Raw genomic sequence first — 113,826 nt, forward strand, 5'->3', positions numbered from 1 at the left:
ATTATAAGACTATTCTGTCAATTAATATAAATTATTAATCTTTTCTATGATTTACTGTAAGTACATGATGATTTATTACCGGTGTACGAACGATTTCAGATACCTATTGGATACCTACGTCTGTACAGTCCTACAAACTTATCTGAAGAACGATCAAAGATGGAACTACGAACTACCATATGGACGCCATTTTGAAAACGTCATTCGAATGTCAGATTCTGTCCAGTTGCGAGTCTTGAATGGGTAGGTAGTTTTCGACAGTGGCTCTTCCGTCCATTCTTTAGATTAGGTTGTAGGTCTGTCTATCGTAAAACAAGTATCGAAACAGTGGTCTATAAGTATTGATACATACCCAACATCTCTATAATAGACTCTATTCTCTATGGTATACGGTTTAGAGTAATGTTGCCATGTTTGCTAAACTTTCAGCGTTTCAGTGATATTTTGGTCATGAATAAAAGAAAATATGATTTTTCATCAAATTATATTCTACAAAAGTATAATCGTCGTATCAGTCTATGGATTCTGCCATTCAACAACCTCTGCGTTTTTAAATTTGCTGATGGATAAAAACTCACTTTTCTCATTGTTTTTATATAGATACTTGTAAGATTCCATATTATGCAAGTTTTAAAAGTAACTTCTGCAATTTGATTAAATAAAAGCGTTGATTTTCATGTATTTTCGATCTAATTGTCAATCTAATAATAATTTTAAAAAGAGTGGGAATTTGAAAAATTCATCTGGCAAGACTGCTTTGAGGGCACGCCAGTGTTGCCAACCGTACTATAATTATAGTATTTGTACTATAATTTTCATCTGCGTACTATGTACGATATAAAACAGGTATAGTACGCCCAAAATACTATAATTTTGAGAAATCGGAAAAAAGGTGCCAATAGAAGAAAAACAACGTCAAAATAATCCGTGAGAAGCAAAAAAAGAGTGAATAAATCAATCCAAGGACCACTAATGCATTCACTGATTTAAAATGACAAAGTGAAGGCATTCATAACAAATTGGAGCTTAGGAAATCAAAATGACAAAAAAAAAAGTTCGCCATGTCTCCACTTTTAAATGATTTCTACGCCAGATATATTAAAGCAAAAAAAAATCTATTTATTGAGTTCTTGGTTAGTTTGCTAATGCACTTTTCACATTATTTTATTAATAGCAAAAAAAGTCGCCTGCGGCGCTGCTTTGTTTCGGGACTATTAAATATTTTAAATATGTGGTTGAAAAATCCTGACCCGGGGGTCCGCTTCAGGATGTGGAGTCCATGATAGAATCCATTTGTCAATGAATGAAGTGAATTTGGATTGACTACTATTGAAATTGATTGTGCTAATAAACAAGCACATTCGTCAAAAAATAATGTAATATAAGCAGTAAAACCTTGTTTATTTTTTTTGTATTCGTAAGTAGGTACATTGTTGACTATTTAAAAAGGTGTCTATATTATTTAATGAAATACAGTGGGAGGAGGCGCCTAGATTAGATTTTTTAAAAGGGAGGCGTAGTAACATTAAGTTTGGAAACCGATGACTTAACATTTGAATTTTGTCTAAAAAAAACAAGACGTTAATTAAACCACGTTTAATTTTTTTTAAATGCAGAAAATTATTGGTCATTCAACGCGTACTATATTTTTTGCCGAAATACTATAATTTTGAAGTCACTGTACTATAATTCCACTTTCAAAATATGGCAACACTGGGGCACGCTGGTCGCTGACGCTTCGCGGTTGCGCGCTGCCCATGGATAAGCGCTGCCCGACTGAATTTTGCATCGCGAAATTGCCGAAGTCAAATCGATTTATCGTAGACACATTAAAAAAGATGTGCATCGTGATTTGAGTTAACATTTAGGCTTGATTCGTCAATATCTATAAATTTGAATAAAACATTGTATAGTTAGCCTTTGTAATAATACCGACATGGGTCGAGGGAGGTGAGACTGTTTTTGTATTATATTTTATTTATTTATGATTAGTAAGCAACGTATTGTATCGGAGGTATTTATATACATTTGATGGTTTGTTATTATTTTCATTTCTATGCGATAGTCTTCGTATCAATTAATGAAAATATACATTGTATTTGACATTTATGTAAGTACCTACTATACCAAATGTCAATTTTGGATATACAAAATGGCGCGGTACAGTAGGTATGCAGTTATTTTTATAATGGGGGTAATATTCTAATCCTGTTGACAAGAGTATTTCAATGGTAATTCGAATTTTATAACACAACATGGTTTTCAGGTTTGTCGTTCATTCGATTGTCAGGATTTTCACATTTAAGTATGTTTGATGATATTCTTCATTTTTGAAAGAACTGGGTGGGCGGGTTTGGGAAATATTTTCGGCGTCAAAGCATTTATCTAATGTAATGAAGGCATTATCATCTCCTTTCTGCAAATTTATAAAACGTCAATTATCATTGTCGTGAATAATTGAGTTTTTACTCTCAATTTATTCTATTTCTTTTCTTTTATTTATACCGGTGATCGAATATTTTTTTACTGTACGATCTATTGACGGCGTTTCGCAGAGACAGAGACAGGGATAGAGGCAGGAGCCGCAGCAGGAGCAGAAGCGGGCGTCGCAGCAGGGATCGTGGTCGCTTCGGCGGTGGTGGCGGCGGCGGCGGCGGAGGAGGGGGAGGGGGCAGGGGAAGATCGAGCAATGCGGGAGCCAAGCTAAGGAAACCCAAATGGGACCTGAGCCGCCTGGAATCATTCAAGAAAGAATTCTACATCCCCCATCGGAACGTCACGGCCAGGTCGACCTCAGAAGTGGAAGCGTGGAGGAGCCAAAATGACATCACGCTCAAGGGAAAAGATGTCCCTGCCCCGGTTTTCGACTTTGAAGAGGCCGGATTCCCGGACTACGTGATGGACGAAATAGAGAAGATGGGGTTTAAGGCGCCCACCCCTATCCAGGGGCAAGGGTGGCCCATCGCGCTCAGCGGCAACGACATGGTGGGCATCGCGTCCACCGGCTCAGGTAAGACGCTCTCCTATATTCTGCCTGCCATCGTCCACATCAACCACCAGCACCGTTTGCAAAGGGGCGATGGCCCTATTGCCCTCGTGCTCGCGCCCACCCGCGAGCTCGCCCAGCAGATCCAGGAGGTGGCTGACAAGTTCGGGAACACCTCCAAAATTCGGAACACATGTATATTCGGGGGCGCCCCCAAGGGGCCGCAGGGCCAGGATTTGTCGGCGGGTGTAGAGATAGTCATAGCCACCCCGGGCCGCCTGTTGGACTTCCTCGAGAGCAACCGTACCAACTTGAAGAGGTGCACCTACCTGGTCCTGGACGAGGCCGACCGGATGCTGGATATGGGCTTCGAGCCGCAGATCCGAAAGATCATCGAGCAAATCCGGCCCGACCGACAGACTCTCATGTGGTCGGCGACATGGCCTCGCGAGGTGATGAACCTGGCCTCAGAATTTCTTAAGGAGTACCAGCAGATCAACGTAGGTTCGTTGCAGCTGGCCGCCAACCATAACATCCTGCAGATCATTGACGTCTGCCAGGAGTATGAGAAGGAAACCAAGCTTAGCACTCTGCTCAAGGAGATCATGGCTGAGAAGGAGAACAAAACCATAATTTTCATTGAAACTAAGAGAAGAGTGGACGACATAACTAGAAAGATGAAAAGAGACGGGTGAGTTATTGACTTTTTAAAATTATCTAACTTATTAAATTTTTCAATTGCTCTTTATAATCTATCAGGCTTTGGCCACATGTCAGGTGCTTCGCTAGTCCTGAGCTAGGTGCTACGCTCGTCTACTAAAAATACTACTGCCACATTGCACGCTACGTGCTTTGGTACAAATTCTATTATAACCATATCTACTAGTATAACAAAACATCATGTTTGTAATGCCACAACAATTTTCATGCTTTAATATATAGAACGTATTCCTTCCTAGCTTCTATCATTCAGAGGAACCCTTGAAATAATTTGAATATCTTATATAATATAAGAACCCAGCCTACTCGACTGGCACAAATTAGGTTCGAAAGGGGTAAAAAAAGACCACAATTTTCACTTCACGTCTGGTTTACTGGCCAATTATTTTATAATTCATTAATAATAATTAGCTGTCGAAAAATTTGATTTCAATTAATTTCGGGCATGTTTAAATGCTCATTGCAATATAGACTTAATTCGTTCTGGCATGTTCTGGAATGAAGTGAACTAATCACTGCTTTATAGCATTATTTTCTAATCAAGGTTTCTAGTGGTATTAATAGTGGCGTGATTTTATTTCAGGTGGCCGACTGTCTGTATTCATGGGGACAAATCTCAAAATGAACGTGATTGGGTGTTACAAGGTAACTTAACATTATATTTTTCCTGTTGTCATTAATTACTTCATGAATATTTCAACTGAGTCGTGAAATAGTTAAAGTAAATATTTCTTCTTTTATATATATGAGTACATACAACCATTTTTGTTCTATCCCGTATTCTCAAAAATAGTGTTTAATTTACTGAAAGATGATCAGAGAAAGCTTTCACATAATATATTGATAAGAGCACATTTTCTAATAAATATTTAAGTAAAGCTCACAAAATTGATCAATTTATAGTACCCACCTATGCATATTTTTGTTATTATGGTTTTCATTCTATTTCAGATTTTCGATCCGGTAAAGCACCAATATTAGTAGCCACCGATGTCGCCGCTCGGGGTCTGGGTGAGTGATGAACAGTTTTGACAGGATAAAAGAATTGTATTCGTTCATTGTGAACTTATGACCCTTTTTAATTTTTGTTTTTCCAATGATTCAATTGTCTCATTCCGATGTGATATTCCTTAAATTGTATGGTATAACGAATTCACAGAAGCAAAGTTAAGTGTGCGATTCCTGAGGCTGAGAAGTTTTACTCCGTCATAATGATCGTTTATCCCTATCGTCTCCCTCAGGTGACGGTTCCACAGATTCATCTTTTTTCGATGTATACTGTGATCACATTTAAGGTGTTTTTAACATTGATGACATTGATGACATTGATGACATGGCCGAATCGCACATTTAAATTTCTCCCTATTAAATTGAGTAATAAAAAATAAAAAAATATTTCTGACTTTAACCGAATGTATATGGAGTCACCCTCTTTAACAAATTTTCATTTAACAATTTACTGTAATGCCGATATAAATAATGCATATAAAATGGCTTTAAAATATATAATGGTTGCCAGATCTTTGGCGCGTCCGGCAGGCGGGAGGCGCGCACTGAAGACGGGCGCGAACTCACGCTGGTGATTTCTTTTGCAGAGGCACAAAGCGCATAGTAAAGGTTGTGCCTCTGGAATGCGACCATGGCCAACGGCCTCTAAGGGAGGTCTCGGGTCCGGAGGCGGCGTCTCGGTGTCGGGGCGAGGCGCCTCTGACCTCGAGCACGACCTCCAGCGCAGGGCGGAGTGCGCTAAAGCAGCGCAGGCGCATGCGGCGCTCGGCCGGCACTGGGGCAAACGGGCGTTCGGCGGTCTCCTTCGCTGCCCTTGCCCGCTCGCCGCTTGCCACCCGCCGCTCGCCCCCCGCCCTGCCCCTGCCGCCCTCGAGTGGCCTCCGTAGCTCTTGTCGCCACAGTAAGACCTGACATTTCGACTATTTACTGACAATAAACCTAACTGCAGGAATTAGCCTTTCGAACCGTGCCGACGTGATCTATGGAGTCTATAAAAATGAAACAGTGGACTTCTGCTAATTTTTAAAATCACTCTAGCATGAAATTATTCTATGACACATGAACAATCGTCAAGAAAAGACCCGAATTTATTTGCATTCGCTTTAAATGTTTTTCAAGTTTAGTACTTTCATGCTGAAAATGGATGATATATTTTATGGTGATAATTCTTATGAATATTTTGAAACCGATTATTGGACTTTTTTTGGCTTAAAACTTGATTTAATTTATTATTATTATTGACATATAAACATTATCGCCCCATTTCTATCTTGTCGTAAGGGTCAGATCTACTTTTATTTAGTACCTCGCGCTCAATATTCGAATCTTATCATATGACTAATGTCTTTTGGATGTAGGTTGCCCTAAATTGTTTTTTTGGCAAGAAAATTTCACTAACAATATGTATTTTCTGTAAAATCCCTGGCAATCAGCTGCAGCATCCTCAACTGAGGGATTCTGCAAACAATGGTTTAAAATACAAATAATGTATCGGATATCTTATTGTATTTAGTGAAAATAATTTTTGAGAATGAGATTATTTTTAGCTTTATTTAATTGATATTGGATTGGATACTTATGTGCAATTTTGAAACTTGATTTAGGATAAGATTGAACTTGGGCGGCTAATTGTTGAAGATCACATTGTTTTATTAAAAAATTGAGGTCATGAAGATTTGAATACACATTATGTATGTATTACTATTCTTGTATGACAAAACACATCTATACAGTACAGCGTGAGAATGGTTTACATTGATAATCGACTTGTTTGTTTTTGTAAGAATATATTTTTGCATTTATAAAAGCATTTAGCAAATATCAACAATATGCCACACTCCATACTTCTAATATGTTAATATACTCCCCCTTATGTGTGGCTTTCGTCAAATCAATCGTTAAATCAACCATTTTTCAATCTGGAGCAATTATTTATGGAAATCTATAACATGTGTTTTTGCTTTTTATAGTTACATACATGGGTTATTAATAATTGCAACATTATTTATAATACAATGATAAACTTTTGTTAGTTTTAGTCTTATTTTCCATAATCTTTGTCTTATCTGTTTTTAGCAATGTGAACTAACACAATATATTTTTATTGGTGGTGTCGGGAGTACGGGATACTCACATGTAATATTAAACTGCCATGTTTGCCACGCCACTATCAGAAGCACATTTTATACTAAGAATTAAGTTTCTTCATGTTAAATTCCTTCTCAGAATGAGGATAATACGACATTGATAATCAAAATTAAGCGTTTCTTCATTCATTTTTATTTGCATACTACATATTTTCATTATATTTTAAAATCAAGGGAAAGACTAATTAAAATAGCCAATTACCGAAAAAAACTTTCGGTTGATGATTCATATTACGCACAGCTTTTATTGTTTATTATAGATTAATAATGAGAATGAAACTAATAACAGCTCATTAAGTATGTTTTTCCTCGTTTTTATTGTCTAATTTTTCATATATGGCTTAGTATGAATACTACTTACTATTGATAGTCCTATTGAGGACTATATATGATCTTATTAGGATCGGACATGGTCGGAAAATTGATAGTTGTGCAAAAAATTGTTTTAGGTTTAAAACTGCATTATAGAGCTGATATTCGTTTGATCTATCATATTTAAAAGAGATCCTTATAAGATAATGTCAATCGATACCCTGCTTTTTGATACTCCCTTGGGTTGTGGTAACAGTGTAAAATTACTTCAAAATTTTGAGTGCTGTGCATTCTGTCTGCTTTATTAATCATAAAATAATTTGAATTTCTTAAAAAAATATTAATTTAGCAAAAATGCAATGGTTTACCTTTTTAGATTGGGGAAAAGAGTATTATTTATCATGCTGCTTGAATTTTTAAAGTCAAGTGCAAGAATAAATATTAGCCATGTAGAATTGTAATATCTAAATTATATCAAATTCAATATTCTAATTTAAAAACTGAATTCATCTTGCGTTGCTTAATCTAAATACTAGCGAGAAAAAATTATCTACGCATTCAATGAGACATTCTCTAGAAATAGTCCTAGGTACTCCAGCATGGCTGACTTGATGTGATTATTTTCAGATGTGGATGACGTGAAATTCGTAATAAACTTTGACTACCCGAGCAACTCTGAAGATTATGTCCATCGCATCGGTCGAACCGGGCGGCGAGACAAAACCGGAACGGCATACACATTCTTCACGCCGGCCAATGCAGCCAAGGCTGCAGATCTTGTGGCCGTTCTCAGGGAGGCCAAGCAGGTGGTCAATCCCAAGTTGCAAGACCTGTCTGAGAGGGGAAGCGGCGGGTGTAGACGTGAGTCTTTTTTTACTATTCCATTGCATTTTTAATCTAAATGTCCTGGGAACATCTTGGATTACTAATGTTGTCACGCCATAATGTATACAATAAATGAATTGAATTTATTAGTATTGTATTCCTGCAATAATTAATATTACACCACTTAAGGCTATACTTTAGTTGAGGAAAGATCGTGGCTAGGCGGTGCGCGGATTGTGCAAATGACGCGTGCCGAACGAAATATAATTTGTCATAAAAATTCAACATGTGTCCATTTAATGTTATGTTTATTGGTATATTACTAATAATAATAGTATATTCATTGACATGTTTTCTTTTTCATGTACATACGTAAAGTTTTTTAGTCATCTTTACATGATTTAAGAATATATTCATCCGACGCCATGACAAAACAAATTGACGTGCGCACACCTCGACTCTCGGTCTCCGATTGGCGAGTCCAGGCGACGAGTGCGAAATTTCGTTGCACCTACTGTTGAAAATTATTTGCTGTTTCACTGAAGTACGCTCTTAATAATTTGAGTAAGCCTAGCTAATGTTATTTGAGGTTTTGGTACATACTACATGGTTTATTTTATGTTCATAGGCGGACGAGGGAGAGGTGGTGGAGGAGGACACCGCCGCCCTCAAAGGTCGAGGACGCGATCGCGCAGCCGGAGCCGAAGAAGGTCGCCGGTCCGTAGGCGCTCGCCACGATCCCCTCGATCTCCCCGCCGTTCCCGCTCGCCCAGACGACGTCGACGCTCTTCCACTCGCAGTTCTTCCGGCTCCCGCCCGCCCAGAGAACGAACAGGCAAGTCCGAAGATGCCGCTCCGCGCCACTGCGACGCCCTACTGCCGACACCCGGACGGCTTCGTCGGCCCGCCGACGCTCCTCGGAGGCCGCCTTCCGGCCCCCCACCCGAACCCGATTTCCGCCGCCTCCCAGAGGAGGCCCCGCGGCCGCCACCCGTTCCATGCGAACCCCCCCGCCAGCCGGAGCCCTCTCGTCCGATTGCCCCGCCTGAGCCTCCTCCTCCTGCCGATTTTCGTCATCCGAGACCCCCTCCTGAAATGCGGCGTCCCGATCGAGAGGATCCCTATCGCCGACGGGACGTCCGCGCTCCTCCTGCTCCCCCCGAGCCTCCGTCCCGACCGCCGCCTGATGATATTCGTAATGCACCTCCCCCGGTGACAAAAATTCACGATTTCCCGCCAATGGGAGCAATCCCTGGGTCTGCCGGTGGCTTCATTCACCGGAATGGCTATTTCCCAGATGGAAACGATCCACCTCCTTACTACCCCTCTGCCGTTGACTTTCCCATGCCGAATCCAAACGTAGCCCCTCCCAACTTCGCCTTTCCCCCCTTTCCAGGATTCCCGTCGTCGGTGAACGGGCACGGGCGGGGTCCGGCGGCGAGCTGGGCCGCTCCCCCGCCGCCTCCGCCTCCGCCCCCCCAGACCTTTGTGCGGACTGAGGGGGAACGCGGTCGCCGCTAGGCTGCCTCTCAGGTCTGTCTGTCGCATCGGTTTCTTTTATCCGCGCGACGCTCGCCTCCCGCCGGATCCGCAAGGGGCCGGAGACGGGGTTGTTTCTTTCATGGAATGAAATTAATCCCGGAACGCTTTATTGTTGCAGGGAACGGATACGTTATTGGAAATTCCTATTGGAGTTCTAGGAGATGATATGTGCAGAAACCCATTTTTAATTTTGATAACATAACTAGGGAGCTATGCGTTGCGTGTAATGACTCTTTTTGAATAAAGTTATATTATTATATTGATAAGGATATTTGTGAGTTTTATTTTCATTCCTCTGCAGCCTTCCTTACAACTTGGATGTTTTTGAAATTCAAGTAAGTTATGTATTTTTTCTTTTATGGATATATTAAAAAAAAGAAGTATATATAAAAAAGCATTTTAAGTGGTATTCCTTTCGCACTTAAAATCTTAAAAAATATATTGTTCGTCAAGAATTGTTAATTGATTTTTGCGCATTCTGAAAATTATAGAATTTTTTTTAATTAGACAATTTTAATATTTTGTATGTATGTTAAAATTGTCTTGAATGCCCCTGATAGAGTTACATGCTAATACAGTGTCATTGGCGTACTATATTCTGTGGGTTCGGAGTGGGGATGATTGCTATATCTCATTCAATCAGTGTTTTTCCTTAGTATGAAGTCAAGGATGATGAAGAAAAGGGAGTAGGAAAGCATATCTGTCTTAATTTTTAACCCTAAATCACTGAACTTTACTTTTAAAGGGGGCAGGCGACTTTGCACTAAAATAATCATTTGTTGTCAAGAATATTGATGATACTTGCTACAAATTCACCAGTATAAGTTGTCAGCTGAGTGAGGGCGCCACATGCTAACATTTGACATCATTCAATACTTTCTGAAATTTGAACACCCGACTATGGAGCCCATATACGGAAAACAAGTGTTATTACGCTGTTTTTTGGTAAATCAGTTTAAATTACGCGGCATACACTCACCAAATATTACTTTGATATTCTAACAATAGGTGGCAATAGACTCCCCAAACTGACCGCTCGGGAAACGCTGTTTATCCGTACACCATAATATCTATGCCGTACATGACAGTGAGTAAGTACACACAATTCGTGCTTGCAGACGGTAGCGTTATTGTGATAAATTTGTTTTTACTATTCAAAGTATAAAATCTGAATTTAATTCAAAAAAGGCGTGTCATTAATGAAACTAATTATTACGTCAAAAAGGAATAGCGGTCAAAGTTATGAAACTTAACTCAGCCTACCAAACAAGAATTTCTCGTGTGGCATTTTTTTGTCTTGTACCAAGCATGAGAAATTCTCGTGCCTGAGAGGCACCTTTTCGTTAATTTTTTGGGACGTCCATTCATAGGCATCTATCAAAATAATAATGAATTAACCCTTCATGGACTGATAGTACTTATAAGTACCGGCATCTTAATAAGCATATAGTATTCTTATTTGTAACAGAAAATATTTTTTTTCTCAACTTTACAATAAAGAACAATTTTTTCAATCATAAACTAATATTATTTTGTAGACTGGGATTGATTTCGCAAAAATCATCTGTCAAAAGGAAGATGGCGGTGTTTTTCGACTGTTGAAATAAATTGTCATTCTAATTTTGTGTTCTTGTTTTATCATATCTTATGTACTTTTTTTTGTATTTTATTATTGAAAATATATCTAGTAATGTATTTTAATGTAATTTATAAATTCAGCATGACATAAAAATAGCGAACCAAAATATTTGTGGTACTTTAAAGTACCGTTAGGCATTTGCGACCATTACTTTTTTCAAACCTAATTTTACAAATACTAATTATTCGATTTCATAAACGATAGTTTATGCTCAATAGCTCTATTATTTTTATGATTCTTGAAATTATAATAGGCCATCCTTTCTTTATATATGTTCCAAAAATCAATTGATTTCAAGTTATATATTTTCAGTTACTGATATTTGATTATTGGAAGTCATTTTACTGTTTATACAAAAATAAACTTGGATTGAATAACCAATTTGTGTTTCGGAAAGTCGGACAACAATGGGTTAAAGGAAAGATCGACACTCCCTGCGTATAATCACGTATATGGCACTTATGTGATTATACGTCTTTTGTATTTTCGTTGTCTACGCACTCAGTTCTATAGGTAGGCATAAAAACATTGGGAAGAGTACTTACTTCACCATTTTTATGTAAAGTATAAACACGCAACTACCTGCGGTCTCCGTCGAATATATGGAGAACTCCCTGTTACCGGTGTATAGGCGGGAAACGTGCGAGAAATTTACGTGTCGCATGTTTTGGATAGTCCTTCGAAGGTTTTTTAACATTTGGCAATATCGATCGGCGTTGTTGGTTCTCCCTTGAGGCAAAAAATCGACAAAAATAACGCCTTTTTGATCCCTAAGCACGGTTGCCATGATTTTCCGGCTTGAGATTATCTGACCTTCCTCTCCCCTCATCATGAACACTCGTTCTATCACTCGAAAACTCAGCACACCACTTCCTGACATTCCACTGGTTCATCACATTACCATTTGGAAATGAGACGATGATGGATTTCAATAGGATAGATTCCCTCCGGGTTGAGAAACAGAATGATTGAACGCACCTTGCAGGTGGCGCGATTCGACAGCGGAGCGTCCATCTCAAACGGACGCAAAGGTCATACTGAACTACTGAAGCAGCTACCGAGCCGGCTCACCACTCGTTCTGGAGACTGAAGTCAACGCTACACGCCAGTGCTGCCATCTTTTGAGAAAGAACATCCTCGTCGCCAAAAATGAATAAAGGCCTTTAATTCTGGGACAACTTCGTATATCAATGGAGCATGGAAGCATTTATGAATGAATATTAATTAATACTAGCTGAGCCAGTCTGTCTCGCTAAGTCTTGCAGACAGCTTGGCATCCTAATGACATGGTGTTGGATTTTAATACAATTATTGTGAAGAATGCATAGACGACTCCATAGTTTTCCCTTGTCACTGCCAATACAAATTTGAGGTCATCTGCGTAGTTTAGTATGGAGTCTGGCCTTCAGAATGTTGCCTGATACCACCTCAGGCTGCTAGGTCTAGCAAAATAGCTGGCAATCACCGATTGCTACCACTAACATTTTGATACAATATAGGTATATGAATGTTTTGTTAAATCACGTGCATTTAAATATGATAAATTATACATCTGAACCGTTCGAATACAAAGGAATATGTGATTATCATGAAAATAGCGATCTAATATAACTTGAATATTAATCTCCCACGGGGCCCATTTAGAATAGAAGAAGGTACATAAGCAATGTAATAAAATAAATTTTAACATTATTTTGTTTCAATGTCGGTGCGGGACATAACAAATGTTGATAAATAATGAAGCAATGTATACATATGAGAGGAATAAACCAATTCTGATTAGAATAGGAATTTATAAGACCCAAAGGTGTGGAATCAGCTTAGAGAGGCTTTCATCCAGCAATGGATTAATCCAGATGATGATAATGACGATATTATGAATGGGTAAATATAATATCAGCAATTTTGATAAATATAGGAATTCATATGATCGACAGAAATACAAATAACTTAGAGAGGCCTTCATCCACCAGTGAATTGATTCAGGCTCATGATGATAATGGCATTATAAATAGATATAATTTAATATCACCGATTTTGATAAATACAGCAATTCAAATGACAGAAAGGAGTAGAAACAGGCTAAAGAGGCCTTTATCCAGTAGTGGATGGGTTCAGGTCGATGATGATAAGGACGATAGAAATAGGTATAATATCACAAAATCGTTAAACCGATAGTAGAATCAGGTTGCGGAACTCTTCATCCAGCAGTGGATTGATCGTGGTTGATGATGATGACAATATGAATATGTAGATAAATATAATATCACCGATTTTGATAAATACAGCACTTCAAATGACAGAAAGGAGTATAATCAGGCTATGGGAGGCCTTTATCCAGCAGTGGATTGGTTCAGGTCGATGATGATAAAGACGATAGAAATAGGTATACTATCACAAATTCGTTAAACCGATAGTAGTAGAATCAGGTTGCGGAACTCTTCATCCAGCAGTGGATTGATCGTGGTTGATGATGATGACAATATTAATATGTAGATAAATATAATATCACCGATTGTGATAAATACAGCAATTCATATGACAGAAAGGAGTAGAATTTGGCATGGGAGCTCTTTATCCAGTAGTGGATTGGTTCAGGTCGATGATGATAAAGACGATAGAAATAGGTATACTATTACAAATTCGTTAAACCGATAGTAGTGGAATAGAGGTTGCGGAACCCTTCATCCAGCAGTGGATTGATCCTGGTTGATGATGATGATGACGATATGAATATGTAGATAAATATTATATCACCGATTTTGATAAATACAGCACTTCAAATGACAGAAAGGAGTATAATCAGGCTATGGGAGGCCTTTATCCAGCAGTGGATTGGTTCAGGTTGATCAGGATTGATCCTAGTTGATGATGATGATGACGATATGAATATGTAGATATGATAAATATAATATCACCGATTTTGATAAATGCAGCAATTCATATGACCGACAGGGATACAATCAGCTTAGAGAAGCCTTCATCCAGCAGTGGATTGATACTGGGTGATGACGATAATGACGATACTGATGATATAAATCGGTAGGTATATAAAAACACGATTTTTAAAAAATATAGCAATTTCTATGACCAAGAATAGTAGAATCAAGTTGGGATAACCTTCATCCAACAGTGGATTAATCCAGACGATGATGATAATGACGATATAAATAGTGGATGATTATCATAAATTTTGATAAATATAATATATTGATTCAAAAAAATAGTATTTATAGCCATACTTAAAAAAAGAACACTATGTGTGTATACATTAATTATGATGACGTGCATTTATTTTGAGGTTATGGGTACCTATTTAATTTTTGAGACGATGTTATGAATTAATTCGCATTTAACATCTCTCGGGAACATGATTAAATCAAATAAAGTATATGTATCAGTCGATCCGATGTTTGTCAAAAATGAATTTTAATTTTAAATTCTATTTATATCCAGGCTTTAAATAATTTTCATTGGTTCAAAAAAAAAATAGTATTGATAGCCATACTTACAAAAAAAAAAAACCTGTGTGTATACATTTTATGATGACATGACATTTATTTTGAGGTTATGGGTACCTATTTAATTTTTGAGGCGATGTTATGAATTAATTCGCATATAATATCTCACGGGAACATGATTAAATTAAATAAAGTATGTGTATCAGTTGATCCGATTAGGAATAGTCTGTAAAAATGCATTTTAATATAAATATCGCACTCAAAAGTATATTAGTACTACATTGTGGCAAACATGTAAACGTGACAGCCATAAAAAAGTATTTAAAAATAATCAAATTTGGAATAGCAGTGGCGGACGCTGTTGTCAAAAGATAATTTACGTAGTGAATTGTACCAAGATTATGGTTTTTTTCAACGGAAAAAGTGCGCCAATGCCTACATTACGATATTTGAATAAAAATAATCGATTCCATTTGTCAATAAAGGATTTGAAGGTCTTAAGCGACGAAGACGTCATTATGCTGTGCGTTAAAAGAAATATGGCGAATCGTATACGGTATATGAGAAAATATCGGATATAAGCGTCACGTTTCTGGATAATCATCGGATTTTTCTCAAATTTGGTCAATTCAATCGGTAGATAATACGGTAGCGCCCATGTAAAAATAACAATAAAATGTCGCTTAAATGAGCCGTTGGTGCGTTTTCCAAAATCTCTTAGGATACTATATTATATTACTCTAGCTGAGCCAGCTGGAGGTCGCCACTCTGTCTCGCTAGGTCTTGCAGACGGCTTGGCGTTGTTGGATTTTAATATAATTGTGAAGTATGCATAGAGTTTTCCCTTCGGAATTGATTTTCATTCTCCTAAAGACAGTTTGACATTTTGCTGATTTGTCAGTTTTACGATTTTCAAGTCGTCACTGTCAATATAAATTTGGGGTCATATGCGTAGTCTATTCTGGAGTCTGGCCTTCACAATATCGTCCACCTCAGGCTGATAGGCCAAATAGAACAGCTTGCAATCGCCGATTGCGACCACTGACATTTTAATAGAATAAAATATGTGTAGTTATATAAATGTTTCGTTAAAACATGTGCATTTAAATATGATAAATAATTAGACATCTCATAAATTCGAATATAAAGCAATGTATGTGATTATTATAAATGGCGATCCAATATAACATGAATATTAATCTGCCACGGGACCCATTTAGATAATAAAAGGTTAGCAGTATATAAATAATAAATGCTTGCAGCCGTTGAATAATATTTAAAAAAATCAAATTTTGAATTAAAATTTAACCTTAAATAACATAGTCTTCCGGTGCGGGACATTCATATCGAAACATCTACATATTGATGACGATATGAATATGTAGATAAATAACATTAGCATTTTTAATAAATATAGAAATTTAATGCTGTCAAGAATCAGATTGCGGAACCCTTCATCCAGCAGTCGATTGATCCTGGTTGATGATGATGATGATGATGACGATATGAATATGTAGATAAATATAATATCACCGATTGTGATAAATACAGCAATTCAAATGACAGAAAGGAGTAGAATCAGGCTAGGGAGGCCTTTATCCAGCAGTGGATTGGTTCAGGTCGATGATGAAGAGAATGATAGAAATAGGTATAATATCACAAATTTGTTTAACCGCTAGTAGTAGAATCAGGTTGTGGAACCCTTCATCCTGCAGTGGATTGATCCTGGTTGATGATGATGACTATATGAATATGTAAATAAATATACTATCACAGATTTTGATAAATACAGCAATTCAAATGACAGAAAGAAATAGAATCAAGCTAGGGAGGCCTTTATCCAGCAGTGGAATTGTTCAGGTCGATGATGATGAGGATAATAGAAATAGGTATAATATCACAAATTTGTTTGACCGCTAGTAGTAGAATCAGGTTGTGAAACCCTTCATCCAGCAGTGGATTGATCCTGGTTGATGATAATGACTATATACATAATATGTATATATTATGTAGATAAATATAATATCACAGATTTTTAATAATACAGCAATTCAAATGGCAGAAAGGAATAGAATCAGGCTAGGGAGGTCTTTGTCCAGCAGCGGATTGGTTCAGGTCTATAATGATGAGGATGATAGAAATAGGTATAATATCACAAATTCGTTCAACCGATAGTAGTAGGATCACGTTGCGGAACCCTTCATCCAGCAGTGAATTGATGATGATGATGACGATATGAATATATGTAGATAAATAACATTGGCATTTTTAATAAATATAGAAATTCAATACTATCAAGAATACAATCAATGTAGAGAGGCCTTCATCCGGCAGTGGATTTATTGAGGCTCGTGATAATAATGGCATTATATATAGATAGGTAGATAATAATATAATATCACTGATTTTGATAAATATAACAATTCATGTGTAAGTAAGGAGTAGAATAAGGCTGAGGAGGCCTTCATCCAGCAGTGGATAGGTCAAGATTGATGATGATAGGGACGATAAAAATAGGTAGATATTATACAATATCACACATTTTGATGACTATAACAATTCGTATTAATTTCTTTTATTGTTTGCAATGGCAACTTTGTTAGTTTAATATGACTATATTCTGATCTATGGAAATTAGTAGCCTAGGTATTCAATAAAAAAAGATTGAGTGAACAGCCACAAAGAAGTATATAAAAAAATCAAATTTGGAATATCACGTTATCTATGAAATGGCGGACAGTGGCGGACGCCGCTGTCAGAAGATATTATACGTAGTGAATTGTACCAAGATTATGGTTTTTTCACCGGAAAAAAGTGCGCCAATGCCTACATTACGATATTTGAATAAAAATAATCGATTTCGTTTGTCAAATAAAGGATTAGTAGGTCTTAAGTGACGAAGACGTCATTCTGCGGTACGTTAAAGAAGTATGGCGAATTGTATACGCTATATGAGAAAATATCGGTTATAAACGTCACGTTTCTGGAAAATCATCGGATATTTCTCAAATGTGGTCAATTCAATCGGTAGATAATTCGGCAGTGCACATATTGAAGTGAAGATGTAAAAATAACAATAAAATGTCGCTTAAATGAGCCGTTGGTGCGTTTTCCAAAATCTCTTAGGATAATAATATATAGGAGATAGGAGACTAGCTGAGCCAGCTGGCGGTCGCCAGTCTGTATCGCTAGGTCTTGCAGACGGCTTAGCGGTGTTGGATTTTAATATAATTGTGAAGTATGCATAGATGACACCATAGGTTTCCCTTCGGGATGGGTTCTTTATTCACGTCAGACCGTTTGACATTTTGCTGATTTGTCAGTTTTACGATTTACAAATCGTCACTGCCAATATAAATTTGGGCTCATATTCGTAGTCTATTCAGGAGTCTGGCCTTCGCAATATCGTCTTAAACCACCTTGGGCTGCTATGCCTAGCAGAACAGCTGGCAATCGCCGATTGCTACCACTGATATTTTAATTTTAATACAATATTTTCATATTATGTGTAGGTATGTGCAGTGAAATATGATAAATAATTATACATCTCAATCATTCGAATATAATATATTTTATGTGATTATCATAAATAGCGATCCAATATAACGTGATATTAATCTCCTTCGTGTCCCATTGAGATAATAGAAGAAGGTTAGCAGAGTAAAAAATAAATTTAAACATTATTTTGTTTCATTGTCTATAAAAAATAAATGCTTGCAGCCATAGAGTAAAATTTAAAAAATCAAAATTTGAATAAAAAAATAACTTTAAACAATATAGTTTCCCGGTGCGGGACATTCATATCGAGACAAATGTTGATAAATAATGAAGCAATATATATTATATCTGAGAGGAATAGAACAATTCTGATAAGAATAAGAATTTAAAGACCTAAAGATGTGGAATCAGCTTAAAGAGGCCTTCATCCAGCAGTGGATTGATACAGGTTGATGACGATATAAATGGGTAGGTATATAAAATCACAAATTAAAAAAATATAGCAATTTATATGACCAGTAGAATTAGGTTGGGATAACCTTCATCCGGCAGTGGATTGATCTTGGTTGATGATGATAATGACGATATTACGAATGGGTAAATATAATTGCAACAATTTTGATAAATATAGCAATCATTTAACCGCTAGTAGTAGAATTAGGTTGCGGAACCCTGCATCCAACAGTGGATTGATCCTGGTTGATGATGATGATGATTAGGATGACGATAAGAATATGTAGATAAATAACATAAGTATTTTTAATAAATATAGAATTTCAATACTGTCAAGAATACAATCAACGTAGAGAGGCCTTCATCCAGCAGTGGATTGGTTCAGGTCGATATTGATAAGGATGATAGAAATAGGTATAATATCACAAATTCGTTTAACCGATAGTAGTAGAATCAGGTTGCGGAATCCTTCATCCAGCAGTGGATTGATCCTAGTTGATGATGATGATGATAACGATATGAGTATGTAGATAAATATAATATCACCGATTTTGATAAATACAGCAATTCAAATGACAGAAAGGAGTAGAATCAGGGTAGGGAGCCCTTCATCCAGCAGTGGATTGATCCTGGTTAATGATGATTATGATAACGATATGAATATGGATATGTAGATAAATATAATGCACCGATTTTGATAAATACAGCAATTCAAATGACAGAAAGGAGTAGAATCAGGCTAGGGAGGCCTTTATCCAGCAGTGGATTGGTTCAGGTCGATGTTGATAAGGATGATAGAAATAGGTATAATATCACAAATTCGTTTAACCGCTAGTAGTAGAATCAGGTTGCGGAACCTTTCATCCAGCAGTGGATTGATCCTAGTTGTTGATGATGATGATGATAACGATATCAATATATAGATAAATATAATATCACTGATTTTGATAAATACAGCAATTCAAATGACAGGGGCCCGATTTCCTAACTATCGTCTCGTGTGGCACCAGACGACATGACGTAATTGTGACGTCAGCCAATACATGCCGCTCGCTCGAGCGTGTATTGGCTGACGTCACAATTACGTCATGTCGTCTGGTTCCACACGAGACGATAGTTAGGAAATCGGGCTGCAGAAAGGAGTAGAATCAGGGTAGGGAGGCCTTTATCCAGCAGTGGATTGGTTCAGGTCGATGTTGATAATGATGATAGAAATAGGCATAATATCACAAATTTGTTTAATCGTTAATAGTAGAATCAGGTTGCGGAACCCTTCAATCAGGTTGATGATGATTTAAATAATATGTATATAATAACACCAATTGTTGTTGAATACCTTTTAAATATTTTTGGGTTATAATGAGCTAATTGAATGTATATAAGATTCATTGGTTCAAAAAAAATTTCATTCAACAGCCGTACAAAAAAAAATGACATCAAATTTTGAAATATTATTCCTTGGTATTCGTTAAAACGCCGATATGTCGTGCGCCCGCGTTTTAATGAAATAAACAGTTTTAATCGGAATTCGTATAAATGTTATTGTTTATTTGAATAATTATAGTTGTCTATGGGTACTTGTTATTAATTTAATGTGTGTTATTATATAGTGCTGTGCATTTTTAAATCATTATGCGACGTAAATATTATCACCTATCGTTTTTGTCGATGGTAGTTTTTAAAAGTGATTTTTTTGTGACTGTGTTAAGTTTTATAAAATTGTGCTCGCTTCGAATTATAGCCACTCGAATGCATCCGATAAGTAAATATGTGGTGAGTAAATTGAAATATTGTAGTTTAGTATACATAGCGTGATAAATACGTAATGTCAAAAGACTTGATTTCCGTCAGAGGTGTAGAAACTTAACTTAAAACAAAGAACTTAATTCATAAAAATTTAAATAAATCAGTTCTAATATGTTTATCGGTTAATCTTATTATTATTAACTTGTGAAAATTAATTGTATATATCGGTTAAAACGCATTTTCAATTTAAAGCGGCCATCTTTGGTGAGTTGGTTTGAGTGTTGCAAAAATTTTGAAAAAATGAATTCCCGACATAATCAGTTGTCAATAAAGTCACGTATCGTGCCGGAAAGCTTTAGAGAAACATCAATATTATATCGCAAGATAACTTAAACGCGGAAAACCCTTTCTTTCACACTCTAGGTCACCGTTTTAAAATTCGAACGTTTCCTTAGTGTGTTTTTTTTTTAATCCATCGGACATAACGAATAAGGTACACAATCGCTCGCCAAAACAGGCAAAGCAGTAAGATAATAATATATAGGAGATAGGAGATCATGAAAGACGATTCGTCGCTATAGTACTTGTTTTCCGAATAGACCAAATGTCGATATTTCAGGAAACGGAAAACAATGTTCATTATTCAGTTACTATGTATTTTAATATCAGTATATAATATTATAATATGTTGCCGACATAGGCATATTGCCGATGGGCGACGGGTGACCGTATTTCGTCAGTGTTTTCAGTATATTAAGATATGGTAGGTTCGTATCATTCAACCTGAATCAAACAAATCAAACTAAACTATAGACTAGTGGTCGACAACAATGGTTTGAGATTTGACGTTTGGTTCAGTGAATCATTGAAAATCAAACTGTTCTCGGACCATCAGAAATGGTTTGACATGAAACGTCAAACCATTTCGGACGGTTCATAGACTGTCAATGACGATCTGTCAAACATCAGAAAAGCGTTTCCGTGGACATTTTATCAAACGGTACCAAATAAATCCAACGGTGCGATTTGATTTGTTCAATTCAGGTTGAATGATACTAACCTGGTATTGCCGCTACAATTATTATTGGTTTGCGAATTAATTTTACCTTTTCTTTGTGCAACGGTGAAAATATTTTTCCCAATATGTTTAGTTGTCAAAATTTAGTTAGGTACCTACCTAGGTAACTTTGTTTTCCAACCAATCAACTATTTTATGTGATTTAACTTATTTCTTTGTGAAATCATTTAATATAATATATGTGATATCTAATTTCCAAATGTTAAAGTTTTCTTTCTGAATTTTGATTATGCAATGTGCAATTATTTCGAACAATTTTTATTTACTTTTGTACGTAGGTACTGTATTCCGTGTATGTTATCTATGAGCAGCTTAGAAAATATGGCAGCACTGGTTCATGTTGATATGACGTAAACATAGATGGACGTAAATATAGGTGATTTTGACGTTTGTTTTGTGAGACAATTCAAATCATTTAAAATCAAAAGTCTTGTTTCGGAGAGTTTATGATAAATTTTATCCAGAGAAAAATGTAAGTATCAATTATAATTTTCATGTTATTCTGACAAATACGTTTATTGTTATACACAAAGAATGTAATATCTTTTTAAACGAATTTTTTTTATAGGTTATAAATCGGCATACTACTAAAATGATCATGGATGAAGAAATTGAAGACACCTCTTCGTTTATATACGATTTTAGTGCTGTGAGCGAGTGGGAAAAATTTATATTCAAGATCGAAAAAGTCATAACAAAGTGGAAACAGTCAAGTAATTCATCTCAGAAACCCCTTGCCCTTGGGGCGTTTCGCAATTATAAATGGAAAGTCACCAGCGATAGGATTGAATTCGAAGATGACGAATTTACGATTAGTCGATATGAACTCGTCACAGATGTGCCAGTAGACTCTGACATATTAGATGACAGTGGAAAGTTCTGCCAAGCTCTGGTGGATTTGTCGGCTGCTCATAATGATTTCAACCACTTCGAAAAACATCAGAGCAATGTGCCTCCATTAGCGGCGTGGTTTGGTCTGAGAGATTTCGTTGTTCTGAAACCGTCTAGTGAAATATCAAGCGAGAACAAAGTTAAGACTCTATTGAGTTCAATTAATATTGCTATCGATAATTCATGTTGCGAGATTCCTCTATTTATTCAGTTCCGTGAATTTTGGCAGAATCTATACCTTGGAATTTGTGAATCGAAAGGTCTGTGTGTTAAGTTTGATACAATACATTTAAGGAAATTTCCTGCGCAATGCCACTATTTGGTTGGACTCCTGGACCTATTCAAAGTAAAAGTGGCTTCTACGGTAGCCTTAGATACGGTTCAGATATCTGCAAAATTGACTTATGCTCTCTCTGACTGGCTATCAGCATCGTGGACACAGCAACCTCCAGATTTTGATTTTCTACAAGGCGAGACTATTGGAATAAATGCTTTTTCAACTGTTCCTTTTGGAGCTGTATTAGATCCAATCGAAAGAATGACATTATTTGTTTCTTGGTTGAAATTGTCTGAAGACACAATTGTGGATTCTCAGAGCTATAGTGATTTTGATCCGTTGTTGGCTCCGTTCTGGTCTGTCATAATAGAAATGGTGGATCAACCGTCTGCTCTGCTTTTTGAGTATTACAATGATTTCATAAAGATGTCAAGCTGCTCTTCAACTTTAAAACAGTTGTTGGATGAAATATATATAATGGAGTCGAACTTAAATTATGCAGGATTACCAATGTCAAGACAAGCCTTGGAGGCAAGCTCAAAAGTAATCGGTGAAGCTTACTTGGAACAGGGTGGGGCAATATGTAAGGATTTGATGAAGTCAATTTTGAGTTTCATTTTCATGGACACGAAAACAGATGACGAACGCTTCATTGTAAGTATCCTCGTCATGTTCAGCATGTATACTACTTGTGATTTAAAATTTCTATAATTATTGCATAGTATATAAACTTGGTATTGAATAATTTCAAACAAATGATTAGGCCAAGATAAAATAATAAAGAAAAATAAATTTCACGAGACAGGGTTTTCCACCCATTTCCGTCTTCAGCCTTTTACTGTCGCGTATTTCTACTGAAATTATTTAATTCATAGATTCACCACGTCTTATAAGGGACTATTCATATATGACATGACATGCTAATGAGGGGGAGAGGGATTTGTGACTACGGGGTGGGACGTTTGCAGAAGCAAAATATGAACCCGTTTTTACAGAGAATAAAACATTCCCATGATAATATTATACTGGGATTGATCTTTTTTGATGTTTCAAAGTTTTAATGTATTTTAATAAACAGGGGTAGGGTTTAAAAAAAAGCCAAAATCATATGACAAAATTAAAAATGACTCCTAAGTTTATCTATTATAGCCAATAAATTAAAGCAAATGTGTGAGGTCCTGAAGTGATAATCAAGATGGAATGGCTGTATAAATTGCAAAAGTTCATAATATTTTCATAGTTTCAAATACTTACTCATGACAAAATACATAGGTATCTACTTTTTTTATCTTTTATACAGTTATATTATTATAGTGAACCATAGGGTTGCCAGATGTCCCGTGTTAGGTTTGTAATATATCACTTTAAAATTTAACATCTCATAAAGGACCTCTAATTTACGTGTTTTCAAATCAAAAACATATATAGGTAGTAAATATATGTATGCCAGAACTTGCAAATAGAAGAACACCATGCGTCTAAGTAGACCAGGACTTGGAACCACACAGACTTTACCTGCAGCACAATCTCTTATCAGGTATCAGGTAGTCTGTAAATACTAGCATAATATGAAGCGCCTAGTTTCAAAACTCCCCAAAACGATTTTATATAGTTTTGAGAAAACTGAGAAAAACTCATATCTATTAAATCTGTAAACTTTATGTATTTATTATTTAATTCATACATTCTAAAGAGTATTTTGTTTAATATCTTTTACTCACTTTTAGCATATTTCACTAATAAGAGAATAAATTAAAAATCAAATCATTTTCATTTTTGGGGGTTTTGAAACTCACATATTATAGCAATGCATGAAGAAATCGCCAAAGGCGTCTCATGGTTATTTTTATTGGAGAAAATATAAATGTGGTTGGTAAAAGTTAAAAATACATTATTTATTCAAAAAATAGTCAAAGTAACTAAAATACCTAATCAATAAAAATTATGTTTACAACATAAATTTATTGAATATACATAATTTAAAACACCTCTGACCTACCAGAAAAGACCTTTTTTTTGAAAAAAATACGTCTGATGGGACTCGAATCTGTAACCACTGGATTCGTGCCAGCGCGATTGGCTTATTTATCCATTTCAGGGGTATTTGAAAAGCACACCCAACCATTTTAGCGGATTTTGAAATTTACTCTAATTTTTGATCATACATATTGACAGTTTTTGGCATTTTTTAAAGCTCAATCTTTGGCCGTCATATAGGTAATAAAAATATCTATATAAATGCTTATCTAAATTGTTCAAAATCCGTTTTAGAGGGATTTGGAACTAGGCGCTTTCATATAACGGATTGTGAATTCTTTAATTTGTTTTAATTTAGTTAATATTAATTAGACCAACAAGTAAAGTATATGATATTTTAGGTAATAGTACAGCAGTCGCGAAGGGTGGATGTAGGCTGTTAAGATCTGAAATAAATAGCTCACACTAAACTTTATCAGTCATATTTATTTGTTTTCATAGATTTAAGAATACAATTTGCAGATAGTGCTTGTTAGATTTTAAATTTCAATTAAACGATGCCTAAACCAAACCATAATAGTTTTGATATGCTATGGGCGATCTGACAAAAATGGTGTACACTTTTACAGTCATACTTATTTGTTTTTGTTGAATTAATAATACATATTTCAGATGGTGTTGGTTAGTTTTTTAAAATTCATTAAGTCCTGCCTAATTAAACCATAATCAATAAAAAATATTCTTCTATGGCTTGGATTCGGCAGGGTTGAATTTAAAAAACTAACAAACACTATCTCCACATTGTCTTGTTTAATGAAAACAAATATGTTTGACTGACAAAGTTTAATGTTGACTATTTATGTCGGATCTTAACAGCCTACCTCCACTCTTCGTCAATGTAGTATAAACCAAAATTATACTATGTCCCCTATTATGGCAAATGGCCACTTCAGAAGCCGTGGGCTCGAATTCTACATGTGGTGAACTCATATATTGTTTTGTGTTTGGATCCACAGCTTAGACTTACTAGGTTAAGCGAATAGTTAATATAATATAACCATTTTTCATTGAAAATATATGTTAAAAAACATTGTCAAGGGAGGGTCAAAATCCGCATTGTAGTATAGATCAATTGATAAACAATTGTTAACATAATATATAAATATTATATATTCCAATATATTATATTGGATTATATGTAAAATGTTTTTATTAAAAGTACTGAAGAAAGAATACAGTTGTGGAAAGATAATATCCCACTTTTCCATTTGTTTAACAAAAATAATATTCCACATGGCAATGTGATGAAAATATTTTGATAATAATGCCATCATCCCAATGTTTTATTGTAGGTTGACGAAAATTCACCATTTTTCATTGGCGGCGACACATTGAAAGCTGGTCCTGTTAATGAGCTGATATGGCGCCTTGCTGTTGTCTCGGCCCAAGTATCCCAAGCACTCGGCGAGGCTAGTTCACTTGCTCGGATCTGGTACGAATTTATTCAGGAGGTCCGGTATCGGTGGGAAAACGCTCTTAGCATTTCAGGGTAAGAAAAAATATTTCCATAAAATTCTTATAACAGTCAACGAGCTCTTCTGTTTGGTACCAAATATTTTATTTTGGCCATCTGATAGGTTTCATAAAATCACTTCAAATATTATATTAAAACAATTTTTAGATAGCATCTTGAGTATGTCTATCACCTATGTCCGCAGTTTTGTGGCAAGGTTTTCGCCTCTAAAGCCATGGTCACGGGTTTGAGCCCTGCGTTAAGGGGCCGTCCATATATGACATCATTCTCTAGGGGGGAGGGGCGGGTCTAATGTGATGATTTGTGACGAATGGGGGAGGCGGGTTAGAGAAATTGTAACGTCATAAAGTAAACAAAAAAATATAAAAGGATCTGAAAACACAATATTGGGGATCGAGGATTTAAGGATAAATATTAAATTTTCTCTAAATCTGTTTTTTAACGTTTAGGGGTCTGGGGCATAAAAATGTGATGTAGTATATACAGGAGGGTAAAAGGTTATGTGACGAAATATGACGATGGGGGGTGGGGTCGTGTGACGTCATGTGTGGCCCCTAAGCAGAATTAATATGTTGTTTTTCAATGTGTGTTTGATCATCCAGAGTAAAGTCCCACTGCATTGGGCAAAAGGCTAATAAACATTCCCTTTAAAAAGTATTTTAAGGTAGTATACACCTGTGGAGGGCCATAGATTTAGGAGTAATAATGGTAATTTACTTTATTATATACATCTTTCTTCTTTTACTCGGGTCCTTTTCAATCATCGACGGTTGGAAAAACACATGTTTTTTTTTCTATTTGGTTCAAATGTACACAAAATATTATTTAGTGTGGAGTTTTATTATTATCAGTTTCTGAATCTTATTAAACCTCATCATACATTTACCTATTTTATTTTTATTTACAATCTCATAGCGGTTATTAATTTTACAAAAATATTCTTGAAATATACAAAATTCTTTTTTTATACATATATGTATATATTTTTGTTTTGTTTTTGAAACATTATATATTTTTTAAGTAAATCCTTCAATAACAGGTATTTCAACATAGCAACACAGGGAATATGCATTTTCACAATCATTCTGTTAAATTAATATAGTATTATTTACATACATTTTTTTTTTTAATTCAATAAGATGAAATATCTTGGTTTTACCTAAACGTTCATCACTAAGGTCACTTTAGATTATTCCACTTTATAGTGTCACTCAATGTTTGCGTTAGTATTTCATGAAATGGATGAAAAACATGTCGGACTTATCACTGCGGCACAGTATCACAACACAGATCAGTCAGGTATGAGACTCGTTCTATAATGGCACCAGTCCTCCCCGGGTGGTGGGATTGCGGGCCATATAGATGTCCATATCGTGGTCCGTCCAATTGTCTGATGTATCGCCGCAGTAGTTGTTGAGGGTGTGAGTGGATCCGGCGGTGCTGTATCTGTGAGGGCCCAACAAGTCACACTGATTTTTACATTTTGTAGGCTAATTTTGTTGCAAGAGTGTTATGTGTAATCATTGGTGAAGTACCTGCTGGCGGGACGAGCGTGACCGGCCGAGTGGTCTCGCGATCGGCTGCGGGGGCGGGCGCGCCGGGTGGACGACGCCACTGATGGCGCTCCATGATGCATGTGGCTACCCGGGAACGACATCCGTGACATGCGGTCCGAAGCGCCGGCCAATGATTGTCGTGACTGTCGTAAATCTAAAATTTGAAGTGACGAAATACATTTTATTATCAATACATTTTTAATTCAACCGAAAATACGTGATTTGAAATGCCTCAGGATAAATTAGGTTTGAAATTTGTTCACTGAGCTGTAGATACATCCTTACGCTCAAAAAACATTGCCACAGAGCCACTTTTAGGTTTGATTCACTAGGACCTTAGCAATATTAGGAATAGTGGCACCTCATTGGCTGCATACCATCTAATACCAACAATCCGATCAAAAAAAATTTTAGAAAAATATTTGTACCATCATAATTGATTGCACCATTTGCGAAGATTACTACAATCATCAAATACGTTTCTCTCCAAGCTTCTCTTTCCCCAAACTTTTTCCCGTAGTACCACCAGTATTATTTCTTACTCACATAGGTAACCTAAATTAAAATTCCCCTCACTCTCTATAAAAATGTATCAATATTGTATTTGTGTTATATTATAAGTAAGTATGTTTATTACCTGACCGTGATGTGACTAAGTTACTTGGGAAAGTACTGTTGGCCAAATATCTCCCGGAGTGATTTGAAAAACTATGCTGTGACTGGCCGTCAGCGATGGAGCGCGTCTTTCCCATTTTGCTGCCTCCCACGTTGCTGAAGTGAGACACGTGCGATCGTAGATCGTCTGCCAATACAGCTGCTCCATTGTCCAAGGGGTACATCCTCGGCCGGGGAATGGACCTTCCACTGTATGCTGACACCTGATCCCAATCCTGGAATTATTATGAGATTTTTTTTTTGTTACAGTCACTATAGCAACTTGTACCATTGCATTAAATTTTCAACCCGGATGATTTTAAAACTACTTAGTTCTTTTTAGCAATAATTCATTTTGATAAAAGTTTGTGTTAGGTTAGGTTAATTCTATAGTTACTATTATGATGTACCTTCGTTGAACAGAAATATCATTTGACAATCTTGTTTTGTTTCTATTCTGATCTATTCTCCATTTATGATGGAATGGATTTAAATGGAATCTTCATATTATGTATTTAGGTAGGGAAACCTTTCCAATATTTATGAGTGAACAATTTTGCATCTTATGAAAATCAAAAGTTTGTTTGATGTCATATATATGTTAGCTTACTTCAGTTTACAGTGACTCTCATAGTCCAATGCATAAGGCTCAGGGTTCTCATACCGCGGGCTCCAGATTCGATTCCCAATGTGTTCACAATTTATCTGAGTACTGTGCGTCTACTATATATAGACAACTACATCATGACGCTCTATGTGATTATAGTATTATGCCATGCATTTTTGCATGCTGGCGGTATTGCAACGGTTATAGTTCCAGAAACGACCGCGATGACGTGTATGTCTTGATATTATAGAAGCCGCAGTCTAGGTATGCGATCTTCTCATGTCTCTGTTATGTTTCTTTTATTATGTTAACTGTCAATTCATGGTGGAAATGCATTGTACCTATCAGTAGCGCACCCAGGGGGGGGGCCAGGGGGCCTTGGCCCCCCCCAAAATATGAAAATCATCAGAATGATTTTACATATTGAAATCGAAAGCCAATAAACTATACCTTGGGCTTAGACAAACAACACGGCAAAAAATGATTTGTAATTCTCCAGTACCCTTTTTAGTAATATTTCTTAGATTTTAATTTCTAATACAAAAATTTCGAAACACTAATGTCAGGTTTTTTTAGAAACCCGTTCCCTAATGAAATTCTCGGTGTCCACCCGAATTCCGGAGTGGTATAGGTCATGGCTGGGGAGGGTTGACAGGTCTAGCCTGGGGGCCCGGGCTGTGGGGGGCCCGGCGTGTCGGGTTGACCAGATAAGTGAGATAAACACATATCATAAATTAGCAATTAGCTTTAATAGTATATTATACTTCATGATAGTCATCGCATGACTATCAACATTTTAATTTATATAAATGTCCAATATATTTTCTGATTATTATGTGTCGATAGCTCCATTATTAAAGTATATGACGTACTGAAAATTGCCAATAATTCACTGTATAAGTACCCTCAATTTGAACTAAAACACAATTTGAAAAACGTTAATGTAGTGTTTCACACTGCCTTTAATCCAAGCGGTGGATAGGGGGCCCGTCAAATACCCTAGCCCAGTGGTCGGCAAACTCATTAGTCAATAGAGCCAAATATCAACAGTACAACGATTGAGATTTCTTTTGAGAGCCAAATTTCTTAAACTTAAATTATATACGTAGGTAGTTTAGTTAAAGTCCTAATTAAATTATAGGTAGGTACACTGAATAAAACTGAATATCATATGTAATAATGATCTTATTTATTAATAAAAATTAAATTGTAAGTAAGGTATCCATACAATTGAATCATGACAATGACTGACAATTTCAATGTGAATAATGGCCTTGCATCTCCTTGTAAAGTTTGGGTAAGTCAGGTTCGTATGTTGTTGATTTAATTTTAAGCACGATTCCAGGTTCTCATCAATAAATCGATTTCTCAAACTCTTGATTTCCTCTCTTGGAAATCTTTTTACTAACCACAAAACTTGCAATATTAACATTGTTGAAAGATTTTATTCAGTACCTAATTAAATACAGAACTTTATTTTTCTTGACTCTTCTCCTCAGCTGCTTTCTTCCTTGCATTATCGACAGAATATTTAGCGCAAAATTACTAGTTTTTAGTTGTAGTATCTCTCTAAATTTGAATGCGTCAATTTTTCCCGACACATAAATACAGGTCGGGAAGCCATTTAAGTTTTGAATAAACGCGAAGTCTCGGTCTACTCAACATTACATTTACGGTTATCCTCTTCCATTTTCTTTGCTTCTTCTTTGTAGTCATGTCAAATATGACAGAGAGCATCTGTGGCAGAGCCGCACTCAAAGGGCCAAAGAGCCGCAGTTTGCCGACCACTGCCCTAGCCTGAGGGCCCGTTTCAGGATGTGGGGGCCATGGTGTAGGTACACCGAGTGCAATAGACAAAAGACCGATAAACGAGATATAAGGCTGTGTTGTATTGAGTAGGTTGTGTATAATTTAAAGGCAATAATACTTTTTTTGTCCATTTTCAATTAATATGTTGGATATACTGGTGAATACTAAAGATAGATTAGATAAACTTAACCAAAGTGGAATTTATCTATTAAGTTGTGACTCTTGTGATGCCAAATATGTTGGACAAACGGGACGATCCTTTAATACTAGGATCAAAGAACATTTAGCCTGTGCCAAAAATGGTAATGAATCTTCAGCTTTTGGAAATCATTTAAGTTTAAATAATCACTCTTTTAATATCAGTAAAAATTTTAAAATCCTGCATTTGAATGAGAAATCTATAAAATTGGATAAATAGGAAATCCTAGAAATTAATAGGTATAAATTTTTGCCAAATTCTAATTTGTTAAATGATCAATTATATTTTGTGTCTTCTCCATTATTGTACCCTATTTAATATTTGGGATTGTCATAACATAACTTTATATATTGTACATTATTTATTATTTTTATTGAATTCTGACTCATATTTTGGTTGTATTTGTTTTTTATTTCATCTCACTTCAATTGATAATTTTATGTTATTTTTTATAAAAAAAATAAAAAATTATTGTTAATTTTGACTAATTAGAATTATTTGTTGATATTAATGTTATTGTAAGTGTAGATTGTTTCATATTTTGTGGTTTGTTAATATTTTAAATAATTTGTTTAATGACTCTGACGTAGTATGAAATATTAATGTCCAACCTCATTAGTTTTAAATTAGTCTGTTATTGGGAAGGTATTATTGGACGGATAATTATTATGTACCTATTGTTATATTATTTCTACCGCTTTGAATTTTGTTTGATAAATATTGTTTTAAAATAAAAAAAAAATGTATTCAGTTGAAAATGTCCCACTGAGGCGGACGAAACCGGTCCTAATATATTAATTAAAAGTGGAATAAGTACTACAAAAAATTGCGTTTTATTAAATAAAAACAACAATAATATGTTGGAACCTAAATATTAAAATACCAAAAATCTGCAACATTCTGCGAAAAGAACGACTACACCCACTACGGTGGTGGTGTAAACCAAAAGAACATTTTTTTCGGTGGAATTCGGAATAAATATTGTATTGTTGTTTTAATTTAATAAAACGTAATTTTTTCTTAGTTCTTATTCCACTTTTATTAAATAGATTAGGACCGGTTTCGTCCACCTCAGAGGGACATTTTCAACTAGTTGAAAATGTCCCTATGTATATCGCCATGTATTGTGAAAATATGTAAAAATATTTATATGAAGAAGAAAAAGAGCCTATGGGACTAATTTACATTCTCCTTCTTGGGCCCCCCCCCCAATAATAATTCCTGGGTGCGCCACTGGTACCTATTATTAATTTCATTTTAGATTTATTTATTAAAAACGGAAAAAGTACCTACTATAAAAAAATTGCATTCTATTAAATTAAATTAATAATTTCTGTTATGTGTTTCACTACCTCTATAATTGGGCCTCATGGCTTGTTGTAGTGATAGAAAATACATACCTGGTGTTTATTAAAGGCACTGAGTGTGGCTAATGATGAGAGGGGGCCTCCCGGACTAGGTGTGGTACCCATTCCTGTGCAGCAGTTGACAGGTAATCCACTGATTGGCAGGCCATTCTTTCCACTCAGTTGTTGTTGGTGTAAATTGTGCATCTTCCTCGATCGTCGCCTGCTCGCCGCCACAAACACGATCACGGCGATGACTATTGTTCCGCAAATGGCGGCACTCGCCGCTATTGTTATCTTGTCCATGTTGGATGTCGCTGAAGAAACAGTTCTCACTTCTCGACATTGAGAATATGGTACAGTTTCGGGGCTCACGTTTATCTCTTCCAAAGAAATTACGCATACGACAATGCATTCCTGAAAAAAATGACATTTTATTTATCTGAAATTCGCATAACTACTAATTTGCTTGTTAAAAATATGTATGAATTTTTACTTCACCAAATTTTAAAATTAGGTTAGTCTGCGATAGTCAAAAAAAATGTGTAGGCAAGTAAGAGACAATTTCTTACCTGCGAAGGCACGTTTTTAATTTTGAATTCCCTCTCGCTAGCCTCCAGCGGTGGACCTTGTTTGAAGCTTTTGTCTCCGAACAGCCTGTAGACGACGCGGAATCCAAGAATATTAGCGGTGTCAGAGTCCCATTGAATTATAACTGAATTATCTTGTCGGTATGCGTTCTTTACGACGACTTCATTCGAGTCGTCAGCTTTAGACCTCTGCGGTGGAAAACCTAAAATTAACGGGGGTCGTTGATGTTGTTGGGTGTTTGAATTCTGTCTCCATGGCGCCACTGTAGATCTCGGTTGCACAGTACTCGAAGTCGGAGACATTTTTGTGGTAGCCTTTGTGGTGGTTGTAGTCGCTTCTGTAGTCGACGTCAATTTCACTGTCGATGTCGGAGCTGCGGTCGTAGTCGTTGTCGTGGAAGTTGTCGTTGTGGAAGTTAAAATTACTGCTTCTGATTTTTTATTTGACGGAGGTATATCCGGCTGTTCGTGTATTACTGTAGCCACACCTACTACTTCGTTGTTATCGTTCGTGCAGATCAACTCGTCCGGTTGGATGCTGTAGAAACCGCGGTCCCTAAAACGCGACGGGCTTCCGCAAAATTGTGGATTTCTCTCTCTGGATGTGACCTGAAGATCTCCATTTCTTATCCATTCAGTGACCCAGCGAAGTCTGCAATCGCAATGCAAAAATCTTCCACCTAAACTCAAACCACGTAGAGTATTATTTAGATGAGCCAACGCTTTCTGTGGAACTGTATTCAATGGATTTCCATCAAGGGCTAATAATGTTATAGATGGATTTTTGGCAAAAGAATCTTCTGGCAAACCGGTCAGTAAATTGAAGCCTATGTCTAATACTCTCAATTCTGACAATGTGCTTATTGCTCCTCTAGGAAAATCTGGTAATAAGTTATTCAATAAACTGAGTGAACTTAATGTTTTACGTATTCCTGCAAAAGCATTATCTCCCAAGTTTTGTATCAGGTTTCGTTCCAAATTTAACGCAGTCAGCGAGTCTAATCCTTCAAAAGTTCTCACACCACCCTGTCCAGGCAGTTCGCGCAAACTGTTTTGTGACAGGTCTAGAAATGCCAATGTTTTCAATCCCCTCACACATTCCGGCACTCTTTTTTGTTTAGTCCCTTTGAGATTGAGATTTTTCAACGATCCCTCCAAGCCTCTGAGTGATCCCGGTGACATTGTGACATTATTATCGGAGAGTTTCAGTGTCGCGAGACGTTTCAATGTCAGAAAAGAGTTGTCCTGTATTTTAGAAATCCGATTTTTCGATAAATCTAGCAAAGCCAGATTGACTAGTCCTCGAAAACTCTCCACCGGGACTTCGGTTAGTTCATTGTCTTGCAAGTTTAAATTCTTCATCGTATTCTCTTGCCCTCGGAATGTTCCCGCTGACACAGATTTTAATTTACACCCAGATAATTGTACATTGTGTATTCGAAGGTTGATGAATATGTCATTGTCCAATTTTCCGATAGTCGAATTGTTAATATATAGTAGATCCAAAGGAGTATTTTTGGCATAACTATCTAATGCTTTTACAAGTACAGGGAAATCCACCTGAAATCAACACATTATGGTTTTATTAGTTGTGTTATAGTATCACAGAATTATAATATTATGTCTTAATAGAATAGTTAGAATTTTGTTTGGTTGAGAAGATTATGTAATGTTTAGTAAATTGCTAGCAATAGGTTACGGAACCCACGTAAAGTATCTTCTTTCGCGATATCATACTCGGAATTCGAGGTGTGAAAAGAATCATGATTAAAAATATTATTATAATAAGGCTTAAAATAGTTTTATGTTTATAAATCACCTGGTCGCATTGGACGGAAAGTTCATGCCCTAGATTGTATGCGCAAAGGCATGCTGCTTGCAGATCTTGGACGTCTCTTTGCCAGGGACACTGGGCATGTACAGATTCAAAAATGGCTGCCCAGCACAACCATATTGCTAATAATTTCATCTGAAACATAAATAAAATATACGGATTAGAATAAAAAAAACAGTTGTTTCACATAAATGAAATTCGTAACGCAACTTTTTTGTCACGGATAAAGTACAAGGGTTTCTAGCATAGCTTGATATTGAAAGGCATAACGCGTAATGACAAAAGGACAATAAGTGAACAAATAATGGTATACGATGTAATAAAAGCTAGAAATGGGCAGGACACACAGTTCGAAGAGGAGACAATCGCTAGGCAATAAATCTCGGCCAGTCGTACCGAACAGTTCAGCGGCGAATTTCTTTGACGCAGATGATGCAATCGATTCGTCAAAAGATTTAAAAGGGAGCCTCGAAACAGTTCAAATCGGTCATGCAATTATTAAATTATACCATCATATTAAAACGATGCGTATTTCTCACAAATTGAGTTTAGAATATTACCCAAAGCATAACAAAATCCTCGCAACTAACATGGAAGGGTCCTATAGGCATACAAAAAAATAAAGCACTAGTTAGTGCTATTATGTGCATGGCCCCCACAAGGGGGTTCTAGCCTTGGGGCCCGGGCTCAGGAGGGGCCCGGCGAGGTGAGTCGACCAGATAAGTGAGATAAACACACATCACAAATTTCATTTAATAGTAAACAAAAGTCGCCTGCAGCGCTATTTTCCTTCAACAATATTATTATTTAAAATTATGTCGTTGTACGATACAATTTTTAACTGTGTATCAATACTCGACATCTCCATAATTCAAATGGATGTATTAAAATATACAATAACACCATTTGGAAAACGCTACTGTAAAGCGTCACACTGCCTTTATCCTTTGCGATAGGTAGGGGGCCCCGACATAGCTCCTAGCCTGGGGGCCCGCTTCACGATGTGGGGCCCATGATTATGTGTCATCATTATCATCTCCAATAATAATTATTTTTAGTTACTGTATGTGATCCTAGGAAAGAGATACATTGATAGTTTTACTCGCTATGTTGGTAGTTGTAATCTATGGTACCTATTTATTTTATTATTTTTTTATCGTGGGGGCCACATTATCAGTCACTGCCTCGGATGTCCAAGTCCGTAAACCCTCCACTGCAACAGGGATAAATTGTCAGAACGGTATACATAGAGACCTCTGGATAGACGAGATAACCACCTAGGAGAGGCTTTCATGTAGCAGTGAATTGATCCAGGCTGATGATGATGAAGTATAGATTACAGTTATTATGAAAACTGAAGCATTGCGTTACTTAATTCCATAAATAGAAATAGGTATAAAATACTCGTAATGTCAATAAAAATGTACAGGTATTAATTATGAACAATTCGAATGCAAAACATAATACCGTATATTTTTAATGAATTTTACTTTCATTACCTCGCAATACAATGAATAAATGTGAATAGGTAAATTATTAATCGCATTATACAATTTGTAAATTATTTAAAAATATGTATGTATAAATCAAAATAGTCCAATGACATAAATATTTTAATCCGCTCTTATGAACAAATACAATTGACATGTATTATTATGTCAGTCAAAGAATAATTAAATAATTATTTTTTAATTAAAGTTACCGTTCGTTTTAGTCTTACGTAATACTTATAATATTACGTACACGTGTTACGTTTCAGTTGCATAAAACTGAAAACTTTTCAGTTTTGCAAGAGCGATCTATGCAAAGGTGTCGTTAAATCGAAATACTTATTCTATTTTAAATAATCGGGTGATAATAATATAACATTTGGTACTGTTCGGTTATACCGGAGGCAGCGGAAAACGCATTTTGAAAATAGCCGATAAACTGGATTATTTGTTAGTTTGGGTTAGTTTAGGTTCGGTTAGGTTGGGTTAGGTTAGGTTAGTGACGTTCACCCCGGTCCTGGAATAGTCCCAAAGGTACTTTATCTACAACCGGTCCTGCCCTCGGACCGATCAAGAACCTTTGTTTGGCTAGCTCGATACTATTCGGGGAGAGGGTGATCAACTAAAGTTCTTGATTGACACTTTTGGAACACACTTGATCGATATTATTTAACTTTATATTATTTAGAATCGCCACCTAATAATAGGTAGACGTCAAGGTTATTAATTATCCAATTAACTTTTAGTTTGAATTTATTTTCGTAAATATTTACGTAAATGTCAAAGACAGCTGACCACCTGTCACTATTTTCAGATCAGATGTTTTCCGTAAAATACTTCGTAGATTATTTTCAAAATAAAACTCCTTGTGGTAATTCGGTTTAAATTATTTATTAAATTATTAGCAATAGTAAATTTATCTTCCTTTTATTTAATTGTTTATTAACAATTATACACTTTAATTTTAATTTCAAATAATTGCATAATTATTTTATAAAACTTATTTAAATTAATTATTAAATAAAGTTAATTAATTATAATTCTCTTATATTTAATTTATGTACGATCACACCTTATAACTATGAGTCGCCGACCGTAAACTTTGAAGAGCTATGCTTTTTCAAAAAAAAAAAAATATTTATCGCGGAAATAACTTCGCGAACGATGACGCGTCGCAGTATTATTCACGTTATCAACTGACAGCCCGAACACGTGTCGGCTGCGATGACGTATCAACTCGTGACGCGTCGGGAATAATCTTCGCGAACGAATTACTTCGCGAAAATAATTAAAACTATGTGAATTTGGTGCACCCTCGGGCACAACCTCACGGTGATATGAGAAGATCGACTACTACTGGTACATAAAATACAGGCCGTTATATAGATTCACAGCGGGAAAAACCCGAGATTTTGACGTCATTCGAAATATGGACCAATGGGAGATCGTTCTACCTCCTCCACAGAGCTAATGGCCAAAGTTTTGGACCAATCACAGAAAAGTCGTTTATTTCCCGGCTTTTCCGGAAAATTATGAACATTCAATAGAATAAAAATATATAATTAATTAATACCTATAGGCGGTACAAGTTTGATAACAATCGTGAAAGTCCTTATAGGGCTTTTGGCACAAATTGTCCAAATATCTGTTAGTTCATTTATCGAGCTAACGGAAAAGAAAAATGAAAATATTTTTGCTAAAAATAATACGTAACAGAGGCGTGAATCATTAAGACTACCGACTGGCTACGTATTTGCAAAGAGAACGGCAGAAAAAACAAACTTGTCCGTTTCTTTTATGCAGAACTTTTGCGGGCTAATTATGGATGATCGGAAAGGGTTGCGGTTAAAATTTATTCAATTATATTTATAGAACACTTCAACTTAAAGGTATAACATTAGTTTCAATCAAAATTTCTATGACAAGCCTTCATTTATTAAGTTTGAAAATTACCTACTTTGGGTAATTTAATATTGATCTGTCGAGGTTAATTGACAGATCTAAAGAATAATTTTTATTCGTAAATTAAGAGAGCAACCGAGTCCTTAGACTTACATTGTCAGAATTTCTATTTTCGAAATTCCTTCATTTAACTTTTACAAAAGTAGGTACTTAAATTGGTACCCTTTTTATTATAATTCGAAATATTAATTTGTTATTTAAATTAAGTGTGCGTAATCAGTACTTACAAAACGTAATCATTAGATTTTAAATACGACAATATTTGATATCATAATTTATTTATTTAAGTTATTTTACTTTGGCCGCGGTGAAAACATCGCGACTCAATTTAGAAAAAAATAAAATTTATTTTTATATAATTCAAAATCAGATTAAATACAAATGAACATTTATTTACAATGTTTAGCAAATGATATCCCATAAGTCGTTTACAATTTATTATCTATTTTTAACCTTAATCCTATACATTTCAATTACTTACATTTCACCTTATAAGACCATTTGGTCCCCTTGAAAGAGAATTCATCCGTAGTTCATTCTGAGGGGCTATAAGTCACTCAGACTGCACTACGGGACTCAATACACAATAACTATAGCTTTGTTTAGAGATTAGGCACGTATTTTGCAAGTAAAATCGACATTCACGGTCGGATCGAAAAGTTGTGACGTCACTAATTTATTAAGGAAAAATGCCGGCTGAGGGCCTACATTTTGGGGCCGTGTCATTAGGTTAGGTTTGGTTAGGTTAACCTAACAAATAATCCAGTTTATCGGCTATTTTCAAAATGCGTTTTCCGCTGCCTCCGGTATAACCGAACAGTACCTAACATTTCTACCCACGGAATAAAACGATCATAGGGCCGGGCCACTTTCGAACTCCAGGGGCCTTATGTTAGAACTTGCGAGTTGAAGTCGCCCGGTCGACATGACGTCATATGACATCATTGTGACGTACTACCGGAGTGATAATAGCATTCGAGAAAATAACGCTATTAAAATACTGGCGTTATCCATTGTCCCCATACACAAATAGGTGTTTCAGCATAATAATATCTATGGTGAGCAGTGTGCGTTGGGCGGCTTGCCTCGAGCGTGTATTGGCTTACGTCACAATTACGTCATGTCGTCGGGTGACTTCATATCACCAGTTATAACATAGGCCTCCAGGACGAACTCGATCACTTTCGGCGGATGTATGTGTGAACCCGGTCGATGATGTAAGATTTGACATCGAACTACGTATTTAACCCCTCATAAGGGAGGATAAAAACTTAGCCCCGGGATATGGGATATATCGCGGTGATTTACTATTCAAACGTTTAGTTTAATGCGAAAGTTTTTTTTTCTTAAGTAACGCGGAAGAGTTGAGGTTACTTCTTATCTGGCAAATCATCAATAAAATATAGGAGTCGGTAGAATCTTGACCATAATAAAAAAATCTATATTTTTCAAATATTTTCAAAACTAGGACAGTTTTGGTGTGTGACTCAATGAGGACAAGCCTTAATTACACGCAAGAAATACAAAGCTCCCACAAAGCTGCACGTTGTGTTTACGTGACAAACTGTAATGCATATATTATGATATAGACGTAATTATTAAAAATAATTACAAGATAAAAAGAACTTTTTATATACAACGTTTTTAAATTTTCTGTTGAATCATATTAAACTTGACGTCAAGTCAATAGCTTAAACGATAAAAAAAAAATATATTTGATAGAAATAATACTGAAATGTCATTTTGACACTCATATTGATTTCCATAGTAACGCACGTATAATAATTTAGTTGCTAGGACCTCAGACCCCTAGCAACCAAAAATAGTGGATTGGATTACGGATTTCTTCCGAAATAACTTTTCATACAAAACAGAATTAACTGAAAATGAATTTAATTCTACTTAAAGATGGCTAAACGTATTAAAAAATGCATTGGCATCGTGTTCTGATATATTCTAAAAGTTTCAAATGTCTAGCTAGTCGGGAAGATAGTTGAAAGTCGATTGCAAGATTTGTACCGGACAAATAAGAATACGACCTAATAAAAAACGTTGTAATAACGTTAACGTACTTCCAATTATTTTCGTTTTCTCTGACTATCACCCTTGAGAACTTATCTCGGCATTTAATTGGGCTCTTCGAAACAACTCCTCGGCACCTAATCATTCAACCAATAGTATCTTCATTTTAGTTATGAATATTATTTTAGAATAATTACCATTAATGTATGTAGCGTATTAAAAATAAACACATTGTTTAAAAATACTGTGTTAATCTTATTTGTAGGTACTTTTGAACACAGATTTCACACTTTTTGATTTCACTTACTCGATGCTGGCTTAGGACGATCCTAGGTCGCTAAATCCGTATACGTATGTACGAGGGTGGGTCAATAAGTCCTTAGAAAAGCCAACAAGTGGCGCGACTAGTACTGCAAGCGGTTTGTTTTCATGCAGCGGCACTACCGATTCAGTATGCTGCGAAGTTTCAATCAGATTGGTCGGGTTGTTGTGTGTTTCTCCTACATTTAAAAAATAAATTTGCTTGTGGAAAATGGAAAAATGGAAAATGGAGAAAATTGAGTTTAGAGTTGTTATTAAACATTTTAATATAAAAGGGTTAACAGCAAAGGAAATAAAAAATGAGTTGGATTTAGTTCACGGCATATCTGCTCCTTCACTTGCAACTATTTATAACTGGTTAAATGAATTTAAACGTGGTCGTGACTACACCAGAAATGATCAATAAAATCGACGATATGGTGTTAAGTGACCGAAGATTAAAGTTGAGTGAGATAATTGAGGTTACAGGGATCTCAAAAGGTAGCGTCATTTCTATTTTACATGACAAATTGGGCATGAAAAATATTTCTGCAAGATGGGTGCCGCGTTTGCTCACAGTCGACAATAAACGCAGTAGGGTGGTGGCCTCTAAAGCCCTGTTGTCGCTCATGCAACGCAATCCGGATGAATTTTTTCATCGCTTTGTGACTGTAGATGAAACATGGATACACCAATATACTCCCGAGACGAAAGAACAGTCAAAGCAGTGGATTGCGAAGGCAAACCATGTCCAAAGAAGGCGAAAACCGTAAAATCAGCTGGTAAGGTTATGGCTACTGTATTTTGGGATGCACGTGAAATTATTTTCGTTGACTATTTGGAAAAAGGAAAAACAATAACAGGGGATTATTATGCATCTTTATTGGACCAGCTAAAAAACAAAATTGAAGAAAAACGGCCTCATTTAAACAGGAAAAAAATGTTCTTTCATCAGAACAATGCCCGTGTTCACACATGTTTACGATCAATGGCTAAAATTGAAGAATTGAAGTTCGAATTGGTCGACCACCCACCGTATTCGCCAGATTTAGCCCCCAGTGACTTTTTCCTTTTCCCAAACTTAAAAAAATGGCTAAGTGGACAACGTTTTTTTTCAAATGAAGAAGTCATCGATCGGACAAATGCTTATTTTGAGGACCTTCCGAAAACTTATTTTTCTGACGGTTTAAAAAAAAATTGAGAAACGTCTAACCAAGTGTATTGAGCTCCAAGGAAATTATGTTGAGAAATATAAAAAAAATTCAAAAATAAAACCTGTTTTAATGCTTTTTTCTAAGGAATTATTGACCCACCCTCGTATTATTATTTATTAATGTAAGTATTAATTTAAACGTGATAGAAATTGATTTTGTGTTTAGATCTCACAGATTAATAATACTAACAATCAGATATAGTAAAATCTATTTAAATACCTACGTTAAAGTTTGTGGTATTATATTATTTTATTACATATTATAAGTACACACAATAGTATCCATAATGTTATTTAGCACTACATAATACCAAACAGTCAGTCCAGTGTTTGCGAAACCCGTTATCGGCGGTTACCGTGTCAACCAACGGGTCAGCTGTCTGCTGGCACTAAGTAAGAATCACTGTACCGCTATGGGCCCAATTTTGATACTATACACTGCACTGATATCCTCAACTCAGCAGCGCACTGATAGAAGCTTTCGATTTACAGGTATTGGAACTTTAATAATTCATTCATCAATATAATGTAATACCAATTGTTTGGTGTGGTTGTGAAGCTATTTGACGTTACAGAGTGTAGTGGTTATAAGATTTTACTTATCTTAATTATCATTATCATCATCAGCCAGGATTGATCCACTGCTGGATGAAGGCTTCCCCATAGCTCCCCCCACTCTTATCGGTCCATAGTCCTTTATCGCCACGTATAGCCACCGAACTTTATTAGTTCGTCTATCCAACGGGTTTTAGGGCGTACCTATGGTCGTTTAGTGCCCTTTGGGTACCACTATAATATGATGGCATTTTTCCAGCGGGTTGTCCACTCGCTGAGCGACACGTCCAACCCTCTGCTTAACGAGCTTTATCACATCGCATATTTTAATTATATTGATGTCATTCCGATGGATGCTGTTTTACATGCTGACTTCAGACCATTGGATTTATCAGTTTAGCTACCTGATAAATTGGTATAATATGGTGGTGGCGAACCTTTTTATGCCTAGGTGTCAAAAAAATAAAAATAACGTAATAATGTTTTTTTTTGTTTTAATTAAGAACAGCACATTTAGCTTTGACCAAGCAATTTTACTCAAATAAATTCTTCATTCAGAATCCAGGTTGACAACTTTTTAAAGCCATTAAAAATATCAAAACCCTGTTCAGAAACTTTCCGAAAAAATCAACCGTATACACGTTTTATTGGTTTTTTCCCCCAAAAAAGATCTTTTTTTACCTTTCCTTCCCAAAACATTTTTTTTGTATTTATTTAAATCAATCCATTTTTTAATTGTTGGTACCTACCCGTAGCTATCTTGCATCATTTTATTTTAAAGCGTTGTGGAACGTAATTTTGCAATATTGTACCGCAATTGAGTGAAGATTTTAAGTTCGTAACCTATATAAAATGCGGTGGCTCAAAAAAAAAAAAAATGAAACCATCACGAAAATTAACCGAAAAAAGCGATTAACAATGTTTCGCAACAGCGCGCACGATTTTTCACATCGAAGTACGGCTCTCGTCGTGACGGAAAACCGTACTAATGTCCATTCATCGACAAACAATCTTGCAATACGTAATAATTTTAAACATACGTACATACATCTCGTATAATTATGATATTCATTCAATATTTTGTTTTATTCAAGCAGAATTAATTATTGAAGAATCATTATTTTTTTATTACTTTATTCTGATTACATGGCTATACAATTATTATTGCTTACGTACTGAGACATGGCAGGTGTTTTGTAATGCCAACTTTTTAAGTGTTGCCGTTGGAATAAAATAATTATCTGATGCAAAATCGAGGATGCTTATAATTTAGTATGTGAATAATAAAAAATGAACGCTATCGATACGGACAATCTTGACTTATTGTATTAAAATAATAGAAAATACCATCAGCGGCTATTGCGACCTTCGCCGTTTCCAAAGGAGAGATTACACGACACTGGGTATATTTTAACAATATTTCATTAAAATAGAAAAAAAAACATTTTATTTCTTTAACGTTCACACAGTATTATTGTGATTATGGTGTGCTTAAAACTGTGCTAATTGTTAGGGTTTGCAATATCGGATTCCCATATCTCGAGATACCGGGATTTCGCGCTGCTTTTTGGCTAACTAATTGTAACAATTATAATACCTCAATACATATATATGATAAACTTCCCTCGATAGCTGCCGATAGTCGCCGACAGCAGCCTTGTATGTAGAATAGATGCGCTGATACTGTAGCAATGTTTTTTTTAAACATCACTCCTCCACTTTTAGATGTATTTACAACTAGCTTCATTATTTATTTCAATAAAACCATACACGTCTAGGTACAAACAAGTAGTTATTAACCATTCACTCAATCAACCTCGGAATTTAAAGAGTTCACAAGGAAGTTACTAATAAATTTCAATAATATTATATGACTTATCTAAAGAACAGAGATAGTTTTTTCAACTTACCTATCTCCTTTACCGTTTATATAGGTACTTAGATAGATACAACCATAATCGTATATAACCTACCCATAATACCCTTCATAATATATTTTAATGCTCAATTTTGTCAATGTGTCACGTAGTTACAGGTACTATTAGTGCCATTTTCCTTGTTTGCGTAGTGTGCCTTTCCCCCATATAATAATATAAATTTCCCCGCGTCGGGAAACCTGTGAATAATAGTGAATAAGCTAAACACACGCCTGAAACTCAAACTTCAGTAAATGTTTGATCAAACAATATAACTTCTGACACTTTGCAGTTCCACTACAAACACACTTAATAATAATTATCATGGCTGTGTGTGAGTTTTCATAATATTGATCATAATGTTTCGATAATATTATGACAGCCAGGATCGTAGTAGGTACTTCTTACTGTTATTTTATTTAAAAATTAGCTTGAATAAAATTTACTCTGGAGTGTTGAGTAAAATCTTTTTAAGGATTTTTTATCGACTTATTGTACTTCACTTAGGGTAGCTATAATTATTTGTATGTTTGGCTTTTTGAATAGTTTTTCAGTTCTATCACGGTTATCACAATGCAACCAAATTTGGAGGAAATTGTCAAACGTTGGGCATTAGCCGAAATAATTTAAATCGTTGAGATAAAAGTTGAAATTTCTGAAAAAAAAACTGAAAAAGAATCGATAAAACGGGGTAAATAAAAACATACTTTCTCTCGATTAATTCGATATGGATGGCTAAAGCTTCTTTTGTAGATATATATATATATTTTAATACCCAATTACACTAATGTAGCAGTAGCATTGGAACAATTACAGAGCCGCGTAGGTTTACAAAGATGTATTGTTACGTCACCGGGATCGAACCTGGAACCACCAGTATGAGAGCGCCTTGCGCATTAGGTTATGGCCGCCAGGTTTGTAATGTATATCTAAAATGTATCTCAGTCATTCGTATAAGATGCTGCCCACTGTGACATAGGGATGGCGTATTGCGCTGGTGGTATGGGGTATAAACCCATTGGGCAGATGATGTTTAGATGATTTTTCAATCATGTTATGTATCTGTATCTTCAACGAGAAGACGTTTGCAATGTTCTCCGTAGATAAGGGTTGGATGTTTAACGGACCAATACAATATAACGATACCATAGTTCAATAGGGGAATAACTCAAAATTTAAAGGTTTTGAGTTAAGAATGCCATTAGACGTAGAAAGGTCTTCTCCTTATAATTCAACAAAAAATAGTCAAAAATTTCTTCAATGTCTCATAAAATCGAATAAACCTTTCTGAGATGAATCAGTAATTCCGTTATACAATCAAATTTATTGGTTAATTCCTTATTAAACTGTACAATTTCATTGTGCATTGATGAATTCCACTAAATTGAATATAAAAAACATACATTTTCATTGAAATCAAGGCTTTAAAATTAAAATGAGAACTTCTGCAAAAAATTCAAACGCCATTATCTTGGAACAAGGTTTTTTGAGTTCTTCCCCTATTGAACTATGGTATCGATAATATAATATAGGTGTTATCCAATATTGATGGATCCAAATCCTCCGCCTGGAGCGATAAAGGAATTTACATATCCTATAGTATTACATGTATTGTTATAAACGTTATATACGCAATTTAAGAATGTTTTTCGTGTTGCTTCTTAGGTATCTACTTCAACATTGTGAATATAAAAATGACCCACCTACCTATTATAATTTGATTTATTTTAATGATTGACTTTTCCAGAAAACGAATGGGAAAAAGATTTTTTTCTACTAACGAAATTGAAAAGAAAGTGCATAATTATTATTTAATCAAACGTAGACGTAGGGTCTACGGCGTAGAGGTTGAATTGATAAATTGACTACTTATATTCAGATAGAGTAAGAGCCCGCGAAGTTTCATCGACTTCAGTGTATTTTTACTTAGCGATATTGCTATGGGTGGCCGAGTCATCCGTAACGACACTGGCAAAGTGCGTGTGGGGGCACTCCTAAATATTTCTCGAACCTATTGGGCAATTTAAATAACACCTTTTTTTAAGACCGGCAATACTGAATGCGAAAAACGTGTGTAACATTCACTTATCATGAGTTTGGCCTGTGATGCAATACAGTTATTAGTTGAATGTTTTATTTCTATTTTACACCTACGTGTAAATTCAAAAACTGTGAGTCAGACAGAAATAGCCGAAGGTATTTTCAGAAGATGTTTATTAAATACACATATATTTTAGCTTAATCGATTGTATTCGCATACATTATCATTATATAGACGTTGCAAGAAAATACATGTTGTACCTATCTTGTAATTTCAAACAATATTTTCTGTTTACATTGAATTCCATTTACAATATTTTTGAAGATTGTAATGTTTTTTGATGTGTAAACATTCCCCAATATCGTATTGTTGTAATCTCAAAAAAGTGTGAAGAAAACCGAACGGAAATACGTAACGTCACCTTGGAGAAAGGATATACGAATTTATCCGTACCACGTGAAAACAATGATAGAATTCCGAACGGCCTGCATATGCGTATGCTCGAGATAAGACCCCTTTTTACGCCGTCGCTTGATTTCCCTCTTATCATCCGCCACGTTTCTTCATACGTTATGCGGGCATATAACGTGGTTCAACATATGTTAGGCGCGCTTCCAAGCAACTTCTCAAGATCTTGGTTGGCGTATACTAGAGTGTGTGTGTGATTCCTAATCTGATATAATATATTACGATAAATCCTTGATGAGAAAAGACATCGCCGTAGAATGCCGCAAACTTTTTGAGAAAATTTCCCTTGTAGTTGTATATATTGTAGATACCATGTGGGATTTTTACTAACTCACTTTCACCATTTATTAATAACAACCGTTGATCAAGTGACCCGTAAAATAACTTAACATTACGTATATAATAATAACAACAAGGGCGATTTTTACTTAGACATGAGAATACTAATTGGACTTTTTTTAAATTGTGTGTTCAATAATAATTGATGTTATCTTCATAACGTATATAAAAAGTTCCTATCACCCACCTTTATTATTGAAATTGGTAATCCGTAGGTAGATCGATATATATATATATATATATAATTTACGGATCCATTACTTGTGTGGTTTACGGAAGTATATGAAATAATTCGTGGGCACAATGTTATCATCAAACCGTGCCGAAAGAAGAATCGACGAATAAACATTTTTCAATTATTTATGAATGAACTGTCCTTTTTTCAATTACAATTCCAGATATTTGAGTTAATTTTTCTAATTTTAGTCTAAGTTAAATAAAACCTTCTTCTAACGAGGCGTGGTTTGAATATATTATGAATGCAATCTTGGCAAAAAATTACAAATGCTTATGATATTGCAGATTTATTTGTAGCAAACGTCCGCACGTTTATGATACAGGTGAATCCGTTTGAAATACACTAGGGTAAAAACATATACATTAATGTTATAAGCGTAAAAGAAAAAGTGCCACATTTCGATAGGTTTAAACTGAACGATAAACACATAATGTTCGATTATTTCCTACGAGATTTCATAAATTTTCATTAATATTTTTTATCGACGTACGTTGTTTATTTACTAATAAATCTTTTGTTTTTTATAAATGTCATATGACTAAAGATAGTGTGGGGTTCGAACCCACGTGCATTGTGTTGTGGGTGACAGCCGAATATTTAGCCTAATCGTAGTGCAAAAGAATTTGCATATTTTGATTTATGATATTATATATATTTGATTTAGACAAAAGTGATGAAGTACCATACCATGATCACGATTTACTAATGATCGTTCGTGATACATGATAAATTTTTAACATCAGTTGTATACATTATTGCATCTCTAAATTTGTATTAAATATTTTTTTGTTCTTTGTATAATACACAGGATTTAAGAATAAAACAATCTTTATTGAATAATCAAAATTTCTAACAACTTTAGAAATTTAAATAATCCTAGACGAAAAATGTATCCCTTCGGACTTGAACCCGCACCTTTAGTCATGTGACATATACAATTAAATAATATGCAAGACCTGGAAAGATGCGAGAATTTGTGGGATTCTTAGAGGCGCCGTGTGGTGTCCATATGCTCCATCTGAGAAGCGGGTATGGTCAAAAAAAAGAAGAAGATGTGACCATACACTGTTAATTTATAAGTCGAAAATAGTTGGCGCATCATAATGACATATACATTTTTCCTACAGAGTATACATATTATTCATACTTAGATTACAAACATACGAGTACCATAAATTATTCATTTCCGACTATGAGCGTTAGCAATGTTTTAAAATCCGTTATACGTTCAAAAAACAGTTTGGTTTGTTATAACTCCCGAAAAAAGCTATCAAGAAATATATTATGACATATTTTGTTTATTTTTTTATTGTTAACCGAAAAGGTTCAGTGCAAAATATCACTTGTGAAAGGAGTTATGTTTCAATGATTGGATTCAATATATCACACAGGCCATCTGCCACTGTTTCAAGCAAACACGTAATGAATGTATTTAAGGTAGTCATTCAATTTCTTCTTTAAATATCCCACGGGAATTATATCCCAATATGGCAATCCCGGGGAATGGGACAACTGGACTCCGTACAATTGGACGCCGCACTGTCGTAGACACGTATACAGAACGTAGACGAGGTATTTTAATCAGTTTCTATCTACTACTTAGTAGTTTTAATTCATTTTACTCTTAACATAATGTATTCTTTATTGCGGATTGAGAATTACCATGCCTAAGGCTTTATATAAAATAAAAAACTCTTTTTTCGTTGGAACTTAAACATATGCACGATTAAATCATTATTTACGTCTGCATATTTACATTCTCACCAACTATTAAATCATAATATAATCATTTAAATATAAATAATATTATTAAATATTTTTTTAAAGTACCTACCTATAAGTACCTAACGTCTATTTATTTTCGAATTCCGTGGCGTCCAGTTGTCCGGTGCCAAATCGTCCTAGACCCCAATCCGGCTTGTGAGCTTTACTATATTTGAGGTGATAATTAAAATTTCGTTTATATTGGCGATCATAATTCAAAATCAAGGTAATTAACAATAATAACTTTGATTCCTAAAGATATTGAAATTTTAGTTATAATATAGATAAATGCTTCACCCACGGTGGCCGCGCGGCTTAAGCGTTGGACTATCACGCCGTGGGTCCCAGGTTCGAATCCTGAGTCTGGCAAGTACACATATTGTTTTTCAATTTGTGTGTGAGTCTGGGTATGGACCTAATAGGTTGAGCAAGTGGCTAACATTCATTTGTCGTAAAAACAAAATCTGTTAATACAAACCTCTACTCTGTGGAGGCCCATATGATCCTATTAGGATCGGCCATTGTCGGAAAGATGATAAATGCTTGCAATATAATATTTTTTTGTATTCAATCAATAGTTTTATTTTATTTTTATTATTATTTAATAAAAATTGTCTATATACTTCATAGTTGGTATTTATATTGTGTGTTTGTCAGTATGATAGAACTACGTAATATTATTTTGTAAGTGGCAAGTTTAGACAAGGAACATTAGAGGTAATGCAGTGAAAGTGGAAAAAGTGTAAACGAGACTTGAGAAGGAATTAGGAGATTAAAATAAACAAGCTTTATTTTCGGTACTTTTGCTTTACTGCGCATGAAACTTTCTCTCCAAAAATAATTACCGGATTTGTGATGCTTGTGTATGTCACTTGGAGTGACACGATTACACAATCAAACATATTTTTTTAATGTTATTGCTGCACAAAGAGAAAATGAACACAACATCTCTTCGGGCAAATTTCAAAATTTTCAAATAACGTGAAAATTTACCAGTTGCGTCTCTTACTCACATCATTGCCTCTTATTATCCCCGTGTTTATTTTTAATCGTTTTACTCAAACCTATTCTGTTTTAGTACTATTTGATAATTTATACTTTGTAGACGAAATACGTGTCGTTTAATTTTTTACTAAATTAAAAATTCTGCAAATTTCATAAATGTTAAAATGTATTTCAAGAGATGTTTATCTTTTAGTTTTCATATGGTTGTGGGCAAGGCCCACTATAGTTAGGCTGCGATACGAAACTGTAAATTTCGATGGTAGTGCTAGTTATTGCTCATAATTCGAATGCAATATGGTAAACTGTTTGCAGAAAATTATTATTGGTGCATACCTATTGAAATAAATGAAATATTCAATCGAAAATCTTCATGTATTGCGAATAGCTTGCCGCATTGTATTCGAAGATAATCAATAGCTTGCACTACCACCGTAATTTGCAATTCAGTGCCACGGCCTTGAGATATGGCCTATGAGAAGATGAGTTTATTTTGGATTCCCAACCCATTTTTTTTTTATTATCTGGCCTATCCTCATAACGATGCATCGTTAAATGACGATATTATAAAATATGGCTTCCAAAAGAACTGTAAATGATAATAACTAAAACATTGCAGAATTAACAAAAACTTCAATTTTTCAATCAACGTTAATACTACAATCTTCTTCTTTAATTCCTGACTCTTCTATGATGGTTGGGTATTATCAAAACATTACCCATCATTGAAACCGCTGACCAGAACAACCATCTGACGAAACCATGTCCTCAGATTTCTATGACATTACAAGTACCTACCTACACATTTAGTACATTTCAGAGGTATGGCTTGGTTTTTACTCATGTAAGTAATATACATATTATAAACAATACAATATACATACACTTAAATTGTGTTAACTGTTAATTCTTGGTTGAAAAATAATGTATGAATTCAAATTTAAAAAGAAATGTAATAAAAAACTTATATGTAATAAAGTATATAATTACATTTTTCAGTTTTTAAAAATATTATTTTGAAATTGATGACAGATGAACCAAACAAATGAAAATAGCGTTGCTGTATTTGCATTATTGATTACACACTAAAATAGTCAATAATTTAATTATACGTGCATATTATATACATATTGTGGTGGTTTCTGAACCCTATAATGGGAAAGCATGGAAAAGATTAATTGGAAGATTTTCGAGGATATTCTGGCCATTTGGTTGACTTTTATGATAATGTAACTAACTAAATGTTGTTGGAAATGCTAAACCAATGATCGTGGGGTTACGTACAAATTTTATGAAGGGGTGTAGGCAATCTTTTTCTGCTATTTTACATGAGGCACATTCCTAAATTATGGATGTCAACAAGACGTTTCTAAATTATTAAAACATTACATATTATTTTTTCGTCTAGCTACCCTACGATAGGTTTTTCATCTACTTCATAAGTTTACCACTTATTACAAATAATTTTAAATTATACAATTATTCCACATAATTATTTAGAATAAGTACTGCATATTACTGTGTTTTATATTTTTATTAATAAGTACATCTAACAGTGGGTATGAATCAAAAATGAATTTAGTCGTGCACAATATGCTTAGATATTTCTAGCTGTAAGCGTAAGCGATCTGTACTATTAGTAGGTATATCACAATATGTATATTTATATTTTTAATGGGTATTATATTAAAATTAGTAGGTATATCGTTTAATTAGTTAAAGAATATGTGATATAGAATATGCCGAGATTTGTTATTTATTATAGATACATTATGCAAGGCAAAATTAAATTTACAGGATTAATATTAATACAGTATTCAGATCAACAACAAAAAAAAAAACTAAATACTTCTTATATATCACGTTTTGTTGTATGATAATAAAAAATATTTTCACTATCATTACAAAGTTGTGCAAGAGGTTTTAATTTGTAGTTATATTATGTTGTATTTTGTAATATTTAAGGCTGTTATTTTGATTGCTGTGTCCATGAAGTCGTATTTATTGTTATCAAATGCCTATCAAACATTCTTCATGTCATTAATAATCAAGTCAGCTTTCGTTTCGTACTTTTTATGGGCAACAGATCAAGGCTTCGATTAAACTTATGGCCTACTGAGTAACACTATTAAAATATGTATCTGTTTTTTTGATTCCGAAATTGTTCGGGCGTGACTATTTCGAATATGTGATATGTCAGAGTATCTAATTTTTTTCACTTCCATTGCCAACCTTATGGGGGTCTAATTAACTTTAATTGTAGGTATGTATTATATCAACATTACTAAATGAAATCAACTATCGTTTTTTTTCAACATTTAAACACAGCAGAGTTACATACTATTATGGAGTTAAAAAAGGTACATTTTGAAGTATATATTATTATGCCTCCATATTATTTTGAATTTTTTTTTTACAGATAATCGCCGTTCGACATTCTCACACGATCCAATTATTAGATATTTGCTCTGGATCTAATACACATTTAAAATGTAATTTTTGTCAAACCCTGAATTTTAACTACCTATGTACTGTCGGATACAATAGTAGAACCTCGCCACTACGTTACCGCGGGGCGATAACAATACAATAATGTTACAAAGCTGTTACTTGATGTTTGTGCTTATTTGACAGGAGCTTCACTAAAAATGTGTACCCACATTACACTATAAGGAATCGCTGTTATTGCAAAGTTTTATTAAAATATTTTATAATATGTACGTTCGTGGATTGTATGCGTACGAATACGTACGATTACCTACGAATACGCGCTCATCGGCTGCCAGGTATTTAGTACGGCCCCCATCCGCATGCACACCATCGACCAACCGAATCATTGTTCTGTTTTTACTGTACTTATGTATGTCCAAAATATTTTTTTTATATCATAAAAAACTATAGACAATTATTGAAGAAAAGGGTTTTATGATCTAGTTATAATGTTTATGTTACATTGATGTACCTATACCGTAGGTATAGGCATATATTTTTATTAATTTTATTTTGTTACGCCTTTTCATTCCTGTCGAATTTGATGTCGATATATAGTTGAACAGATGGATAACATATATTTTTTTTTTGTAAAAACAATCTGTTGAGAATCCTCGTCAAAATTATCGGATTGTAGAGTCAATTCTAAAATATTGTTGTATCTTTCATATTGTTTTTAACGTAATGTATCGCAAAATATTCACGAAAATGTGTATAAGAAGTATAAACAAGCGCTTGCTTTATTTGTTAATTTTAATGAATACATATTCGTGTAAGACATTCTCACTCTCACGGAATTCATAAGAACTTCTACGCACCGAAGATCCGTAATGAATAACAGAGTCGATTATACCGTTTTTTGTACTTAACCGAGTACGTAACTAACGGAATAAGTTGGCTATCCGTTGCGCGTTTGATGGGTTCCTGATCAAACGTCTGTCGGTCAAACAAGGCGGGCGCGTGCCGTTACTTTACTCGGTATTCGGTATTCGGTACTGAACGTATTTAGTCGTTATTCATGTTACTATCGTCTGTCTGTCATACAGATTAAACGAGTTAAATAGACGCGTGAAAACGGAGTGGACTGTATAATATGATTGCGTATGCGTAAAATTACAATTAAGTTAGCGTAAAACATTATATTATCTAAGATTTAAAATTATGTAAATATCTATTACAAAAACGGTTATATACGTGATTTAGTATGCAACTTCTGTTAAATTTATCAAATTTACTGAGTGTTTTTTTTTTACTTTGTCGATCTCTAATATATTACGTACTATTATAATGTAAAGTGATACGTATGTATAGAATCCCTTTTGGTTGTAAAAATCCTTGAATTATTCTCTCAAATCTCGTGTAACCCCAGCTTGGCCAACACAAAATAATTGAATGAACTGACTTTTATGTGGTACCTATACCTAAATCGATTATTATCGTTTTGAAACAAAGTTTTTTGTTTGATTGAGCCATTTACGCTGACAGCTGTTTCGGGATATAAAATTATCTTCGGAACGGTCGACTATAACTGTTATAGTAAATACTAGTCGACCGCTCCGTAGATGGGTCAACGTAAATAATCACTCAATTAAAGTAGAATTAACAAAAATACCTTTGTTTCAAAACCATAACACACATTAGATTAGAAAAGGGTAAAACATGGCAATCATTTATTCTTTGTATATTATGTTAAAGTAATTGTTTTTTTATGTATTGTTCAATTATAATCACCATGCGAATATCTAACCACGCTAAAGATTCAAAATGTTTCTTTGTTTTATTAATAGATTCATTTTAAACATTACATGTGTTATTTTTTACTCAATTAAGAAAGTGGCAAGATTCACTTATTATCATTACAAGCCGGGTCTCAACACTGTTAGAAATCACTGGATGAATTGATCAAATTCACGTTGACTTCGCTTTTTAAAAATTCTACCATTTAGTGTTTGGTGCGTTGAAAACTGTTTCGAGCGACTAACTCATTATTAGAGCGATATATTGTCATAAATGATTAGAAAATTTATAATAAAAGGAAAAATGTCCATAATCAATGTAATGTGTATGGATTCGGTAATATGTTTGAAATTTAAATCTTATTTGTGAAGTAGGTGCCTAATGCCTGGTCCACACCGGCAACAACTCGCGCGACAACTCGTTAAATTTTACGATAATTATCATAATTGCTTAAGAAATTTTACGATAATTATCATGCTTATCGTAAAATTTAACGAGTTGTCGCGCGACTTGTTTTCGGTGTGGACCCGGCATAATGATTTTCTTTAATTCGTTAGGCGTCGAATTCGTTCTTTCGATAAATGTTGTACTTTTTCAAGACTATATTTTTATCTCTTGCTTACGTTTCAATATCACGTTTGCACGTACGTACATAATTTAATAAATTACTGTATGTACCCATTTTTCTGTCTCTCACGTGTCATATTGAACAAACAAACCTAATTTCTAGTCCCTTTTCCTTCTTCTTATTCGCTAAGTAGCTATTGCTTTTTTAGGCTTTTACATCATTCTTAATTCTAGCGAGGGAACTAGTTATAGATATATGTATATAAATGTATGTATATAATATGTTTTATGTTATTATAAAACTTATTAACGTAGCAGTAGGTATAAGCTTGGACTGACAGCCCACATTCTGCTTGTCAAACAACGTTTTTATAACATACCAGTTGCATTCACTTTAAAATCCGCTCAATTACAGGTTTTTAAATATTAATAAAATAATTGGTAATAAGAATTGTGAGACAATAATTTGATTAGTTGAGGATTAAACAAGTACAAGTGACATATAATTTAAAAAAATAGTGAAAACCAGTTTTCACATCGTCTATTTATACATGAAACAGAATTCAAATTAAAAAGTCAGAAGCATTTTGTTCCTGATATTAAATTAGGTATATTCCTAGACTGTGTAATAAGTAAAAAAGTACATTGTCACATTCGCTCGTAAGCGGAGTATATTGACATCCTAAGAGTGTTTTTTTTTATTATAAATAATTGTTGTTTGCTATTAGTCCGATTAATCGAGATCTCGCATTGGATCCAACGCACATTGAAAAAACATAATTTTTTGTGTCTAGCGACTGCGAATCCGTAAACCACGACTTCAGAGAAAGCTACTTTATCAACCAGGCTACCGTGAGTGCTATAAAATGTTATTGTTTTTATAGCTGCTCATGTATTTAATTTAAATATTGACCCGGCTTCTTCGCTTTAAAACACATAAATGAATATCAATATTTTATCTTGAAACAGTAATGCTAGAATGCTAGATCATTAGGGAAGAATACCTCATTTACTGAATGTTGAAAACAGATATAATTTACTCAATATGGTCATCGGTGCAGTCTTTATTAATTATGGGAAATAGACGTGGTTGGTTAGGTCTTCATTACTGAACACAGAATAAATGGGAACTGAAATACCTAACGGGTGTGGAGTAACAGACAACCGATCTCGAGTTTGGAAGAATATGGGATAAACTTAAACACATGTTAATAATACGTCATTCTAAACATGGCCTTCGTTCTGACTTTACTGCTCTCGGTTTATGCACTGACTCTCACTAAATATTGGTGTATTTGAAGGTTGCAACACACACTATCGCACGTCTATAATGTGTATTTCATTTTCGTAGGACACTCACAAATTCAAAACCCTGCTTCAAAATGTAGTGTATTGGGGGTATAGTCTATCTGAATTATATTTATATTAATCTGTTCTATGGTTTTAATCCATTGTAACGGTCTACGAATAATTTAAATAAAAACGCGTAACATGAAAGTAAATAATATTTTTTTGCATTTTCCCATTTAAAGAATCGCAGCGGTTTTCTCAATTTTCATTTTCGACTGTACGCTTTTAGTAAATCGAATCAATTAAAATTGAACGTTTTTTTTTCGCTGACGATCGATAAATAATTGGCAATGCTGTGAGAGTACGGTAAACAATTTAGCTAGGCTTAACCGTAAAAATGGAAACTATTGGAATGAGATTTCTTTAATATTCAAGAATTTGTACCTACCGTTACACTTATAAAAACTACCTATTTTACTTCAATATATTTTGTATAAGACTGAAAATAATAAAAAACTAACGCTATACCTATATATAAAGTCGTGGGACCTGGATTTGAATCCTGGGTCTGGTACTTACACATATTGTTATTCAATTTTGTAGAGTCAAAGCATCGACCTAATAGGGTGAGCAAGTGACTAAGATCCATTTCTCATAAAAAAAAATATACAAGCATCCACGCTGTGGAGCCCCATATGATCTTATTAGGATCGGACATGCTCAAAAAATATACATATAACGTTTATCCAACGCATTATTAATAAATGTTTTTCTGTACGATAAAAAAATACTTAATAAAATTACATTTACTATTATTTAATTGATTTCAATTTTAATAAACACAATATATATTACAAATTCCACATAATTCAATAACAATCAGGGCCATCAATAGGACGTCCTTAACTCAAAGAAAAATACATTTTTAAAGCTATTTATTTAGACAAGTGTTTCCCAACCTTATTTCTGCCAATCCTTACTTCAATGCTTCAAAAATCTCCATGTCGTCCCCCCTATCAAAATTTAATAGTTACCTAACTAATTCTGAAAAAAAAAATGAATTGCTACAAATAAAAAATGCACGTAGGCAATATTATTTTTAATTTAACTTTCGTAAGTAAATATGTATATTACGTTACATGTACAACTCGGAAGAAAATTAGTGCGATCCTTGTGCTATGCTTTGTATTGAAATGATTTTCAAGATGACTTTTTCCACACCAAAACATTCAAATTGGCCCCCGGTGGGGTGTACGCCTCACGTTGGGAATCACTGATTTAGACTAACAAATTAAAAAACATTGGAAACATTATTAAATACAAAATTCTAAGAAAATTATTTATTTAACAATATTTAAAACTTCATTTACCTGGCTACACACTACACAAAATACACTAATTTAACAGTAGGTATGTACTTATATGTATAGGATAAATGAGTGTGAAACTATAAGTAAATAATATAATAATGCATTTTTTGTAGCAGTTGAGAATCTCATGTGGAATAAGCGTCATATATTGGGCTTTATTCTAATTATGACAATGTCTTTCCACAAAGAAATAACAGTTAACACCATTAATGTGATTTCAATGATATGTCAACTTAAAATAATAAAGAATAAGCAGAGGTGTTCTACATAAACACCGAAACAGCCATCGAATTTATAAGTAAGGTTAATTATTTATCTAAGAATTTATTGAGCAAGTTTTAAACATAGTAATCGACTCAATAGTATGTACATTATTATTGACATACAAATTGGTAACTTCATCCATAATTGTATTATCTAAAAAAATGTAATATTAGGAGAAATACTCTTTGGTGAAATTATTCATAATGAAAAAGCACGATTGCGCATGTATCTATCGATATAATGAAAATATAAAAGTCGTCTCATCATGTATTAAGTAATGATTAATAGTAAAATCACGACTTCGTTATTTTGATGACCCATTAATCATCCAAGTATTTAAAGGTTTAAACTTATAATTATATATGTATTGTAAATAGATACCTACTGAATATGTTTTCTTAAATGGCATTCGGCCGTGATTTACCAGTTTTACCACAATGATATTCTAGATCTTCATTTCGATAGAGCCTCCGGAGTGACGGCCAACTTTGTGCCTATAGATAATAATGATTACATTACGCAACTTTTTACGCTGCGTCGGAATAGCTCGGATTTTGTGTAATAACTTTATTCATAGAAATTATTATTTGCGAGTCTTTTCATTAACATAACGGGAAGAGCAAAGAATTTTTCGATGTAAAATAAAATGAGGTTAACGTGTAAAAATACTTCTCTTACTTATGCTACGTTTAACATTTTTTTGAATAATTAAAACCTTGTATGATAAATTTTATTTACCATTATAATATTACGTTTATTGCTCAGTCATCGAATCACTGGGTGGAATAACAGTGTTATCCGGATAATGCTGTTTTCAGTATTAATTAGTTCAGAATGTAGGAAAGGCTGTCTTCTATAACTGTACAAAATGCTCATTGAGATCAGTTTTCTTTAGAACATAATGTAATAGTGCCAATTTCTTTCAATACTGCAATTTTAAATAAATTATAACTTTCATGTGACATCTTATTTATATTTGGTTTTAAATCAAGGTTTTTTGTTAATTCTATGATAGTTGAGTTGTTTATATTGGCAGATGTTTTGGGCTATAAACTTATCCTCAGAACGATCCTGGGGTCAGTGGTTATAATATAGACCGTTATATGTTCCGTCATCAAAGTGATTGCTCTATACATAATACTTAATTTAACATTATTTGGTACTCTTGCTTTGACTTATCTATTTGAAAGAAAATGATAGATAATGGTAGTATGTCTTCAATTATTTGTCTTATGTCACCCCTAAGCCAGTGTGTTACATATTATGATACATATCTAAAGTGAATTTTAATACTATAATGTTAAAATAAATACAAAAATCGTGTTAATTGTTTTTCGCGGCGATGCTACACAATTTATTATTATGATTATATTCATTTCGGTCTCGAAGGTACATGCGCATGCGCATAGTGTCATTTAGTTAGTCGTTCAATACAACCAAGTAAACAGCACGTATTATGCCAATATTGTGTTATAATAAATATAGGTATATGTTTATAAACAAATTTCTGGAAACTAACATTATACACTGTTAATTTATGTTCATAAAACTTTATTTATATTGGAGTGTAGGTATATTTATTTTTCATTGTAAAGATTGTGCATCAATATTTGAGGCTATATTTATATAAGTATTATTTATGAGTAAAATTATATATATATATATATATATATATCAATAAATAAATACATTTTGGGAAATATTTCAAAAAATATAATAAAATTTGATTTTTTATTAATCATCGGCACTTCTGAATCGATTATAACCGCTGTATGGCAAAGATGAGTTTTGGTCCAATACAATAATTAAATTACAATTATCATGTGCTATAGAGAGACACAGATGAATCGCGTACTTTTTCATCAACCTAATCCACTGTAATATTAAGAGACTCAGGTAACGGCTTACTTTGTTTTGTTACGCCAAATAAGTATAACTTCTAACGCGCGTTCATAAGTACACACACCGATTTTTTTAAAGTTATGCTTCTTTAGGCACGTTTGGAACATCAGATCAGAGTGTATTTTTGGCGTGTGACATCTAACACATAATTTATTTTTTCACACAAAAATAAACGCACTCGATTGGATTCGAACCACCGATTGTTCGGTTATCAGCCGAACGCACTACCATTACGCCACAGTATGATACTCCAATCGTGACGATTATACAGTATAATATTATAGTTTAGAATTGTTCCGTTGCCTAGGCACCGAATTTATTATTGTCAGCCATTTGCAATTCCATACATAAACAAACTATTAAAAGTCATAGTGGCAGTTGTCACTTTAAAAATAAAAACAACGATAAATAATTATATAATTTAGTAATATAAGTTAAAGTGTATAGAAATAAACCAACGGCATTCCAATAAGCAATCCTTTTTCTTAACAAGATAATTAAGAGCTAGTCGAAGAATCTAGTAATCACAAGTTTTGTTTTTGTTTTGTTACGCAAAAGAAGTATATCTTCTAATGCGCGTACATAAGTACATACACCGATTTTTTTTATAGATACACATAATATAATTAATTGTAATTATTATCAATAAGTTCAAGATCGCTTTCAAAATTTCTGTACCTATAAGAATAATAGTTACCTAAGTGGTTTGTGAATGTACAAAATATTGTATAGCGTGTATAAAGAGATCAAACCAGTCATTTGATTTAAATGTCAATCTTATTATTTATTTCACGGCCAACTTCCTACTTTTACTGATAGCTTATCATTTAATTATGAATACCTACGTAAAAAATATACGGAAAATGTAGAGTACTTGTTAGTATGTTTTTTAATTTAACAAAACAAATAATAGATCTACTCTATCATTGTCATTTTTTCCTGTTTTTTCGATCAAGTATTTTATTATAAAATCAGTGCCGCTTAGTTTTTTTGGCGGCAGTCAAGCGGTCAGATAATAGATGCAATCGAGACATGTTCGCTATTTTTTTCGTCGAAGATTATATGATTTGTGGAAATGACATTTGCTTGGCATTTTAAATCACCGGTGGGAGAAAAAAATGAGTGTTCAAAATATTATTTACACGTTGATCACGAACAAGTTAAGTAAAAGACAATGGAACAAAAAAATGGCCTTGAAGTTCTTTCTGCATGAGGCTTTTTTGCTAACTAGTACAAGTTTAAGGAGGATCTTGTTGTAATCATTATTATTTCTTTGTAAATTCTCTTCATAGCGATGAGCAAAACCATCTAAATCTTAGTTACGTAACACTCGCTGTTAATTATTATTTTAATACTCACTACAATATTAGATAATACGGTTACACGTACATTGTACATACTACGTTTAGCTGTAGCACAGTTCATCGTGAGCTGTCTTACCGGAAACAGATGGCCGTATGTATAGCACTGAGAACAAAAAATGACGCATTGTTTGTGGAGCATTGCATATAGTATAGTTCCAATTTTATCAGATTCAATACAAAGATTAATTTGAAATTGAAAGGTACCTACGACCATATTTGCCATAATTTTATATAAACTATACCCAATGATTGTATTTATAATATTTACTAACTTATCTCTTTTCTTCTGTCTTTCCCCTGTATTCATGTGGTTTTTACGTCTTTTGTAAGATTAGTGTTTTATTTAGACATGAGTTTGATCTCAATAATACGACTGTCTATTTCCGATATAACATCTCACGGTGAACTGTGATACGCATACTGTATACATACATATTTTCGGACATGGGATAATACATTTTTATACGGAGTGTATCAATTTTATCGACATTTTAAAATTTAAACGTATTTCTGTTTTTTTTTTGTTTTATGTAAATAAATCGTTTTTGATAGGTATTAGCAAATATTTGTGAATTTGGCATATCACTCTAAATAAAATGAATATTAAAAATAAAAACAAATAAACCATTATCATTTAGTTTCAGTTAGTTCTTGCAAATGTAAGAATTATGGCGAAGAGAACAACTAGCTATATGTTCTTATATAACAATAGAATGATAATGAAAAAATGGCAATTACTTCCTCATATTTTTATTTGTAAAATCAAGATAAGGGAAAATACATTATCTTCTTTTTTTTGACCATGTCCGCCCCTTAGTTGGAGCATATGGACACCACACGGTGTCTCCAAGAATCTTACTGCGCCATTCCAGGCCACGCCAGCATCCCGTAGCTACGCCGTATACACTCTGTTGATAGTATTTAGACGCTGGAATTCGATTGGTTTGAAGGCATGCATGTCAGGTTGAAATTATTCTCTTCAATCATCGAGCCTGGTCCAACGTCGCCTCATCAATTTTTGCGTGATGATAGTCTGCTCGGTACTCTCTCTTATCTTTTTTCTTAAGTTCAGTATACAGTCGGAACGCAAGCGTCGAATAGGCGGCATTTGGTTTTAACCGAGTACAGTGAGTGATATTCCGCATTGAGTTGAATTTTGCTCCAACCATTCCCATTCTGATAGCGAGTTCTCTTTGTCAGCCAAAAAAATCAATTTAAATTTAAAAAATCGGTATGTGTACTTATGAACGCGCGTTAGAAATTATACTTCTTTGGCGTAACAAAACAAAACTTGTGATAACCTAGATTCTTCGACTAGCTCTTAATTATCTTGTTAAATTACACACTCAAGAAAAAGGGCCGCTTATTGGAGCGCCATTGGTTTATTTCTATACACTTTAACTTATATTACTAAATGATATAATTATTTATCGTTGTTTTTATTTTTAAAGTGTCACTCTGACGTGTATTTGTTTGTTTTCGTAAAGAATTGCAAATGGCCGACAAAATAAATTCGTTACCTAGGCAATGGAACAATTTTACTATCAAACTTGCGTTTGTATACAGCTGACTGATTCGCAGCTAACTTCATACTGTCGCGCAATTTCGTAACGGTGTCCGCGCGCAGCTCTCAATTTCACTCTACCAAACGCCCCAAAAGAAGTATAACTTCAATAAATCGATCAGTTGTCTAATTTAAAAAAAATTAGATATTTATCTATCTATGTAAACTTTTGAATGTCAATATCACTGAAATGTTAAAGTAGCGTGAAGCTTTGAATTAAAACAATATTAAAATAAAAGCAAAACCAATCGTAGATGTCTTGAAATAAATCGTGAGACGTGAGTTATAGAGGCGCCTCAATTAAAAGTCCTACGGAAAATTAACTCAGTAACCTTGCAGGTGAATAACAATACGCGCTATCCGTTCACTCATCTCATATCGACTGGACCATATCTCCTCACTAGTTTCTATGAACAATAAATATTATTATATTATTGTATGTGAGTTACTTTCAGATGAATTCAAGTAGGTACACGTTTGCACTGCGTTACATTATTGTGTGCACCAAGCGCGCACACAAGCAGGTGGGGGAGTCCGGATCCCGGCCCGGACCCCCCATTATTTAGGTTTGAGGATTATGACCCGAATGGTAAGACAGTCTAGCATCCTATGAACGGGTTGGTCCCACTACTCTCGGCATTCTACGACACGCAATAGGTACATGTGGCCACCGGAAGACCCGTGGCTCTCATTAATTGGTGATAACCACATATCGATGCGACAGCTCGCAATAATTTGCAGGTAAACACAGGTTATGTAATCGCTGAACTCACAACCGAAATAGCTATCAGCTAAAAACACTAAATTCGTGTAATAGTAATGTTATTAAAGTGTATCCTATTTTAATTTGTAGGTAACACATAAACTAAAGGCGGCTATGGTAGGGGACCATATATTTTTCACGAGCAGTAGTAACTTGTAATTATATTATTTAGATACGTACGTAGCTACTAATACTTGAGTCAAGTTCCTACATAAAATCAGTGTGTTTTTATACGTTTAGCCATGTTTTTTTTTTATTTGTAGATGGACTGACACAATCAGGTGTGGTTTTTTGGGTTTAAAACGCGAAAATTTGTACGGTGTGAACTGTCCAAACTATCTTTATTTTGTAGCATATTTTGCAAGTGTTGGATTTTCAAAACTTTTAAACAAATGACTGTGTACGCACATTTGTGTAGCGGTAAAAGTTTACAGACCTTTGTATAATTTGTATTTCGCTCTGTACTGGGCATTATAATAAAATAATATTTAGTTCATTATTGTAATATAACTCAATGACTTTGAATTCATTGTACTTTTTTATCTTCTGATTTTAAATTTAATTATATAATGACGTCATGGGGTGGGTATGTAATATGATTCACTGTACCTATATTTTTCGTTTAAAATCATTCTGGAATCATTGTTAAAATTGACAATTCAATTAATACTAAATAGTACTACTTATTCCACACGGTATTAGGACAGAAACAAAACAATAATAATTAACAGACACCTCAGACTGGAGACATGCGATTGCGATGCGATTATTACCGCTCCACCGAACCGGTTATCGTCACACTGGAGATAGATCTACTTCTTTCGATCAGTGTAATTTGGCTAACGGAACGTGATTTTTTTCCTGGAAGATCTCTACAAACAGTTTAGACGAGGGGATTTTTTCGTGTCGGTTTTTTTATCAGTACGTATCGCGGCCCAGATTGTTGGACTACATTTTCACTTTTTGGCGGTCGGCCCAGCCAAAAGTGCAGGCAGGCTCTCTCGGGAACTCGTTTCATTAAACTTGACTTGTTTATATCGCGAATGTGTGCAGCGGAAAAGGAATGCTGAAATTCTGCAGTCGGTGATATTATATGTGCCACTGTGTCGGCCTGCATATGCGAGTTACTTCCTTGTTTATATGGACTCTTGTGTGGAAGTATACTGACTCAATTCATCCCACGTGGTATATTGTGTTGAAAATAGTGCTCGATCGAGTATTGATTACAAGAAACTTATGTTACAATACACTCGTAGCTTTACAAATATATTACATCATGGAATAGAAAAAAAAACAATATAATAAACTTTGTATCTAAATAAAAGAAAATTGACGATTATGTTAATTTAAATTAAATCATAAATCCATAAAAAACACTATGTACAGATAAAAATATCATCTTCATGTAGTGTATTTATTGATCATAATAATATGTCGTAAAACAATTGGCAGGGAGAAAAAGATCGCGACATCGACCCCACAGATAATAATTATTAGAAAAATAATATAGGATAATGCTTTGGACTACAAAAAATACCCGTTACAAGCACAATATATAAAATCATATAAGTACGAAATTCAATACAGTAAAACGAAAGCTTACTCTAAAGAAATATTATTGGAAATAATCATTGATTTGTTAAACATAGGTTGTGATACCACACCATTTTTAAAGTTCTCTTTTGCAGAATTCGCAGAAGCCGACACTATTTACATTATAATGATATAAGGATTTTGTCATCAATTTTAATGCAACACGAAATATATATTTCTGCATGTTCCTTTGTTTATTTCACACATTTTCCAATGTTTTTTTCCCTCTAAATTAAGCATGTTGGCTACAAAAATGATATTGCATAACTATACTAATCGATCACTGGATATTCACCACATTAAAAATACTTAATACGACATAAGTTTCATTCACATCCCGATTGCCACTTTTCAAGAATTTTCCTAGTTAAAAAATAATCGACCCTCGCTTATTTAGTTGTACTTAACTCGGAAAATTTATCAGCTATAGCCCTTTCTCAAACCCACATAGCATTTGCACTAATTAAATATACTAAAGTAACATTTTGTTACTTACGCATAGTAATTATATAATGTTTATATGTGGTGAATAATAAGTGTATATATTATCTACTATCATGAATTGTCACCAAGTAAACGCGAAATCTCATGACAAAATAAAATTATAATAAATGATATACATACATAGTATGATACGCAAGCTCCATGTGTTTAATTCAAATAGGCTTTCGTAAAGAATATAAAAAATGTTAAGGGATCTACACTGGACGTCACTCAAAAGTAGGTCGAGAATGTATGATATGGTGCCGACGGATAATACGATCAGCAGGTACCTTGTATTCCGATTCAAAACCTGTTAACTGTTCTTGAAAAGGATCGTCCATATGAGAAAGAATTTTATATTGTTACACTTGGGTGCCCGAGTAATATTATGCAAAGTATACACGTACATATGCATGGTCACCATAACGGTATATTGCGGGACTTTGCTGTTATTAATAATCATATGAAATTTTAATTATGTGCGTGAATATTTTTTTAAAAGTTATGTGTCCAATCCGTACTGAAATCAAAGACCTCCAGCCCCGTAATTAAAGCCAAAAAACACCGACGCATTTTGGTGTCTCACAAATTATTCTTAATTACACTTTTTTGCAAGACATTAGTCTTTTTGTTGTATAACTTCCGCGGTTTCTTTGTTTTGTTTATAGTAACAATTTTGTTCTACTCAAACGGGTTTCCAAATAAGTGCCGACACACAATAAAATTATATACACACTTGATTGCGGATGTGTGTAAGTATTCTATATCAGAATGTAAAGTAAATTAATTTTTGTGCATCACTAAAAACGCTTTTTTTTTTTAAAAAAATGAGCCTCAATATCTTGAACGTATAGGTGAGTGGTTTTGTTTCACGACGCCCTTGGTAGAGTGGGTATACGCTTTATAACGTTGCACTTTTTCGATACTACACTGATACGCCTCTTTGCCTGATTACCACGCATACAATTAGATCAAATAATATCCAACTTGTATTAATATGTAGTAACAGGAAAATTAATAGATACTGTATGTATTTTTTTTTGTTTTTTGTAATATCTATTTTACATCATTTTCATCCTAGAGCCGGAGTACAAAGTTATGAAGTGGCAACTCTATATGTACAAAGAAAGCGCCATAAAAGATGTATGTTTTGAGCAACCAATTGATTTTCTTCCATTAAGAAACTTTTCTGATCTCTCAATTATTGATAATATTTCATTATCTTGGCCCATTTTTAAACGTTTCCGAGCCGCCAATATTTATTAAGTATTACTATCAGAATCATCGTAAGAGTTTTTTAGGTTTCAGTCTTTGCACAGTATTGTTATTATTGTAATATTGGGTAATATTTAAAAAAATATTCAATCAAAATAAAGCAGGTACGGATTTCGAAACAAAGAGTACTTATCTACCTAATGTGGGGTTTAGAAAGAAAATCGTTTTGAAAGATACAGCACTAAAATGTTCTATAAAATGAAGGACGAACGGTTACCGTAGCGATAATGGTAAATAAGTTTACATTTTTTGAAGAAAATAGGTTTTCAAGGCACCACAATGCCTACTTTGAATACCGCTGTATTAATTATACGATTTATGTACTTGACATCTTTTTACCGTGCGTCCCAGTATTTATAATCGAATTCAATTTATTTTACCCAAACATTAATAGTCGAAAGGAAACTGCCTTCATCTTTCTTGCAGTTAACAACAGCTGGAATCAAACCACTGTTGGATGTAGGCCTCTCTAATCTCATTCCATTCCTTTCGGTCGGGTGCGTTGCGTTGCCATCTACTTCTGCAGAATTAAACTATTTCGTCGATACAGTCAGGTCTACCTATTGGACGTTCTTTACTAAGGATGATTAGATTTGAATGGAACAATAGTAAAATTTTTAGAGAAATCTTAACCTTATTTATTTCATGGTTTAATTTTTTGTTTTTTCGAGTTCTGCCCAGCATGCACCTCCACATAATACGCGTCGATTCTGGACGTTTCTTTTACTTACGGGCGTTTTTTGTCTGCGTAGCTAGGTATGGGAAGTACAGACTGGTTCAAGATTTTGCGTTATAAGTACTATATGTAAAAGTAATATACTACATATTATTCGTTACGATTTAGAAAAAAAATAAGTAAAATTTTGTCTAATATTATTTAGTTATAAATCGATTTCGTTCTTTAATAATAGTATCTAACTAGAAAACAAAAATAGCAAAGTCGTAACATTTCTTTATTTTTAAAACAATGTTTTTATGTCCAGTAATATTATATTTATAGTATGATTGCAGCTGTTTATTTAATACATAACAATGCAGGCATGACAGTTTTCTATTAATATTACAATTCATCGAGTAGCCGTTTTAAATAGCCGAGGTGCCAGTTAAGTACCTATCTAATAGAGGAGAAAGCGGATAAAACTGACAGTAAATTGAAATTTCATAAAAATAGAGTTAAAAGCTTCCGCAGTAATATTAATTTGATCGATTTACGTGTTTTGATTGTATCGAGGCATGCATTTTAAAAAAGTCACTCAAGTATGGCTGCCACAATGATAATTACTCATGCAAAATTTTGAACATCTCCCGTTCGTTTTATGTAAATTCTACATTATTTAGAATTGAAATAACGGAAAGCATTTTCTATCCCCTATCGCTCGTGCGGACTTTCTATTTTATAAACATAACACGCAAAATTTAAGTGAGTATTTCAAATCGACAGTGCGTTACCGTTAGGTATCATTACAATATACCGGCTCATTCTAGTCAGATATAAAGTGATAGATCGATTTACCAATTTAGTTATAATTTACCTAGTAGAAATTCTTTTTTTTTCTAAATGATATTAATTCTAAAGATTGGTTCGTTAGTCGATTGGTAGTTCGGATGTCACGCCATTATCGATTGGATTTACGATTGGTTTCTGTACCTCAAGCACTTTATTCTTTTGGTATATTTTAACCCCGAAATTAGATTGACAGTTCTAATCTGCTTATAATGGGCTTGATATCACATCGTAGACTGGATAAAGTGAAAGGATGTTTGGTTTATAAATACCGCCATTTATTTTTTTACATAATATAGGCTATCATACATTTACTAGGTATTATTACACATTCACACACAAAATATCTACATGTTTATTAATCGAGTATGACAGTTGTTTGTGGATTTATAATAAATTACCTACCTATTATTTAATAATATAAATATACTTTTATTTGAAAAACAAGTTGTAGAATTAAATAACTACTTTCCTACATTTTCATAATTTTTCGTGTTTTGTTTTCTCCAGTGCGTAGGTGGGAGAAGGTTTTTTTTTTCATATTCGGGCATATCTAGCAACATTTTTTTAGATTGTGTTCTAAATTTAAATCACTCTAACCATCATAAGAATATAATATGGCTCTACGGTATGCTACATAATATCTCAAGAAACAAAAGCGCTATGGGTTTAGGCTTCATCAAGTAGAAGCCTTTGGGAAATACGCCTGTGTATAGCGGCTTGATCATCATCAGAATAACCAACCAATGTATGGGCTGACCATGAAATATTTCAGTTTGGAGAACACCTCATGAGAAATTGAAATTATTATACCATTAACTTTTCTATACGAAATTTATCCAAGCGTAGAGCTTTGTTATATTGTTTAATTGCTATTCACTTCTCCGTTCTACGGTAATAATTTATCGAAGCTGATTTTTTCTTTTTCAATAATTATTAGGCTGATAAGTTAATACAAAAAGAAATGAAGGTACTCGCATCTTCGTATTAAAAATAATTGTATAACAATTAAACTAGATAGGAAAAGTGTCACAATTTTTATTATTATTAAATAATCTATTTTGAAACAATAGTAGACGTAATCAACTGTTGCACCATCAAATTTAATAGAAATCATTTTTATAAAGTATTAAACGATTATAAAAAAAATATTATATTATTGTTTTATGGCTACCGTGTTTGGTTTTATTAATTGTTATACCATCTTGCAAATTGTCATAGATTCAATTACCACCTATAAATAGCGGTATTAATAATGAATTTTCCAGGTAGTTTATTCATTTTTAATTTAATTAAAATATGAATGCCATTTAGGGTGCCTGCGATGATACTGTCTCTCATTATCTTACAGACTTAGAAAAGATTATGTGTAAATATCTGTAAACGCAAATTGAAGTTAATGATTATTTACGCGAGTGAATAATACGAAATCAAAGTGCTTTGATGAAATCAAACTTTTATGAAAAACCAATCAGAAAATTTTAATATTTTTCGGTATCTTACTAAATTTAATTTAAAAAATGGTTTTCGTATCTATCTCATACACATATCTATTTAATGTATGTATTTATTTCTTGCAATATTATAAAGTTTTTTTTTATTGGTATCTATGGGATAAGAATATATTGTTTCCTATTTTCTAATAGCGTATTTTTTTACAAAACGAATACATCACCAGGGAACACATAATTAATGGTAACTGAAATACCTAACGGGTGTGCAGTAACAGGCAACCGATCTCGAGTGTGTAAGAAATGGGATAAACTTAAACACGACGTGTCAAGAATACGTAATTCTAAGCTTATCCTTCGTTCTGATAATTGCTCTCGGTTTATGCTCTGACGCTCATTCAGTATTGGTGTATTTGAAGGTTGCAACACATACTATTGCACGTCTATAATGTGTGTTTCATTTTCTTAGTACACTTACACTTTCAAAACCCTGCTTCAAGATGTAGTGTATTGGAGTAGATATATCATATCTGAATCCTGTTTATTAATCTGTTATGTGGTCATCACATATCAATTAGTATTTATATTAATAATGCTTGTGATGATACTTTGCGTACATACAACATAAGGCGTAAAACCCACTTAACGCAGCGAGTGGGGCACTCGCGAAAAATTTTACAAGTGGCGCGTAAATCATCGAAAATACAACGTAATCAAATACGCCAGAGCACACTGGATTTGGCGACGCATTGTGCCCGCCCGCTCCATGATTCACCGTTGTTTGGCTTCTCAGCGGATTAACGAAAATACAACGTAGCCCATTCATTCATTGAACACGGCAAGCAAAATCACGCTTTTGGAAGAGTCGTCGATAGACGGGCGAGTAGGCATTATTTAATAACGGTGAACTCATTGTTTAGTTGCTGCGTGTCCGATATTTCGCTGGTAGAATGATGTCATCGTGAATATTGATTACAAGCCCCGAGAAATTTAATAATATTTTTATTGCTTTGTTATGAGAGACGCTGATAATAATAATTATTTTGTGCTTCTTGTGCCCCTTATTACATAGGTGAAGGGTAATGCGTGGGTGGGAGGGGGCATACTTCGTAGAGAGCGCACCGAGCGCCGCTTTGGTGGGAAGAGGTTAGTTTCCGGAATCATCCGAAACGCCACGTTAAAAAAAATATTTCTATAATTTATATATATTAATGTAATTATTACATAAAAACGTTAATAATCGTACTATTGAATACAGTTATAATAAGGAGACGCGAACCCAACCACTATTGCTGAGATCTGACGTAAATGGGTTAAGTTCACACGGTTTATCTTCGATGTTTATTATACTTGGCAGAGCAATACAGCGTTCAATTAATTTTTATTAGCATTGCATAATAATAAGCTATTTGTTAACCTCACGCCGCTGTATAAGTAACTTGAGAAAATTGTAAATTTTGCTTTGGTAATGATGCCATAGTTAATTAATACGTGTCGCTGAATTGCGAGGTTTTCTTTCTCGCAGTTTTTTGTTGTTCATTTAACGATTTTATTAACTCGTAACTTGTGCGAATATGCGGCTAGAATCACGTTGCTTAGTCGTTGGTGGACTGCATGCATACTGCACCCAAATTAGGAAAAGATATGTACACTTATTGAATGTATTTCACCGGTAGAGATAAAAAAACATGTTTGACATAGTATTTTATATTATTATGATCATAAAACATCACGAATGTAGTACTTATTCAATCACGATTCTACGTTTTAATTATTAATTCTACGTTTATGTTATGTTTTAGAATGTAATAAGTAATAATTACAAGATAAAAAGAACTTTTTACATACGTTTTTAAATTTTCTGTTGAATCATATAAACTTGACTTGACTAGCTTAAACGATAAAAAAAAATGTATTTGATATAAATAATACTGAAATGTCATTTTCACACTCATATTGATTTCCATAGTAACGCACGTATATATTAATAATTTAGTTGTTAGGACCCTAGCAACCAATAATAGTGGATTGAATTGCGGATTTCTTCCGAAATAACTTTTCATATAAAACTGAATTAACTGAAAATGAATTTAATTCTACTTAAAAATGGCTAAAAGTATTAAAACATGCATTGGCATCGTGTTCTGATATATTCTAAAAGTTTCAAATGTCTAGCTAGTCGGGAAGTTAGTTAAAAATCGATTGCAAGATTTGTACCACAAATAACCACCGGACAAATAATAATACGACCTAATAAAAACGTTGTAATAAAAAGGGCGTTTGTGACAATTTGAAAACTTTCAGGAGAGCAATTAGATTTTTTTTTATTGTTAATAATAAATAGCTAAGTTTTGCAAAAATACGTTTTAGCATTTTTGGCATAGCAAAGTCAAAATATGTACCCACTCAGTTTGGATTTTTAATTCAGCTTAACCAACTGTGACGTTTAGCCTAATCTATCTAAGCGGTCTAACTCCTTTAACTATGGTCATTGAAGGTAATAGCCCTTCCAAACCACATCCGTCTCATACCACACCCAGTCTTAATCAGGCGTGTCACGGTACCCTACGTTTGGTCGTGAAGCATCATATATTTTTGTATTAACTATGGTTAGTGTTTAGTTTTTATTTCCCAATTAGTTTCCGCGAGCTTTTTTCATAATTTTTTCAAGAATTTACAAAAACTTTTTTCGCACTTTCCTAATAATTAGGAAATGTATGAAGCTTGCGTGGTATCAAGTCAGTAAGCACGTCCTATTTTTATTGTATGATAATGATATTAATAATGTTGTATATTATATTAGGTAATCAAGTTTTTTGTATTCTTTTGCCAACCGACATTGTCAATACAAACAAAACATTTCCACATTTATTTTCAGATACTTACAGATTTTTCAACACTCGTTGCAAAATAACTAAATACAATTAATATTATGTATATATAATGCTTTGTTTAAAAACAATATAATATGTTGGTATAAGTTAGTATCACGTATTTGAGAATATATACACAATCAATGTCAGCAATATGGATAATTTGCACGCTAGACCATCAGAAGTAATTAATAAGAAGATACGGTAACCTTTTAATATCGGTGAATAACAAGTTCTTACGATAATAATATTAATTTAGCTCCAAGTTCTTGGCCATTTTTTATTATTATAATTATTCATCTATGCATTTAAAAAATATACTTATTCACTATCAAAAAAAATAAGATCGTGTTGTGATACCTAATATTATAATATTACAAAAATTTAAAATAAATGTATTATTTAGTTATTGAACATTTAAACCGGTTATATGTATTAAAAATGTACCTCTAAATGCCAGTCATTTTAGTTTGTTTTTACGACATCCGTTACAAATAAATTTTTACAATATTATTATTAACTTAATTAATTACGTACGGTTTAATTACTTATACTATTCTTTTTTTGTTGTTATTTTAATTTATTAAAATGTATTGTTAGTTAACAGGTGACGAAATAGGAAGTTGGTAAATGATTTTGAGCATTGTTCGATAAAAAATTTAATCAAAATTATTCTCAAATTATGTATATTATAATTTGATATATGTACATAAGACATTCTATATAACTTGGGGACTTATCCTTCAAACTCGTTACATAAACCCAAGTTTTTTTTATAGTCTTTCCGACAGTTGTTGGCATTACCAGTCGAAACGTGTCACGCATACAAAGCTTTGTCCATTATCACAGAAGCTAAAAATATAGTTCTCTTTGTCTATTTCATAGATGGATGGCAAACAACATTAAGTACAATCAAGTTCATTCAAAGGTGGGCATAGCGAGTTATTTTTGTCCTAAGAGTGCGATACCTTAAGTAGGAAATACCACATACTAGCTGTACCAAGATTAATATTATTTGATACAATAATATAATGTGGTTTTAATTCAAGGGATGAGTTTCCGTAATATGGCCCCCACATCCTAAAGCGTGCCCCAACGCTAGGATCTTTATCAGGCCCCCCTACCTATCGCAAAGGTTAAACGCAATGTGACGCTCTATAGTAGCGTTTTCCAAATGTCGTTCACGGTAAAATTAAGGGTGTTTAGTGTATTTTTAATACTTACATCCACTTGAATTATGCAGTTTGAGAGAGAGAATATCAAGTAATGACACAACTAAAAATTACATCACACAATCGCATATTCTAAAATATAATCATTATGAAAGGAAAATGCAGGCGACTTTTTTTACTATTAGAGCAAATTTATCGTGTGTGTGTTTATCTCACTTATTTGGTCGACTCGCCACGCCGGCCCCCCATGAGCCCGGACCCCAGGCTAGAGTCCTGTCAGCCTCCCCCTTGTGGAGGACATGATCTAGACTTATCCCCTTTTCCAGTTCCTTGAACTGACGTTAAATTAATTTATAATAACCAATATGTAGCTATACATTTATATCATGTTACATATTTTATAGTAACGTTATTAGCATAATATTGCCGAAAAATATGCAATCCCTTTGTCTGCAAGTATACCTATTTATATTCGGGTTAGTTGCGCGATATCGAATCCGAAATCCACTAATTGGTGAAAACACATGAAATCTTCTCAATTTTTCCCCTACCAGTATTTGTAATATGGATATAACTTTTGATAAAGAAAAATCACACGTTGGTTATGTATCAAAATTTACTATAAATAATGAGCCTTTTTAAGAGAATATTTTTTTAAACTCTGGTTTCTATTTGTATGATGAAAGGTAAAATATTGTCTTATTATTTTAGGTAAATAAATCCAATGTTATTGATTAATATAAGTAACCGGGCTGGTAATATTTATAAAAAAATAATTTTGTCTTATTATTTTAGGTAAATAAATCCAATGTTATTGATTAATATAAGTAACCGGGCTGGTAATATTTATAAAAAAATAATTTTGTCATTTTATGTTGGTACCAGATTTCATGAAAATCAACCCATGTTCTTTAGTTACCGAATTACTCGTAGGTTATTTTTCAATCTCGGGATTTAAGGGATCAATATATCGAGTGGAATTTTGGATTACATACCCTAGAATGTTCCCATAACATGTAAGACATCTATTATTTAGAATAGACTCGTCTGATAGCACCTGTAAACGTAGCTAAGTAATGTATATTGATCTGTAAAAGCAGAAAAGCGAATAGGAAAATGGCATCTTTATTATTACTTACTTCATTTATTGTACCGGTATCGCGTGCATTAAGATCATTTTAAATAATGACAGGTGCATATAGTAAAACGTTGTATTATAGTTGACATATATTTTCCGCACCAAGCATTGCATTTTGCAAGTGTATCTACTACTACGCATTCATTGTCTTCATTGTTGACATTTCCCACGTTTTCGCCATGTTTGCATTCAAATAAAGTACCTTTGGAGGAAATTGAGTGTTAAATGAAAGCCATATCTCACTGACCCGCATGGTAGACCGTATCAACACAATATCAGTTTCAATAATTGGAAGTTAGAATAAAATTAATTTTAAACATATTTTCCTATTAGTAGATATATACATAGTATATTTTATGCATAGGTACTATTTAATTTTAATTTTATCAAAATAAAACCTTTATTTTTATAAATAAAACAATGGATTTGGCAAAGAAAAAACGAGAGGTAAAATGCATTTATATTCATCGGTGTTTCTTATAAATAGAAGCCTAATCATCATTATTACCTATATACCCCTTGGTCATCTGTAAACTTTTTAAACCCTGAACATCGCTAAAACAGTCGCTTTCCAATTATTATTTTTTTACCGAGCATTTTCACTTATCCGGCCATCGCAGTCTCTTTCTTCCAGGACATTATTCTCAGGTGATGTTCAGTAGCTTCTTCTGCATTATAATATAGGTGCGTGGCTGATATATTAAGTGCAGTACTCATATTTTTATATACCACGTGATTTTTTCACTCCAAGTGAATATAAAATATAACTCATAATTCCAGACCAGATTTGTTCTAAATATTGTCCATGTAAATTATTGTTAGTAAAACGTGCCCGATTACAAGATATTAATTACTTAAAGATTTTTGTTCGAAATTTACATAAGTATAATCATAATCTATTCTTTCAGATTATTTAGACATTATAAACTTATACTTTTTAGAGGAAATGAGGCAATTTGGAAAAAGACTTATTATTTATTATTTTATTTATTAATCCCCAGTGCACCTTCCAAATTGAAAGCCCTGGACTATATAGCTACTGTAATAGCCATATTGTAAATCCAGACATGTTCATTGTGTTTATATCTCGATGTCCAAATATTATTTTCTTTTACGCCTTAATATATATTTCGTGCACTAAGTGTACCAGATAAGCAGATAACAGTGCTGATGGTCAGATAGATGACTTATTATCTTAAGATAACTGTAAAGTTTTTAACGTTAAAAATATATACGTCATTTGAAAACACATATAAAACACACATTGGAAAAAATCTTGAAAAAAATACAACGCCGGATAAAGTATCCACCAGATTCAGGCCAATGTGCTTTACTAACTAGTAGCTATATAACAGAAGACCTTTTGAGGTTTGATCACGGTACCAATAATATATACAGTCCTACAAACTATCTAAAGAACGGTCAAAAATGGAAGTACGAACTACCATATGGACGCAATTTTGAAAACGTCATTCGAATTTCAGATTCTGTCCAGTTGCGAGTCTTGATTGGGTAGTTTTCGACAGTGGCTCCCCTATCCATTCTTTAAATAAGTTTGTAGATCTGTACTTACCTTGATTACTAGCAAGATTACCGGAATCCGATGGATATTAATATATGTGCCCTATGTTTCTGCGGTGTTTTAAAATTATGTATGTTCAATAAAAAATGTTATATTATCAAATCTTGTAATAAAAAAAATAGTTTATTAAAAATATATCTTAGAGAAAGAGATTCGTAATGAAATCTTACGCTTCAGGTATCTGTAAATATCCACACAAATCTAAATCTGCTATACGATATGAGCTAATTAAATTAGCAGCTATATGGTATGTAATGAGAAAATGTACCTATCTGGTGGGTCGTCATCGATCGTTTATTTGAAATGCTCTGATTGCCGCAACAAATGTGAGTTTAGAAAATAATTCTTCGCGAAGAAAGAGGAAAGATGCACGAATGCTTTATTCTGCAGGCTATTTCGAATTACAGTGTATGCCGCGATGAACACCGATCACGAAAGTGGACGACCGATCATGATTGGATTTCATTCAAAAACCTTTCGGCTGAATTTCAAAAAATATTCCGTTGAATTATTTTCACTTTGACAATGCAAATTTTTAGTTACAGCACTAATCTAATTACAGCCTCTCAACGGTTCTCGATAAAGATGTCAAACGCGAGTATAATTTAATTTGAGTTACTTAAACATCGATTTGTAATAGTAAACATCGGAAGAATTAAAAATATTTTCTCATTTTCTAAAAAGCTTAGCCACGATCTATGCCAATATCTTTTCATCTCCGCCTATCATCCTGTTTGCTATCAAATATTGACCACCGAAAACAATTATAGTGCAGATGAAAAACTAAGTAATATTTTAATTCCATGATTTTTTACATCTCTTATTCGAGATTTTATTATATCCAGTCCATATTATTAATTATTAATGGGTTTTAAAGTGATCAGCTGACAAGTTTTGTAATGTAATGCCTAGTGATTTTTTTCCCGATATAAGAGTGAGAAGGTTATATATATTTTTTAGTGGGGTTGTGAATCTGACCGCGTTTGCAATTATTCGCCCGGTTAATAGTCTGGGCACAGGTATGCCAAGTCATAGATATAATTAAATCAAACATATTGTATTATAATTTTGAATGCGTCTTATAGAATTTTCTACTGAACTATGCCACATTTTTTTCTGAAAATGAATTACTAATTGATTAGAAAAAATAAATACTTTAAATCAATATTTTTTCATACGGCCTTTTAAAAATTTCGATTACATCATAAATTAATGCTGTTGACTATGATTAAATCATTCATAATGTATATTTTATTTTTTACAAAACGTGGGATTCCTCAGAAGAGGTTTCATGTCCTGTTCATAATTTATTTAAGTTGTTTTTATGATTCATTCTTAAAAAAAAACCTAATACTTAAAGCCGGTCTTTGATATTATAAGCCAGGGGTTATTATTTTCATCAAGAGTACATGTATACTAGCCTAAAATGGACAGGCATTTTTTTTCCAATGCAACTACATTACTTAAGGCGAAGTCTTCACTGAGCCTTTTTTAAAGAGGCACCTAGCGGAAAAATACGAAGCTTGCAATTTGAGACATTTTTTTGATAATTTACAATTTCAACTGTATTAATGAATAAATATGTATCTGAAAACATTAAAAATAAAAATATTTTTTATTTTAAGTCAAAGACAAACTTACAATTGTAAAAAATGTAATAAAATGTGAATTTGTTCTATCGATCCGCACCCAATTATTACATGTATTTTATGGTCATATTTATTATTAAAATTTAGTTTATTAAGTTTTCTAAGCATCACCTAAGCGATTTTTGACAAATTCATAGTTTTAATATTTTTTATATCTATTTTAAAAAACATCGATTTTTATAAAAAATATAAATGTGTATAACTTGAAATCCTTTTTATTTGTATTAAATTAATTATTTTTATAAATATAAATAAAATATTTATATTAATATAAATACAAAGGATTTCAAGTTATACACATTTATATTTTTTATAAAAATCGATGTTTTTTAAAATAGATATAAAAAATATTAAAACTATGAATTTGTCAAAAATCGCTTAGGTGATGCTTAGAAAACTTAATAAACTTAATTTTAATAATAAATATGACCATAAAATACATGTAATAATAGGGTGCGGATCGATAGAACAAATTCACATTTTATTACATTTTTTACAATTGTAAGTTTGTCTTTGACTTAAAATAAAAAATATTTTTATTTTTAATGTTTTCAAATACATATTTATACATTATTACAGTTGAAATTGTAAATTATCAAAAAAATGTCTCAAATTGCAAGCTTCGTATTTTTCCGCTAGGTGCCTCTTTAAAAAAGGCTCAATGAAGACTTCGCCTTAAATGAAGAATACTACATATATTTGACAAATACATATTAGTTATATTCTTTAACAATCCCTAGTCAATAACGGTGTATTCAAAAAGTTTTGAATATTATTTAAAAACATTATTAAATAGATAATTAGAAATATGTAAGTACCCATGTCAAGTATAATAAAGTAATGTACCTATCATACAACCGACACGCGCGGAGTTATAAATTGACGAAATTTGTATCGATATCCCGCTAGGCGACTCTTTGCTGGTGGCGTTTTAGCAAAACGCGTAACGTATACAGTTTTATACATTTATGAAGTTTATTAATTTGGTTATAGAATTATACATCGATGATAAACAATTTAAAATCTCCAATCAATCAACACAGAAATTCAATTGCAATTATTTGTATTAATCGATTTAAAATATTATAACAAATTAGATTTTACGTTATAATGCATAAATGTGTCCGAGGTCTCTCGTAAAAGTGTTTGCGGGTACAGGGTTGAGAATACCTATTATAAGCCACTGCTAAAATAATATACATTAGACACCATTTATTGACAGGCTTGGTTGTATTGTATAATTCGATCTCAATTTAGATCCTTTGCTTGAAGAGTGACTGTATGCGCAGTAAATAAGACAATATATTATTTATTAAAACTTCTTTCAACACCAAATAGATTGACTCATCGTCTGCGCTATTTACGAATGCGGATGCTTTGCAAAAATGTTATCCAACGAGGTACTCGTAGTTGTCGGAAAACAAAATACCTGATAATTGGTTTTGAGACGGTTGAATCATGGTTGTGGTCAGGTGTAATGATCCCAACTTTCCCCGTTGTCATTCTGAGTTGGGCTTATTAAACCAATCAGTTCCGTCAGTCCAAATCATGTTTGGTTAGTGGTGTTCGCCGCCAAGGGAGAGTTGGGGTCATTTTGCATGAAGATTTGGCTGGGACGTGACAGAATTGGGGTCACTCTGCATTTACGTAGTCTTTTGTGGACTCTCGACTTAGTCACAGCTGGTTTGGTTTCAATGAACTTGACGGGTTTGTGTGCCGTACTTTCACGATCGTCGTTTTTATTGGTGGATAAACATGGCGTATTGATTTTGGTACGGTATGTATTTTAATAATTGAAATACGTGTATCTTCAATCATGCCATATAACTTTTTTTGTTAATTCAATAGATACGTAAAAAAATAATCAGCAATCGTGGTGAGAGCGATTAAATTAGATGTTAAAAAGGAAAAACATAATTATCTAAAACGTCAAGTAAATGAATAAAACAATTAAGAAATAATAATTATAATGGAAAATTATCAGAGAAGGAAACATATATTATGTAGTTCGTATTTAAAAAAACATGCTTAGCGTGTATTAATAATTTTGATGCTTTCTACACAAGAACTTTTAAAAATTGTATTACGATGGAAGAATCAATTCTTGGCGTTTGTGGACTTTTTTGTTGATTTCACAAGAAATTAATAACGTATTAGTTATTTTTTTTTATTCTATTGACAAGCTAAAATAAAAGCTACATTTATTAGCATTTTATGGCGAATGTTAATATTTCCGAATCTTTATACTTTTATAACAGTATTAATTTTTAACGGCATTGGTGAAGAACCGTTAATAAACGATTGTTTAACATTCACTCTATTAATACGAAAATATTCGAAATATTACTAGTAGTAATTTACTTCAGTGCGATTGCCATAAATAGTGCGTATTAATTTATTATTACACCTGTAAATACAAACACGAGAAAATTGCGACATATACTATGAAATTATTAGTTTGTTTTAATATTTGTATGCATATAACTAGTGCCACATTTTTTTAAATGAGAAAGAAAAGAAAATGCGTTTCTATATTATAAAACAAATATTTAAAATAAACACGTTTTTTTTTTAAATTTCCGAATGTGCCATTATATTTTTTTTTTGTTTTTTTAGACATAATTGTCTACCTCCGTCCAATAAGCATTCTTCGACACTGACATTTACAATATATCTTTTACTCAGTGACGAGTTCATCAATATATATTTATACATACCTACTATGTATACTACTTTGGTAAAGCAATAAATCCGAACGAAAATGAAATCCACAGGTGGTGGATTTTCCCAAGAGTCTTTTTAATCTATATATAATTAATTCTCAACCGTGATTTAATTAAGAAGGGTGTGAAAATTTTACCTGAACCATTTTAATGAATTCGTAAATTTCAAAAGCCCCCCACAATTTAAATAACAACCTTGCAATATTTATTTATTGTTAGTGTTAAATTTTGAAAATGTATGCATACTCATACATATAATATGAAGTACACGTGTGTACGTATATATGCTGTTAGTATTTCGTTAATATAAAACGTGTATTACCAGTTCAGAAAATTTATAATATAAAGATGGGATTTTATGATATCGAAATTTGGCTGCATCCGACCTTTTAAAGGCAAAATAAACTAACATGATTTATAATTAAAACAACGTTTTACATGTTTACGATATATTATTTCTTATAATATAATATTATTATTATCCTGTATATATTTTATAGGTTGTGTTGAATGTATTGTCCAACAACAAACACTAAAAACCATCCGTTTATTATGACATATTAATGGATTATCTTATAATAATATGTAGTATGGATATTGTTACTACATAAAATAATATTATTTTTCTTAATAGTAAATATAAGTAATAATAACATACCATCGGATATTATTATAATTTCAAATAATAGCCCAATTTAGGTATTTGAACAGACCGAAAAAATGTTTACCAAAATATTCTTAATAACCTTGAAATGAAAGCATCACCCACATATTTATTTTTTGTTAATATTTTCAGAAAATAAGAATATATTTCACTGTACCTACTGTGGATATAATTGCGTAATTTTGACAATTAGTTGAAATATTTTATCTCAACAAACGGAGCCGGTCCTGATACATATTAAATTATTAGAATTGAGTACCTACCGTATATTTTTTATTATAGTATTTCATATTACTTAATTTATTACAACAAGAATTGATAGATTGCAGTACATATTAAAGAATATTTTCTTTACAGTAGAGTATAAATAAATAAAATATAGATAAGAGGATAATTATTTTGAGAGAGGTAGCAGAATTTTAGAAAAATCCTAGTTTTTTTTGTACCCAACGTGACTCGAACACACTTGCTGTGTAAAATACGCTCTTACTAATCGAACGATCGATCTAAACGCCATTTGTGTGAATGGGTCCTGATATCTACTCTATCTGAAGCACATTTTCTGATTGTTTCTAAACGTTATGTTGTGAACGTCTTAAACTTATAATTTGTAATGTCCACGATATGTAAAATAAATAAATTGAATTGAATTGAATTCTGCCAAGAAATGGTAAAATAGAATAAGGTAAATAAGGCCACGGTGGCCGCGCGGCATAAGCGTTGGACTATCATGCCGTGGGTCCCAGGTTCGAATCCTGGGTCTGGCAAGTACACATATTGTTTTTCAATATGTGTGTGAGTCAGGGTATGGACCTAATAGGTTGAGCAAGTGGCTGACATCCATTTCTCGTAAAAAAAATCTGTTAATACAAACCTCTACTCTGTGGAGGCCCATATGATCCTATTAAGATCGGACATGGTCAAAAAAAAATAAATAAATAATATTAATTCGTCAGATTGTACGTGTAGTATTTATCATTTCAATTGTGTTAGCTATATATTATTGTTGTTCGAATGCTATTATATAAAATTTATAATGTTTAATTTACGTACCCTCGTACCTCATGATTTTGATGGGTTTCAGCTAGTTTATGACTATACATAATTTTATATGTGTAATGCGTTGTATAAACCCAAAACTAGAACTATCCACAATTCTTTTAAACAATCAAAATTATTGTAATATAATATATTATTCAAATTGAACAATTCACCATTATGCAGCACATAAAAATGTATATACTTGTCGTAAATATAATAAATTGCTAAACATAATAAAATATAATATGAAAAGTTAAGCTCTAAATATTGAATTATGGATAGTTCTACTTTTGATTGTGTACAACTCAAATTATGTGCCATCCGCTTCAAACAAGTCAATAGATATTTTTTGTAAGTGGATTCTCGTTATAGACTAATATACTGCTATCGCCGCAGATTTTATATGGGGCGTTCGGTTTTTTTTTATATTGAATCTTCGCTGATACTAGAGACGGTATTTTATTATGACGAGGAATTTATCTATCTGTTGGCTACGGTACTCGCTTGAATGGAACAAGCTGTTGGTGTAATATAACTCCCGTTAAGCTTGCTGGGTACTCTGTACTCTCGCCTCTTCTCGGCCCGAACCGTTGTTGGTTTTGTGCTCTTGTATTCAGACAGCCCGCCTTCTTTGTGGTACGGGCATGAGAAAAATCACGGCACGTATAACGTCGCATAAACCAGAGAATACAGTTAAGCATACACATCGTGAACAATGTGTTCGAATTAATTTTAATCTGTGCACCTCATTCCTGTGATTTAATACGTGTGTAATAGAGAGAATTGTCGATATACTCGTATTAACCCGTACACGGCGCTAGAATGTAAACACCCCCAAACGAATTGAGTCTATATTACGATGGGCATTCAAACGTGCTCGAAATTAATTAAAATCAATTTTTCCGCAGTTAAATTAACGCATTGTGAATTTATTCACGTGCGTCGAAAGGATTTTTATTAGAAATAACAAACACTACTTTACTTTACACTACGTACTTTTTCCACAATTAAATTCTTAACCGGTTTCATCCTAACGGTCATTTTAAATTGGTAATAAATAGTTTAAGATAAAACCGGTGCCGGTATTGAAAAAATAATTTTGAAAAAAGTATGAATACCTAGTACAATTATAACTTACTTATTGTTTTTATTTTCTATTTCTAATACCAAAGCTTTCCATCAAGTAACCAGCAAAAAAAAAAAATACTTAGTTTTTACTACATCAGGCCACTAGGTCTAATTATGGTAGTATATTAGTAGCAGCGTGTAAATTTATGACCCCAACTAACCACATTCGCCACGCACCACACCTCGTATTAATTTGGCGTGTCAATTGACCGTACGTTTGGTTGTGAAGCATCGCACAGGACCAGTTTCTCAAGACTGAGGTCGTCACACACCCGAGTGTGCTCTGACTGTAATTAAAAAGACTGAACACGTGTGCCTATATGGGAGAGGAGCACGGAGAACAGATACAAATTAAATAATAAAACATAAAACCGTGAAATAATCATAGAAATACCCAAACTTAAGTTAGTCGGGTGGGTTAGTTAGTAGTTTTCTTACCCTGCGAATTTTGAAAAATCTGTACGTTTACTATTATAATATGAAAACATTCACTATTTGATCTACTCTTTAATGTTAATATACATTATAGGGAAGGTTTAGTGTGCCAATATCAACGGTAACCAAGGGATAATAAAGCTCGCCTAAACATTGTCGAACGATCGTCAATATTACATATACATATATTTATCTTATTAAAATGTAAAGCCGGGTACTCATTAGCGAGCCGTTACTGTAACCAACTCTAGATGCGAACTAATTATTTGGCGTCCATACTAGTTACTGTAAGTGCAACGGTCACAGTTACGGCTCGCTAATGAGTACCCGGCTTTATATATTATCGAATAGTAACTTGTTTTACAATTGTGTATTAATCCAGAGCGAAGGCTCAGTGGGTTGAGCGGATGGCTAACAACGATTCTTTTCTGTGTGGAGGTCCATATGGAGCAAACATTGTGTAATATTTTGTCCTAACTCAATTATAATCACTATATTAAAAATATTTTTTGAGCTCAGCAATTTCATTTAATTAAATTATAAAAATTAATAACTAACAAATTTATCAATTAATAATTAATTCTTGACAATAAAATGATAAGAGGTATATTTTTACACCCACCTTTCTATGTATTGGCAATGGATTTTTTTTGTAAATTTATTTACAGCGTTTAAATATTAAAAAAAAAACACAAAGTAATATGATATCGTTATTTGATATGCGTTTCGTCTGCATAGTCAACATAATCAAAAATAATTACGTACGTTTTGGTCATATCTTTTTTGTTTTCGATTATGATTAGAAAAATATTACAATTCGACTGTACTTGCTACGGTAAACGTTTTTCCTCTATTGGGTCAATGCTGTATTATAAAAATATATTTGTCCTACAAAAATAATTTATGTATGGTATTTAAAGCCATTGATTTTAAGTATTTGAAGGAATCCGCGCAGGTTTCTTGATAATTATATTTTTTTTGTTATCTGGGGTTAAGTTGAAATTGAACTCAACGAAACATATTATGAACGTATTGTAATTCATATATATAAAAAACTATGAGTGTTTGATTTTAGTATTACCACATTATAAATCTCCGCCTATTCATTGAAAAATAATAAAAAACTTAAACCTGCTTGTAAAAGTTGTTTATAATAAAAACGCAATTAAGTTTTTTAGCATACCTAAAATTATTATGCAGTGTCTAAAATAAATTTTCTTGAAAGCAAAAATAGACTTTGATATTGAACAGGTAAGTTTTCAGGTAGAACGATTGGCATGCGATGCATAAATAAAAAAAATGCGAAAAGGATTCTTTTCCTTGTATCTAACTTTTACGACGATGACTTCATGTCTTTGCTATCATCCATGCAATATTATTTTTTTTAAACATTATTTTATCGGCGCGATATCATTGTTCAATCTGAATATTTTAATATTGACACAACAAACCATTATTGGTATTGCAATTATTTAATAATTGTTATTTATAGTTTTATTATACTCATAGCGTCCGAATTCATAAATGAGGTATTTAACGAAAATATGTTAAGTTAATTTATTTTATAAATAAAAATCCATCATTTTGGTTATGATGTAAACTGTAAACAGATTCCATAAAATGTTTATGTATTACATTATTTTATATTCATCGTTGTTTATCATTAATAAAAATCTATGGAATATGCACGAATCAATTATCTACCACCTGCTTGACTTCAATCCACACGAAAATTTAATTTAAAATACCGCAGCGAGTAAAGAATTCAGAACTTTTCTTCTTGCGTGAGAAAATTTCGTGGAATCTAAAAGTATCAGTAATACACGACATATTAACATCTCGTTGCTATTTAAAATACGTAATTTATTCATGAAAATTCTTACCATTATTCCTATAGACGTCTGCTTTCCACTGATTGATGTTTTCCTTCCCTTTGGCGTAGGCATTTTTGGTTTCCAATTCGGAGACAATTAGCACATCATTAATCCATGAAAAAGTCACGACGTTCAGCAATTAACCCATGTCATTCTCACTGCTTACGCACATTGTCAATAAACAACTATAAAAATAATCACTGGAAAAACTTTGTTCACAAATAAGATACCGGAAAATTGAAACAATAAATAAACACTGAGCTTTTGCGATTAAGTACAAATACGGCAAGTTTTAATTATTGCTTTCATTTTGAAGTTGTATATTTTTATTGTTTTGTTTGGTATTGGCTATGGGGTGAATATTTGTGGCACAGTGGGTTGGTGATGGTAAGTTGGTAAGGCTTGTTGGTCGAAGACGCGCGACCGCCTCAGCGACTAAACTACAACTGAGTGCGGGTCATTGCTCGCGGCGAGGAGGCTCCCACGTGGACCGCAACACCTGTGCTCCCTCCTCTCCACCCTCGCGGATAATTCACCATCGTCTTCTTCGGTAATGGGCGGCGGACTCTTCGTATCGTTGCATATTTCTTTTTGCATCGCATGCCATCGGGTTGCTCGAGTGACGCCTTCGACAGGTATATGGGCATCGGGTGCATTGGCGCTGTATCATTTACAAACATCCCTATCATATTTTAATTTAGTTGAAGTTTATCGATAATATTTTGACTTTATTATCTATTTTATAATCAAGAATATTGGTAGGTGCACTAAAATAGTAATGCAATAGTTACAAACAAATATCTGACATTTCGGTACTCTTGCTCTTTAAGCGAATGAAATACTTTCGAGGATTTTTATAATAGGTGTGTATGTTTTTGAGGTTTTTCCAAAAACATATTTGACTTATTGTACATTTTAGTTACATTAAACTAGTTAGATATATAGTTAAATTAGTGGAAGAGATATTTAAGGTAATTATAAAATATTTTGTGATCCATAACAAATTAATAATATATCCATTTTAGTATAGATTGTTTTTATGTAATTATTTTATACGGGTGTATAAATTTAATATTGTCAGGGTAATTGCAATTAATTTCTATTACCGTCATAAATAACTAGGGATTGCAATACCGAATGAAAATATCAATACCGGTTAGGTATCAATATGGGGTAAAAAATCTTTTACGGTGACCTAAATTTTGAGCGAAGTAAAGTGATTCCAACTTTTTCCTCTAACGTGAAAATTCCAAATTCCAAACCTTTTTGTGCTCTTCTTGCCATTTTTTTAATCCATGCAAAACCTTCTTTTTAGGTCTTCATTTAAAATAATATTTTCTCAGTGCCGTTAACTATTGCGCCCAAAATAAATATGTGGTGGATTTATTTGTTATTATTTCACCTTAGTCGAACCATTCAATCATTGTTTATCTTTTTTGTTGTTATATTGATTGCTTATATAATACCGAATTAAAACCGGTAGGTATTTCAGTATCGATGAATACCGGTATTGCAATCGCTACACGTAAGTTCTGATTTCATTCGGATGCAGCTGACATTGAGGTTTTGTTATTGTGGTTGGTATTACGAGAACCGACTATTATCCATTCGTCCAATCTTATACATGTATTAAGGTTTATTAATCAATATGCATTAATTATGTTTGCAGTACAGATTATATTTATTACATGTAACATTGAAAATGCAGAATAAAAAAATTGAAAGCAGCAAAAATTGGTGTCACATCCTATAGTTCGGTATTCCCAACAATCTAAAATAAACGATTCATAGATTATATAAAAGTCAATGTTTTACACTAATAACATTCTAATGCCTGGTCCAGATCAAGATATCTATGTATGTGAACAATGGTTTCACTAATTTAATAAACATGAACATTTGTATCATTTTTTTAAATGTACGAATACTAAATATGTTTGTAAACAATTATTATACAATGTTCATTTATTCACGCACATTATGTACATTAGTTTGGATTAGTCATAACTGAGGTAAACTGTATTCACGTGGATTTGTGATTCGTACCTCGAAATTTTAAATTTTGTGCTATTGAATTCTAAGGTATTAGCGGAGTACTTATATCGTGTAAATTAGTGATGGTAAGAATCAGAATTCCTTAGAAAGTAAATCTTATATTGTTTAATGTAACAAATACAGAAAATAACAATTATATTTTGTTAACCCTACAAAAGTTTTGGATAATATTTACTTAATTTAACAAATAACCCGTAACACTTCACGTGTGTTTCGATTTTTTCCTCAACCCTTTCTCAGCGGATATTAGGTAGGTACTTCATCCCGAGATGAGAAGATAAACAAAATACCACGGACCGGCTGAGTGCCATGTCCGGTGGTTGTAGCTTATAACTCCGCCAGGTTTTAATATTGAGTATAGTGTCCGGTTTTCGATGGCGCACGTATGTAATCTACCTTCCCTCTTGTCTCGGGAGCCTTCGCCGCAATGACAGCGTCACGTATCTGAAAATTACTCCGAAATAAACAGCTCGTATTATTCCAGTTTATTACGAACCCTTTCGTTTTGCGCGATAATGGAAAAAGGCTGTGATGTTTTTTGAGAAAATATTTTAACCCTGAAGACGGTTGGAGGACATCATAGCAAATATTACTTTTGAATTAGCGGTTGTATAAGTATAATAGTTCGGGACTATTTTACATAATCATATTGTATTCGATGTCATCATCAACAGCTGGGGTCGAACTCCTCTTGAATGAATGACTTCACCAGTTCCTTTCACACGTCTATCTCATGCGATTCCGGTGTTGGTTTATTATTATTTATTGTATGTATTATATTGCTGTTTGTATATATAAATATTTTCATTTTCCGGTAAAGTTCTACGCCCTGGTGTATTATTTACTTATTCAAACAAATCTTTCTAACTTTCCCATTATATGTTCACTTTTTCTTCAAGTCAGATCACTGGATAAATGCCTATGTCCAACTGTCCAATTCAGTGGTTCCCAAAGTTGACTGGGCTCCGACCCATCTAACAAAAATTTCCAATCTTGCGACCAACCTGTTAGCTGTCTTAGAGAAAAGAGGGCATACATATTTTTAATGCTCAGATTCCCTAGTGGTGAGTCGTGGAACTACTTAAGGGGGGACATGCTCGTCGTAGGTCAAAATTGAGTTTTTTTGTATTTTCAAACCATGATCCTGGACATTCCTTAAACGTTGTACATAATCTACTTATATAATTTTGAAGCCTTATTATCCTTTATATATATTTTAAGTATTTGATGACTGCATAAAGTATTTTTATTACATAAAATAGTATTCATTTAAACCTCTCGCTCTAATGTTTTAGAATATAGTCATATTTCGGTACATGAATGTGCAGTGGTGTTAAGATTTTTTACATTTGTTAATTTTTAAACGCATTTATAAAACCATTAGTATAATTAATGACGAGATAATTTTAGTAAAATATTTACGATAAAAAATTATATTGATAATCTCTGTGATCCCAAATTTTACAAGAATTAGGCATTTTATTATTAAAGAGGAGGAGGACTTTCATAGTTTCATCGAACAGACAAGGATAATTATCAGCAACTGAGAGCCAGAATTTCGTTAACTGTTTACGATTGAAACTATTTTTCAGTGACGTATCTTCTGATAAATCAATGAGTTCTTCACTTGCTTTTGTTGACATACTAGTCGCCCGAGTCGGTAAGTCGTCTTAAAATGGGTTACAAATCCAACGCTACGAATCAAACTTTTTCATCTCTTCCCCTAAATAGTCGTCAAAGTTATTTAGGAATTATAAATAGCTGAATGAAATATCAAATTTATCACTTCCTATTTTTTTTAAATTCATGTATACAGTGGCGAGGGCCCACTCGATATTCGCTCGCGACCCACTGGTGGGTCGCGACCCATAGTTTGGGAAACCATGGTCCAATTATTTTTAATCCAGAATATAGTTCTCAATTTACCTAGTCGCTATCATTATTTATCACTTCCGTTTTCGCAAGGGAGTTTTTAAGAAAACATTTTTTGAGATCACGGGCCATCGTAAGCTCACCTATGACCAATATTAGTTAATGTATTTTATTTGAAATGATATTCATTAGAAGAGTTTGAATCTGTAATTTTACCCTGTATAACGATAAAAGAATCTGCACTGGTAAATTTTATAACTAACCATCACGTCATAATAAATTATCATTATTTTAAAAGTTTTGACTTTAGATTAATCGAACGTCAGAATTTAGTGATACTAATTTTCTAAAATTAGAAAAAAACAGGGTATCATAACGAAATATATATTTTTACAACAGATTATCTAGACTAAGCTCGCAAAGATACCTCAAATTATTCATTTTCGACTTTAACACAACACGCTGGCCCTTAAATTTCGGTAATTCTACTTCAGCTTTGAAAGCTTAATATGTAACCGAAGCATTTGTCGTTCGCAAGTTATATGTTTTTTAATACTTAATAAGCCTTTTATATACTGCGATCTGATTCTATAAATTTATCAATTGTCCCTTAAATCAGTGGTATTCAAAGTGTGCGCTGCGGCGTTTCAAGCGCCCCAGGCTTTTTGAAAAACTAATAATTCCCGATAATCATAATGCTCGGTCACAATGATATACTATTTACATATTTCAGCAGCGTGTTTCTTTTGGCGATAATAAAATTGAAACTACTCTGGTGTAGATATTTTTTTTGGGTAGAAGCCACTCGTACAGAAAAACAATTGGGGAGAAAAGATAAAATAAATAAAAACATCTCTATTTGGATTATGGACAGAAAACTTGTTAGGGGGGAAATCCGTCTGCATGATTTTTTTAGGAATAATGTATACCTACAAATAAGTTCTCGGATTTAATAATGAAAGAACACAATTTTCAATGATAAAACTGATTGGACTGATGTTTTTGGGTAGAAAACCTAACGAAATGAACAACCACTCATCGATCGACACCTTTTAGTAAAGCTAAAAATAAAAAAAAAACGTCGAATGTGATTCTGAAAGGAAAGTTTTCAATTAGGTATGTATTAAGAAGTAAGAACTTACATTTTTAGGGCGGCGTGAAAGAATATCTATACAAGCGCCGTAAAACGAATTGAGAACCACTCCCATAAGTGATTAGCTGACAAAGTTTCTAGTATGTATTAAATTCAGTTCCATTAATATTTTGCTTTTTATTTTCTAATATCATAAGGTTAAGAAACTCTTTTGACTGGGTAATCACTTTTGAAGCATCTTACACAATAATTATATTTTCCCGTAATTTTGACGAATCGTCGTTTCGCAATTGAATGACACTTTTTTTTACATATATTTATTTTACATTCGCGATTACTTACCTGTGTAATGCAATAAGTGTTATGTCACTCTGATGGAACGTCGCTCGTTATGTTTGTATAAAGCAATATTAAACGGAGTCAAGTAGCGTTTCGAATTTTCTGTTTTTTTTTTTGTTTGGTGTGCATTCATTTTAATAATAACGGAACTGCATATATTATGATGGTTAGTTATTTGTTTTTGCTCTCTCGAAAGTAACACACGTCTGCCTCTTGGTTTATTATGATTTAATTGACCATATTTGTACGTGATAGTTTTCCCATTTTGTCTTCCGAGAAGTATTACCGCTTATGATTAAAATATTAAACTATCTATAGATATTAGTTATACGTGAACTTTGATTTAATTCTTTTTAAATCGATACTATTCAAAGAATCTGAAGAAACTTCTTAATATATTTGAGGCTGCTACGCCAAAGGGTGTAAGGAAAAATTAAGCGAAAATGAGAAAATAGTTTAGAATTAAATATTCATCTTTCCAAAAGTCCCGTTAGTAAAAGCCACTCTGTGACCAAGTTAAACTGTTTATTTACCTAAGCCTTAGTGAAAAAATATATGGTAACCGATACAATAAAATTACTATTTCATTTTGCTCTCACATGTCACTTACACTTTGTAGATTGCAAATTTTTTCACACCGTTATAACTTGCACCTGCAAAAAACTATAAGCACAATTTTAGATTCACTTGGTCACAGTGTAGACAGATATTTACGAGATAGACGCTGAAACTAGAATTTGTTGCGCGGTGTTGTTTTATTAATTCTTACACACATTGAACATTTCGAACACGAAATATACTGTATCGTTATGTAGACTGTAGAGTATACGTTTTATAACTTTGCACCTTTTTTACACTTTTTACTACACTGATATGCCTCTTTGCTTGATAACCTCGCACACAATTAGATGAAATGATATCCACTAGTATTAACTATAATATGTAGTAATAAATAAATAAATAGATAATATATGAAAAAAAATATTTTTAGAATATATTATATAATTTTCATCCTAGATCCGGAGTGCAAAGCTATGAAGCATAATATGCTAGTGTATATGCTAGAGTATATTATACTCTACTTTAGTCTTTAGACTTTGCTATGAATTTTTCGATCTTCGGTAATGAGGCAACCGTTTAGCAGACCTGTAAAAGGTGTAAATGATTATCCAATTTGTGACAATGACACTTTATTATAGTTATGATAAATGTTCGAATAATTGTACGTGCAAGAAATAAACGTCTGGCTTAGATTATTATTGGAGCGCAAGTTTCCTCCAGTCATGGTTTGGTTTCGCGGATCCACTCAGACGTTGTGATTTTCTCGCTAAATATAATTTGTTTCCGCACAACTTTCAATCTCTATGCTAGCGGGATATTATTGTTATTAGCATTGCTTTCGTTGGGCGCTGAGTTTTGATTGTCAGGTAGGACGGAGGTAAGTGGCAGGTAGATACAGTATGTGTTTGCGGTGACAACGCAGAAGAAATTTATCGGTCGACATGCTCCAGTTGGCACGGCGCCTATAAGGTCGAATCGAGTCTTGTTGATCTTGCAATCGGGAGAAATTTAGTTCACACACAACGTTGATACAACCTCGCCAAACTTCTGCGGCAAAGTTTGTCTGCCTTTGTTCCTGAAAGGGAAATGTTGTCCCATTTTTATTATCTCGAAAATTCCGACTTCGATTTTTAAAATATATAAGCTATGCTTTTTTCAAGATATCCGTTTCCGATTAATTTTTTGACTATGCCTGTATCATGAGAAAGTTTTTAAATTTAATCAAATCCACTTTTCTAGAAAGTGAGAAAATGCGATAGTTTCATTAATTTCATCTTCCTAAAATGTTTACTACCTACAAAACAAACATGTCGTCTTTTTGATCGCCTTTATACCAGTAGGTACTATATGCCAGTCATCTCCAATTTACTTGCCCAAAAGTTTACTTGCTTTTACTCTACTCAATTTTTGATAAACAAAGTCTTGGTCTTTTGGGTGCTCATTGCACACATTGTCAAAATATTGTTATTCGGTGCAGAGCCAAAGAGGTTAATGTGCGACAGTACGGGGAAATTACGTCCTAATTTAAAGCGCGGAGAAATACATCTTCTTTTTCTCTCACTCATGCTCAGTCATCGTAAGTGATACGACGAGATCGCACGGGATTCCTCTTGGTTAATTTCAAAAATTCGGTTAAGGAAATTAAATAGGATATAAATGGATAATACTTCTTCTATAAAATCTCAATGCTACCATATTATGTTACATCTGAATGTATACACTTTGTACATTATCATGACCATGGGCCCCACAAGGGGGGCCGACCTGGCGAATTGACCAGCTAAGTGAGAAATCACACATCACAAAATTGCACTAATTGTAAAAAATGACGCCTGCGGTGCTATTTCGCTTATACTTATACCATAATTAAAATTTTTAATTATGTGGTTGTGCGATGCAATTTTTGATTATTGTTTGTCGATATTCGATAACTCCATAATTCAAGTGGGAGCATTAAAAATTATTAAAATACCCTAATTTTTACCTCGAACACTATTTGGAATATACAACTGTAGATAGATACAATGCCTTTAACTTTAGCGATAGGTAGGGGGCCCGCTTCAGGATGTGAGGGCCATGATCATGACTCAATTCATATGGGCATATGACGCGATCGACGCGTTGGCGATACCTATCTGATGTATGTGTTACACCGAATGTGCGAAATTGACTATTACATGAAATGGGCAAAATTTTGGCTAATTCATGTAATAGTCAAGCCTGTTGCCTTATTCATGAATTAGGTAAATTTTCTGCTGAGTACATGAATTCGCCAGGGTATGGAATTCTTGAACTGTCAACATGACAGAAGAAAAAGTAAATTTATTACGGATGGTTTTATTAGTTATAATTGGACATAATATAATATTATTATTATTAGGTTAGGTTAGGTTTTGTAATTCTGGATTAAATTATTCAACTGAATGTCCATTTTGAGGTTAGCTATCAAGTGTCAACAAACTATCACAAACATTCAACCGACCATTGCACGTTTGATACCCAAGCACGAATCAAATCGCGAAAATACTTTTCAATAAAATTCTTCCGTTATCATATTATAGTCAATGACATTTGACACATTTTTTTAGTTTGATTAGTTGCAAAAAACACCACCGGAGCGCGACATCTATTTTGACCATAGATAATATAATATGTACATTTTGACCAATGCATGAGCATTTGATACATTTAGTTTAGTTGCAAAAAATACCACCGTAGCGCTACTATCTAATTTGTCCAATACATGAACTAGGCAGAAAAATTACTGCCGAATTCACGCACTCTCCAGATATTTTGTCTAATTCATGAATAAGGCAACGGGCTTGCATTTTTCATGATTTAGGCAAAATTTTGCCCATTTCGTGTAATATTCAATTTCGCACATTCGGCAATATGGCGTGATTGGTTGAAATGGATTTGATGCTATTTGAAAATAAACATGCTGGATTTGTCGACTATCAAAAACTAGTCCTATAGTTAGTAGGTTTTTTAAATCATTTGATGTTGATTTTGATGAGTTCTCAAGATAGTGATGAATGGAATTTGAATAAATGTATGTTTATATTTTATTACCCATTGAAAAATATTTGTTACGCTGTTTGCAAAACCTTTTTACGTTTGTCTATATTCGTAAGGTGCATCCTGTTTATGCATCCAAGTTCAATGTTCTTTAAAAATTATTCCACTCGCCTACTTTTACCGATCGTAGGTATTATTGATCGAATTCCTGCATACTAATAACTAATAAGTAATATATTTTTATATTAATCGGTTGGACGTGACTCAACGCTTACATATTATTTGAATAATTAATAATAATTATGCCAGATAAGCTATGGCTAATGTATTTCATTAAGTCGTCCATCAATCTATAGAGAATAGAGCAACTTATTACAGGTCAGTAGTTGTTTTAACACGTTTATAATTGAAAAAACGTACATATTTAATACATTGTATGTATTTATACAGATTATAGTGTTTTACTGTTCACGAATAATGCGACCAATGTAGTTTTCTTTCTAGATTTTAATTCCAGTGATTAATGGGCTGGTAGTTGAGTAACTGCATTTCAGACCCGGGATAAGTTCTGAATTTGTGAAAGAGTTTGCGATTTTGTTGCGCGATCGTTTAGAAAACTCACGTTGTACCCTCTCACGCGCGCTGCACGTATATGCATCTCGATTATGCGCTTCTTAACTCTTTCTCTCACGAAACTCACCAGAAATACACTGGTTTTATCTAAATAGATACCAATCAATCTATTTTACCACGTTTTTATTAGCTCGTATTCTTGTTTGTACAGTACAAATTTTCTCTTGTTTGTCCAAAACTTGCAATCGATTTTCTTCCCGACTAGATAGATATTTGATACTTTTAGAATATATCAGAACACGATGACAATGCATTCTTTTAATACTTTTGCCATCTTTAAGCAGAATTGAATTCATTTTCAGTTAATTCTGTTTTGTATGGAAAGTTATTTCGGAAAAAAAACACTATTATTGGTTGCTAAAGGGGTCCTAGCAACTAAATTATTAATATATACGTGCGTTACTATGGAAATCAATATGAAATGTCAAAGTGACATTTCAGTATTCTATATTTATTCAGTATATCTATCAAGTGCAAAAAAAGTATTTATTAATACATAGAATTGTCAAGTTTATATGATTCAACAGAAAATTTAAAAAGGTGGTATGTAAAAAGTTATTTTTATCTTGTAATTATTGCTATTAAAATCGACGTGCTCTTTAGCTATGAAAATGTATTAGCTATGAAAATGTATTGTTGCTATATTGCTTTGTCTATGATATTATTGATATCTAAATAGTATTATCGAGCTCACCGACAAGAATGTTGAAAGGTGGCACTGCCACCGTATTTTTTTTGAAGTATAGGTTCTATAATATAAAAAGATACTTCATGAAATTTGAATGAAAATTTGAAAAAAACCCTATTAAAAAAATAAAAATTACAATTGTGTTCTTGAGATTCTATCTTTCACCTTGTTTCTATCCAAAGCCATATCTTTTGTTGTTCGAATAATTTTTTCCTTGTTTTCAAAATTTTCAAACGTCGTAGAAGCATTTTAACCAGGTTTCTTTAATAATAAATATTCCCCATCACTAAACGGTTATTCATTTTCAGCGATTATTTTTGAGGCAACATAACATGCAGCTTTAATATTTGAATGACTGTCGATAAATTTCATTAGGTTTGTTGATTGGATATTTTTATTTTCATTATTTTTTTAATATGATATTACTTAGTTACATAGTACCTACCTATATATTTATTTGTAAAACTTTTAGTAAAAAATATATATATTTTAAATTATTATACGTATTTTTTCTATTTAAAATAAAACATTCGTGTGCCATGCAAAATCATCTCGTGTGTCGCTTGTGGCACGCATGCCATAGGTTCGCCATCTCTGCTAGATGGGGCTGGGGTTTTTAAACGTTTACATGCTAACCTACCATACCGGTCATTGCTAATCATTGGTGTAGATTAAGTTATATAGGTAAAACCAGTGAAAAAGTTAAAAAACATCTGTCCAAAAATAATGTCAAACCGGCATTTTATTGTAATAACACAGTTGGTAGATTATTGATAAATAATAAAGACTCCATAGAAATTAAAAATAAATCCGGTATTTACAAATTAGAGTGTAACAACTGCCTGTGTTATAAATGTTATAAACGTAGGTACCATGTAAGAGTATTATTAATGACTAATATCTCATTAGTTAACTCCATTAATTATTTTTCTTAGAATTGACGATTTACACCTCTTGAGTGTACTATTTTTATTGTTTATAAAGAATAATGACCTATTATTAGGTTTGACGATTTATTATAATAATAATATGTCCAGTGTATTGTTATTAATAAGATAGGGTTTTTACTGATTAGGTTTTTACTGACAATTCAACTATTCATAATTTGTTTGTTGTATTTTTTCTCTTTTTTTTGTAACCTCTGACTAGATAGGTAGGTAATGGAGTTTTTACCTACTCTATTATATTGATTTACTATATAAGGCAGAGTTAAGAGTTTTCGTTGTCAGTGTGTGTTTGCCTTTGGTGAGTGTACACGACGCCTGAAGTTGCCGAAAAGCGAAACCCGGGTCGCGAGAAACGACTTAAATGGAATAGTACAGAGCTTGAATCCATTAGAATTTAAATTAGTTTTGTTTATTTAACTGCTGTAGAGAAGGCATACATATGTCCACCATGGCATCCACCGTCATAATAGAAGTGAAGCATTAAAGAAAACGATTACCGTTTGAACATAGTTAAGTATTGAATTTTTACAGTAATTACAATAAACAATTCCTCTCGTATTATTATAATTTGCGGGTAGGTGTCTTTAATAAAGATGATTAAATGTTGCGGTATTTCCCTAGGCGGCGTTAATATTCCTTTTGACTGAGCAGGCGAATTTGTTTTACGAGCGCCTTTTTACGGTCTCGATTACTACGTTTTGTGTTGGCTGCCTTTAAGACGGGCACAACTCGTCCCTGGAAATTGTAAGGTGTTGTCCATTTGTTTTGTTTGACGCCTCTGGATTTATGCCCTTTTTACTGTTTGGCGCGAAGCAATGTGAGAAGATCTTGTTCAAAATTTACTGCGGGACACTTGTGTATCTCTTTACTACTTACTGCCACTAGTGATCTTGAGTATTGAGTCTCCAAACACCATTTAATTCACTGTTAGATTTTTTAGTATTATTTGACTTTCAAATAAACTATGATATAAACTGTAGAATTATCTTAAGTTTAATCTTTTCAAAAGATTCAGCGTTTACTTTGTGGTGATTTATAATATTTTTTCTACGCGTGCTTTCCTCACATAGTGTGCATTATAAAGCTCTTCTATATATTTGAGTACGCTCATCGGATGATCGAAATACGTGTCGTAAAACAATATTTATATGTTTTTGTTGTAATAGGTTTTCACAGGGTTAAATTATTTTGATTACACTTCTGATTAGGGGCGTCAAAACAGTATCAATACTTCCTTTGGATACGATACCGATACCGGGTATTGATACTTTTCTTTCGATATGACAGCCCTACTTTTCATCCTTCACGAAACACTTTGGCGGACAGTGTTGCCAAGTTTTGTGTGGAAAATCCTTTTTAATTTACCCAATACCTACAGATTGAAGTAAAAACAATATATGGTGATAGGCGTATCTTCGCGGCTTCTCAGAATACTATTACGTGGTATAGTTATATAATACTGCTTATTAGTATTGAGATTTGCACCAACATAACCTTACTGTTTTTTTACCATGTTGTTTTTACCATATGAGCTTCCACATAGTGGATGTTGTTTCTAAAATGGATGTAAGCCACTTAGCTCAATTTATTAGGTCCATACTCTGGGTCCAAAGCACATTGAAAAATAAACAACGTGAATTTTCCAGACCCGGGATTTGAACCCGAGACTCACGATATTATAAGACGGACGCGTAACTGTTCGGCTATCGTGGGATGGTCAGAAAACTCGTCTACAAATAAAAATTCATTTTTTTGACATATGCTACGTCTTCAAAATCCACTCATATCCCGACAATGTTCCCGAAATCAGTGCAAAGCGTGTCACTAGTGTTGATTTTTTTTTTAAATATTGTTTCATTTCGGTCGTCATTACTTGACCATGATGCTCACGTATTGAACTACGACTCGATAAGGGTTGTCGTATTGATTTTATTTATACTTCCATCTTTAATGAATGTATTAAATATTGTTCTGTCGTGGTTCTAGTAATATTTATGTGGCCCAGTTCTGGTTCTCGACTCATCAAATGCTTATATTATAGTATACATAACCCAGTTCAATTTTACTTCAGAAAACCAAAATGAACCATAGAATTCCACTGATCTATCTATACTATTTGATATCTTATATCAAAGCGGGATTTCAGCCTCATTATTTTTTAAGTGCAGACAGAATCATTATTCGCGTAAACCGTGCACCTACTCAGAGTTGGCGCCAAATCTATTTCCCGCGGAAAATACGCGCCAGCCTGCGCAGAAGCTATGCGCCGATGACACAGCCTGATAATTCCGACCCGGTGTACCACTTGCAGTGGACGCGGATATTCACTCTTCTCGGCGTTGGCGCTTTCTACGGCGCGTCCTCTCTTCTATGACTGTCATCGGATAACGGTAATAGGTGTTTATCGACCGTCAAATTGAGTCAAAGTCATCGCGATGGGTGCTCTTTCACGCTGTCAGCGAAATGCAAGCCGCTTAGCATAGATACGATGCATACATTCAGACTTTATGACATACATAATATGTTTTACAATATTTGTGATGTATGTAATAATATGCATTCATTCTTTATGTAGGTAATAAGCATCCATGCTAGTATGATAATATCGTAGTAATACAAAGTAAATAAAGTCAATTTTGATATGCATTTTATTGTTGTTGATCGAAACTGTATATTCATGTTCAAATACCTACATTAGTATCAAATGGTGTTGAGATTGAATAATATATTTCCTATAAATATAGGGACGTGAAAAATTATTATTGGAGTGACGAGTTGTGTTTTGTTGTTTAATTATTTTTATATTAGTCGTCTTCTTCTTTTTATAAAAATTTCATTTTTAAATTGCTATTAGAACTCAATTTTGATAACATCGCTATTTTTTAAAAACAATTCCACATTGATAGTGTTAAATACCTAATATTTTAATAATAATTGTTTTTATTGATGATTTTCTTAATAGTATTTATATTTTTTGTTTTTTATAAATATATCCATTTATTTTATCACGTTTTTCTTAGCTTGTATTCTTGTTTGTCCGGTGGTTGTTTATCCAGTACAAATCTTGCAATCGATTTTTAACTAACTTTCTGACTAGCCATTTGAAACTTTTAGAATATATCAGAACACGATGCCAACGCATTCTTTTAATACTTTCAGCCACCTTTAAGTAGAATTGAATTCATTTTCAGCTAATTCTGTTTTGTATGAAAAGTTATTTCGGGAGAAATCCGTAATTCAATCCACTATTATTGGTTGTTAAGGGGGTGGTCCTAGCAACTAAATTATTAATATAATCAAAATCAAAATGACATTTCAGTAAGTATTCTGTATTTGTTTTTTTGTTGCAAAATAGCATCAAAATGATTTGTTGACAATTGCCTTATTTGTCCTAAATTATTAATACATAGAATTGTCAAGTTTATATGATTCAACAGAAAATTTAAAAACGTGGCATATAAAAAGTTCCTTCTTCTTGCAATTATTTTTGTTAAAATGCGTGTCGCCTTGTTGAATGCCCTCAGCCGATGGCGTTAATTTAAAAACATAATTATTTTGATAACATCACAATTATCACTAAACTAAAATGGTAGGGCAGGTATCATATTTTCGGACTAACACAACTTTGTGGGTTATAATTAAACATAATTAAAGCCTCGCCACCATTAATAATTTCTGTTACAAATCGATATTTTGTGAAAATCAAATAAATAATTTTCAAGTGATAAATAAAGTTTATTTTAGTAAGTTTTAATTAAAATTTTGATTTAATTTTTCCATATTAATTTTGCATTTCCGACCTTTATTCATCCCTTTTATATCGAAAGAACTGACACTTACACTAACATCTACCGCCATTTTTATTTTACATTTATCACCAATGCAGGGAAGACAACATACAAAATGTTCGATTAAAAATTATAATATAGTGTTGCCGTAGAAAAAAAATATTTGCCTCAAGCATAGGGAATTTTACGAAAGCTCATTCATTACTGCATTCGTAACTCAAAACTGCTCAAATCATTAATGGTAGCGAGCCCATTCAATTGTCTCAAATACTACGTGGTCAAAGATAATACAAATGCTACATTAACTATAATGTTTGAGGCTTTCACGGTTGTTTTTTATCGTAGTATATTCTTGGGTTTTCACCGTGTCTCCTTCTTCCTTCTTTACTCGACGTTTCGGGCTCGTTGCAGAGGCCATTATCAAGAGAAACGTCGAGTAAAGAAGGAAGAAGGAGACACGGTGAAAACCCAAGAATATACTACGCTACATTAACTATTCAATCATTATGAGTACATTTGTATTTTAAAAATAATATCTCACCACTATTTACAGTTCTTCGTGGAACTCTGATGGATGACAAACCAATTTACAATAATTTTGTATCAAATGAATTCATGCATACCTTGGTAGAAAGTTACGTTTAGTCATATATTAATATTTCCCCCCACTATTTAAAAACTTAGGTAGGTAGGTATTAATTATATAAACAGGTCAGTATTCAAAGAATTTAGCTTCATCAGCAACAATGACAATGTGCTGTTTTTCATTTGTTTAACAGATTACATCTACGTCAGCTTATTTTTCACACACTTAAAAGACTGATAACGTTAGATATGTTTAATGGAAAGTCGTTGAAAATATGCAGGTTGGCGAAAAGGTTCATTGTCAAGATAAATACTTAACCAGCCAATTAGTATTTATGACTTGCGCCTGAGAGATATATTTTTTCACAAAACTTTTTATGATATGAGTATTTAATTTTCACTTGACTTTCTGAGTCAGAAAGCGAGCTGTAAATAACTGAACATTGTAGTACGATGTAGGGTATTATATTTGTAGTGGTTTTGACCAATTTGTTGAGTTTATGTCGGATGTGTAGGTTCACAGTTTTGATTGTAAAAAAAATCCCAAAAAACGTCGAAGGGAAGGAAGCGTAACATATTCAGTAATTTATTTATTATTCTGTATATATAGTTATGTAGATTAATATCTAAATCATCAGATGATAATTTTAATATATCGACTATAATTTACATGACCATTTAATTGGCAAAATTTTAGAGTATTATTATATTTATATTTTTGAGTAAATTTGTTAAAAATACATTTGTTTCATATATCATATTATGTATATACAGATATCACGTCGTAGGTAGATAATCAGTGAAACACTTGGGGTCATTTCTGATATAGGTGTTTATGTGAGTTAATTGTACAAAGATATTAATTTCGACTTATATATTGCAACGCGGGTCAACTTGTGACTGTGCTGTTGACAGTTCCGAGGCCTGTAACGGACTGGCTTAATCAGGGCTGCAACACAATATTCTTACGGCTCGGAGGTGACGAATATAATAATGAAAACTTAAAGCAGAGAGGTATTTATTTACAAAGGTACGATTACAGCACAGCGTATACAATAATTGATAATAATGTAAATTTATAAACGCAGTCGGCATGGAGTGCTCATACCTGATAAAAGGGCAAGGTCCGACTGCCCAGGTAAGCGGCAAGTGATGACAATCTCTAATCATCGCCCCTTCCCGTTTTTCCTTCTTACCCGAAGCTGTTGCGTCGCTGAGTTGCCTTGTGGCCTCGCTCACTGGCAGAATGTTGTCTTAGCAGGTAGTCTTTTATATATTTTTTTACATTTAATCAATTTTTTACCAGTTATAGAACTAATTATAGTTGTAGAACCACCAAAAGCTAGTTCCAGCCTAATCTTCGAAAGGAAATAATTTAGCGAATGTTAATAAATACTATGTAAAACATATTATTATGTTAATGCCGCCCATCGTAACAGAAATATAGTTTATTACTACGTCTGGTGCAGAAATGGAGGAAATAAGTGAACATGTTCCGCCGAATTTGCGAAATTGGCAAAATTTTGCCTAATTCATGTAATAGTTAAACCCGTTGCCTTAGTCACGAATTAGGTAAATTATCTGCCGAGTGCGTGAATTCGCCAGGGTATGGAATTCTTAAACTGTCAACATGACAGTAGAAAAAGTAAATTTAATACGGATGGTTTTATTAGTTATAATTGGACATAATATAATATTTTTATTATTAGGTTAGGTTAGGTTTTGTAATTCTGAATTCAACTGAATGTCCATTTTGAGGTTAGCTAACAAGTGTTAACGAACTATCAAATCATACTATCGCAAACAAACAATCGACGATTGCACAATTGATACCCAAGCACGAATCAAATCGCGAAAAATACCTTTTAATAAAATTCTTCCGTTATCATATTATAGTTCTAGATTTTTTTGGGCATAGTAAATGGATACGAATGTCATTGTAGTTATTGATCGGTATATTGTTATACAATCAATGACATTTAACACATTTGGTTAGTTTGATTAGTTGCAAAAGACACCACCGGAGCGCGACCATCTATTTTGACCAAAGCGTCAATTACATTGAGCTTTTTTATGAGCTGATTATTGGCAAATTTAAAAGCGGGCGGTTCAGCTACTGCGATTTCATGATTACACACAAAATTTTCCATTCGCTGATAAGCCACAAGCCAGCGAGCGATTTTGACGGAACGTAGTTCGTTTTTTTGCCGGGAGGTCGCTACGCTCCATAATAATGTTTCCATTAAACGTCAAAAAGGTAAATTTCAAAATGAGTAGTTCGTTTTTCCACCACCATCGCTCTACTGCGCAGACGCGATACGCCCACAAGCCGGCGTGTAGCTTATAAAGTTGACCGGCTTTCAACTTTTCTCGGTGGAGTGTTTACAACCTGCTTATTAGCTTGTTCGATGATTACACTGGGCGAATTTACAGGCAGATTATAAATTTGCCAATAATCAGCTCGTAAAAAAGCTCAATGTAATTGACGCTTAATGCATGAGCATTTGACACATTTGGTTTAGCTGCAAAAAACACCACCGTCACGCTACTATCTAATTTGCCCAATGCATGAACTAGGCAGAAAGATTACTGCCGAATTCACGCACTTGGCAGATATTTTGCCTAATTCATGAATAAGGCAAAGGACTTGCATTTTTCATGATTTAGGCAAAATTTTGCACATTTCATGTAATAGTCGATTTCGCACATACGGCGTAATATATACAAACGAATGACAAAATCCAAATTTTATTGTCTAACATTGAAATACTTTACAATGAAAACGGTGTTAATGAATGGAAAGGTGTTAATTTATTGTATAACGAATAATGGAATGCGATCCTAATTCAGATTTGTATATTTATGAATCCATTTATAATTAATATTTAAATCAGACTGGCTTATCCTTAATCCGTATTGCGGTTATTCACCTAACAAAGCTTGTCGGTGTTAATTTATGATGACGATTGAGGTGAATGGAATTACAGGTGTCTGTGCATTTGATATATGACGTACCCTAACCGATTATTGTTAATAATTCAATCATCCCTTAGCGGCTTTTTGAACCACATTGAAAATAATATGTGAAGTGAGGGAACATAATTAATAAGATTTATTATTCATCGTTATCAAGTAACTAGATGTCTTATTACACGTGTGTATCTAATATATTCTTGTTATAATAAAATGTTCAGTCATTTTTTAATAGATTATTATAGTACCTATACAATTTTTAAAATATGGTACTAATTACTTTTCACCATTGAATTAAAGGAAAAAAATCATTTACGGTGCCTATATGTCAGTTCAGGTAATCAAGCACCTAAAATATAGTGTATGTAAGTACCCGATATTTTTTTTTCCGTTTTCCACTTATTCAATATATACTATGATTATTTATTTGAACGGGTACACTACTATTTAATATTAGTAACTTAAATTAAATTATGGATTATGTATGTCCATAAAGATTTTGAATATTTGTTGATATAGATATAGAGACATACATTTTTTCATTAAAAATGATTTTATAATAATATTATATACATATTAAACTGAAGATATTTTCAAAGGTATTGTATGCTATTAATGCGCACTATTATATATACATCTGTTAAGTATATCTACCGGAATAGTTGTTTTGAACGAGTTGGATTTGATGTATAATTTTGGATCTGACTGGAAGAGTGGCCTAAGTAAAATTTACGTGATTCACTGTTATAATGTTATCAGAATTCTTAACTTTACTTTGTAACCATGTCACCAAAAATCTTTTCAATATGACGACTACATGCACCGATAGTAGTCAAAACGAGAGCATGCTGACATATATTTTATATATTATGGAATACAGCATCCGATATGATTAGATGAGTTTTTCTCGAAATCATAGTTTAGAAATCATTGTCTATTCAGCTCCTCAATTATTTTTAACAACCTATCTTCATTATCTTCATAATTTGATTATTTACGTGTGTAACTTGATTTTAACTAATCAATAATATTTATCATACGAAGGCTTCTGCCTGTTTTATTTTATTATTATCTTGGTATCTTCATTATATTATTTTATGCACAATTTGTTGCATTTCTCGCAATAAGTACGGGCCGTTGCTAAGTACTTATTGCGCCACGAATCTTCGAGTGACATCGCATGTCCGTCACTCATCAGAAGAACCGTTTTTTATACTCCCTTTGGTTATGGTTTTATATTTATCTTTTTGAAGTGTGGCGTATTATCAATTTCACGTGTTACGTATTTATCAGTCTTCTCCGAATTAGTCTTAACAATATTATTGCTCAACGGTACAGCATCGTATTACTATTATTAAACCACAAACACACACTTACCTAATTTCTTAAAATGCTTTTCTACGAACATTTTGTAGTAAGCTGATGAGAATTAATGATAGTTTTTAAAACAAAGGCCTAAATGATAAGTTAATAATTACGGTCATCAGTTTTAGGCGGTTTCGTTCCATTTATAAGCTGATGAAAACTTACGGTTGGTAGGTATATGGTCACAATTGAAATGTTTTTTTTTGCTTATCTTTTCCTACAGAATAGGTGCTTCACGGCACACAATAATGTACCTTCGCACGCTCCACATTAGTGGGATTCTGCGATGCCATAATCAGAAAACGCTTAACCTTTTTTTGTTGCATACTCCAGTTTTTAGTGATGTGATCGATGTCATTGACTGAATAATTCAAGGTAAACTAGTTGCGATTTTAATTGTTGCGATTGTCATAGAACAATAATTATTATTGGCGTGGTATAATTGAAACACTTTTTGAGGAGATTCCGCATGGAGTTATGGGCACCCACCGTAAATTTGTAGTTGGCAAACTCTGGTTCTTTTTGATCGGTGAACAGATCGAGGGGCTTCCTCTAAATAATGTGTCAACAATACTTGTGGACTAAATTATGGTCGACTTTAGAAAGTAATTGATAATTTATCTAATATGTGATAAAAAATGAAACTTATAAGTTATGAAAGCTAAACTTTCACGCATTGGTATCGAATTATTAATATATTAAAATCTACTTTTAAATACAGTCATACCTATACCTAAGACATCATGTGTATCTTAAGGAATGGTGCAGGAACATTTTAGCTGCCCACATAATGTTGTTTATAAGTCAATTTTAAATCATTAGGTGCGTACCGACTGAGCGAGCAGCCTCGCGTGGTCGCGAGGCAGCTTCGCCATAGATAATAAACGTAAAAGCCTCGCGAGGCAAAATGCTCAGTCAGTCAGTACGCTACTCGCCCGAAGAAAAAGCACGCGCCGCCTCGCCCGAGCATTGCCGCGACTCGATCCAATCGTCGACGGTTTATCGATGCTCAAATGTGCTGTGCGCGGCTACCTCGCGCGACGTTAATTTTGTAGCGAGCTGCCTCGCGCAGCGATTTTCGCGAAGCAAATGCCCGAAGCTGCTCGCTCAGTCAGTACGCGCTTATTGATTGATATTTTAGTTATGTACATTCTTGGATAGGATACCATTTGATTTGACAGTTAAGTCATCGTCTGATATTTCAAATCATCGAATAAATTCATGAATAGTCTTTACACATAATTTTAGAAGCACTTTTCAATAGCGCTTCTTTAATATGTGTGCGATCCTGTTTTGTATTGGTAAAAAGATTCATTCTTAGTACATATTCAGATAAATAAATAATAATTGCACTTGCTCTTCTAGCAAAGGGAACGATCCATAAGTTAATGGATTGACGTGCATTTTGGCAATATTTATTGACTATTATTTAATTACGTGATACAATTACTAAGTGGCTGTGCCACATAATATCAACATTGATGTACTAATTAGTTAACGATAATATCATAAGCAAAGCAGTATAAGGTAGCGAGAATGTGTCGATTTGAACTACCAATATAGATTGGTAGGTATATACCTATTTCGATAATCCGGAGACTGATATATAGATAAATGTAGACATTTTTTTTTATTCAATATTAAATTTATGTTATATTTTTATTAATGCTGTTGAACACATACACGACAGCACTCTTTTTATCAAAGGCAAGATAATAACACCATAAGCACTATCTAAAAAAGATAATACACTATTTTGAATTACTTTTTTATATGTTAATAATGTCTTTTAATGAATCATTGTCGCTATTACTAATGTAATTATATTGTAATATTGAATTTTATGCACAAATAGGAAATGAACAACATATAAATCTGACATTATCGACTTAGTTGTTGGTAAAAGAAAATATTACTTAATCTTTGAACCATAACGTTAACAATTACTTAATACGCATTATGATGTGTACGAAAAATGCTTCATTATATTTCACGGAGTAATTATTGTGAGTACCGTATTTAAAAATATTTTTTGTGGGAATCTTTAAAACTCATTGTGTCTTAAAGCATGCAAATCATTCATAATGCATAATTATAGACGTGTGTTTAATAACCTTTCTGAATTATTACTACCGAAGCAACAGCGCATTGAAGTCTCATTAAAAATATAAAATACATTTCCCGAAGCAAGTGAAGAGGTTTTGTCGCAAATTGAAGAGCTTCCCGTCATTAATGCTAACTATAATAGTTGTGTGTAGGGTTTGCAGTCTCGAAATCCCGATCTATAACTGATTCCGGAATTGAAAATACCGGGCACTGATTTTTTGTACAGAAAGTGTAATTTTCAGATAATTATTTCTAAACTAGCAAATATTACTAGGTAACAGTACCACGTGTCAACATTATCATACGTATTCCCCCTATCACCCTCTGTTTTACTGTATTTATTCTGGTGATTCAATTATTTATCTGTGAACTGCTGGATCAGCCTGGCGGAGTCTTCCTAAAATATAATAAATTAAATTGTAAACTGTAAATTCTCCTGACTAATACACCATCGCTGAACTTCTTCATTTGTCAAGCGGCGACGCTTAGCTGATGGGTCTTTTTCATCCATAATGTTTATATTTTTTGATTGATCGTGTATGTTGGATAAGGTTACAGTAAACTACAGTACCATATCCTTATTATAATTACACTTAACTCTCTTGGATAACACACTAATCACTCGATATGCTATTACCGCACTGTAAACATCTGTCAAACTATTATGAGAATAGCATTTGTTTTCTTTCATGACCGGATTAAAATAAACGATTTCTCCGATTTTTCAAATTTAGAATTTGCGTCAATACGCGTGTGTTTTTATACATCTACTCCTTTACACATTTTCAGATGTTTTCTCACATTCGTTATAGATAATCCAAGACAAATATATATATTATGTATAAATATAAGGAAACAGAATAAATATTAAAATCAACGGAATTTGCGGAAGTTGTTATAATTTATTATGTTCTCTAGGTGGAAAGCCCAACCAAGGTTGTACGAAAAAGTATGTAAAACCTTGTTAATTCTGAGGAACTTTATGCTGGCACCTATAATTTAGAAATATGCATGCATATCATAAAGTAATAGAAAAGAATAGCCTAAAGTACATCACCATGTTCTTATGGGCCTATATTACTACTCTTTTACGAGAAATGGATGTTAGCCACTTGTTCAATCTATTAGGTCAATAATCTGGGTTGGAATACAGATTGAAAAAAGCCATACGTAAATTTCCCGACCCGGGATTCGCACCCGGAACCCACGACGCTATAAGCCGACACGTTACCGCTCGCCCATCGTAAACGTACATATAATATTATGCATGTACACTTCAATGAATAACTATTTCCCAATGCGTAGTGCGAATGACAGTAACTCTATTTTCATTCGATTTATTGACTTGACTTCAAAATGAAATTGGAACTGCGTTGACCCGTGCGATTTAAAAAAAAAATGGATGATTTAAAAATATATATAAGATTTCGTCGGGATCATTTAATCAGCAATCTTTATTTACATAACTATAAACCTTTCCCCTTGCATGCTAAAACGTAGAACTTGTTGTATATTACCTTTTTTTATTTTGAAAAGAAAAATATTTTCGTCCATCCCGGGATCGAGTATATTAATCCCGTAACTACAGGATTAAAAATTCTATCCGGGATTACTATCCCTACATAATAGTTATCTCTATTTTATAAAGGTGTATTCGGAAATTGATTCTCGTGTATTAAAGAAAGTAAAGTGTTCGTTATGAAATGAATGTGTGGAGATTGCGATACAAAAAAAAACTCGTGGGTTTCCGCGGACACAAATAGAGCATAAGTTATTTATGGTGATACAATTCTCCGGGAAATTAATGAATGCCAACAAGTGGTATCCTGTATGCACTTATCTGCGATTGTATAAAAATTACCGATACAAAGATACGCATTCTTAAAAAAGTAGCTGTTTGTTGGAATCGAAACTGGGAATTGAAAGTTTAGCACAAAAAGTAGTTTGATTTAGCACACCCAAGAATACGTTTCGATTACTTTTCTGTTTCCTCTGTAACACTTCCAGTCATAGTTTTCTAAATTTTATTATATCAAGAAAACGTTTTATTTTTACCCCACATATGAGAATATTAATAGTGTAAACCAGCGGTTCCTATACAATTATTTACCGTTAAACTTGAAGAATAGTTAAAAATAGCAAATATTCCAATCAAATTGAATTACGAGTATAATGATCTATCGACACAAAACGGTCGATTTTGGTTAATATTGTCGACACGCACAGTCTCATAATAATATCGAAGTGACATAACTGAGGTAAATTAAATATTCGTTATACTATAGGGTATCTATTTTTAAGCACCGTCCTAATTGACGACATGGTGTAATATTTAATAAAATATCCAATTATTCGAGGTATAATTAATTGATTTAAAAAATCTCTTCGGAAAAAAATGTTTCCATCTATCGGAAAATTATCAAGCAATCATCTATTCAAACTTCCCAAACTTTTTCACACCATGACCCTCAAAATCTGAAGAAAATAATCCCGGCCCCCCGCAAAAAATATTTTAGTTATTAAAATCTTTTTTTTAATAATAATTATTACACATATATATTCATAAATAAATATTTGTAGTTCTACTGAATCATTTCGCGGTCTCCCACAGAAGCCCTACTGCCCCCGCGACCCATGAGTTTAGGAAGCACTGATCTATTGCACTAAGAAGCTATGCGGCGAGTCCACAATACACATAGTAACAGAATAATAATTTCAATCTTACTATATTACTTATTGCCATCTATTACATATTATACGATAAATGCACGATACAATAGCCAGTGAGCCTTGGACATTTGTGTGTATTATCTATTTAAATTCCGTAAGGATGACTGTCCGAGTGTGTACCACCCCCTTTTTTGGTTAATTATCATTTACCTCCCTCATTAATTCTAAAGGCACTATTAATTCGCCACTGTAAGCTGGTATCCGTAAATTCATAAATTGGTAGCTCATTATGGAATGCCCCTCATACGTGTCAAGAAAAAATAAGATAAAGTATGGGGATATTATTTGGTACTAAAATAACTGAACAATGTATTTTCGGCTGTACTTACTTGCGTTCAAGTTCATTATTTATACTACTAACTACTATCGTGCACGAAAATACAATAGAAATTTAGACAATGCATTCCAAGATAATAGATTGACGTGTGAGAAATATATTCAAAATATTACAGGAAGTTATCGGCAGCTTTACAATGATAACTATTGTTATGAATTTATTAATTTTAATCTAATAATTGTTTTTTTTTTGTGTTTGTTAACAGGATAGGCGAAGGTTTCCCCAATTCGCGGACATGCATATTACACCAGAAGCTGCAATTAATCAACATCTGTATTGACCGTCGGAAAACTAGAGACGAAGCTGCGATGACGGCTTCTACTACTGGAGATGATACAACTTCAGAATCCTCCAGTGACGAGTTTTTCGAGTGCATGGAAGATAGCCAAGAGGCGGGGGGAGTTGATACGAAAAAACGACAATACTATCTTTGGGACCGTCCTGTTGGAAGACTTAACAGATTTGAAAACTTCAAACTCTTAGAAACAGGCGATCAAATGTATATTCCTGTTACACAAGAACCTGTTCCGAAGACAGAAGACCAGTTAGAGCAAGACTCCGAAGCCATGCTTGCTTTAGGATCTGACCCAGCTGCTACGAAAATGATAGCCGAAATAATGAGTGCTTCTATGTTGTCTGATATGGAATCATTCAAAGCGGCGAATCCTGGTGCAATATTCGACGACTTTATCCGTTGGTATTCACCGAGAGATTGGATAGAAAACGAAGAAAAAAATGAAGACGGATCAATTAGTGGACATCTTAGTGCTCGAATGTTAATCCCTGGTAACATGTGGCTTGAAGTATGGGCAGCTGCCAAACAAGTGCCAGCTAAGCGACAGAAAAGGCTTTTCGATGATACTAGGGAAGCTGAGAAGGTTTTAAGATATCTTGAAACTAGAAAGATATCAGAAATTGTTGATCTTCTTTTACCTTCGTTGACACAGGCAGTGATCGGGAAATTAGCAGAAGAATGCAAGGATATCCCAGAATTACCGAGGCTAGAGGCACAGTTTTCAAGAGTTAAAGCTTGTGCTGTAAGAATCACGAGAGAAAGAGCTGGTGCAGCATCATATGGTACATTATCGGAACAGATTTATTTGGTTGAAGTAGCAGTAGCACGTGTCAAATCTGTGAGATTGAAATTCAATTTTGATTTCAAGAATGATGGCTCTGACGAAAAAATCGTTAATTTTTTGAAAGAAATGTTGGACGGGGATATGGCAGAAGTTCCCGGAGGGTCACGAGGAAGAGTTGGTATACGATTATGTAGTTTGTTCAGGGAAGCAGGTAGGGCGTCTATTGGAGGAAGAAGCGAAGAAACGTCAGGACCTGCTAAGAAATCTTTACCAATGCCATCGGATAAATCTTTTCCTGCCCCTACGGAGAAGGAATATGTACTACGGGTGATGGCGCACCGGCCAGCTGCTTCGTCAGCACGTTCCCTTCAGATGATGAGGGTCATATTGAAGCAGAACGAGTTTAGGGTTCTTGGTGCCTTTACGGAAGATGTGATATTCACATGATTCCTTTTTTCTCAGCTAGCTTTCATAATATTGGTAGGAATTTTTACTCCTAAGAGATACTCCTCAATCTAAAAATACTCGTTGGACTTATACGGTAAGTTAATGCATCTAGAGTAGCAATGATATTATTGATTAAATTAATTTGATAGTTATGTGAATAATATTTTCTGGGATTGCCCAGGAATAATAATATTAATTTTATATTCATTTGCGGATGTAACCTAACGTAACTTTGAAAGCTTTTTGGAAGTTAGTCCTTAAATGTGGAAGAATTTTTCGTTTTCGTTTTGGTTAAGTTACTCATAAGTTAATAAGCACTACACTACATACAGAATTGCCACGAATGCGAATAAAAATAATGCTACATTTTGAAATATTATGGACATTCAGTGAATAAAATAATAATAAAAAATAATTTAAATATCCTTTTATTGCTAAAACTGAAATATTCGTGTTAGCAAGTTGGTCATAAATGTTTCTACAATATTACATCGATTTCTTAGGAGTAGAAGAGTCGTAGGTATTATAAGTGTAGGTAGTGCAAGTTGCCATGAAAAGGTGTATGTTAGCATAACGTGAAAAAAATGTAATTTAAACCAATTGGGAAGAAGGCAGAGAAGACTACGCGATGTGATATAGGTCACCAAAATGTTTTAATGGCAATGCGCTGGACACTCGGCGAACGAATAACCACACTGTATAAAAACTATCATGCAACATAACCGCATTAAAACTCGGGTTGATAGACTGTAATTCGGCGTAAATACATGGTAGCTAAGACATGGGACAGAGAAGAATGAACATAACTGGAATCACCTTTATCCAGCAGCGGATTGAAATATATTTAAAGGAATGCACGTTACCTACACGTTACTTTATGTACGACTATGCATAATAAGTAAATTATGTCTTCGCTTAACGTAATTTTAAAGGTAAAACATGTTTACGTCCTGGTTTATATCGTCGTATATTTGAAGAATTAAATGTGCATTTATAATTTTGTCGGCCTTGTTATTGAAGATTAAGTATTAAAATATACGTAAGAATATTTAAAAAAAAAACACAATATGATTGATACAAATCGTGTGTATATGCGTGAAATGTCATAAATCAAAGATGTTGAAAAAAACCTTCATCTATAGAGGTGGAGTCGAAATGGGTCTAAGACGATTTGGCGCCGGGACAACTGGACGCCACGCAGTTTGAAATTAAATAGACGTTAGATAGGTACTTATAGATACTTTAAAAAATATTTATTAATATTATTTATATTTAAATTATTATATTATGATTTAATAGGTAAGAATTTAAATAT

At 33.5% G+C, this 113,826-nt stretch overlaps 3 protein-coding genes across 5 annotated transcripts; 2 read left to right on the forward strand and 1 right to left on the reverse strand.

Annotated features, from left to right (window-relative positions):
* Window positions 1-1,735: 1,735 nt before the first annotated feature.
* Window positions 1,736-9,810, forward strand: LOC147066230 (putative ATP-dependent RNA helicase DDX17). 2 transcript variants are annotated; one of them, XM_085955268.1, is made up of 7 exons: window positions 1,736-1,950; window positions 2,556-3,677; window positions 4,290-4,351; window positions 4,658-4,717; window positions 7,801-8,034; window positions 8,627-8,833; window positions 9,659-9,810. In XM_085955268.1, the coding sequence occupies exons 1-7, from the start codon at window positions 1,937-1,939 to the stop codon at window positions 9,703-9,705; spliced, it is 1,746 nt and encodes a 581-aa protein (XP_085811394.1). In that variant the 5' UTR covers window positions 1,736-1,936; the 3' UTR covers window positions 9,706-9,810. The 2 variants fall into 2 exon arrangements, with proteins under 2 accessions (XP_085811394.1, XP_085811393.1); XM_085955267.1 differs by having other exon boundaries at window positions 8,627-9,804.
* Window positions 9,811-21,771: 11,961 nt separating this feature from the next.
* Rab3GAP1 (RAB3 GTPase activating protein subunit 1) lies at window positions 21,772-113,505 on the forward strand. The gene is made up of 4 exons (XM_085955892.1): window positions 21,772-21,887; window positions 21,984-23,237; window positions 25,913-26,109; window positions 111,191-113,505. Exons 2-4 carry the CDS (start codon window positions 22,008-22,010, stop codon window positions 112,509-112,511), a joined length of 2,748 nt encoding a protein of 915 aa, XP_085812018.1. The 5' UTR covers window positions 21,772-21,887; window positions 21,984-22,007; the 3' UTR covers window positions 112,512-113,505.
* haf (leucine-rich repeat and fibronectin type-III domain-containing protein hattifattener) lies at window positions 26,922-86,343 on the reverse strand. 2 transcript variants are annotated; one of them, XM_085955891.1, is made up of 7 exons: window positions 85,905-86,343; window positions 34,675-34,824; window positions 32,838-34,415; window positions 32,320-32,682; window positions 28,288-28,540; window positions 27,630-27,804; window positions 26,922-27,540 (listed from the first exon to the last, which is right to left on the reverse strand). In XM_085955891.1, the coding sequence occupies exons 1-7, from the start codon at window positions 85,965-85,967 to the stop codon at window positions 27,408-27,410; spliced, it is 2,715 nt and encodes a 904-aa protein (XP_085812017.1). In that variant the 5' UTR covers window positions 85,968-86,343; the 3' UTR covers window positions 26,922-27,407. The 2 variants fall into 2 exon arrangements, with proteins under 2 accessions (XP_085812017.1, XP_085812016.1); XM_085955890.1 differs by having other exon boundaries at window positions 26,922-27,563.
* Window positions 113,506-113,826: the final 321 nt, after the last annotated feature.

The sequence above is a fragment of the Rhyacophila brunnea genome, unplaced genomic scaffold, assembly GCF_057557595.1.
Source record: "Rhyacophila brunnea isolate RB1 unplaced genomic scaffold, BYU_Rbru_1.0 scaffold_5, whole genome shotgun sequence".
Classification (NCBI taxonomy): domain Eukaryota; kingdom Metazoa; phylum Arthropoda; class Insecta; order Trichoptera; family Rhyacophilidae; genus Rhyacophila; species Rhyacophila brunnea.

What these genes read in the sequence shown, in the direction of transcription:
- LOC147066230 (XM_085955267.1), top strand. An exon ending in ACGTGATTGGGTGTTACAAG is followed by an intron (nt 4,352 to 4,657) that starts GTAACTTAACAT and finishes ATTCTATTTCAG; the next exon opens with ATTTTCGATCCGGTAAAGCA. An exon ending in TGTCGCCGCTCGGGGTCTGG is followed by an intron (nt 4,718 to 7,800) that starts GTGAGTGATGAA and finishes GATTATTTTCAG; the next exon opens with ATGTGGATGACGTGAAATTC.
- Rab3GAP1 (XM_085955892.1), top strand. Translation starts at nt 22,008, where the DNA reads ATGATCATGGATGAAGAAATTGAAGACACCTCTTCGTTTATATACGAT. An exon ending in CAGATGACGAACGCTTCATT is followed by an intron (nt 23,238 to 25,912) that starts GTAAGTATCCTC and finishes GTTTTATTGTAG; the next exon opens with GTTGACGAAAATTCACCATT. An exon ending in AACGCTCTTAGCATTTCAGG is followed by an intron (nt 26,110 to 111,190) that starts GTAAGAAAAAAT and finishes GTTTGTTAACAG; the next exon opens with GATAGGCGAAGGTTTCCCCA.
- haf (XM_085955890.1), bottom strand. Translation starts at nt 85,967, where the DNA reads ATGCCTACGCCAAAGGGAAGGAAAACATCAATCAGTGGAAAGCAGACG. An exon ending in AGACGTCTATAGGAATAATG is followed by an intron (nt 34,825 to 85,904) that starts GTAAGAATTTTC and finishes TTTATGTTTCAG; the next exon opens with ATGAAATTATTAGCAATATG. An exon ending in TTAAAAACGTGCCTTCGCAG is followed by an intron (nt 32,683 to 32,837) that starts GTAAGAAATTGT and finishes CATTTTTTTCAG; the next exon opens with GAATGCATTGTCGTATGCGT.